Below are 144,179 nucleotides of genomic sequence, written 5' to 3' on the forward strand. Positions count from 1 at the left end.
TGATTGTAGCATGCATCAAAAACTGCAGGAAGAATTTTGGTAGAAGTGATTTTACTACTCAGGATACAATTTGGTGAAATGACAAAAAGATGATGTCACTCTTCTCAATGATGGGGTTTTCTTTAAGTGCAAGTGAAATGGGGATGTCAAAGAAAATATAAACATCTGCAGCAGATATACTCCTGACAATCCTCATTTCAAAGGCTGGCCAGCTTCACCTAATGTAGCTTCTCATGTAATCTCATTAAAAAGGTAACATTCCCACTAATTTATAAAAAAAAATGTGTTTTTTTTTTTCTTGCAGTGTTGGGCAGTTCACTTGATACCTCTATATTTCATAAGAGAGATCTAGGTACGTGTTCTCTTTACATGACTATTCCAGTTAAGTAAAGTTTGTCATTGTTTAGCCTTGACTGATTTTTTCTGGTTGCTATATTATGAAGGTTTTTGATAATAAGTACTTCAGAAATTAAGGTTCTAATCCCTCATATGCCTAGGCTTATTTGTGAGCATATATTAATGATGTTTTTGAAACATCAGGATCCAAAAATATTCTGTCATGCAGCATCTTCATTGTGTCCATTTGTTTGTTTGTTCCCTGGACTACAGCTTAAATCTGTGGAATCATATTGCCTCCACTTCTGCTGTACTCCTCATTCATTCCATGACTATTTCTTAATGTTAACCTTGTAGTTTTTCCTTTAAGACAGTCCTTAAAAAAAAAAGCCCCTTCCTAGATTTTGGGAAACAAGCTACTTGGGGACACTGAGTATACTAGTTTATTGAATCTTCTTATGTTTTTGTAGAGTACTGATTTGGGTCTTTTTGTTGTTGGTTGGTTTTGTTTTGTTTTTTTTAATCGCTGTAACAATACACTCCCCTGGTCCAATTTCTGTATACAACTTTTATTTTTATTCCCTTGATTGCTCTGATCTTGTCCTCTTCTCAGTGTGACTGTGAGAAAGAGGTGTCGCTAGTGACAGAACTTTATTCCCTAGTATAGTAAATATTTGATTAAGATGAAGACTATATCATATTACAAAGCAAAATCCAATGCTTGGACACATAGAGAGATTATATTATCTCATAATAAATCTATTTTTTTTTAATTTATTGAATGTCCACTGCCACCAGAGATAATATCTAGTGCAAGTGCCTTGGCTCATGAAACTCTGATATTTCCTTTGTCTCTTGTGTTTTTCTTTATCAATAATATAATTTTACTGTAATTATTGTATTTTATAAGGAGATTGGTGCAAAGAAATTCTGAGTTTGTTTGAGAGCATTCTTTTTTTTTCTACCATCTTCTCTAAGAAACTGTCAGATCCACCTTCTGAAGAGGGAAATGACCTCTTATTTTTAAAGAAAATTCAACCCAAAATCTAGGAAAGGGTTTTTTTAAAATATAAGTTGAAGGCACAATCCTTTTCTTCTGTTAATTGCTTATATAAGGAAAAACTCAAGCCTGAGGGAGAAGTAGCATCACATGCAACACTTCACCTCCACATAACAATTTGAAGTTTTCTATAGACTAATTGTTTACTGGTTTTCATGCAGATCAGTCCCATTTCTTCCTACCTCTCCCACCTCCCCCCACTGGGAAATACTGTACACAACCATAGGAAAACAATGGTCTCTATTCTTACAGCAGTTACAGCAGGGTAACTAGAGTGACTGAGGTAATTAAGAATCACGTACATCGGAAGTACTTTCAGTTAGGTGCTAGGAAAATCAAAAATCGCTCCTGAATAAGAAAAATAATAGTATTTATCTTCATGTAAATTTGACTTTGCCTCATTAAAACTAAAAAACAGTTTTTCACTCTGAAAGTTCAGGTATATTCCTGATTATCCTGCTTTCCCACTGGTATCACACTTGTACCAAAAATTTTGAAGAATTTAGTGAACTTCAGGTAAATATCATGACAGAACAACTTCTTTGAACCAAAACTCTGTGACAGCTTATGAACCTGCTCGTACTAACTGGAATGACTAAAACTCCATGAACTTCAATTATGGCCCTAACAACACATTTAGAATAAGAATGTACTTGTTGATTATTATTATGGCTTTGTATTTAACTCCATTAAAGACTTGCATACTCTTCTTAACTGAATATTTATTCAAGTAGAACATTTATTAACTGTCATCAGACACTTTGGATGGTAGGTGTTTTAATGTGGTAGGAGGTTTCTCTTAGAAGTTTTTCTAAGATAGGAGGTTAGGAAATTTTAACTTGATGTAGGTTTAATATAAATTGAGTACATTTTACAGTGTTCACTAACTGTATTCTGTAAGCTAAGAAAATTATAGTATTCAAAAGTTTACTGACAAATTACAGACAACTACTCTTACTGTAGTTAATGATGCAGGCAGTAAAAAATCTTAGTCTTGAGAACTGAAAGAAGACATTTTCATGACATGCATGCTGAAATCTTGAACACAATAATCTTATCACCCGAATAGAGTATTAGCTTTCTAATCAGACAGGATTAAGTGGAGTTCAGTGTTACATTTCCTCATTATAGTTGCAAAAGTCTGTAATCTGCCTTCAGTGAAAATTGATGAAGAGAATTAATGAGAAGGTGCCACATCTATGTAATCACACAGAACATAATTCTACATATTTTTAAATAAATGAGAAAATAATTGCTGATACAGGTAGAAACAGAACTGAGTCAATATTCAGTGAACATCAAATTTTAATCATATTTTTTTTTATATGCAGCCAGTACATGCAATTACAAAGAAACAAAACTTACCAGAAGTATGATGGACCAGTAAAAGGTGATCTTTGATCTAGGGCCAAAGACATGTGAAACAAACTGGAAGTGTTTTACCATATAATTTTTTGATGTTCTGCATTCAAAAAGCATGACAACTCCTTTCCAAGTTTGAAGGAAGAGCCTACTTTATATTCCACGTACATCTTGTAATCTCCAGCTGGAAGAAGAACACCAGTGCAGGTTACAGCAGCACTAAACCAAAGTGGCAGAAGAGTAACCTGGCATCAGTCTTAGCTATGAGAAGAATACTGTAGGCTCTCAGTATCTGTTATTCTTCTGGATAATAATTGGGATTCTGAAGTATGGTGATTTTTTTTTTGGAGGGAATATAATGTTCTTAGGGGGATTGTTAATCACTAGGATTATAGCAATAAACTGCTTTTGTCCACTTAAGGATTATGTCAAATATCTGATTGTTGGTTATGTTGAGGTGGCTTATAGCTATCATATTGAATCATCCTCCCATATAGGAGAATGAAAATGAAAATTGAAAGTTTGTAAGTAATGGTCACTTCCATTTTTAAAATATTTACCATTTATATTTGTTGTTTGCCAAATACAGCCCTTTGGAGCAACAGTCATTCCACAGAAATCAATACAGGCCTTTTATTTCATAGTTACTGAGAAGTTCCAAGCTAACTTGTTTCCTTCAAAACAGCAAAGCAAAATGTTTGAGCGGACCACAAAGTGCTGCTGAAGAGCCTTCTTGGCATGTGGAGTATTTTGAAACTCTTATCTTGGTTTTCTGTTCATAATCCTCCTTATCCCCAGAACTTACACAGCATTACCTTACTTTTTCCTTTTCTCTGCCTTGTTTTACTCCTCTCCTGCAACTACTGCTGCAGACAGTATTTGCACACACTGCTGTGTGATTTGTTATTACGTCCCAGCTGAGCAGGGTTGAGAATTGATAAACGACTGTCACGGTCAGGAATCAGGACAAGGCTTTGTAAAGCCAGTGTGTATAGCTGTGTTTTCAGAGTGGTTAATCAGAGCTAGTGGTTTGCACTGGAAAGGTGATAGATGTGTTCTGGTATGATAAAATGGGGCTACATATGAGAACAGTGCTTGTTAAGCTTCTAAAGCCTGGACCTTCACCATTTACTTGGAGGATTCAAGATAAATTTCTCTCCCAAATTGTTATTCATTGCTATTCCGGCTACAAATGCATACATAGATACAGCATCCAAAGTGCATGTGCACATGCATTCAGACTTCTGAGAATTAGTGCTGGGTGGTATCTTAGAACCAATTTGTAAGAGAATTACTGACTTGCACAAGGAGGAATGAATCCTTTACAGGAACCTCTTCGATCTCTTTTATTGAGATTAAAAAAAAATATTCTAGTTGTTCTTAGAGGAAAAAAATTTCTTTATTAACATTTTCAAGATATCACAGAATCAGAAAAGCATCTAGGTTGCAAGAGGCTTTCAAGATCATCGAGCACCACCATAATCACCCCAAAACCAGATCCCAGAGTGCCATATCCAGATGTGTCTTGAAAGTTTCCAGAGATGGTGATTCTACCACCTCCCTGGACAACTTATTCCAATGCCTAACTGCTCTTTCAGTGGAAAAAAAAAAATTCTAATATGTAATCTGAGCCCCCAAACATTAATCACAGAAAAAAATGTTTAACAATATTCATGGGACATGCTCAATTCCAAAGATCAAAAGAAATTTCATCTAAATGCACATAGTGCACTTATGTGGGATGATGTGGGACATCCTGGACTACCCATCTGAAAAGCAGAGGGCCTTTGCAATAAAATCTATGGAGCCTCTGAGCAGAGGATCTAAATTGAAGGTGTAATATACATTAATACTGAATTTGAAATCATACTTTTAAAAGGGTATCACCATTTCATTAATTCTTGGGCTGTATTATGGTCTCTGTAAAGGTATTTCCCTGTAGATGTCCCTGAGTTGTACCCAGCCATTTTCAGTGATAAAGCTTTTATTGCTCTTAAGCAGCTATTGATGTAAATTTCTAGAACTGAACAGGATCCTGTGCATGTATGCATCTCTGAGACTTGTACAAGTACAAAAGAAATTGCTTTCAAAGAATACATCTAAAGACAAAGGCAGTTTCAAAGTTTTTATATGACAAATTTAACATATTAACCAAAGTATCTTTGAATTTCCCTGTAACAACTTTGAAAGATTCTGCCTTTGTCGTGCATCCCAATGGTAGAAGCATTCCATGAGTCCCATGTACTCCATTAGTTTGTCAAAGTAGGACTATCCTGTTTTATTGCTAATTACTCTTTTCTGTTACAGCGTAGCAAAGACGCCTTACATATAGTTTTTAAGTGATTTACTTTTCCTTGTAATTAGATGGCATGATTAAAATACACTTTATATTAAGTCACTGTTTCTTTTAAAGAGTTGTATTTAAGTTAAGGATAGAAGAAGTTCATAAATTAATGGCAACCTGTTTTGATAAGATCATCTCCTTAATAAATTCCTGTTATATCAAAAGGCAAATAATTTTCCTTTATTCAGAAGTCACACTGTAAAAAGGTAATCTACGTTTAAATAGTATATTATAAATCATTTGGGAGCTTATAATATGAATATAGTATACAGACTTTATTATTATTCTCTTAGTCAACACAGCTTACTAATGGAACATAGGAAAATTCATAGCACTGTCAGCTGGTTTACATCATTATGTGTGTTTCCATGAATAGAGTTATAGCCTGCGTTTCCAGTAAGGCATCCAACTCCAAAAAATAAGCAGAAATGCAAAGATAAGAGTTGCCGAAAATTAAAAAGGCTGTTTTATTCAGTGACAAAAAGACACTTGTGTCTCAAAGGGATTTGACTTGACTTTGGTGAGGAGATCCTTCACTTTTGAGTGGAAAGGTTGGGGCAGCAAGTTGAAGTATACGGTATTATCCCAGTATTAGCCAACAGACCTAAAATCTACCTAATTGCCCTGTACAGGATTTAAAAAAGTTTTAAAGCCAGGATGACTTATATGAATCAGGATACATTACTGATGGTTTCTTGTATCAACAGTGATTACAACAGAATATAATAGGAATTACGAATTACTGAATTTTTACATAGCACTAAGAAACTAATTACATTATTTTTGTGTGGTAGGAAGAAATGAAAACACCTCTGCGTTTGCCAAGATAGTGAAATTGTTGTTAAACAAATATGCTACTGGATTACTGGACAATCATTACGATAAAAACAGGTAAGCTTAGAATTATTGTAGACCAGAGTAAGGTCCTTAATTTTTAGCATTACCTGTTAAAAATTGCTCAGCAAAATTTTTTGACAGCATAAATTTTATATTAAAAAAAAAGCAAACCAAACACAAAAAGATGGCACTTCTCTTTGCTGCATTTCTGTTTATGTGACTTTCCTTCAGAACAGCCTGAGTAGTAAGGCACACAGATCTGGGTCTTTCAGAGAGAAAGCAAATAGTGTGCTCTTGATTTGTTGAACATGGTGACAGTGGTGGGCTGTGTAATGCCCTGGTAAGTATGAAAGAAAAGAGCTTGTCAGTGAAGAGGAGCAGATACAGTCTGGATAGGACTGAATGAGATTGATTTGAGACTTGTTTAGTAAGAAAAGGCACAGGAGAAAGGTGAAGTGTATGGTACACATGGAAAATGAGAGGTTGTAAGAGCTTCATGATGCCTAAAAACTTATTTAATTTATCCTTCATTTGCTAAAATGAAATGTTTCCCTCAAAATTTGCTAAAAGTAAGAGTTTCCCTCAAAATTCTTTGGACTGGCTTTACAGACTGAAACAAGTGAGGAAGAGAAGTGCTGGAAGAAATACCATTTTAAAAATTAACAACAGCAGTTTCTAATGAATGTTTCCTAATTAATCCTATATCCTTAGTCAGTGTAACTACACGCTATATGGAACTTCTTCTTGTAACATTATCCAATTGTTTCTGTTTGCAAAGCACTGAATAAATGTTTAAGAAAGATGGAAAGACAAAAAAATTACAACTGTTCATTTTTCAAGCAGATTCTTGGATCTGAAGTCACTGGAGTTCCACTATATTCATGTAAGGCACACTCTACACTTCAGAAAATGATAATACAATTACATAACTGATTGTTAAATCTGAAAAGAGAGCACTGGCAGGAACTTGTGAGGCATATTTTTGACGAACAACAAATATTGAGAGCAAGGAGCTACTTGAACAGGATTCTGAAGGTAATATAGCTCAAGACCCCCAAGGTTTTAGAGCAAAATTTCAAAATCTTAAAGGAAAACCACATAATGAACTAATCTGAAGCTCTTCAGAGAGAGAAATTGTAGATAGTTGCTCAACAGAAAATTTTCCAAGCAGCTGGAAGCAGAGAAATGTGCTGGGATTAATTAGATGAAATTACTTGCTGTGATGGTATTCTATACAAAGTAGCATTCATATTTCACAATTCCCAGGAAACTGTTGTTAAGTCTATGTTACACTCACTAATCACTTAAGTTCCATCAGATTTAGAGAGATAAGTCAGAAAATTTCTGCAACAATAAACAATTAAGATTTATTGGTCTGATTTCTCTCATGGATTGTTATTCCTTCTGACAATAAAACTTGGAAAACTACTCTATCACTGGAATAACGATGTCTGTTCTTAGGGTGTGCTGCAAATAATATATTATAATTTATGTTTGCACTCGTCTGGCCAGGATGAAGGAAGTCAGTCTGACTTGCTAGTTTCTGTGTTATAAATGTGCTTTTAGAATTACAACCGGAGTACATTTACAGCAGTGATCCATTCCTCACGAAGATGAAGGTTGTTTTCATGTCAGGGTGCTGCTCAGATGATTTTCTTAACATCAAAGTCATACCTTTAATACCCAGTTTTGCCTTTGTTTACAGTATCTACACCATCTACTGTATATGACAGTATAGTTGTATATATATATTACAGTATCTACAGACATATCTGATGTTACTGAGATATGTGGTAGCCAGCAAGATTTATTGCCTCCTGTTTCTCTCTCTTTTTTTTTGGATTTTTTTTTAAGATGAAAGTATCATTGTCCATTTATTTAAATGGGATTTACACTGTGGTGGAGAACATTCAGTGGAAGAACACACAGACTTTATTCTGGACTATAAAGTACTCATTGCAAATACTCTATCACTTTTTCCCTAGACAGAAGTGTTTGAATGTGGGACCACTTCTTTTTCTCAGTTTTGCATTTCAGAAGTGCCAACTTAATTTTTCTCCTTATTTTTTTAGCTGCTTATTAAAAAATGCAAATGTTCTTGAGGAAGGTCATTCATTGCCTGATGCTCTTCCCTTTGTTGCCTGATGCCATGACAGTAGGGTGGGGAAGCATTTCTGTATTTTGAATATATTACATGCACCCGGTAGATTTTCATGGTTAATGTGTTCAAAAAATAGCACAATGCACTGGGAGGATCTGCAGAAATAACATATTGTTTCTACAGAAGAGGCATCAACTGCTGTTTCTTATTTTTCACAACCATAGTGTATTATTGTACCAGTGTATATATATATAACACACTCCTGTCATTTTGTAAATTAAATGTTAATAAATTTTAAACCTTTAAGTAAGTCAACATTTATTTAAATGGTAAGTAGCCTACCATGTCCATCATCCCTCCACAAAGGCAACACCTTAATATGCTGTACTTGGGGCAGTTTGCAGTGAAATTTCTGCTCTCAGACACTGCTACCATCTCCAGACAATGGAATGTCATGCTGTGATCACCACTGACCAGCCCGGATATTTGCAAGTCATTTGTGATAGGAGAGGAAGGCAGTTTCATCACCAGAGTGAATAATGAAAGAGATAAAATGTAATCTTGATAGATAATCCTGTTAAGAGGGAAATTGAAAGGTATTTAAACATCCTGGTTGATACTAATAGGCTTTTCTATAGGATTATATAGATTAATGCTCAGATTTTGGAGAAAAGGTTTCCTCTGTATATTCACAAGCTTCTCTGAGTGTTTTTTTGCAGACTATATATTTTTTTCCCTCTCTGATTATCAGAGCAAAATCACATGCTTTTAGAGAAAAGAAATGGGATTTTTATAAAGGAAAGTGAAAAAATATTTTGGTTTATTTACTATTTCAAATACATAATTGACTTTTTTTGAAAAAGTTGATCTAATTAATGATTTTGATTTCTTGAGAGTCAAAAAATGACTGGAACTTTTTTTTTTTTCTACTTGTTGCAATGAAGGCAAAGGGCCTTTCTTAGGGTACCAAATCCTTGGGTTGAAGCTAGGTTGTTTTTTACAGGTGAGCAGAGGAAAGAATGGCTCAGGAGTTCTCCCTGACTCAGGTGGCTCATGAAAATATCAGGCGGAATTGCAGCCTTTTTGTGGGTGGGGCTGGAAGGAGTTATTTTACACTCCTTCTCTTTTTAGTGGAATGATACAGAAACTATTTTTAAACAGATTAACCCTCAGTGTTACCTTGGAACTATCTCAATACTTGATCTATGCTAATAAAGAGTTAGTGAGTATGTAGAAATTACCTTCTTTTACGATACATTTTTTCATTCCTTACTAGAATAAATTCATGATTCAGTTGAAGTCTAACAGGAGAACATGGACTTCAAATACTTGATGCAGTTGTTGGTCATGTAAACAAAGATGTAGTTAAAAATAAATTACTTTAAGAGAAACAGGAAAAATCTTACAGTTGTTTCAGTCTGCTAGTTTTTGTAAGTCCTAATAAAGAAAGTAATTTTTACCTTTTAAGATGTCTTTTTATATATCTTAGTGCCAAATCGAGAACTCTAGATTCATCAGAACAAATATACTTGCAAGAACGACACTACCAGTAGTAAGTACTACACTCTGTTATGGAACTGATAAAAAGAACTTTGAAATGCACACTTGATGTCAGGGTCACATTTTCAAAAGAACAGTCATGCAATTTGGGCATTTGAATTCTGGAGAAGAATAAAAATATCTATACAATAATGTCTTGCGTATTAACACAGTACTGCAAGATCTGATTCAGTGGAAACAGATGTATGTATTTGAGTCCATGTATTTTAACTTATTGATAATAGGCTGTATGTATTTTACTTTAGATTATATTTTGCTGGATTAAAGCCTCTGCTACAAACAAAGTGATCAGGAGAGTCTTGGCAAAGTCAGGTTCTTAGGAGTGTAAGAGTTTCCTGCAGCAAGAACGTGAAGAATAAAGTGAGAGCTGCAGAAGAAAAGAGGAAGGTTGTTTTGAGTTTACAGCAGCTGTAACTGATGTCATGTCAATATCCAACATGGGTAGGTATAAGCATTAGTTGTGGAAAATATTAAGATACTGGAAATCAGAAAGAAGTCTAGAATAGAAGATCACGACATTAAGTGAAACTATTTTATGCGAGGAAACACTGTATATATGACAAGTTAATGGAAGAATAATTTATGTATAGACTACTGGTTTGGTCTTGTATTCATAATAGAAGCATTTTCTTCCATTCCTCTTATTTTTTTCTACTTTTATGCTCCTTCTTGCTTTACTTCTTCTTTCTTCCCATTTAATGTAAAAATTATTTTCCAAGGAGTGGTTACTGTGGCATAACGTGCTCCCCGTATAGTCTTATTATTATATAAATAAATATATTAATACATTTACATGCATTTTTATTGTAAACAGGGAGCCCCTGGTGGTCTAGTGGTAAAGGCGCCGCGCTATCACCGCGGAGACCCGGGTTCGATTCCCGGTCAGGGCCACTCCCGGGCAGGTGGGGCTCGTTAGCCCTTAAAGGCAACCCACCTACGTCCTAAGGACCTCGCTGCCACCGTCCAAGCTCGCTTGGCCCCGGCAGATGAACCTTAGGATTAAAGGGTGGGCTCAGTTCCGCGCACACTGTGTCTCACCTAAAAAATCCAATGCGCAGGCTGGAAGGTGGAAAGACCTTCCCCGGATCTTCGCTCGCGAAGACTGGCCATTATATTATATTATATTGTAAACAGATAGAGTAGAACATATGTAATGAGAGATGGATAGGCACACTGGAAATTATTGTAAGATTCAGAAATTATTAAACTCTAGAAGATTCTAGATGGGAAAGATTTGTCGGCCTGTTGGGGGATACCTGTTTTCCAGAGGGAAAATAGCTGTGGGTCCTGAAACTGGAGAGCTGCTATAGTGATCCACTTTGAAATAGGACAGACAATACAGAATGCTTTTATGAGGTTAAGTGTTATGTTTCCTGCAGGCTTAAAAACAGAGAGGTACACCAGGATGAAGAGAACCATGACAAAAATTGCAGAGCTTCAAAGAGGCAACACAGTGTGTATTTTTCTATAATTGCAGCCATCCTGCACTTTCCCATAGAGGTTTGTGTGGAAATGGCAGGCTCTTCTCTCCTAAAAGCCTTCTGCAAACCAGAATAGAAATGGCCCTTTTCCTACCAATCTCCTCGCCTTCTCCATGGAAAGTGAGATTTTTCCAAGCACTTGAGGCAAAATGGGAGCAATCAGAGAATTTCAAAGAAGGCGGCATTGAAAAGAAAAGCTTCAATAATACTAAAAAATGAATGCAAATATGTTACACTGGCCTGTAGTACAAAACAAAGTGTTTCAGCTTCCTCTATGATGTATTTTTAATTTCTGAGTTCATGGTGTTTACTTCTATAGCATAGAGCTACAAGGACCAAAACAAAGCAGCGTGTGCAACATCAGTGCAAACGCTATGGTTAAGCATTTTATTTCACTGTGAAACAACTCATTCCCAACACTTGACTTAGGATAACATCCTCCTCAGGGGTGATCCGAGAAGCTGCTGCACCTACTAGCTTTACAAGCTTGTTTCAACACTAAGGGTGGAGATGTTTGCTGCATAAGGGATCTGACACCCTCACGGAAAACGGACACAGATGCAAAGGGCAGGGGTTGGCTCAGGTCCTGAAAATTATTTACTGAAAGCAACACCCTGAATCGTTCACGCTGACGTTCTAAAAGACAATGTGGTGATCAGGAACGCCCACAAGGCATTCACAGGTGGGAACACAGACCACGGAGCAATTTCTAACAATACACAGCCTTGGCACACTGCAGTGCCAACACTCTCAAACTTGAATGGAGACAACATCTTATTGTTGGGTTTTCCTAGCAATATTTGCACAATTTTCCTGTTTTTTATTTCAGCTAGGGTGAACTTATTTTTCCAAAATGCAAGGATTGTTGCACTATTATAAACTTCTTCAGATTGTTTGACGATGCAGGTACAAAGACAGCATGGAAATGTATATTCCTTTCTTCCACAATGATCAGGGAATATAATCTAGAGCTGGGTAGTGGAAATGTTTAATTTTTGTTATTATTTCCGTAGCCCTATAAAGGCCATATCAGACCAAATCCTCAGTAAGTCAAAACTGGCTTAGTTCCACCAAAATCAATGACGTTACACAAAAGCCTTGGCTCCTGTATATAGATACTACCAAAGAGACTGCAGTGTTGTTTAGTTGTTTGATGCTGTTTGCTTTTGATGAGTGACATACATCATTTACTCTCCTCCCTGGATGCCGAGGTGGTCAACAGTGAACCTGCATGTTCCACCCAGCCCCTGAAACCAGAATCAGTGTGAGATCTGGGCTGGGAGTGAGTTCCTGACCAAGTGATCTTTTCAATCATTTGCAAAGTGTTCCACAGTGTTTATGGTTTTTTGGAGTTTCTCAGATCCTCTTTCATCAATCTCCACCTGAGGTAATTAAGCTCTGAGAAACAGTTTAAGCTTATCAGCTTTTATTTATTTGTTTCAATAGTTCTTCCTGTGGATGGCTGTTTTCCTACTTAGTAAGTTACACTAATAAAAATACATCTTTATATCAATATATATACTCTATATCAAATATATCTTGATATACTAAGTAAAATCAATTGTTTGCTGCTATAGTATTCTGCCTGGTTTTGCTAAATCATTGTGTAACTTGATATAAACCCGCTATTTTAAATAGTTCAGGGAAAATTCATCACCTATGATAGTGTGCTAAGATATCCTGACAAAAAATTAAAAGCTGATACTGATGCATTATATCCCATCAGACTGTTGGCTTGCTTATTACCTCTGAGGTACAAAAAATTAGGGAGATTGTACTTTGAACTCAGTATTTTTTTCTTTTTCCTTCTCTCTTGCAGAAAAAAAAAATAGATTGAAAGGAGTTGATAGAGAAATGTAAGCTATCTCAGTCAAAAACATCTAAAGTTACAATATAAGCTGGAAAAGACTTTTTGTGACTTCCTGTTCCTCTAGTTTTCTCCCAGTTAAGCATAATTTTATTCAGATATATGATTCAAGTGGCATTCATAATGAAGAATGAAAGAATCTGGATCTCATCTAGTTTCAAACCAAAAAGAAAATAAAATTAATTAATGTTGAAGATATTATGGAGATTCTAAAACACCTATTAGAGCATGTCTTTTTCAAATCAGGTAAGTAAGAGAAAATAAGCAGCAACTAATTCACTGAAATTACAGTTGAATGGAACATTTATTACTGTAGAACGAATCACAATGGAGAGTTTCAGAAGCAGAACTTGGGAATGGGCCTATCTTCATACACTTGGTGATTTAATTGGATGTCCAACTGACTTCTAGATCCTTGAAGAGAAAAAAGGGTTCTGTTTTTTTTCATCAAATATATGAGAATAAGAAATTATGAAAATAAACATTTTGTTGTTTACTAATACTACATTGACAATAAACTGGATAGTCACAAAAAGGAATTATTCAGTTGTCAATTCCTCTGAAGAACATGATGGAACAGGATGACAATATCTGAAAAATTACTATCTAATATTCAGTCTGCAATAATTCAAATTTTTATAAAAGTAGTTTTTTAATATTTGTTGGCCACACACCTCGTTCAGTAACCAAATCCTCTATACCCTTATGTTCAAAAAGGCATTTAGCTCTGTAGGACTTCAAATAAAATGTTAGTGAGTTAAGAGAGATGACATCAGCAAGGAATTTCAGTAAAATTCTTTCTTTCTTCATTTAATAGATTTCTTTCCATAACTACAATAGAGCTTATATATACTGTTTCACCCATAGATCTTAGAGGATGTTGAATAAAATTACATTAATTAATTGCGTGGAAGATATGCTTGGTCAAACGCAAATTGTTGGGCTTAATGTAATGGTCCCTTTGGTAATAAAAATCTTGGGAGATGCAGAGGGAGATGCAGTAAAGCAGAACAGAGATGACACATTGCTTTTCTGCACTGAACACCCTCTCAAGCTCTTGCAGAATTTTAACAGAAATCAACTACTCGAGTGAAAGCTACCACCAGGACTGGGGCCTCTGATTGTCTTAGGAAAGTTAGAAGATATCTCCTTCCACTTAGTGAACTAATAATTCTGAGGTTGACAGGCAGCACTTGAATTGTGGTGAAGACTACTCAGAAACCATTGCAGATCAGTTTGTTTACTGACAGGAGATGTTTTTATCTGATGTACCAAAGAGGATGGCATCACTGACTTTATAAAGCCCTCTGAACAGTAACAAGCTCTCACTAACAGCTGAATGATAATTTTGTTACTGTTCATATATACATGCATATTATACAGACTAAATAGTGTGCATTTTTAAAGATAGGTCCTTGAATCACCCCGTGCCCCAGACAGTCATTTACATGCAAGCGCTCCCTGTTAGGGCTCTCTTTCCATTACTTTGCTAATTTTAACTGCTAATTTTAACATGTTGCACCATATAGCAGCTTGTCTATCAAAACTGATACTAGATGCTTTATGACTAGAGGGGATAGTTCAGTTTTTCTGAGTGTTTCTGGTATTGTACATCAAGGTACAAGCTTCAGATTATCAGAAATGGTCAGTGCAGCAGGGGGTTTATGTGTGCAGGTGTCTCGCTTTTCCTCTTTGCCTTTCTACTGAGTACTGAAAATGCAAAGGAGTCTCTTTTGAGTTAATTCTTCTTATTATTTTAATTAAACAAGAAGTAGCTATAATAGATACCAGCAGTCTGCAAAGGAATGTCATGCAAAGTGATGAAAGCAACATAAAGTCTGCTGGAACACTGAAACTTAGTTGCTCCAGGAGATCCTAAATGATATGTAATTCAAGTAGTTTCCACTATTTTAAAAAAATACTATCAACCTCTAATTTGAAAATAATATTCTTAATAATTTTATATAATGTAAGGGGTTTCTTTCCTTAGTTTCAGGAAAGTATACAGAAATTTAAATAAATCATATATACATTTGCCCTTTTTCAGGTCAAATTCCTGTCCCAGGATTACCAAAAGATAATCAAAAAAAGTGAAGTCTCTCACTGAGCTTAGATCTCAACAAAACATATTGTCAATTCAGAAAAAGTTTGTATTGTAAGTGGAGCTCTTTTGTGGCAGATAAATAAATAACATCATCTTTTTGTGTCTGAATAGGAAATTGAGTATCTTAAGGTACTATCTGACCTTAACTGCCATGTAAGTTGGTGACAGATAGGTGATCCCTTTAGACTGTTTCTAAGGCTGTATAGGCCGGAACTACAGTGTGGAAGCAAAGAAGAAATCATTGTAGAAGACACCAGTTGAAAAACTGGTGTAATTTCTGCTCCTTAGAAACATTCACCTAGTAAACATTGTCATGTCTCTCTCACCTAGTAAACATGTCATGTGTGGAGGGGCGGTGGGGGCCACTTCCGGTTCCGGTCCGCCCATTTCCGGTTCCGGTCGTCATGCTTCCTGCCAGCCAGGACCACTTCCGGGATTTCTGTCTTTGGTATTTTAAAAGACATTTGATGCAGAATCACCTGAAGTCCAGACTTTAGTGGCATAGGTAACTAAGGGAGCTCTGTAATGAGAGGAGAAGCCTACAAGAGATGGTAAGAGATGTGGAAATAACTTTTGCCACTTGTGATCTGAGAAATGGCTTACATCTGAAAGCATTTTGTAGCTCAAAACAATCACTAGTGGGAGCAGAAAGCTGTGCCCATCTAATGTAGAATGTTCTTCTGCCAACTGATGGCATCAGTATAGTCTTGGTTGTCCTGTACTTCATCCCTGTTGTGCCTCCTCATTCAGTCATGCTTAGCAAAATAATTTTCTGCTGACTAATTGCGGCCAGTCCCCATGGTTTCTGAACAAAGCAGAGGGTCTGTAGTTTACTTGGCATGCATCATGACTGCTGAACTTCAGTCTCTGCTGCAGGTTTCTTGCAGGCAGAGATGATCCACAGCCTGCCACACCGTGAATTGGCTCTTTGGAGGAGCTCAATGGACAAAAGACCACACAGATGACTTGGTGTAGAAGGCAGACTGTCTCAGAAGCATAATGGATGGGCTGTCCCCAGGGTGTGGGCAGTAAGGTGAAAAATGAAGCTGTCCTGTCAAACCTGATTTATAGTCAAGTTTGGGCTGACATTTATGATTTTTGTTGTTTAACTTGGCAATGAAAGCAGAAGAGGAAAGGAAGAATATGCACACTGTATCCAGTGAAAGAATATTAGAAACAGGAGAAAATAACCTTGCTGCCTGTTGGTGCCTGGAAAGTGGAACCCTGTCCTTCATGCAAAAGCATTTGTGTTGTCACTTTTTGTATTTGTACCTGCAAGTACCACAGCTGTTTATACAGTTACAACTGCACATGTGTGGAAAATATTTTTATAGTTATTGTTTTAGTTTACGTACATGGCCATAAGAGAAACAAGGACAATTTGAAATGAGAACAAAAATGATCAATATGTTCATCAGTGAACTAAAGCTACTGATTTTTCTCTAAGGCCAGCCAGAAAATATACCAAACCATCAGTTTCAGAGGGTTCTTCTGTAAGAAAAGGAAATGTAGGACCTTTGAATTTTTCCCTAGGGTTTATTTTCTGCTAATTCTAACCTTCTTCTGAAGTTCTTGTTTTTACAATGCATCAGTGTTACTAAACAAATGGTAATTAGTTGAAGGTGCTAGTCCAGTAAACTGAATTCACATCTATGCCTTGGAAAGCCACTTTTTACATCCCTCTAAATAATATCTCCTCTGTTGAGTTCATTTTTTGAACTTTACTAGTATGTTTTTATAATAAGCTCTGGTTTCTTAAACCTCTGCCTTTTCTTATTTGGTTACACTTGACAAAAGAGAGCAACATTGCAGGAACCATGCTTGGTCACCAGCGTAGATGAACATTATCACAGCATTATCACCTGAAGACTTGGAAGGGTAGAAAAGCAGGACTGCACAGAGAAGGTGGGGGAGTTGGCAGACCTGTCAGGACCAAAGTGAATTAGGGAATCTGGGTAAGTAGAGTCTTTTCAGTCAGAGAAGGAAGAATATCTCAGAAAGTCCTTCACTAAGGAAGAGGTGCCATTTAAACACTGAAAGCTGGGTAGTTTTGGCCACAGAAGCCTAGGTAGGGAAGGCATGAAGTTTGTTAGTACCTAAAAGATCTGTGTAAAAAGTAGTGTGTTATTATCCTGGTCCCTTTGCAGGGACTTTCAGGTACTTCCAGTCATAGAGAAAGTCCTGCTTTGGTCATGAAAACAGGGATCTTTGTGCCAGGAGAGAGAATCTAATGCATTGTTCAGTGTGACATTGAGAAGTTCAGTATCTTTTGTAAAACATACTTTGTCCCTTAAAACATACTAAGATGATTGTGGACCTGTATTATGTTAAATAGCTTATTTAGGCACTCACTGTGCCTAAAACTATCTATTTAAATGTTCATAAGACCTTAGCTACTTTCCAGTGTACTAGAAAAGCAGGAGTATTGCATTATTTCCATGAATAATGGTGCAGCAACGGCACAAACAAGCAGTGGTAAGACAGGATGACATTGACAGGGAGGGGTAATGCAAATATACCTCTACTAAGTGTGTTTAACATTTTAAAATTTTAATATAATGTATTGTTTAGAGTAGTAGGCATCATTACGCAGGATCCATCTGTGCATTTCCAACCAGGAAAGACTGACCTCTCCTATACAATATCTCTCAGATTTACCTGATGGCAAGAGGAAGGTAAAATTGGTGGAATGTATCTGCCTTTATTTGCCTAGTAAGAATCTCCTAATGCATATTCATAGCATGGCTACACTTTGAATTTTAAATGCAAATTAATGCTATTTGGTATTTAGGCTGCTTATCAACTCTGTTAACTTGTGGAATCCAGCACATACTTTTGTTTGCGCAGTGAATGTTGTCAAGATGTCTGAGTGCTAACTGTAAGCTACATCCGATTGTCAATTATTTTTTCTTTTACTTAGCATCTCTAGAAGAAGTATTTCCATTCCCTGTTCACTCTTTCTTCTTCAGTGTGGAATTTAAGCAAGCACAGGTGAAAGTTAAGGCTGTCATTTACAACTAAAAAAGGCATATGGCTCTTGTTGGCACCGCAGAAAAATAGTCATTACAAAATATTCCTGAGTGCACAATACAAAAACTGGGAAAATATATGTTGGTTGGGCAGCTGTAGTGTTTGCAACATCTTTGTAATAGCTTAAAAATCTCGTTACTCTGAATGAGAAACTATCTGTATGAAGTCCAAGCATTTAAATCAGCATATGCTGCAAGCAGGCTTGGCCATGTGGCTGAACCTGTTTAAAGCTCAATATCTCTTTCTTCTGGGTTCTAAATCCAAAGTCTGTTAAAACAGCCGCGGGCTGTCACAGAAGTCTGCAAGTAGCACTGGTCATAGAAGTCTGGGACCTCAGGCAAATCTTTTCCACACTTTGTCTCTCACTCTCGTAAACCTAATATGTGTTCTTTTCAATTACATTTTACAGAAGTCTTTTTTCTAGTTAAAGCTACATATTTCCTTTATACTATAAGAAGGAAATCTCTTGCAAAAGGATTGCTGTCCTGCTACATAGTGAGATTCACTGTTCCTGCAACACATTACCTTAGTGACAGGAGTTGTTGCTATTGAGTTTTTCCAACGGTTCTTAGGAAGCTGACCAGAATATTTAAACCTTGGAGAGATCACTAGAGTGTGAATTTTTGATGATAAGTAAAAGAAATTAAATACTTCCTTGATACTAGCAGATTGCTCCATAACACTCAGCAGTAAAAGCACTTTTGTAGCAAGACCCTAGCTGTTCTCCAGGGTGGTGATCCAGGTTTCTGCTCATGTAGCTTAGAAGCTCATATATCTCATGGACAGAATTCAGATATTCAGAATTCAGTTGCCAAATCACCAATCTTTGCTGTGGCACCAAAGATTTTCTGTTACCTGCCCATGAGAGGAAGCTGGAAAACCTTGTTCCTCCTGTGGAGAGGTTAACCAAAATGTTCATTACTGTGTTTACATCTGCGTCATAGCCTGAGGCCCATATTCAAGATGAGTTTGTCTAAGGACTAATTAAGGGCTAAGCTGAGAAAACACTACAATAACAGAAGCAGAATGAAGCAAGTATTCTAAATAGGAGGCCCACATTTCTTGTTCACCTTATTCCAACCCAGCAAAAGGTCTGTCATGTTGGTCACAATTGCTCACCTAACTTTCAGCTTTATTGCCATTGATTGATTTTTTAGAGTTATTTAAAACTGGAAGGTGCAAAACACTCCTTTAACTATGTTACTTAATTGAAAGAAGGTTTCATGTCTTTCTGCTTTTGTTTTGGATATAGTTTTAACTTCTCAGAAACTCTGAATTTAAAAAATATCCAGTGTATAGGTTACAAACCCTACAGGGGTTGTTTTTCTTCTTTAGCACACTGTTATTCAATATGAAATGAAAAAAAAAAAAAAAATAAGTGCTCTGGTAGATTTTCTGATACTAAGTTTTGAAACACCCATAATCCGAGATTCCCTTTAGCTCAGCAATTTCTCATTAAAAATATTAAATAAGGAAGTGCTTGCAAAAGTAAATTGGAGAAGGGAAATCTGGTTGTTTGAATATTATTGCAGCCATGTAAATGTGCTGGAAACATTTATAAGAAGAGCTCCAGGCTTGCAGGCATTTAGAGAACCATATTACCTGAAATAACAAGTGCCAAGGCTTGCTGCCGTTGTATGCTAATGAAAAGTAACAAATAGATATGCTATTACTCTGCAGAGCTCAAAGCTCTGTGACACACATCAAGGTAGAAAATGTGTAGTTTTAGAGGGAATAGAATGAGCTGGATCATTTTTTCCATTTCTCTACTCTTTCCTTTTTGAGAAGTTCTGAACAGGGGTGTCGATAGAGCAGCCTATGCGGCAGATTCCACAGGAAGATGTTATCGAGTATCTTTGCTTTCCTGTTCCCTTTTCAGTCAAATTGCTCATAAATACCGCAGCACAACTCTGCATCATGAAGTTCTAAGGCCAGGAGCGGGAGAATGATTTGAGAAGAAGGAATAGGTACAGTCATGTGATCCAAGTTTAATTAAGCTAAATTGACACCATTGGAGAGACTTAGAGGTGCAGTTCTTAGATTCTCATGCAAATAGCCTTTGGTGTCAGTCCCTTGAGGGATGTGACTCTTCTGCCAAGATCATGAGAAGATATTGGGAAGTGTAAACAATATTAAGGGACTTAAAGAGCCACTGGTACTTCAACAAAGGAGTTAAAATCTGAGCTAGCTCATCACTAGGGCTGCAGGTAGAATATTTTTGCAGATTTAAAACACTGCTTTTGAACAGAAGAAGCTGCTAAGGGCTCCTAGTTTAATATCGATTAATTTATTTATTATAAAAACAAAATTTCAGAAGTAGACATAAATCTTTTTAAGAATTAGGTTCCTCAATGAAAAAGAAGTTTAGATCTTGTGTATTCCTGGTCCTGCTATTCGTACTCCTAGTGCATTTATTGTAATTTTTCTTAATTGTCTTCTGTAGTCCAGAGAGTTACATAAACTCAAGCTTGAGCTACCTGAGCAGTTGTACTAGCTGTCATGGGACATGCATAACTCACCTCAAGTCAGCACAGTTTAGATGATGTTTGATTCACTGCCTGGAACATTGCTAAACTTGGAGCTATAAATGTACAATGCTTGTGTGTGGCTGTAAGTGTGGGCTAATTTTCCTCTCCGTTATCCCCAAAATCTTTCTGTTACTGACATATAATTCATTTTGGTGGCACCCTCCTCTATTTGTACTGAATAGAGTGACTCAATCTTTAACTACTACACGGCTGACTTTTGGCAAGAACTGTTCTTACGTGTGACAGGATCATGCCCATATTTATAGCTAGTAAACTTCTGAACATTTCAAGTTTTCCATTCAATTGAGGGACTGTTTGTGTGGAAAAAACAGACAATAATGTAAGGTCCAGATCCCTTTTATGCATTAATGGTCTGCCATGTGTGTCTTTACCTAGCCCTAGGTAACCAGGCTGCAGGAGACCTAACACATACTTCAGGAAAGTTGGGTGCTTCACGTTAAGAAGCTGCAAATAGTATTACAGTTTTTTCTTCCAAACAGACTTAAAAAATAATAAAAAGCAGTACCTGACAAACTGACAGTTACAAAACCAACAAAGCTTGGAAGAGACGTCAGTTCTGCTCTACTGTGCTGTAAGGATTCCAATTTGCTTTAACTGTCCAATACTGCACCCCAGAGGTAGGAGAGTATTGCCAACTTTCTAACTTGGAAAGAAATCAGAGCATAAAGTGCACTTCTGGCCTTCAGTGCTCATTTTAAGCACCATCTAGGACAATTCTGACCATTCTAGATCGCTCTATGTATTGCCATTAAACATCCTGGTTTGCATTTGAGAATTGCACTAAGTAATATGCTTTGTCAGGGACAAAGGAATTAGTTACTACAAGTGCCATAGCACTGCTAGTAAAACCATGACTAAGTGGTGTTCTATGATTAAAAGTGTGATGTGTCAGTAGTTTCTCATTGCAGTGTGCCCCGAAGATGCATCTCAGGTCTATTTTGATACAGGTCTGAGTACTCAAACATCGAACAGTGGTGGAATTCCAGCTAAACCATGTTCCTAAATAGCTTTCCTCTTTTCTCCCCTCCTCGTCACAACCCTTTCACAGCCACTGAATTATACTGAATCTAACTGAAATCCAAAGGAAGCCTGGAGACCAGAATGTAGGTCTGAAAAAACTTTGAGTTTCAGCAAGTTTGTGGTGTTTCTGTTCTTTGTTGTGCTGGGCTAAGCCACTCGGAGACAGATGTGTTCGCCAGGCATGGCTCTGCAGAATACTTGTGAGTCTTTCTTGAACATGTCAAATCTGCTGGAGGTTAGACAGTGGCACCTCTAGAAGCTGAATGCACCTGTATTGCCCCCACAAATGACTGGAATATACATATTTTGCATATTATAACTAATGATGGGCACGTATTACAACTAATGATGAAGCAGAATGTCTTGATGGATGTGAATTCAGCTTGTGCAAAAGACAGCTTCAGATCGCTCTCAGTGAAGGGGAGAGTGCCATGTGAAAACAATGCTTTTAGCAAGATAAGTACAAACATTGTTTGGGGAGCAGATCAGTTGGCAGCAGATTTGGATTTTTGTTTCTAAGTCTTTGATTCTTGGTGTGGTCTTGGCTAAATCAGATACTATCTCTTCATTTTTTTTCAAATGTTTTCCCACATTTTGGGAATGCTTTTCTTAGATGGAATACAACACCTAAAAGCAAAGTATCACCAGTGCCGCAACTCCGTTGTCTTCTGAGGTATTTTTCTTGTGATTCTCTCTGGTGAACACATTTCCACTGCACAAAGCTTGCAGTCATTTTTGTTATCTGTCTTAATGACAAGTTATTTTCTAGAAAGGCCTGTCTGTCTGTACAAAATAAGCACTTACTATATCTGATGTTTATAAAAGGTAGCTGATTTTGCAAGGCTTTGGGAACCCTGCAAATCTGTGGGTGGAATGTGCCTTCCATCCTCACTGATAACATATTATTCCTGTATCTCATGTTGTCCATTTTATAGTGCGTACACACAAGTTATGGTTTCTTAAGTTTCAGTGAGGGATCCCAGTCAGGTCTTTGGGCCCTCTTAATTACATTAGTATAAATGTTACCATACTGAAGCCAGGGAGAGTGTAATTTCTGTAATAGCTTTCACATGTGGGAAAGGAGTCAGTTCCCTTTGGAAACAAGCAGTCTCAGACTTTGAAGAACTCTCAAGTGGGGTGTTTGCTCATAAACTGGTACCCTTGTGGTTTCAATGTAAGAAGCTGAGAACTTGCTGCTGTTGTGGGTATTGAGGAAAATCTCTTCCTTTCCTTATTTGACCTGGGTGATCTTAAATGGATATCAAGACTGTCTAGATGTTGGTTGTGCATAAACCCCTGTTTTCTGGATTATGGAAATCCTGTCTTTTCTAAAAGTGTCCTCTTAGAGGCATGCCCCCAAATGGCATTTCTTTGTAACTCAATCTGAGTTTTACGTAAAACCTGAAGTGGAAAGCAAACTATGGTGTAGGCAAATGACATGAAATGAAGAGTCCTGTCTCAATTTTGTAAGAATAAACATAACTTCTGAAATTGTCTATTCTTTTTTATCTACCAATTTCCCTGTAGTTCTCTCCCCCTCCATTTTGATCAGTAACTCAATCAGTTGCATTTCAGCTTCCTTAGGCTTAACTGAATTGACAGCTCTAAAATAAACACAGTTTCAGGTTTCTTCTGTAAGGCAGTAGTTATATACTTGATTGGAAAAGACTCTATGTAAATTTCTTGCCAGCAGTAGTAAAGGCAGCATATGCTGTTATACCTGATTGCTGCTTATCAACAAATTTTCAAAGTTATCTCAAGTTTGCCCTTATTTACAGTCAGTTAAACATCATTCTCTGCCTGAAAAGGTACCGAGTAATCATGGTTCTTTCTTCTTCCAGACCCCCATAATCCCACACTACTTGCAGTACAAATTCAGTGAGTTGGGACAACAGGAATTGTTACTGATGCTTTGTTCTCTTTTTCTGTAATTTTCTCCAGAACATCTTGTTTCCCATGCTCTGGTCTGCTCTTGGTGTTTTTCCTTTGATATACTGATGTGCAGTAAAGTTTCTTATTTTCTTGAAAATTAAAACAGAAAAAGTTAAATATATGAGATAATGTCTTTTGAGTTTTTTAAAATTATTTTTAATATACAAGAAGAGTTTTGGAGCTCATGGTTTCTCCCTGATACACGTTGTAAAATCGACTCTATCATATTGCCCTCTGGTGGTATGATTTGGTAATTTAAAATACTTTTTGTACCATGAGAAATTAAATAGAGAAAATACAGTTAACATAGAAATAATAGCAATAGCAATAACATAGCAGTTCAGTATTAAGCAGCATTTTCTACTCTCGTTTAATACACCATCATTCAACTGAAAGAAATTAGTTCATTTGGAACAATTGTAGAAATAATTTTGAAACAAACTGTAGTCATTTTATGTCCTAAAAAACCCCATTGCAAATAATACCATCTTTTGTCCTAAAAGTCTTTGAATATGATGCTTTACAAGAGGGAATTCAATTTTGAAGACAAGATAACAAGTATAATCATCCTTTTATGATAAGCACAAACAGCATGCTTGCAATAAAACATTAATAGATATAACTAAAAGAGTTTTATGCTGTTTGTATAAAGGTGTATAAATCATGGTAATCTCTCTGTTGCATATAATTTTCCTGCAGAAGTCACTGTACATTATGACTACAAGGTGAATATTTTAATTGTACCCGCATTTACCTTCCTAGAAAGCATTAACAGAAATAAGTAATGAACAACAAACAATAACACACTGCATTTCTCACCAAATTGCTCTTTTTTATCATGCTGTGAAGCTCCCGAAATACATCAGGTTATTCACAACGTCTAGGAGCATGCACCCCTGCTTTAAGCAGATAAACTACATTAGTTTCTGTGAGAAAATGAAGTAGAATTTTCTGCTAATTATTCACTCTGTAAAATTTTACCTTGTAGTCGTGTTCAAATTAGTTGGCATGAGTTTGCTTTCAGCGTTACTAGTTCTGTACCTGTGTCAATATACTGAATTCAGTTGGCTGTCTACTCTCATTTTATTGAAAAAAGGGAAAAGAATAATTAGTGCCATTTTCTTCTTTGCCATAGCATGCCCACAGTTTGTAGCAGAAATAAAAGCGTCTGCTTCACAGGGCATCCTGTGGCCTGTTTTGTGAGCTTGGGATGCCAACATTGTGTTCTACAAAATCTCCATGTGTTCTTGCTACAAGCAATGTGTGACCAAGGGAGAAGATGCACAACCTGACCACTGGTTATACCAGCCAGGCAGAAGCTGACTTTAGAAGACAAGTCATAGACAGGAATAACTAAAATTTCCCTTGAGATTGTTCTTGGCATGGAGTCTTGGGTCACAGGGAACTGCAAGTTTGTGTACATGCCCATTAAATCACGTCCCCAACTGGCGACTTTTTTAGAAATATATTAGAGCATCAAGCAATGTATTGCTAGTCTTTCTCCTTGCTCTTGGCATTTCTTGAGCATTTTAAGATGTTTATTTGCTCCAGGTAGTGGCTTATTCTTTTTCTTTGGAAAGAAGAACCACGAATAGCGGGGCTTTAACATAGCTGAGTATGGAACATCTCCTAAAATCACTCCCAGAAGTCTATCTGGAACTGAAACAATCAAGGCAGCCAAACAAGGTTGTGATCAAAGATATGCCACCACCATTTTGTACTTACTTCATATATGTATTTCAGATATGTACTTATCAGATATGATAAGCAAGCTTCAGATAAGCACCAAGCTAGTTTGTTTCTCCTAAATATGAAATTGAAATTAATGTGTCATCTAAATGATTGGATTATTTATCATTTATCGTAAAGCAGAAAAGTGTGATGAATACAAAACTTTATTTTTGAGGCTTTTTCAGTGTTTTGTGGGGCTTTTTTTCTCTCTCTTACTGGTATTTGAAAGAAGATATTTCCATTTTGACTTCTAAATTAGAGAAAACAAAGTGAAGCCCATGGCGTGCATGTACCTGCAGTCAGGTTGGAAGTTTGGAAAGGAGTGGACTTAGGTGCATTTTGAGATTTTGCCTCCTCTTGGATCTCTCACCCATTCAGTCACCACATACCTTTGTGGCAGTGATACTGTCAGAGGGGTCTCATAGCAGGTGGAGGAACAAAATACTTCCATGCACTGATGGAGGACATGAGCACCAGTGCAGGGCTTCTGGCCAGCTCATGTCTTCCATTTGCAGAGAGCAGTCTCTGAAACTGTTGCATGTGAGGTCAGTAGAGGACAACGTGCTTTCTAGAATACTTCCAGGGACACCTTCAAAGGCTGAAACGCTGAAGATAATGGAAACAGCCTTGAAGTTGCTGTATATTTTTGGGAAAAGAAAGGTAGGTCTGTTTACATTCCTTGTAATTGCTTCAGCCTTGCAAAGGAATTTTTTTTCTCTCTCTTACACTCATGGGTAGTTCCAGAGTATAACTGAGGTAGGTAAAGGAACCCAACAATGTTGCATCAGATGTAACCTGAAAATAGAAGGTTATGATAGTGTTTGCTATAAAGATAAGCTTTTTGGAATATTGTCTTAAGGTTGTTGTTTTCATTTTGGAGCAAGTCTGAAAATACATATTTGACTGTCCAGTACCTTACAACCAGGAGACATTTAACTCTTAATGGAAAGAGCCCCCAACAAATGCACACAAAAAAGCTCAAGTAAAGTTGATGTATTTGAAGCATTAAGTGCAAAAGTAGAACAAAAATAAACAACTACTTCAGTGGCAGTCATTTCTTAACATTTGTCTCCTTCCCTGTTTGCTCTCCTGAACAATTGGATCATGGCTACCTTTGAGTTTAAAGCCAGCAGGAGATTTACACTGTACCACAACTGGCTATGTTCTTCTCATTGCTCTCTTGTCATTCCTCTGTCCTCCCCCCACTTTTCCTTATTTTTAATGAGCTTCTTTTCTTGGCCTGCTGAATGCTCAGAGCTTCACTGGCTACAGCGGTGCCAGACCCAGCTCTAGCCTGAGAAACAGCAGTAGCTAAAAATCCACTAGTGCCTGCTGACCTCCCTGTGACCCCTGCAGCATGAACATCTTACCCTGTGTCTTGTTTCAGCCCAATTGGCCCAAGATTTACTGCAGCATGAGACTAATCTTGCCCATGTGCAGAAGGGCTGTAACTTTAATGATCTGTGGTGACAGGACTTCTTGACTGGAAAGACCAATAAAACAAGTAGAACCACACTGCTGATTTTTCTGTACTCTTGGGATTTTGTGTGGCACTTGCATTGTATTTGGGTGAGGACAGTCAGTCCAACTACCACATTTTGATACTAGGAAGTACATTTGTTTTCTTCAGCAGATGCACAAGGAAAGAACCCTGTGGGCTTTTCCAGAAGAGACACCTTTGGCGCAGTGAGTTGCACATTGTTGGGAGGGATGTTTGCCTATTTCTCTTCCCTATGCTGTATGAACCACACATGCTCAGTGCCCTGAGCTTCTAGCTCGAAATTAAAGAGGACCCCAACCTCAATGAACAATCCCCTATACAGCACAAGCAGCCTTTCCTCTGCAGTGTTAAAATTCCCAGAGCTGATTTAGAAGAGAATGACACAACAGCAGAAGGAATGAGATGTGACACATATAAATCCCTTCATCTGATCTGAAGCACACATGCAGGTTCAGTCTGACTGGGTAATACAGAAGGTTATAGGTAAGAGTCTAGATTTTTTGTTATTCTGTGACTTTCACACACCTCTTTTCTCTGGGTATGTTGCATGAGTATTATTTCTCCCTAGTGAAGAAGCCAAAACTTACACTTGGGAATCTGGAATGCATTATGTTGGACTACATTGCGCTCAAACATTTCAAAAATATCTGTCCCTCCCCATTGAAAAACAATCCCCCTGTAGCATTCCTGTTACTTCCATGGACTTGTCTTTGGTGTAATTTTCCTGGGAAGGATACAAGGAGCTGGAAAGAAATCTGGAGAAAGTGCATGTTTTACTTCAAATGGATTCCACGTTCTTTTTTTACACTAGACTAGACTAGACCAGACTAGAATCATTCAGTTAGAAGGCACCTACAGTCATCAGCTAGTTTAGCTGCCTGATCACTTCAGGGTTGACCAAAAGTTAAAGCCATTGTCCAAATACCTCTGGAAAAGACAGACCTGGGGCATTGACTAGGAAGTCTGTTCCACTATTTGACCACACTCTCAGTGAAGAAATGCTTCCTAACATCCAGTCTGATGCAGCTTTGAACCATTACCAGAGTAATACTTGATGCCTTAAGAAGTCTTAGTTTTGGAAGAAACAGTTTACAGTGACCCATACAGAGAAGCTGGAGTTATTCTGAAATTTGCCAATTTGTGTAAAATTAAACTTTGCTGTTTCTGTCTGTTGCCTAACACCTCATTTTCTCATGTGTTGAACCAGATTTGCAAGAGGCAGCATCTTCTCTCAGTGTCTTCAAGGTGTTACTACTGTGTGGTAAAGTGATGAGACTGATTTTCTAAAACTTCTCTCTGGCTCTATGGGTATATCTTCATAGTAGCAGGAGTTTATCAGTCCTCTTTTATTTTAATTCAGATTATGTTATTTGTGAACCTCATAAACCTTGCTTTTCCAACATGTGAACTTTGTAACACCTACATAAGCCCAGCCTGTGGTGAAAGAAGGGCAGGGGAAGTCATTTTGCTTTACAAGTGCTATGTACCCAGAGCACTCTGGGAGAAGTTTCCTCACCCAATGACCATAAATCTGCTTGCCTTTGCCCACAGGAATGATATTACTATAATGTTGCTCTAGAGGTGAAGTATTAATTACATTTTCCTGCACAAAGTCTGGGCAAAGGACCTTTCAGGGAGGTTGGACATGGAACTGAAAAGCCAGGCATGGAGCTGCAGTGCAGTAACTACAGATTCATACTGAACCCAGCATGGATTTTAGTTTTCTTGTTTGTGTTTTCTTATATGAAAACCTGACCCCTAAGATGATTATCTGTCTAGTTTGCAATCCCACGGTTCTCTCTGACATGAAATAGGATCAATCCTGTATAGAGGTTGATGAGTAGGGACAGAATAATGCTTAAATCACTATTTGAACAGAACAGCTGATTAAACATCTCTGAGGGAAGAATATATACTATAATCACAAGAAAATCAATAGAGCCTGAAAGTGAGCCAGGCTCTAGATGAACTAGGTGTTTTATGTTTCTAACATTCTAATCTCTTAATTAACAATATGTTCTTAGCTGCATCACTAAACTTTTTGGTGATCTGTATGCCTTCTACCTTTATATCAATAGATGACAAATCAAACTGAGTCCTTCTGATCTATCCTCCTTTCATCGACTCATTTCTCCTGTTGGTCTCAAATGAAATTAATTGACCACACACTTTCACCAAAACCTCTTTATCTTTGTTCCCAAGACACTGCTGCACAGCATTAGCACCTCCCTCCTATTTAACCTTCCCCTAAGCCACATAGATAGGAGCTGCTTTTATCCTGCTTCAGGACTTGTTGTTTCTGGGCCTGAAGGAGTAATGGTTCCACCCAGCTAGCAATGATCCTAATAATTTGAATATCATCAGCTGTTACAGCACTTCTGTTCAGTGGTCATCCCTACCCTTTGCCACACCAACTACTGGCTTGGCTCCAGGTAGAGATGACTGCCTCAGCCCACTGTTACTTTGTATTTCCACCCACCCTAAAAACCCCGTTTGGCTCTGCACCTTGGTGAATTTTAGAGGCACCACTGGAGTTTTATCCAGCTTAGTGCACAGTTTAGACTATAGAATGGCATCTCCCAGCTAGAGATCTGAGGCATGTAAAACAGAATGTTTGGGGTGAGGCTGATTTTCTTAATATAATTCTGAAACCACTAATAAGTTTCTTGTCCCCCTTGGGTGAGAGGAAGTGCTGCTGAAAACACAAACCTCCCAAGGGCTACAGGAAAATATGCCAGAGTTATGTATCTGCTCCCTTGGCTCATAAGACCTCCATATATCCTGCTAGCCTTGAATGTACCAAGGTAATGCCAGAGGCACTTTTTGTGGTGATGAGGAGGGTTACACTGCAATAACTTCCTGTCTCTGCTGTATGTTCTGGTTTTTTGCCCTATTTGCATTTTGCTTCACACATTTTCGGAAATGGCCAGAATTAATCTATAACGTTCAGAAAGCACTTCAAAGATGCCAGCACAAGATTGCTACTGCCATTGTTACTGTAAAAATACATCTTCCATCTCTGTCACACATGGCATAGTCAGTACCTGCCCATTCGGAGGTGCTCCCACCAGTCCTTGCCTGTCCCAGGTGGAGAGAGCTCCTGCCTTGCTGGGCCTGCTCACTGAGCCATCCCTTTTATGTCTGACTCATTCATTTTATGTTGGCTGAATAATTACTCCATGAAATTAAAATTATTCCAACCTATATTTGGCAGAGATTTCTTACCCAAGTAACATGAATCCTGTATGGATTGGAAGGGGAGGGGTGGGGTTGCTTTGTGGCATCTCGTTCCCACATCAGATGATATGAAAGTGATAAAGTAGTTTGTGCCAGAAGCTGGATTTTCACTGGCCATTCAGAGGTACAGTGGAAGAATTTCACTGTGGGGGAGCTGTAACTGTAAATATGACTTGGACACAACAGCCTAAGAAGAGAGCAAGATATTTAGCTGAGTGAGCTTGAAAGACTCGGACTGAGGTAGACTTGCTGTTTCTGCAGAAATAGATTCCCCAGGGGAATCTAGAAATTTCAAGACATCTGCTTGCAAATTCAGACAGGGCATACCCTTTGCCTAGAGAAATCTTCCTCGCTTGATCTCTCCTGTTACAAATACCACTTACTTCAACCAGGAAAACAGAAGAGCTGTGAAATGAGCAAACAATCTGTTCAAATAGCTAGTTACTTACTGCTCAAGAAGACAATAAAAGTTTTGTTTAAAATCCTAGGATCTGTGCAGAACACTGAGCTCACTATGCCAGCCAAAGAAAGAATGAAGGAGCATCTGGCACAAGGACTGTATCTGGCTGCATTCCTTCCAGGTTTGCTGATGTGTTTAGGTGAATGCCTTACGGTAAGCAGTTGTCTAGTTCCTGTGGCCTTTGGAGACTTACAGGGAGATCCTGCATGAACACCTGTAATCCTGTGTAGGTCCAAGCCCAATATCCTATTGTCCCCACAGCACTTCACAGGAGTTACTCTGCTGCTGAATCAAGATGATTTATTTCTCTTATGAAGTCTCTCAGACGTGAACTGAGAAGATCCCTATCATGTGAGGGGAACTCAACATAGTCCACTGCTGGAACTGACTCTCCAGCAGAAAATAAACATTATTTCATATCATATGCTTTGCTATGCTGGAAAATGTCCTGTGAAGTATTACTGCATTCTCTTTCTCACTTTCCAGCCCCCCTTTCTTTGCTTCTTCTCCCTTTGCATGATACCAAACCAGTTTTAATGAAGATGCTTCTACCAGTAAAATGGTGGTAATATTTGTTTAATGAACCTGTTCCAATGGGTCATTTAATTATTCCATTATTTCCCTTGGCAGCCACTGGATAACAAAGTTATTAGTATCTGACTAATTTTTCATGCTTGAATTAAATATATCAGTAAATAAAATATCAGCTGCAAAGAGGAACTATTAGCAAACTATGGGGATTTAGGGATTTGGGGCTTGTGTTGGGTTTTTTTTTCCCTTTCCCTAAGCAGTAATTACTGAGGTAAGTGAAACTTCTGAGACTGGTATTTCAAATTGAATTTTAACTACTTGCTTCCTAGAAGGGGTAATATCAGGCTTCCACCTGAGTGAAGCACATACAAGAACAAATATGGAGGTACTTAGTGGAGGACTCAGGGAAGGCAGGTATTGAGGTGTTAATGCTGAATGTTATGCCCTTACACTTAGGTAACAAAAAATGAAATAACTCAAGTGACCGTGACCAGTGTAATATTTTTATCTGGGACATGGGTAATCTCCTTCCCTGAGGAGGTATACTCCAAGGACATTTCAGATCCATTTTCTTATTTTGCTTTCCAAAGAGGAAAGTGTTTTTAGCATGATCACTGGGAAACCAGAGTACAAGGCTTCAAGAGGAAAATATACTGCAGTCCCTGTGGTTGGTGCTGTGAGGGACAGACTAGACACAGCTCCTATAGTATGACTATGGAGGGAGAGGGGAGGAGGAAAGGAAGGGGAAGGGAAAGAAAGACTGATTAAATTCCACACTGAGCTTTTCATTACACCTGAAAGGAGTAGCTGTGTAAGCAGGTAAGGTCAGAATAAGACCCACAGTTATGTCAAACTCAGCAACTGTACTCAGAAAATGAATGGATAAAAGCAACTGAAAGCTCTGTTGACATTTTGCAAGAAGATACTTTCACATAGGACTGATTCTGAAATAATTTCATATTACAAAGAGAGAGTTTCTGTAGACTTTTAAGCTGCAGAAAAACTTTTGTGTTGCCATGCAAGCCCAGGCTTCTAAAAACCTTTGAGACATCCTGTCACTGATTAGCATAGAGCATCAGAAAGTAGGAAACTTGAAAAGCTACCTGGGACTACAACACACACTCATCGTAGAACCTGTGATTGTTGCAGGACAACATCCTTTTTAGCTCATTTTATTTTTAAACACAAGGCAGCTGAAGGTGAGATGAGAGCAGGACACTGCAAGTCTTACTGCCAAAAGAAACATTGAGCAGCAGAGGAGACAGGTTTGGGGATTGCAGTATTCTCTGACACAGGTAGACAGAGGGGTTAATGTTAAGAAGCGGTTAATAAGGTACAGCTGCCACTTAGGGAGTATGCTCTTGCATCAGATATTCAGGCACTGTCATCATGGTTGTTCACACAACAAGACTGGAATTCAAGCCTGTAAACTGATGCAACAGTGCTTATGGAGCTGACAGCAAGGGATTAGTTACCTCTGTGATGGAAAGGAATGAAAGAAAAACTCCAAAACACGTAGTTTAGGCTCTGAATTAGAATACAAGGAGGACCTCCAAAATAAATCAGTGCTGCAGAAAAATATGTGAGATAGATTAAATTGTATTTACTGTCAAAATGATCAATTCATCTTTAAAAAAAAAAGATTAGGAAAAGACAAAACCTAGAAAGTGCTTGTATTCTACTGAGGCTTGTACTGGGAAAAGCTCCATAGGGAAAGCATTAGGAGTCCCTTGCAGCACAGGATGGGAGATCTTGAAGCACAACAAGACTCGGGTACCCAAGACAAGTCTCCAAGAGCTTGTATTCTAATGATTTTGTATGTCTGCATTTTTACATCTCCCGAGCATCTGTTTTGATTATTGCATATGGAATCACGGGATCAAAATATCTTCTCTTAAATGGAATTATGCTAAATTTGTGGGCAGGCATTGTTACATTTCTGTTCAATTACTTAAGACAGAAAATCTCTTGATTTCAATTCCTGCTTCAAGATGTGCTTATGTGTTAATGTGCATTAATTCACTGTTTAATCTAAATATTTCAGTGTGCATTGAAGTAGAGGCCAGAACACAGCTGTGTATACAAATCAATGAACAACAGAATGATGATATTTCTAGCTCAGCAACTTAAATTTTTTTTCATGTAGTGGTGCAAACTTATGCTAAGGAAGAGACCATACCGTCCCCATCTACCCTCATCCTGAGGGCTTTTTACAAGGCTAGTGTGTCAGAGTAGCAGTAATTTACATGGATCTGTTTCTTCCATGGAGAACAGGGTACTTTGTGATCAGGCAGGCAATCACTGCTGGATTACCCTGTGATAAGTTCTTGTGGGAAGGCTGGAAGTGGAAAGTTGCATATCGAGTAAATCTTATCTGAATATTCTTTGAATAGTGATGAATACTGTAGAAACTAGTAGAAATTTTGTACTGTTCATAAATGTAACAAGTGCATTAGCTGTCTTAGGCACTGTCTACAAAATGTAGATTTGTGTGTGTGTTAATAATAATTCTTTTCAGGTACTAATCAAAAACAATAGGCATGGACTCTGTAGAGCGATTGAAGAGACTTAAGTTTTTAAGTTTGTAGGATCAGGGTTTCTGATATGTAGAGGAGAAGAAGAAATTAAATACTTCAAATGGAGAGTAGATGCACCTATTTGACCAATACACACTGAAACATTTCCTTCACCGGTTACCATACTCGGGCACATCTTGTGTATAAGTGTTTGTATAAGTGTGTATAAGTGACTGCAGGGAAATTGTACTGTAAATTGTAATAAATAGATTCAAATTTATAACAGTGTAAACATTATTAAATAAATTGGAGAAATTCCAGAAAGATGTAAAGTCTATACACGCAACCAGGGTTGCCCAATCCCAGGTGCAGAATCCAGTCCTTGTTAAAATTCATACAGTTAGTGATTGCCCATCTCTCTAATTTGTCAAGGCCTCTCTGCATGGTCTCTCTGCCCTTGAGGGACTCTTGCTTTTCTTGAAATGTTTTCTTGCTGCTACATAACTTTTAAACTGATGTGGCCAAAGATGAGCAGTGAGGAATTGTTATTCAGCCCATCAGAAAAAAAAACCCACAACAATTTTCTTCTTATCCATTCTCTCAGGGTTTGGCCTTTTTTGATATTGGTAGTCCTTAGGTTTGTTTTTGAAAATTCTAGTTGAAAGAGATATTAATTCCTTAAATCAGAATAATGAAAAGTGACAATTAAGGTACATAAAATCCAAGATGAATTTTCACATATTTCTTGTTCTGAGTGCCATGTCTAAAGGAAACACAGTTATTCTAGAAAATCTGTATTTTTACTACTTTTAAAATCAGAAAAATTGTAGCATAGTACCATTATTTTACTGGTATAAAAGCTTGCATATTTTCATGTATGAAACCTGTTCTTCTTCCACAACATGTATGTGTAAATTGGAAAGATCCATGGCAAGTGATTCTCTTGAAAATGGATTGACATCTCTATACTTCTTTTTTTTTGCTCTATACTTTTTTTTGCTTCACCTGAAAGGTGAGCAGAATTCAGATCAAAATTCTGATTTAAATGATTTTCAGGGGAAAATTCTAGAAAAGGTCACAGACCCTCCTTCCAAGTCAGTAAATTTTCACATGACGTGCAGGCTGAGTGTGTACTATCCAAATGGGAAACCTGAGGAAAAGGTTCTTCAGAATTGCTGAAAATGTTTCTGTTTAGAACCACTAGGTGTCAGGAAGAACGAAGATTTCACCCTACCTGATTTAGAGTGAATTATATCCCGATAAGGGATTACTGCATAAACTATGAATCCACTTGAGGAAGGGGTGAGGAAACAAGATCCCAGTCGTTGGATTTGCTTTATCTTCAGGGCTGTAAGTCACATCTATTGCTCAAGCTTTCTCTGCACTTCTCTCTATGGTGCATCTGGACAAAAGATGCACTCTGCTCCAAGGACCTCTAACCTCACCGATTTAGGGTAGCTTATAGCTACAAAATCTCTAGCACGTGGGAGGTAACAAATTCTTGTTCTAGCTGCTTCTTGCCTCCACAAGTTTCATGACAGGAGGGAAGACGTTCACTGCACCAACTCTGAGAGGGACTCCAAGGAGTTCTCTTGCTTAACAGGTAACGCACACAGATGTTCAAACCCCACCAGTCCTAGCTCCAGAGAGCAAGAGGCGGGAGAGAAAACTGAGAAAAGGAGAAGAGAGATGAAAAGGGATAAAAATCAAACTAATACTATCCTCTGCACTCTGTTATAAATGTGTGCTTCATTCTGCGATGTCAGCTGTGTCTTGGTTGATTGGGCCAATGAACGATGTCCCGGTGACTGGGTTATAACTATATACAGGCCCTAAGGAGAAGAAATCACGAGTCTCATACTCCCACATACTTGGCATGCTGGTTAGAATAGAAATATCACATAAATAAATGTGTTAGAGGGGTTCAAAATCAACTCATAAGTCTGATTTGCCATATGATACAAACCTTCAACATACTTCCTTTCAGAAGTGTTTTTCAACACAATAAAAACTTTAAACACTCAATATCTTGCAGGATAGAGCAAGAAAACTTAGCAACTTCATAGCATGCCCTTTCTAGTTATCTTACTGCTAGGTTTTCTAAGTAACATGCTTTTAACAAAATGCTTTCAAATATTTGTTAACCAAAGATGAAATAAAACATTTGCACAACATTTAAATAATAATAATTTGTGTTGAAAAATAATAATTTTAGTTAATTAATAGTAAAATTTAAATAATTTTTTAAAAAACATTTTAAATGGAGCTCTTCAGTGATTGGTGCTGACAGTACTTTCATTAACAGATGACGAATTACTTCATCAAGTTGTTGTCTTTCTTTTCCTATTGTTGCTCTCTCCAACCAAAGGAGTAGAATGAACCTGAAACCAAGTCTGGTTTCTGGGTTTTTTTACACAGTTCCAGTAATTTCCCAAGTTCTTTAAGAGAATATTGCATAAAGTGGTAGAAGCATCAGAATAACAAAAGCAGTATTTTGGGAAAGAACAAGTAGATGAACTGAAGTCTCTGTGCCTCAGACTTTGAACTTTGCATGAATGGATTCTCTGGAAAAGCGGAGCACAGCTGTATAATGGTGTGTTGGCACTTACCAGGCTGCTCCACTTAGATTTTCTGAAATTGAGCAAGATAGCATGTTATGCACGTAAGCACACACATGATTGGGAAGGCAGAAAATAGTTCTTCCTGGAAGATTTTATCCATTAGTTTGCAGCTCCAGGGTCACTGCTTTATGCAAGAGACATAACTTGAAGGCATGTGTCAGTGAAGAGGAAGTCATTACTGGTGCCATAGGAAGCCTATTAGCAGATAACAGAATAAGCCATGTTGTGTTGCCTAAATGTACAAATCTCCTGCTAGGTCAGACCAACATTCTGTTAAAATCAGTATTTTCTCACTGCCCTGCAGTGGAGTCACAGTTTAGTGAAAGCAATGGAGCTGGCCACTTCTCTGAGTGACTTCTTTAGCTTTCAGAGTTGTTGTACTAAGGATGCTGGAGGCTTTGCCTGTTCTTGAATGCTTATAATCTCTTCTTGAACCTGCTGATACTGTTGCCTACCCTGTGATATTGCCTGTCTGCACGTCCTGTGACAATCTATCTCCAGAGTTCACTATCCTATCCACTTTGTAAAGCTGTACTCCTTAACTAGTTTAAACTGTTTTAAAGTACTCTCCCATTACTGTCATCAAGTTCCCCCTGTGACTGGTGGTGTTGGATATTGTGAACAGCAGTTTTACATTTGCCTTACCCATTGCCTTCTTGGTTTTTTTATTCTTCATCATACAATCTCTGCAGTAAAGGAGTCACAATCTTTTTGTATCACCTCTTGTGATTATTTCATATTCATTTCTGCATACCTCTCTTAATTCCTGTACATCCTCCTTGAAACATCCTACAGGATTCAAGGACTGGCTGCACCAAGGCCTTTAAATAGAAGTAAAATTATGTCCTTGGTTCTCCTTGTTCTGACTCCCAGCATCTTGCTGCCTTTTTTGGCCAATGTATTGAACCAGTGATGTCAGGAAACAGCAGCAACTCTTAAGATCCTTCCTTGGCTCATCACTACCAGTTTTGAGTTCAGTACTATGTAGTTGCCATTTAGACTGTACTTGTACTGCATTGTACTTGTCTAAAGGGAACCTTTCACTCTTTCAGTTTTGTGAGCTCCTTCTGGAATCTGATGCCCTTGTCAAGACATTTAAATACCTTAAAGTGCATAATGTTATTTGCACACTTACAGAGATTTCACTGCAAACTTTCTTCCCCAAGAAATTGATAAAGGTGTTAAAAAAAATTAGTCCCTAAACCATTTTCTATGTGGACTCACTTTGGACCTTTCTTATTACTGAGAAACATTAATTAAGCCCTACCACTTTGTTTCTTACCTTATAACAAGCTTTAATCCAGATATATTGCAGCCACTAGTGCAAATAGTTTCCTTACTGGTGCATTTAAAGAGGTCCAGCAGGTCCACGGGGCAGATTTTCCCTTTGTTGAAAACATATCAGCTCCTTAGCAGTATTCTCCTGTGTTTGCCCATATGCTGAGTGGGTTTGTGCTTGTATCTCATTACCGTGGCAGAAGTCAGAATTGCTGTAGTTCCCAATATCTACCCTGCACCCTCTCACCCTTCCAGTTCTCTCTCTCTTGTGTTCACAGCTGAACTTATACCTGGAGAATGCTTTACCCACCAGACTAAAGTATACTGTGAGAAGTAATGAGTTGAAAGGAAAGAAGAAACAAGCAAAGCTTGATTGTCCTTTATCGAAATAGAAGAGCTGCTTTGTGTTGGCAGTAAACAAAGTCCAGCCCATGCTCCTGGAATTATATTTATGATTTTAATGCTCATCTTTATATTTTTAGCAGATGGTGAACTTTTTGATAGTGGTGGAGTTTCACGGTGGTTTGATTGCTGCTGAACTGTGAAAGACCTATTGTTGTTCGAGAAAGACAGTAATTGACAAGAAGGTCAGTATTTGGTGGAGTAACTTTTGAGGAATGTTATTTTAGTAGGATTCAGTATTAGAGATGTAGGATGCAGTATTACAGATGTCTAATATTTAAAATCGTGAATCAGGCCCTTGTAAGATTGACTTAAAACTAACAATTTTCATCTCTTTTTCTTTGCTTTCTGGTCCTTTATGTCATGTCATGTTTTTAGACAGTGATGAGGCTGGAAATGGATTTAAAGTGTAAGCAAAATTCTCCCAATTCTGTCTCAAGGAGTTTCCAATGCAATATTTGCTACTACAAATGTTGGCAGCACTGCTGGTTTGCAAAGGAACAGCTCAGGCCCTGGCCAGATGCCACAGCATTTGCTTCATAGAATCATAAAAATATTTAGGTTGGAAAAGACCTCTAAAATAATTGAGTCCAACCATTAACCCAGCACTGCCAAGTCCACCACTAAACCATATCCCCAAGTGCCACATCTACACAGCTCTAAAAACCTCCAGGAATGGTGACTCCAACACTTCCCTGGCAGGCTGTTCTAGTGCTTGACAATCCTTTCCATGAATAATTTTTCCCTAGTATCCCATCTAAACCTTTCCTAGAGCAATGTGAGGTCATTTCATCTTGTTCTGTCACTTGTTACCCAGGAGAAAGGAGCAACTCCCACACAGCTACAGCCTCCTTTCAGGCAGTTGTAGAGAGTGATAAGGCCTCCCCTGAGCCTTCTTTTCCCCAAACTAAACACTCCCAGCTCCCTCAGCTGCTCTTCACCATTTTGACATACACATGGTACAGTATGTATGCATCCATAGGAACACAGTTTGGCAGGTACAATTCCAAGTGTGCAAATCTAGCATTTTCACAGAACCTTGGGGCACATCAGATTACCAATGAGAAACGACTGAGGCTGGAAGAGAGATTAGTGCCGCTGAGACTCTGCTCTCTTAGCAATTAGTATTAGCAAAATAGCCCATAAATCACCATTCACACAGTGTATAAAAGAATGCATCGGGAACTGTGGCACACATTTTCTCCAAGACACTTTCATTTTGCTTGAGAGATGCTCAGACAAAGCACAGACAAATGAACACGAACACGAAAGAATCAGTACAACAGTGTTCACAGCTGAACATCTCAAAAACAGTGCCTCAAAGATGAATTATTATGTGAATAAATAAATTACTATAATAACATTCTGCAGCTGAAGCAAATAGTAAGCGTTGTGCTCAATTGTTCATCAGAGGATTTAACTTAATTTTTTTAATAGGATGCAAAACGTTACTTGTAAGAAAAACAGTTGCCACACGATGGCAGCATAATCCAGTGAGACAAAGAATTTTGGCAGTCATTTCTGGGAAACACTGCAGTTTTTAGGAGGCTGATTGTTACAGAGCCACAGTACATCTGAAAATGAAGCGCTGGCAGCAGCTGAATAGCTCCTTTGCACTGTGGAAGCTAAGTGGCACAGTGGGTTAGTACTGTCGGCTTTTTTTTCTGGAGACTCAACCTTACATCCTGGCTTAGCCCGTAAATGAAAGCAAGTTGGGTGGTCTCATCCCAGTCCCCATTTGTGCATATCACAAAAACACCAGGCAATTTGGCATGGCCAGGAGCTGCTGCCTGGGAGAGCAGCAGGATTTGAATGGGAGAGGGACTGCAGGTCATGAGCAAGGTGAACCTGAAGATCTGTGAAGGGAGGTTTGTGTGGCACCTGCTCAGACCAAAGGACAGTCACCATCTGCCACCAGTACTAATGTTATTGTGAATATATTTGCAATGTAGTTTATTCTCTGTGCTTGAAATCCAAGTCAGATCTTTATTTTATCCTTCTCACTTTGCTGTTCGTGGGAGTTTTGCCAGTGAAAGAAGCCAGCTACCGCTACATGATTTGGCCTGTTTTTATGTACAATTATGATTAACAAATTCATTTCATTTCTGTTTTGAAGAGAGGGTAGCATAAATTCCTAAATACACCCTAAGTATCTAGAGCACAGGAGACAAAAGGACAAAGCTGCTATGCACTAGGGGTGAATCCTCAGGGTTTGAGTGGTGCATGACATGTGGCCCAGGTGTGTGTGCCAGCCCCATTGTACAGGCTCTCCACAATCCTAATTTCTCTAAAAACCCTGGTGCTATTGTCCCTATTTCATTGATTGGGAACCAAAACCCAAAAAGGCTGACTCATGTTGAAGACCAAGAATACTCCTGACACCTGTACTGGGGTATATGAAGACCTGCTACAGTGGGGTTCCTGGAGGAGCAGCTGTAAAAATAAGGAGCAAAGCCAAGAGAGAGAGGAACATGGGACTGCAGAAAATAGGAAACTGGTTAAGGCATCAAAAAAAACATGATGCAGAAAATGAACATAACTTTAGGAGTCAAAGTAATAATAGTGGACAACCATCAGAAGAGATTTGGTTTTTTATCATTTTTATCAACTATCAAGAGTTTTAGAAAGCTCTTACAAAGCCAATAGTACAACTAAGAAAAAATCTAATTAATCAGGAAAACCAGAAAAATGCGCAATGTTTAGAGAAAGGAAGTTGTAAAGAACAAAGAAAAAGCATTAATATGAAAATATACTGCTGAAAAATGCAGTTTTTGATGCAAGTACTTGTGAAGCTGTGCCAACTTCTATAAATACAGTTGACTTTATAGTGAGGAGATATTATAGAAAAGTTGAAATATTTCATTTTGACATCTTCCTAGCAAAATGATTCAATGTCTTATTTCCAAGTTCAGTTCATTTTACAGCTGAGTTTGTTTTAATTTAAAATAGAGGAAAAGCAATCAAGAAGTGAGATGCAATGTTTCAAGAAGTGGAGAATGAAATGTCATACTTGAAAAATACTTTTTTTTTTTTTTAGGCAATAAAAAAATTGGTTTGATGATGCCCTGGAAGAATTATTCTCCCCAGTTTTTCAGTTCTCTCACTGAAGTGAAAAATCAATTATTTGTGCAGTCCTAGTTGTGTAATGAGGCATGTTAAAGAAAAGCTTTGGTTAGAGATTCAGGTGCTCCTGTCTTAGAATTTTGGAATTTGATACCTCTGGGTACCTTAAGAGACATCTGAGGAGCCAAGGGGGAGAACACAAAAAGGGCTCATCATGTAGGATTGTATCTTCTGACTACTGCTCTCTATTATCAGAAGGAATTTTGCTGCCTCACTGATGTTACCAGTCTGGGTTTTCAGTTTTGCACAGAGGTATAAAAGTCTTTCTCCATCTTATTCTGTGCTTCCAGGATAAGCTGATCTCTTCAGAAATGGGAAAATCCAGGCAGGTGGTGATCTATCAGTTCATCTCAGATTTTTTATCCTGTTTGGAAAATGGTTATCCCACTAGAGCCAAGATGATCACACACTGTTACCACAACTAGGACATTGGTGTTCACAACAACAGCAAGGTAAGTTCTGTACAATTTCCATTGTAACTTTATTTAAAAATAACAAGGGTTAGTTGAAATAAAGTGCCTTATATTTCTTGTCAGTTGTGCTTGCACTGGAACACAAATGTCACTTGTGCAAATTCAGTCCCTCAGAAGGGAACTCAGGAATACTTTGCAGTGCCAGTAGTTGATTTTCCACATGCATGACCACTTTGCTTTAAACTGGCCACACACTGTTACAGAGACACGAATTCTTGCCTAAGAATGGCAAGGCTGTTTTGTACCCCAACTTCCAAATGAAAACGCTGCCAAAAAATTATGGAATACCAGAGATCTTTATTCTGTATGGGGGCACAGAAGAGTAAGCAAGGCCACTGTGCCAGTAATTTCTCCAAGTGTGGAGCTGGAGCAAGTCCCAAGAAGGGCAATGGCACTGGGGAAGGGTCTAGATGGTGAGTGATATGGAGAGCAGCTGAGTGACCTGGGGGTGTTTAGCCTGGAGAAAAAAAGGGGGCTCAGGAGAGACATCAGTCTCTACAACTACCTGAAAGGAGCGTGCAGCCAAGTGGGAGTCGGCCTCTTCTCTCAGGTAATAAGTGACAGGACAAAAAGAAATGGTCTCAGGTTGCACCAGGGGAGGTTGAAGTTGGACATCAAGAAGAGTTTCTTCATGGAAAGGATTGTCAAGCATTGAAATGGGCTGCCCAGGTAGCTGTTGGAGTCCTCATCCCTAGGAAGTGTTCAAGAAAAGACTGGACATGGCACTTACCGCCATGGTCTGGTTGACAAGGTGGGGATCAGTCAGAGGTTACGCTTGATGATCCTGGACATCTCTTCCAACCTAAATGATTCTGTGATGCACCGACTCTCTTTCTTTAACTATACCCATCATGATAGTAGTTCTAGAAACACAAAGATACTGTACCAGGTGAACACACATACAGTCAACTGGAAAAAAATTGGGAAAAATTATGCTCATGTGCTTTGGAACACCACATCTTCTCTGATTTAACAAAACTGTTTGCATTATATAGTATTTACACTTAAAACACCACAGACAAATTCAGAGAGGAAATTGTTCAATGCTTTGCTGGTGTATGTTCAGGAAGGTAGGGCTTCTCCCTGCTGTCTCCATTTGCTTCAACCAACACAACTTTCCAGATTCAAGTGATTCAGTTCATGTCTTTTACACCTTCCCAGAACTTCTGATGACATATTCACCTCCATTAGAAGAGAACTGCTACCTAGAGTTGCTGCCAAGTGAACCCTGACAGCACCACAAATCACCAGCATGAGAAAAACACTGGACTGTTGAGGATGGCTGTAATGTTACAAAGCTGTAATGGGGGTTTAAGACCATCTACTTATACATCCAAAATGAACTGGCAACTTTGCAGTTGCTGAATCACTGAAAATATAAACACATTTTTGTTTTAGTATTTTGCAAATATCGGTATGTGAATTTGAATGAACTTCAGTAAGAAAAACATTGGTTCTTTTAATTCTTAGTGTTCCTCCCTACCACGCTTTACTTTTTTATTTTTGATCACAAAACTGTAAACACATACTTAAAGTAAGGAAGCCCTGCTATATCAAAGTCGTGTTGTATAAAATGGCCTGAAGTTCCTGAAATCCCATACTATGAGTTTCTCAGCCCTGAGTTTGTGTGAAGCTTCTATTACAGAGTCTTTGAAAGAAATTCTAAATCACAATAAGAGCAGTAATGTAAAACTATTTTTATTGAAAATACATCTACAAAGTCATGTTTCTCAAACCACTCTGGGTGCATACCAATGCAAAACCAGTGGGGAATGGGGAAGGGAATCTTTCTATAATACCTGATTTCCATAAGAAACAACGTTAGTATAAAAAAAGATCACATTCTTTGTGACACAACTAATTTTTCTCAGCTGATGTCATAGAAAGACAGCCTTTTACATTGTCTTTGCAATGTATTTCCAAACAAAATCTTAACAAAAATTTAAAGTGTTATGCCATAAATTCTACAGTTAATGTTTATACACACATTCTGAATACAGTATCTATATAAAAATATCTCTAATTACATATCAGAAAATGCCAGTCTGTATCCTAGATTTGCATTCTGTTAGCAAAAAAAAAAAAAAAAAAAACAACCAACAACCCATATTTTCTTTCTGTCAGAGATTCACTTAGAGTTTGCTTGGTTTGACTGCTCAATATTCTATATTAAACCCTGCTCACTTCATTCACTAGAGAGCTCTTGCTCATATTGTTCAGATTAATTAACTGGAGAAGATGGACAGGAGTTTTCAGTCCTAAAAAACCAGTATTGCCTGGGAAAAGATTTGCCTTCAAACAGCATGATGACATTTTCAATAGTTACTTGTATACCATACTATGGACTTTTACTGACAGAAGCAAAATATCGAATATTTTTTAAATGGCAGCTAGGACAATGCAAGGGAATCCTTCATTTCTATTCAGAATTTTTTTGGTAAGGAGAGGGAGAAAGAAGACAACAATTTTGATAAAACAGATCACTCAACACTATTAGGCCTGTCAATAATTTTTTTCTTTCTCCCAACTGTAACTGCATTACAAAACTTTCCAGTTTAACCTCTTTAATAATACAAGGTAAAAAAGTACATAATTTATATTTCTAGAAAGTGCTTCTTAAGGGAATAATCTTAAAATGAACAAAAAAGCCACAGGATTACAAATGCACTCTCTCCCTTTTTTCATTCTTTGCTTATCTACTCCGAAACCTACAATATTGCATTTTAAAATAGTTTCTAATTAAAATTTCAACATTTATTATAGTATTTGCTATTTTGCAATTTATATATTTTTCCTAGTAAAAAGTATAAAAGCACCCATTAGTTTTACTTTCTAAGGGTTTGTTTGGTTTTTTCCTTGGATGCTACTGATAAACACACTAGGAATTTAAAATTTCACACTGAGATAGGGAGCCTTCTTCACCAGATGGAAAAATGTAAATCCAGCTAATTGCTCTATAATTTATTAGCAGGATGATTGAGACTTTGGGAGATTTCCAATCAGAAAACCTCTGGCTGGTCTCAGGGATTTAGATTTAAAATCCATCTAATTTAGGATCTGAGCATCTCACCCTTCTGTACCTTCTGCAGAAGGCTGGTGTTGCCTTCTTATCATTGCTTATTAAGTAGATCATTAGTGTATCCAGAGCATGCTATATTTTTTTTTCCAAACTGAGGTGAAAACACATTTTCTGTCCCAGACTAGGGCCTTGCCCCTACAAACACTTCCACACATCGATTGTTCAGCTGGGTTGTGATGTTGAAATTATAGGAGCAAATCCAGACTGGAAGTACATACATGCTTATGTAAATGTTTGAGTCAGTGGGAGCCAACTAGGCTAAATTTTTATAAAGAACAGCTGAATCTAATGTGAAAAACAGTCTAGATAAAATAACTTTCTCAGAAATATTTCAACTCAGCTGGTAAAAGTGCTGATTTGGGGGTATTTCTTTTCTTTATTTATATATCTTCCCCCTTTTTATCCCCTCAATTAATCTCCTGCTTTTTTATTGTCCTGCTAGTATTTGAACAATAATATAACACTAGAGAAAAAAACAGATAAAAAAGCAAAAGTCCTGTTAATTTACTTAGCTGGATGTAGTTATAAAGTTAGAAGTACTGATTGTGTGTTTAAAGATGTTAGGAATTTTGCAACAGGTATTTAAAAAAATAAAACCATTTTCAGGCTCTGTTATCTGTTTTTACTTTCCAGTTCAATAAAAAAAAAAAAAAAGAAAAAAAAAAAAGATTCACAGGACTGAGTAACATATACACAATCTCTTCTTTTATCCCCAGTTAGCATATGTCTAGCAGGACCACTGTTGTTGCCTGTTAATTATTTTTTTTAAGTGGGAAGCCAACATATACCATGATCACTGCTAGTTTGGAATAGATTTTCATTAATTCTTTCCAGTGCGAGCATAAAGGGAGAAATCAAGGAATAGATGAACTTGGTGAATTCAAGATATAAATGGCCGGAAAAAGTGTGTGCTTTTCCACACTTGCAGTGTTGAACTCACGCTTCCTCTACCCTACATCTTGGTTTCACTATCTAATGGTTTCTCATTCTCATTTTCTTGGGAGATCAGTTGGTAGGGTTTCTTCATTTCATTCTCCTCTATCACAGAATTACCCATTTCAGCATCCCTGTTCTTCAGCTCATGCCGTGATAAATGTTCAACAATTCCTGCTCCAATGGAGTCTCCCAAGACATTTGTAGTGGTACGGAGACGATCCCTAAGGAAAAAGTCGTGAGTTAGTCTTGATTTCATCACTTTTCCAGGCAAGCATGCAGACTAGCTGTTAAAACTGCCTTTAAATAGTTACCAGATGAGTCACCTATTTTATACATATTCACTTATCTGAACTGTTAATGCCATTATTTCTTCTACAGAAATTACCAAATATACTGGGATGTGGAGTCACAAAATGTATTACTTCTCTTAGCAACCTGACAGCAAGAAACAGCCATGTGATGAAGATGGTAAAGGGAGCACATGGCTTCTTGGAGGCATTTTGGGACTTTGGTGGTTCATATGCTCTGAACATATAAACCAATGAGAATCTACCTCGTTAGGGTCATTTTTCTCCTGACCATAAACTATGATGAGTAATTTAGGCTGGAATTATGCTTAAATGACTCAGATTAAACTACAGTAACTCAGCCCCCTTAGAGAGCTCTACCCAGCAGATGTAGGAGGCAGCTTGATGAGGAGGGACTGGTACTGTTAGTAGATAAGCATCCACCTATATCAGGCTGTGGGCGTGTGGTTGGATAATCATTTGAAGACATTATGTTCTGATAACAACATTGTCAATTTCTCACAGGGATCACTTGAGAAGACTGAAGAGTAAAAGCCCCTGGAAACCATGGATAACAGGTGTTAGGTCTGAGATAGAAGCTGCGGGAAACCTTCCTTTGATTTAGTTCCTGGACCTAAGGTGTCTGTCAGTCTTCTACAGATAGAGGAAAGGAAAAACTTAGGGGCAATACTTTGTGGAAAAATGAGTTACACAACTGTTTTTCATTTCTGTGTCCATGGGGCAGACATATGAACGTTTCCTAGATTACACAGTCAGCAGGGCTGCAATTTGTTGGTTGGATCTGATCCAGTTCTGAGCCTGACTGAAGAAGAGGTTTTCATTGCCTCCTACAAAAAACAGGCTAAAGCAATTCTTTGCTTATTAAATTAGTCTGTTAGTGATGATAAACCCTAATGATAAAGGTTCCTAAGTAAACTTTTTGCATGCAAAAGGAATCATTAAGCAACACCCCTCACCATCTGCTCTATGAAAATACCATAGAAACAAGAAATTGTGGCTCTTTTTAACACGTGTTTCCAACAGCCTTCCACAGCAAGAAGACTGCAGTACAGCCAGAATGTCCCTGGCTATTTCACTCCTAAGTATCATCTAAGCCTCTAATGACTCCACAAAAATACTTACAAGAACCAGTCCACTGCAATGATAAGAGTGATATCATCTGTAGGCAGACCTACTGATGTCAGCACAATGACCATGGTGACCAGTCCAGCTTGAGGAATGCCTGCAGCCCCAATACTGGCAGCTGTAGCGGTGATGCTGTGCAGAGAGATGGCAACAGCAATTAACTGACTTCCGTAACAAACTCTCCTTATTGCCTGGCAAACTTTAAAACCAGATATGAAGCAAGCAGTAAATAAAGATGAGCCCAGTCCATTATATGAATACCTCACAGCTGCAGGGGAGTGTGCTTTTGATCCAAAGTGTTTGCACTAAACCTTTATCTAGAGACCTTGCAACATGATTCTTTTAGTGCTAAATTCCCTACTAGATGCCAAGGGCCAGACAAAACATTATAGCTACATGTCCCCACCCACTGAAAAAACCCACTCCACAAGCTCAAACATGTTAAAAGAAAAGCTGAGGAGACAATTCTGTCCTGGCAGATCTAAGGCAAGAACTTTTATTCCTTGTCCATCTCACTATAACGTCATGCCAGGTGAAGTCTCTGTCCTCCAGCAGTTGGCGTCCGGCCATCAGAAAACAGAAAGCTGCCAGAAACCCTGAATCATACAGTTTAGTGACTTAGGAGAAATATGCTTGTTCACACCTGGTTTAGGAAGATTTTGTTTTGTCAGGTGGTTTGCCAGGGAGCAGTCTAGTACTAACGAATGTGAAACTATTGCCACAGAGTGTGAAGGCAGAGTTTTGCCTTATGTTAATGAATACTGAAATAAACTGGTGTTTTTTATAGAGAGAAGCATTGTAACTGAACTTTCATTCTTCCTGTGTGATAAATACATGTCTCTTTGTCCTACAGCATCCATATCTCCCCTTGTTGACATTCCTTTAATCTACACATGTACCCGCCACACTTTTCTTTTAAAACTGTGATAAACATAATGAAATTAATGCAAATCAGTTATCACTGGGTGCTAATTAGTGGGCTGTTTGCTCTTCTATTTCAAACAAGAAGACTTGTGTGCTTGAAAACATACCTATCTTCTCTACTTTTATCTATATTAAAGCTCGTTACATAGCTTGCCCCTGCTTGTATCCTGAGACCATCAGGACTAGGAAAAAAATTCCTCTTCCAGCTTTAACACAGCCATGCTTTTATGCCACAGCTTTGTACATGCTCTGTAAATTACCTGGTACTGATTGTAAGTTTATAGCTCCCAAGAGCTGCATGTGTCCTTTAGAAAGAAAAACTTGAAAGTAAGTAAGAACTATTCTTGTTGACTTTATCAAGTGCAGTCACAGGTGTCCTGTTACAGTTTTTTGAAGGTTTACCTAAAGGAAAATATGTGCTGCGGGCCTTTTCCTGTGCAGAAGACATACATAACTACAGGTATTCAGTTACTGTAGCAGTTCTTAGTTTTAGCTCTAGATGCTTTTGGTTAATCCCACGTAAACCAGCAAGGAGTCCTCACAAAGGTGCTTTTATTAGATGTAATAATGGCTTCCATACCTGATTGTGATAATCTGCCCAAAGTTCAGCTCAAAGTTGTTAACCTGTGCAATGAAAATTGCAGCCAAAGCCTCATATAAAGCAGTTCCATCCATGTTAATTGTAGCACCAACTGGGAGTACAAATCTTGTAACTCGTTTGTCCACTCCATTTATTTCTTCTAGACACTTAAAAGTAACAGGTAGTGTTGCAGAACTGAATCAAAAATAAAGAAGGTAATATGTCATATAAATTCTATAAAGAGGGAAAGAAAAGACTGTGATTGCAAGAAATGCCTTAATTTTTTTAGTGATCTACCAGAATATTTTTTGTTTTTCACATGCAAAGGCTGGACTTAAGCATTGAATTTAAATGAAAAGTCTGAATTTAGGGTGGAGATTCTCTTAATGCTTTTAGGAACCTTCCCCAATGGTTAATTACTGTCATTCTCCATGCAGTTCCCTAGTCTGAATGTGCCTAAGTCCTGAGTTTTGTTACAAGAGTCATCTGCTAGGCAGAGGAATTTATTTAAAAATTCCTGCTTTTCACTTTTATGTCGTGGAGCTGTGACTAAATCATCCTTAAGCACTGGGGTTTTTTTAAGTTATACAAATTGATTATTCAATCCTTCAGATCATTTGATCCTTCAGTAAAAAGCATTCTTTCTCTTATTTATTTGCTGGCCCCTCTGGAAAGGGCACTTTGATCAATGGTTGCATTACTTCACCACTTACAGCTTAACACCAGTAGGTAGCTGAGCACTACACAGCTACTCACTTACCTGCCTCCACACCCCAGCAGTAGCTAGAACATCAGTGTGTGATCACTGTGGATTTGGACACAAATCTGAAACATGGCACCCTATGAGCAGCTATGAAGAAAGTTAACTCTGACCACTCCAGGCCTTGTATTTCTACATCAGATCACAACAAAGTAAAGAGGTTTTGCAAGACACAGCAATTCAGATTACTCTGTCTCAGTGAAATCTTCATTGTTAACTACTTAACAGACTGCCAAGTCTTTGAAAACTCTATCAATATCGATAAAATACTGACAAAAAGTAAAATAAAGGAAGGCTGTGAAAGACTGCACTAGGAAAAATATCTTTGATGACAGTCTGCTTTAAATTTTCTCTTTCCATAAAATTCAATCTTACAGCTGAATTTCAGACAGGTTTAAAATGCACTCAGTATGCTGTATGCTGTAAGTACAGTATGCTGTCTTGCATCAGCCAGGCTTCTTGCTGAGAATCTTGATCAACTCCAGGTGGAATGTCTTACAAAAACTGGAACATATCCTCCTAACATTATTAGTATTACCCACCAAAGTTGTAGTTTTATTTTATTTTCTCTTAAACTATGTTGACTAACATAAGTTCTATTCTATTTTTAAAATAATTTAAAATCAACATCTCTTTTAGGAATTCCACTTTTAGGCATTCCACAGATTTGCAAGGACTGAAATCAAAATGTCAAATGTAATTGTCCCTCTCTCCCATTAATACACGCTCAGAATTTTTTAGTCCTCAAAAGTCTTTTCAGTGATTCAAAACTAAGTGAGATTCTACATTAACAGTCACAATTGCTTCTCCTCCAGACCTTCAAAATAATCCCAAACACCAGGGACTTGAATTTAGTATTACAGAATATCTAACTTAAAACACTCGTCTTTGGGGGAGACTTCTAAAACCTGTCACAATAGAAGGTGTTCTATGAAAAGTCATGTGGTATTAGAAATGTACATTTCATTATAGTAATGTTTCCTTTCATCATACATGCAAAAAGGTTTTTTTAATTCATATGGTGTACCTATGACCTCACCAACAGAGCAAAAGTGGCATTTCTATTGCATGTTCTATTTCCATCATTGGCTACCAGGATTTTCAGCACAGAACGTCAGCTGCCAATAAGAATTTCCTCTGAACCTTCCAGTTTGCTGCTCCATTTTGTCATGCATATCCTTTACCAGTTGTATCCTTTACAAGCAAGCCACTACAGGCTACGTAAAAATATCAAACACCAAGACTAATGGAAGTCACAAGGGCTCTGACCATACAGTCTGCATCACTGGATAGATTCATTTAATCTCTAGGAAATAGAGTTTGAGTCAGAATCAGAGAGCAGCAGAACTGAAATACAGTGCCCAAGTGAACACCTGAATACAAAGCTCACCAAACATTAGGCAAAATTGTTTCTCAAACCAGTAATACTATAAAAAAAAAAGTACAGGTTTAAAATATTGTGTTTACCTGGAAGATGTTCCCACAGCTGTGACTAATGCCTGGATTAAGCCTCCAATAAATACCCATGGGTTCTTACGAGTGATCACGAAGTACAGAAGAGGTAGGACAATGACAGCATGAATTAGCAAACCGATGATGACTGTCACAGTGTACATGGCGAGCTGGCCACCGATCACACCCATATCTTCCATCTCAACAATTTTTCCAGCAATCAAGAAGAGAATTCCAAGTGGAGCATACCTGCAAATAAGAAATCAAATCAGCACTACTGAACAAAGTAATTTACTGAGCAAATTCACTCCCCCATCCACACGGTTTGTATTTAAATGCATGCACGAATGCAGAACTGCACTGCTATGAAGCTCCCATGGAGGAGCTCTTCAAGAGTTTATCTCTTCAACTGTCAACAGTTCAACCCGGATTAAACCACAGCAGTGAATATTTCTGGTGGGCTTCAGTGGATTCAAGATCTGGTAAGGATTTCAAGACGTATAGCATGCCTACAGACGTTTAGGGAGATGAGTTCTCTTTGGAATTCGAGAGTAATAAAATTGGTTTAGCCAATTCTGTTACAATTCTGTCTGTGTGAACGAAGGCTCAGCCAGAGCAGTTGCAGACTACGCCAAGCACCCAGTTCTATTTCAGTGCTGTTTCCCATGTTGTTGGGGAAGGAATCCACACAGAAGTCTGATAACCTCTGAAGATTTCAAGCTGCCTCTGGCCATGCTACATTTCATCCAGCAGGGCACTGGATAAATATATTCTTCAGCATGAAGACATCTGTATGACAGAGGTTGGCTGCATTATGCGACAGCAGTAAAGGCGATATGAACTACTCTTCCCTATTCAGGAAGCACAGCTAGAGGTGAAGAAAGAGCTACTGTTGAGCATAAAACTCTAACATAATTCTGCTGCAGTGGTACTTTTGGTACAGACTTATTTCTATAAATGTCCACTTGTCTTTTCCCACTAAGGTATCACAGAACAAAATCTATCCACCATATCAGAACTACCCTTTAAGACATCAAATCCATTTAGAAATGTATCTGAAGTAGCAATTCTCATCCTCTGCTTTGTAATTTTAAGCATGCTGTAAAGGACAAAAGATGTTTGCTTTGTATAAATGTGATCTGGCAGAGCAGAATTTTGCAAATATACTTTTTTTTAGTTCTGTATCTAATACTGCAACAGATGTGTGCTCCTGGATAGGGTTTTGGGATTGATTTGGGTTTTTTTCTGTAGTAAAGGCGGCAACAAGACAAAATTTCTTTTCATAATTAACTTTCTACCTGGCAAATAATTAACCTTAATTGTCGAAAAGATTTCATACCTTGAGGGAAAATGGTGTTTTGCTTTATTTACTTAATGAACACAATAAAGAAAGTAGGAACAGCCATGTGTTACGTGTGAGCAGTGCAGCTGTGATGCAAGAACATCCATGTACACTACACAGCTACAGGCACCAGTTGTATCGGAAACTGACAATAACAAAGCCTTGCTGTGCTGAAATAAGATTGTGGGGGAGGTTTGCTGGTTTCCTTTAATGAAGTAGGATCAGGATATAAGGAAACTTAAAAAGTATACAGCTGTGATCACTGTCTTTATGAAGACATAAGTGTGGCAACTTCTGACACAGACCCTGATTTTTCTCATATTGAAAGTGAAACCCACCGAAAGGGTTTGTATGTTTGGGCAAATCATTGAGGTAGAGCATTACAGCTCTTGAGTTCACTTGTGAAAAAAGCTACAAGGTAGATACAATCTTACTGTCTGACTTTCCGCCAAGCAGACTCCTGCTACCCAGTGCCTGATTGTGATGAAAAAATATTGTTAGTAACTTAAAAAGGAATTTATCAAAGAGGCACTTACCACATGATTAGAGCTACCAATCTCATGATAGCCTCATTAAGGCTATCAAAGAAGTCTTTCAATGCCTGACCTTGCTCCCTCATGCTTCCAATCACCAGGCCAAAGCTTATGGAGAAAACCACCAAGCCAAGTGCATTCACTCCGTTTACAGAACCTGGAACAGGAACTATTTCCTCTCTCATTCGGGTGAGGGCTTCCATGGCTTCTGACACATTGCTTATTATGGAAGTCACTGTGGTTGTGTCATTGGGCGGAATAGCTACTTTAAACTTTCTCTTTTCATAGTTAGTTTTGAACTGTTAAAAGAAAACAAAAGAAAAGATAGAAATTCTGTGAATCGCAGCAGACATAGGCTGAAATCACAAATTAAATTAACAATTACAATTGTAGGACATTTGAATTCTTTGCATAATATTTCTAGGTAAAATGTACTGCAATGAAAACTCGGCTTTCCTGAAAGTTGCAAAAATCCATATTAACTTCAAGAGCTAAATCTTCACCTTTAGCTACCAGAAGTCATTTTCTCATAAATATGTTGCAGTCAAAGATGCAGATTTGTCCTGCTCCTGAGTTTTGTGACAAAGCTATTGATTCTTAAGTTTGCATTTTTATAAAATGCTATTTTTCCCAACAACAAAATTCAGCTGTTAAGTAAGCAGGTCTTTTTTTGGATAGTTTCATGTGCTCTGGAGTTTCTTTATTTGTTCATCTTTTTGAATTAATAATTCCAATAATTAGACTGAAGCTAACTTATATACATCATACCTCTTTTTTCCTTTACTATGTCTAAATCATTAGTTTACTCTGCAGTACAAGTCACCACTTCCCTTAATTAAGTATTTCTCTTTAAATGGTTCCATTATGGAACAAACAAATCAATTTCAAAATCTCAAATCCTAAATGTCTGCTTTTAAATGCAGTTTTTCACCCCCTAATATTTTTCCAAAGAGAAATACACATCCTGAATATTTCTATCTGGGCTCACAAAGCCCTGCAGCTCTGTCTCGATTAAATTCTGTCAAACACAAGTAATGTTAAATTTCACTAGTAAAAAGGTTCTTATGTGTCTTAGGATGCTAATTATTCCATTAAAGCAGCTGGTTATTCTGCAAGGTTATCCAGTAACTTTGGATTTTTATTCCTTTGCAACTACCAAAAAGGAGACAAATATTAAGAGCTGTTGTATCATTAGTGATATCTGGAGACTGTTGCACTCCAGAAGAACTTGAGTGAAATCAAGTACTTAGGACTAAGGTGGGAAACCTGAATCACCATCTTTCAATGCTGACCTCATTTAAAGGTTTTTTTCTACACTGGAATAGTTTTATGCACCCCTTCCACATACGTATCTGATGTATCCCCCGAATGCTCTTTCAGAATGTCAAATAAAACTACTTAAAAATGGTTTATGAAATCTGAATAATATGTAGCAGATCTCCATGAAGGTCAGATATTCTTGAGTTTTGAATGAAATTTACTTAAAATCTTTTAAGATTTGGGCTGTAGTTAGAGAAGTCAACTCTTTGAACAGCTGGCTGGCACAGTTTCACTTCCTCACCCACTCACATCCAACCTCTGATAATTCCTGTTTGAGGTCTTAGTGAGCTGATTTTACTTTTTAAATTGGCAGAAATGTTACTAAGCAAAAAAGTGGCCATTTTTCAGGTAAGAGCTATGTAGGTGAATCAGCTATCACTGACTGATGACAGACAGAAAGGGAAAAATCACTGAGTCTGGAACACAGCCAGGGAAGGAAGGTTGGGATTATCCCTTTAGGTGACAGAGAGGTATTAGGAATGCAAATGGAAATATGTTTTTTTTTTTATCTACAGGTATGGTAATTGTGTTACATGTGTATTTTTATTACTGTTTTTCAGTAGGGAAAAAATAGAGGTGCAGATTTATTAATGCAAATGTCTGAAGGGTGTAACCATACTGGACTTGTAGGCATATTAGATAAGACATATGTAGAAAAGCAAGCTGTTTAATGAGGTCTGGAACAATGAAATCTGGAATTAAAGCCTAATTTCCTATGAAATTTCCTACTCATTTCCCACGTTCCCTAGCACATCAGAGTGGCTCTTGTCTTGACTTTTCTCTGTCACCCTCAGGTCCTAATCTCATTCCTACCTATATGACCAGGTCAAAAGCACATGTGGTGCAGCTGTTCAGCAGTGCTGGATGTGCCTGTTTGGCTGCTGCCTGTTGGAACAAACCACGAGCTATGTCATAAGCTGCTTTTCCTTCAGTGGAGGCACAGCCTTGATTTGCCTGAGAATTGCACCCCTCATGCCAAATGATGTTGGAATTGGCCATGGTGCTCAATGATTGTGGTAGGGGGCTGAGAAAATATTGGGCTTTGCAAGGGAAAAAGCACAATCACAATGAAGTTTCTTACCTTCAAACCATAGGTTAGAAATAATTTTGGGTTGTAATAAGCATACTCCTACATTTTGTCCTCATTCTAGAATTCTGTCACAGTAGGAACAGGCTTCTAATTCCTTATTAGTTAAGCCTCTTTATGGATTTTAGGACCTCACTTAGGAAAGTCCTTTTCCATTTCAGCTACTAGACTGGTACACAGAGATGTAAATCTTATCTGTTGACTCACCTTATTCATCTGACTTAAGTATTCAGAAATATTGCTAGGGAGAAGGGGCTTTCTGGAACACTTTCCAGAGAAGTGGAGAAATGATCTATTTAGAGTCAGATTCAAAACGGTATCCTAAGCAACAGGAACCAGAACAACTTTATTTGGTCTGGAATATTTACTTGAGCTGGTCTTTCTTTCATTATAGTTGAATGAGCTCAAGAAGAACTCTGTCGATGTGTCCGTCTTCTTGTGCCCTAAGCTGTCTATCAAAAAGTCATGAGAAGTTTGCTAGTGAAGCAAAAGAAATCGAGGAAAACCAAATACAGGAAACGCAAAGGAGGTATCTACTAAGAAAAAAAGTGCAGGTTGAGCTTTACTCATATTACCACTTTTTTTAATGACAATAAAGGCAAAACACAAGATTACTTGACCATCACAAAATGTATTTTCTCTATCTGAAATGGTGAAAAGACTCACCTGCTTATAGGAAATGACCAGATGAAAGACTACCTTCAGGATGTTAGAAGATGTTTTGAAATAGATGAGGTAATAGCAGTGTTGACTATTACTGCTCTGCAAAGCAACTGGTGGCAAGAGGTAATTCTGTGAGAGCTTTTATGATGTTCCTGCTTTCAGCAGATCTCTATCTCAGTGGGAATCAGAGTTATTAGCTGTTCATGTAGATTAAACTGGCAGTTTAACGTCACATTGTGATTCTGCTGATCCTTGTTCCTTTTCAACATTCAGCAATGGAAGAAATTAGACAAAATAAAACTGTTCATTAAGAGTGCCAGAAGAGAGACTAGAGCTCCACACACTGACTGTATGTGATGGGTTAGACAACATCACTGAAGTCCTGTAATTTCTGAGGGTATTTGGTGCATGACGTGTCCAGTCAGAGATATTTTTGCCTGGTAAGATTTTAGATGCAAAATACTCATGATCTTTCCTTAAGTTCATGTATAGAGAACAACTGAAGATCAAGATGAATATTATCTGAACATATTAATTTGAGTATCTTTCTATGAACAACCTTATCTGCAAGTAAAATCTAAAAAGAATGCATTTCTGCACTTTTTGTAAGGCATGGTGGTAATGAACAAGTAATGAACAGCTTTAAAATTAATTTTAAGTTAGCTCATTATGAAATAGATAATATATTTTTTATTGCATAATATAATGAATCAGTTGTTTACACTTTGATTATTACATTTTTTTCATTAGTGATACAATATACCCACAGTCATTTGAGTTGGATATATTGAAGAACTTTTAATGAAGCAACATTGTAACATGACAGGAGCACATTCTGGCGGTTAATTTGCAGAGAAGGTAATTGCACATTCAAGTGTTCTGAAAACTCATAATTCACTGTAGTAATTTACTTTGAGATAATGCAGTTAGCACTGTCTGTGCTAAATCTGTATGATGACGCTGTGTTTAGTGAAATAAGATTTTAAAAGCCACAAGTTTTCTTAAATGCAGCCCTAAAAAATTAAAAGAAATTAAAAGAAGGTGGTAGTATTCTATCTTCCTAATTATTTTTTTCTTTGCTTTCCATATGAATATGTGTGAAAGCATTCTAAATTTTCTGCAAAAGAGCTGATGACACAAGTCACAATATATCTTAATTAACCAAAATTATCATGAGGAATAGACAGCATATATCATTTAGTGTTCATTTATGAATGTGTGATTAACACTTCCAATACCCTTGATAAGGACAATTTCAGGAAAGAATATGTAGTTAGAAATAGCTTAGAAGAAATGCTGTTATCAGAAGAAGTTCTTTAGGCTTATGATGGAATCAAATTCCACCTATTCACAATGGAATAACTCTCCCCAAATTGTTAAGACTTACTCTCTTTCTCTTTAGATTCCAAGTTCACTCGTTTTTCTTTTGTCTTTTAATAGACCCCCAGAGCATAGCACGAAGAACAAGCAGTTAAGAAACAGTATCTGCTTAATAAGTAGACTCCTTCCCACTGCTCAACCCCAGGCTAGACAGCATTTTTGAATTTAGCAAAGAAAGAGAAACTAAGAGAGAATGGCCAGAACTGGAAGATAAACCCAAAGATTTCTTTAGATATCCCTAAACTGGGGGTGAACGTAGGGGCATAGAGGAAATTTTGAACAAGTCTAGTTTCAGGTAAGCGTGGAATACTTATCTGTAGTCGGTCTAATTATGTTCTCCTGTTACAGATAAAAATCACAAAAGCCTTGCATGATCAGTGCATAGTGAGGGTCCCAACATATCATGTGGAAATAAGCAGCATCAGGTAGTGTGCTGTTTGGATTAACAAACCTGCTGTTTAACAATCAGTCTAAGAAAGCTGAGTTACTCAAAGAGTTCTTCGCCTCACTCTTCACTGTCTGGCCATCTGGCTTCCCACACCTCTCAAGTCCCTGAATCTCCAGGTGGAATTTCGAGGAACAAAGTTCCTCCCAGTGTAAGCAAAGACAAGGTTTGAAACCACATGATGAAACTGAATGGAAGTCTATGGGACCTCACAACACTCATTCCAGGGTCTGGAGGGAACTGGCTGATGTTGCCAAACCACTCTCTATCATGTTTGAAAAGTCATGGCAGTCAGGTGAAATCCCTGGTGACTGGCAAAAGGGAAAAATCTTCAGGAAAGGAAATGTTCAAAGAAGGAGAATAAGAAGAAATAGCAAGGGGAGACAGCATCACCTCACAGGCTTGCTAGGAAAGTAAAATCAGGAAAGGGAATCCAAAGGACCAAACAACTGAATGAGGAACTGTAGAAAATTTAGGAAGACCTTTCCTAGATTGGTCTTGAGGTCTCAGTCTTCCTTAATGACTACTCTTCTCCCAGCAGCAATCCTATAAAAGCTTTTCCATCTAGAAGCCCTCCCCACATTGGTTACTCTCTCTACACAGTTTCATTTCATTTTACACATTTCAGTGGGTTCCAGAACAAGACTCTGACAGGAAAGAAACCTACCTAAGAATGTTGTAATAAAGAATGTGCATATCTAATCTACCAAAAGATGTGATCTGAATTCTGAGTGCACATTCCAGAGGTGGTTTCCAGGTATGTAAAGCTGTGGATCAACTTTGAGTGTGGGCAAGTGTGAGTATACATACACAGTGTGTTTTGTGTTTAGGCCAGCCAACACAGAACCAGATTAGTGCCAGATGGATCATCCTTCTTCATAAATCTTCTGAGAAACACATGAAAAAATGGAAGGAAACTTTTGAAGAGAAAGTTATGGAGTCAGATGTACAAAATCACCTGGACACATGCCAATCTTACATGTGCTTGTAAACTACGCTTTTAGTTCAACAATTCTGCTGTAACAAAATAACTTTTACCTAAAAATCGAGGATTTGCTATTGAATTCTAATACATAATAGTATCAGTACGACAGATTTAAAATCATGGTACTTCAGTAAGTATAGCTGCTGCTGAACATCAGTATAAACTTTCATTAAACACTTCCTGTTTTTTGAACTGCTTTTTAGAAATCTCCTTAAGCTGTAAAGCACATGAGAAATATAATATGCTTAATGTAAACAAAATCTGCAGGACATCTTTAATTAAGAACATAGATTTAGAACAGCTAGTCACCGAGTCAAGTTTCCTGTTGCCGTTAGGATACTTTATGAAAAAAATTTTTTTAAGCTGTATGGTAAAACTGTTGAAGTGCTCCAACAACTCCTAACTGAATATTTTTCCAGGACCTCACCTTTAAGTAATGGAAAGTTAAAAACCTTACCAATTCTCACTTTAAATTCAGTAATACAGATTTCCCTTTCTTTCTGTATAAACATTTTTCTTTATCTTATTCAGCTCTGTTGCCACTTCGGTTTTGTACTTGAGTGATTTCTAAATCAGTATTCTTTTTGCTTTACACGTTGTGTTCTTTTAATACGTCCAGCAACTCCTCTTTCCATTGTGTTGATTTTGTGTGAATCTATGAATGAAAAACCTGAAAATATTCAGTATTCTAGATGGTCACATTATTCCAGCTTTAGTTTCTGTCTTGGTGTTCTGTCACCTAATATATGCTAGAGCTGAATTAGAGGGGGATTAATTTTTTTTCTTTTTTATCTTTTTGATGGTAACTTGCTGTGTCAAAGCAGAACTGTTAACTTCTAAATGTTTATTTCACATGTGATGGAGAGCTACAAGGAGATAATTAAACATGCCAATGTTTGCAAGAGCTGATTCACTTTGTTGCTGTGACTTCACAGAATTGTAGTGTGCCAGTGAAATACCACCTTCTGTGGCATTTGTCACATCTCAGTACAAAGTGCTTGGACTTTCTTGTCATCTGTAAATTTAACGGTGTGCATCTTATGGCAATGTCATTCACAAAAATATCGACTGAAGTATGCCCTGTCTTCCAGCAACTTCCATTGCTTCTCCATAAATTTTACAATTCTTACAATACTCTTATCCCCTGCTCAACTATTTCACTTTCCTCATATCAAAAACTTATTTTTTGTCAGAAGTCCAAAGGAATTTGATACATTACCTTTCTCTGGCACAGAAGAACAAAAAAACCAAACCAACACAAAAAAGGCGAATAAAAAAACCCAACCAAAAAGCCAACCAACCAAGCAAAAAAAACCACAAATGAAAACCTAAACCAAATCAAAACAAAGAAAAAAAATGGAAATGAGCTATATTGTGAAAAACAGATGGTACAGTCTATGTTTCAGATATCAGTGGGGTTTTTTTGTTGGTTGGGGGGTTTTCTGGTTGTTTGGTTTTTTGCTTTGTTTTTCTTTTCCTAGTGGTTTGGCTTTTTTTAAATCCTTCATTACAACTGAGATCAAACTAATGGCTTGTTATCTGCATAAATCAATTCCCAAATCCTTCTGAAACTGCAAACTGAAAGACACTTTGGTTGCTTTAAAGAGCTCTAGATAATAATTTTCCAGCTTGAGAGATTTATGAAAAATACTTGCTGCTAGGTCTGTAACTTTATGCCTTAATTATTTCATTTTTTTGAGATAAAGATCATATATTTCCTGTACTTTATTACATTAAATTATTTGAAATTTTTTTTCTAGTTTAGATAAAAACTTTTGTATTTCCATACTGTTCTTCTGCATCACTGTACTGAGGCCATCAACATCCTGGCTGAAGACAGAGGCACAGCATTTATTAGTTTTGGACTTGGGTCTGGTTTGTCTTTAATCTTTAATCTAGAAATCTTTAATGTAGGAATTCACTGCTTTTTACTGATTTCTGTTTATATAGCCAAAGATAATGTTACAATTTCTTTTCAATTCTTATGCAAGATGTAACTCAGCTGGACTTTCGAAAGTGTCTACTTTATCCTCTTACTTCTTGACCTCCACATTTCAGCTTTTCTTTATTGTAACAGCAGTAACCGGTGAATAATATCAGTTCAAGGCTGTCTGGGAGGTCAATATAAAGCAATCAGAATACAGAAACACAGAGTATAGGTTTCACTAAATATATAATGTCATCCTTTAAAAAAAAAGAATGTAGCTAGTTGCTACTATTTTCTTTGTAGAAGAGCTAATGTTAAGGCCAGGATAATGGTAGAATTCAGGAAGCAACATAGAAAAAGTACTCCTATGAACTCCTACCATAGGTGACAGGAAGTCCCTCTGTTTGCTTTTGTTATTCATGTCCACCAAATGTTTCTGTTTTGAATCTATGCATGTTCCTCATGACATTCTTGAATGTCTTCCAGTCTTTGTGCAGATGGTGCATCTCAGTATCCCCCAGTTTAACATAACACTATTTCTGAAAACCTAATTCTGTATTGACTTCAGTGAACTCTTCTGCAAACTTAAGAATTTGACATTTTGAAAAAAACACTATTTTTTGATTTGTCAAACCAAGCGTGTTTTCTTCACTTCTCACAGCAAGTACTATTGTCTCACTGTGACTCAAAACAACGCACAGATTTGGTTGGTTTAGTTTAAGGCTTTTTTGACAGCTGACAGCATACATAAGTTGTGTTTTGCTCTAAGTACAAGTATGTGATATTCCTAAAACAAATGCTATTACATTTCAATTTCCTACTTTGTTGTGTTTTCTTTGAACATAACAAAACATTTTTACCTGTTTAAAGCAAGCTTCCACCAGATTTGGAGGGAACATATTTCTGTGAAAAAGAAACAAAATAATATGAGAAGTGATAATACTTAAGTAATGTTTTAAGTAAGGGTGCAGTTAATAAAAGAATTATAGAATTGACCAGCTAATTTTTGAAATATATAATATGTATAAATATATAATTATGTATACAGTGGGTAGAGCTTTGCATAGAGCATTGGCCTGGTTAGCTTTATCAGGACAAAATACAGTAGGATTGGATAGATCCTGGCAACTGGAATCTCTGTATCCAGTATTGTATAGCAGGTCTGGTTACGGAGCAGTATATTAGCTAAATTACCAAATATACAAAGCTCTGTGGGACACTGCTAACTTTTAATTTCATATTTATTAATGCTTTATAAATCCATGTTAATAAATAATTTAATAATATTTAATGCATTTCTAGTTCCCAAACAACTTTTGCAGTCACTTAGCCTGGTACTTCATGACATTTATCTCTCCATTAAGTGTTGTTGCAATTAAAAAATAAATATTTCTGAAGTTTGAGCATTCCATAATAATAAAACATACACATACAATTACATGTGTGTGTACATTTGTTACAGATGGGAGTTTGCTTCTTTTCTTTCCAGAATGGTGCATTTCTGAGGCAATTAGAAGCAGCCTAACTGAATAAATCTTGAGAAATCTGAGTGCAAACCTCTTCATGGATCTTTTCTAAAGTCCCCCTTCCTGGCAGCATGAGTCTTGGAGGCCTTTCTCCATGTCTCTAGCTTCTCCAAATGGGTTAGTGGAACACAAAATTTTGGTGGCTTTACCTGTGGAAAAGCTCCCAAGCTCAAAACCTCAGCTTCCCTCCTCCCTGTGACATATCAGCTCTATAAAAGAGGTATTGAAGAGTCTCTGAGCAAGGAGAAAACATGATTTTACATCTGTGCCCCTCTATTTCAAGCATTTTACTTGCCTGTTACTGGAATTTGTTTCCCATTCATACAATTTAACAAGTTGAGTAGATGCACCCAGAGTTGCAGCTACAATTCAAAATTAAACTTAATAACTAAATCAGGGATTCAAGTGAAGTCAGAAAACTGTTGAAAACTGGAAGTAAAGAAAAGTAGAGGAATTTGGTAACAAGGATTGTGCTATGGAAGGAGGAAAAAAAGACCCATGCAGATAGCAGAAAAGAAGCAGAAAAGAAAAGAAGTCTTTCTTTTGTGCATGAAAGAAAGAATCTTTCTTTGAACATTAAAAGCAGCTTCTTCCCCTACAACAGCTTGATTTGGAAGTAAATCTATTTTGTAGCATTGCAGGGGTTAGAGACAGTGGTATCACACATCTGAAAGAAATTTGGCAACTTTATGCAGTTACTGTCTAAAATTCTCTACTTTTGTTCTCTGTGAATCTAAATATTACTGTCATTGCTACTGGTACAGAAAATGTGCAATATCATAGCCATACCTGATTAAATCAAGAAAGGCATCTGCTGCTGTCACTTGAACAATTTTGCCTTCTCTGTGCATGTTTTCTTTTGTACCTTTCCCAGGGTGGATGATGACCACAATGATTATACCAATCAGTACGGCAATGATCGTAGTGCTCATGTAGTAGACTACTGCTCGGACTCCCATCTTCCCTGATGCTTTACTGTCCAGGGCAGCAATTCCTAGGAAATTTAAGCACAATGAGATTCACCTGACACAGCTGTGAGTAAGGAGTACAAACTAAGCATGATGAAAATTGTTTTGTGGGAAGAGTTTTGATAACCAGTACATTTAAAGTTACCCAAAGCAAGCTGTCTCTCTTTTGCAGTTCACACAGCCACTGTGTTCCCATCCCACCCCTAATGCCTGTTACATAATTTTCTATCACAAGAATTACAGCTTTCTGTTCTCTTTCTTTTTACATTAGATGCAGTTAGTATTCTTCTCCTTAAAATTTCAACTACTTAGTTACTTCCCCATGCTTCTTTTGGAGGCATGTGCCATCTGTCTCAAAGCAGTTCTGATACTTCTTGTTGGAATCAGGCTTTCAAAGTGCAGAATGAAGAAAGAAGTCAGAAATGGATCTCTTGGCTTTATTATCTCCTCCTATGGAATTGCCTAACCCATACTTCTGTGGACTGCCCATACATATATGCAGATGCCATCTTTGAACATATGAAATTCAGTGAAAGCTGGCCACCTTCTGCTCTGGGTGTCTGTTGCAGAGGAGAAAGCATTTAAAACATACAAGAGGACTGCAGGAATATAAATAATACAGGAATATAAAATTATAATCATGGTCTTGCAAAACTAAATCTTTTCTCTAATAATTGTAGATATATCACACTTGTATCTGTCTTCTAAAGGAGGAAATATATGCTACTGGAGGTGCAGTGAAAGCACTCTAGTCACTCATTTAACTTAAATCAAGACTGTGTTCCAGGCTCTGATTGAATCTTCAAAGTCTAAAACCAATCATGTGCTTCATACTTACCCTTTCATTTCAGATAGTATTTCAGCTAGTATTTACCCATCCTTTTGGCAGAAACCGTGAGAGTAAGATTTGAACCCTCAAAAGGAATTGCAAAGGGAGGCCACTGGGTTCACACCCCCAATTGCTTGGTTTAGGTGTGCCATTGCAGTGGAAGAACAAAGCATTACTGGTACGGTAAGGAACTGAAAATGGGCATCCAACATTTGAAGCACCCAATCCTTCATTTCTCTGCTCAGCTTTTCCATCCGTAAAACTGGATGATAATGTTCATGGTAAGTGAACATTTCTGTTTTGAAATTCTGTAAAGAAAATGGTAAATACTAGCAAGTAATTACTAGTTTTCTAGTAACAGGAAGTAAATCATGTAGCCCTCTTGTTGGTGGATGGAAGATCAGGGTGTTCTTTAGAGTCCTCAAAATAATGTAAATGTAAAATTGTGTAAATATTATTAAGCAATGCAAAAAATAAAGTTAGTGATTCCTGGAGAACTTCAGATCTGCTACTGAACTGCACAGTATTTATGTTAGACACCATTTGTTACAGATTTTTTTTAAGTACAAGAGTCAAAATTAAGATGAAACGTAATTTACAAAATGAAACAAGAATGTTTGCATACTAGTTCAATCAATTTCATCTTCATATATTGCAATTGCTTTGTGTTCTTACTTGCTTTTTCTAAAGTAGCAACACTGGTCTAGTATTGTTCCATTTTAGCTAACACCAGTTTTAAACTCAGTTTACATCCTGAGCATGAGAGGTTAACAGTTTGGGAGGAATGTTTGGAAATGCCCGGATGTTGAATCAGTATTCATATTCCCAGTATTCTGCCCTTGGATTAAGGACCAGAGGTTGAGCACTGTCAGTCTCAGAGGATTCACGAGCACACCGAGCCTTACGTTTTTTAATTTTTTACTCCACACTTGATACTAGGCTGAGTCTCCTATACCCCAAAAATCCTTAGGGGTCAGTGTAGGGCATATCTTGCCAATAAAGATTGCTGTGTTGAAGGATTAGAGCTTGTGATCCTCTTTCTGGCTAGGACTGATTCTGGGACTGAGTGGTGAACCATGTGCAAGTGGTGTGTCAGGAGCAAGAGTCATGGTCTGGTCTTTGTAAGCTGCTTTCCAGCCTGGTTTCCTGTTGTGCACTCCGGCTGTGACTACATGTCTCCTTATTTTAGGTTGCTCAGTCTCATTCCTGTTCTTGCTATCATATAAATTATTTCTCAGCTTGAACATAGGGAACAGTAATTCCTCTCCTCTTGAGGTGTAACTGCTCATGGCATGTATAGCAGAAAGCATTCAAAGCAGAGGGACAACAGATGTAAGGATGAACAAAAGGTGTATGAGGAGGAAGCAAGTGCCCACCTCTGAGAGCCCTTACTGGGGGGCTGCTGGGCAGCCTTCCCTTCCACTGAAATTAATGGGGACTCAGGGAACTGCAAAAACCTCCAGCATACAAAAAAAAACCCCAAAAAACCGCCCCCCTCAAAAAAAAAAAAACTAAACAAAAAAACAAACACCTCTAAAAAATACTTTAAAATCTGTTTCTAAAACATGAGAAAATGAAGTGGGTTGTTTTCTTTGCATTTTAAGATGTTGACAAGATTTCTTAGAACTGAATAGGACCCTGGAAGGGTCCCCAAAGCTTTCATGTGTCACAGAGCATTGTATCCTCAGTGTGTCTTTTCACAGTCAGCCAGCAAAACTCCCATTGTCCCGCGGGAGATGTATGTGTCCCTTTCATCCCACTCGCTCGCTGCCCTCTCCTCCACACACTGCTGGCTCCAGCACCTCTGCCTCCTCTCTTCCTCTCCCCTCCCCTTCCCCAGGGGGCCTGGGAAACTTTGCTGTGCCACCGGTCCCCACGCACAGGGATGCCTTGAAGTTGTCAAGGTGATCTGGAGCAGAGCCCCTGTAATTTCTCCCAGCGTGTGCGCTCACACAACATGAATGGGAATGATTTTTTAAGTGTGGATGGGGAGGGGGGAGGCAGGGAGGAAGGAAGGGAAGAAAAGAAAGAAGGGGGCAGGCATAAGTCTGTAAAGCTGCAAACAAACGGAAGCCCTTATCCCTGTCCTCTCCCTTCACCTACTCCTTCCCTCTCTTGAGACGTAATACTGTGGATGAAATAAAGACATGACAAGGAGTTTTCCAGCGTGTCAGCAAAGCACTACTTTGTTCTCTAACAAAGACGTTAGATAAGAAATGAAAATACTTTAGGACGTAGGAAAGGCAAGGAGAAAATAATTATGCAATTTTAAGGGAAGGAAAAAGAGAAAGGATGCAGGGAAAAGGAGAAAAAAAATCTAGTTAAGGCAATGTTAAAAATTCTGAATTGTTAATCTGGTAGTTCTGATTGCTCACCTGACTGGATCACAATTCTTCAGATTGGCATGAACTAATAATTCTATGAACCTTCATGAACAGTAATTATAATATGACCAGTTTTGTGTCAACTATATTTGTTTATATTGTACTTACAGTTCTATATTATACATACTCTACATAATTTGTAACATACAGAATTTACCAATCCAGAATTGCTGCTATTGTTTTTAACTTTCCTGAACTGGATGTATGCTGCACATCACCTGCGTGTGATCTTGGATTATACTAGGCCACACTAACACAGAGGGATGGTACTGTACTCCTCAGGAAGATAAAAGGTAAAATATGCGGAGCATGTTTTCTTTAGATTATAATTAAGCCAATAACAGCTTTGAATTGGCTTGTTCAAGAATAAATTCAAAGGAGTTGTTTTAAAAGCTGAAATGCAGAACCTATGCTAAAAGTCCTGCAACTTCAGAATACTTTTTCCCATTGATTAGTACAACTTCATCAACTCATTTTTTGTAGAACAGTCCGACGTCCTCAAGCCAGGAACTATTTCAGTCTGAGATCTGAGTTTATGCACATGCTTACTTTTGCTGCTGCAGTACGTAAGAGTTTCTGAGTATGTTATTTTCTAAAAAAAAAAGAGTATACGTACTTACACAATTAGACTGAACAGGCTTATTTAGTGGTCAGCAGCTGGTATGACTGAGGCTCTATTTCTGTGTGTAAACTCCTACTCAGCAAAGCATTCTTGGGCTTATATTTGGCCACAACATCAATCACTATCTAACACAGTGTGACAGATGAGAGCCCATAACTAGGAGTTTTTAGACAGGATCCAAAGTAAATAGTATCCCACTGAAGAACTGGGAAAGTAGTGAGATTCATTTTCTTTTGCTTTTCCTAGAAAAACAGTCATTACTTAGGATTGACCCTAGTACCTTCCATGATTTTATAATTTCTCAGAGTAAACTAGACTGTCACTGGGGGAGGGGGTGTGCGTATCTTACTTACATGCATGTGTATAATTTCAGTTTGAAAACAGTAGAAATGTTCACCCACCACTTTTCATATTCAAAGTCCCTGTTTCTGAAATATTTTTGCTTTTTCTTTGGAAACTTTCAGAAAAACTAAGCAGCTGATGTGTTTGCTTTCCTGCACTAAAATTCTTGTGTTTGTAACAGGATCTAAGATTTTGCCCACAATGCTTTTAACTTTTAGTTTCTTTAAAATTACTTTTCATGTAATGAATGATGAAAATTTTAAATACAGAATAGTTCTGGTGGAAGGTGCCTACAAAGACCAACTGCCTGATCAATTCAGGACTGATCAAAAGTTAAAGTTACTAAGGGCATTGGCCTCTTAAACACTGACAGGCTGGGGTCATCAGCCACCTCTCCAGGAAGCCTGTTCTAAAAAGGTGTGCAACCATCCTCTCTGGAAAGAAATGTTTCTAAAGGTGCAGTCTGGACCTCCTCTGGTGCAGTTTCAACTGTTTCTACTTGACCTGTCACTGGATACTTGGGAGAACAAATCAGCATTTCTCTCTACCCCTTCCCTTTCTCAGGAAGCTACAGAGAGCAATGAGGTCATCCCTCAGTCTCCCTGTCTCCAAAGCCCAGAGTCCTCAGTTACTCCTCACAGGACAGTAGAAATCCTGCTCAGAATAGGAGGGACTGTGGGTTCAGAGCTCCGGTGCAGGTACTTGGCAGGTGAGGGTTCCATCTGTGGGCACAGGACTGAACACCTCTAAGTCAGAATTCTGCCAAGATGTAGTGATGTTGATGAAAAAGCATAGAATGATGAAAAGGTTCTGAATGAGTGTGTAGAACAAACTGTCCATTCTTGCCTAATCATACATATTGACTATGAGAAATAAAATGGAGAGGATTTCTATGATGACGAATTCTTTCCTTATTCAGCTTGTTAGAACTGAATTGATGGTACTTCCTTGCCAATGTAGATTTTTATATAAATTCCCTTTAGCTGTATTGTACTAAGTCTTTAAAAACAAAACATTATGAACAGAGCATCTTTTTATTCCTAATTATTTCCCTGTTTACTTTTTACGGTCTCTTCATTAGGAAATTGCAGTTGCTTGTTAAGGACTCCTATGGTGGAACAGCAATAATGGCAACTGTTGACTCAGGAGTGTTGCCCTAATTTTGTTTCTTTAAGGTTGTCTTTCACTCTCCTAATGAAGCAGTCTCAAATGGGCTACTCCCACCCCCTACACCCGCTAAGCACTGTGTGATGAGTAAACTCTCAGTGTGAGACCATGAGAACAATCCCTTTTGTGTATGTTGATGAGGATTTGTGGAAATGAATAACACTGTGCAAGGTCACGGTAAAATATGCTGACAGAAAATTTGTAAGGAAAAGCAATAGTTAGGTAAAGGCAGTGGAAGTATTGCCCGAGCTTAATTAGCATGATTAAGCTCTAAAGCTTTATTCTGACAGCAGCTGAGCATGTCCTGTGTGGTGCTGAGCAATTCCAGAAAACAAATTTAAATTTAAGCTTTGACAATTGTTCCCTTCACAATATCAGGTACAAATTTAATCCAAACTCTAGATCACCATTTTTAATAGCAATAGCAGTAAAGTAGTAAAGTTACAAAGAAAAAAATATAGTAACATTTTCAAAGGACTATATGTATCAGTGAAGTTAATTAATATTAAATCAATACAGCTAATGACTTCCTGAAGCCACACAAAATACATGTCTGAAATATAGGTCTGTATGCCTTTTTACACGAACTGATGAGGCAAGCTCCTCCCAAATCTCAATTTAACTTACCTTTATATGAATATGAATATTCAGATAATTTCCCCCCCCCCACACTTCCATTAAGAACAGTGGTCAAATATCTCACAGGAAAATTAGCAGTTGTATTTGATCCAAAATTACATGACTGTGAATAAGCCAAGCTGACTAATGAAACTCATGGCTGGGATATAGTAATGCAATTCAAAGAGCCAATTAAATGGCTAAGAATGGCTCCTACATGAGTAGCCTTGCCCCCACAGCTTAATAGTCCTCCTCATCCTTGCCATGAAAAAACTATTCACTTTGGGGTTTGTAGGGTTAATTTTTCTGTTTGTCATTTTCAATCATTTCAGAATTCTGTCATGTGAACATCAGAACTTTTACAAGGGAAGCAAAAGGAAATAGTGTCTAGGGCAGAAAACAAGAACATCAGAACTTTTACAAGGGAAGCAAAAGGAAATAGTGTCTAGGGCAGAAAACAAGATTTTGGTATTAGTTTGTCATTACTTAAAGTTCGCTGTATTGGTAAAGTCCATCCTCTGCTCTTTGTCAGCAGCATTGCTAAAGCAAGTTGGCATTCTTTACTTCCTCCTGCTTATGTTTAAGCTGCCTCTGTTCTCAAATGGTAGCTGAGAGAACACCATCCAGCATCTGATGAGAAGAATCTGGTGATGCAAACTGACAATTGTACTCTTTTGGTTGGTCCCATACTTCCTGATGGAAACACACTCGCAAATAAATGTAATGTGTGCTACCTTCAAATTTATTTCTTCTATGTGCTTCTAGCTCTTGTTAAGGGAAAATATTGTGTAACTGATTCTGGTCCTTCATCTTTCATCTTGTTGTATCTGCTCTTTTAGCTATAGAGGGCTATTTATTGTTAGGAGGAGAATGTTCATGAAATCATGGTAAGATAATGTCCAAACATCACTGACTGGTAAAAACGGAAGAAGCCCAAATAACCTCTAGTGGCTTTACAGTGATTTTTACCTTTCAGTTAGCCATGAATAATGAAAGACCATTTTGTTGCTATTCATCACTGCTACTGCTCTTTTAATGGAATAACTTTACTTCATGAAACTGTTTGGCTTCAATGCATCAAGATAAATTGCTATCTTATAAAAAATATGGCAGTAATCCATGTTGGAAAGTATTTCCAGAGCCATCAAATGTAGCATTCTAATACAGCAGGCAAATATATTCTACAGTATTGGTTAAAAATTTACTGAACTTGAGTTTCAAACCAGTAGCTATTTCTACCCTATTTCCATGTTAGGGTATTCCCCAGTCTTGCTCTCTTCTTACTTGGCTTATTTTGGTGCACAAATCATTTGACTGGTCAGCAACTCCATGTCCAGATGGAGATCAGGGACAAGGGTGTCTCTCAGGGACAGTACTGGGACCAGTACTGTTTAATATCTTCATCAATAACATGGAGAGTGGGATTGAGTGCACCCTCAGCAAATTTGCAGATGACACCAAGGTGAGTGGTGCGTTTGACACACCTGAAGGACAGAATGCCATCCACAGGGACCTGGACAAGCTTGAGGAGTGGGCCCATGGGAACCTCATGAGATTCAACAAAGCCAAGTGCAAGGTGCTGCACCTGGGTCAGGGCAATCCCTGGTACCAATCCAGGCTAGGGGATGAACAGATCGAGAGCAGCCCTGGAGAGAAGGAATTGAGTGCGCTGCTGGGTGAGAGGCTGGACAAGAGAGAGCAAAGGAGGCACGACCAGCACACTGAGGGAGGTGATTTTCCCCTTCTACTCTGCCCTCACAATACCCCACCTGGAGCATTGCATCCAGCTCTGAGGTCCTAAGCACAAGAAAGATGTGGACCTGTCAGAGCACGTCCAGACAAGGACGCAAAGATATCAGGGGATGGAACACCTCCTCTATAAGGACAAGCTAAGAGACTTGGGGTTCTTCAGAATGAAGAAGAGAAGGCTTGGGAGAGACCTTTCAGTGCCTTCCAGTATTTAAAGGAAGCCTGTAAGAAAGATAGGGACAGACTTTTCAGTAGAGTCTGTTAATTTAGGACAAAGGGTTTTAAAGTAAAAGAGGGTAGATTGAGAATGAATACGAAGAGGAACTTCTTTACAGTGAGGGAGCTGAAACACTGGAACATGCTGGCCAGAGAGATGGAGGCTGTCCCCTCCCTGGAAATATTCAAGGTCAGGCTGAAGGGGGCTCTGAGCAACCTGATCTAGCTGAAGATGTCCCAGCCGAATGCAGGGGGTTGGAAAAGATGACCTTTAAAAGTCCCTTCCAACCCAAACCACTCTATGATTCTTCCTTTAAAATTCTTCCCTCTGTCACTGTGAGTCAGTGAGGGCAGCGAAGAATTTTATAAACCTCCCCAGACTTGAAAGCTCAAAGCTAAAACATTTATAGAAAACAAATATAACATTTTCTGGTAAAATGAAATAAGTAAATATTGTACTCTTGGATGGTGCATCTACTGAGTGTCAGTGACATTACTACACGAGCACTTCTGCATGATTCCCCTCTACTGTTCTGAAAAGTATAGTTAACTTGCTTTTCAGGTTTGCAATATAACAGGATACATTTGAAGAAACAGTAGGAAAGTACATTTCCTGAAACTCACATCTGCCTGAGAAGGACCCTGCTGTGGGGCTGTTGAGATACTCATTTAACTCTTCACATTATTCCATCTTTTGCTCACAGTATTGGAATGTGACAAACAATATGCTTTTTGAAGGGAAACTAGGGAGTAATTTATCTTCTTTATGTGTGCTAAGCAGAGCAGGAGGGAGAGGCAAGCAGGGATTCACAGCAAGCCATGGAGCAGTGATTAGTAACAGCTGACAGTCTCAAACCAAGACTCTCTTTCTTTGGTTACCTCATTGTAATAACAGAGTACAAAGAACCGACTGTCTTCAAGCCAAGAATCAGAGACCCAGGAACACAGAAAATAGCAGCTCAAAAATTTTTTTGGTAACAAAACACTGCTGCTACCTGCATAGAGCAATTCTAAAAAGACATCCTTTTATGTCCAGACACTTGGACTAACCTCTCCTGGAAACGGGATTCTTCTGTTGGGCATACAGCTGATTAGTTTTTGTATAAGGAATGAAAAAAAAAGTACTTTTGCTTATAAAAAAGCATAATGTAGCATGGTAAATTATTTCCATTTAATCAGGAAAAAAATTTGGTAGCTGATAAGTCAAAGCACATTAAATTAGTTTAAATACTAAAGCATATGTTACTAGACTGAAATAAATATGCTAGTAGTTGTAAGACTTTGATCCTGTTCCCTGAGGATAAAAATATTAATTTTCACTTATTCTGAACATATTGCCAGAAATATCTACTTTAAACATGAAATGTACTGCATCCTACCAAGATACAAGGGCTAAAGATACTTCTGCCTTCTGGACGGTGTTAAGGACATTACTTAGTGCTCCATTAAAAATTTCTTAAAATACACATGGAAGCTTTTAATCTGCTAAAATGCTGGTCTAAGTTTTGGCAAACTGTGCCTGGAGTTCTTCACAGCCTTGTTTTTGTATGTGCAGCACTTATTAAACAACATTCCACAAATGTACAGGGTTTCTGTTATCTTACTGGCTCTATACCACGTGACGAAGATCTAAGCTATTTACTGTGCTAAATCACTCCTTAGGTACTCTCTAGTTGCTACTGAAAAAATAACATGACATCTTTGAGAATACAGATGTGAGACTGGAGGTATTCATAAGGGAACAGTAGCTAGTCTAGTAGCTAGTAATACAGTCTAATGTAAAAATAATTTGTTTTTTGTCTTGGGTATATAACATATGCCTGAAGAGACACTTCTTTTAAATTGCTAGAAAAATGGAAAAATTTCTAGTCAGAGAGGCGTAAGATTTAAAGAATGTAAAGTTAAGATTTCCCCTCTAAAAAAAGGCAGACAAAGATATCTACGAGTGTAAAAAAAAAAAAAAAGGGGGGGAGGGGGATTTGTGGTATGGGACTATACTGGTTGGTAACTTGTCACAACTCTATGCTGGAAGCATCACTTTCTCACCAAAATGTGATTCACTATTATTGGCCAGCCTGTTCTTGGCTTCTTCACTAAAACTTCCCATAATAGACTTTATTGCAGTGATAGTGTCTTATTTGGATGTTTGTCCACTAGGAACTGACAGTAGTTAAGTCAATTTTATAGAGTTCATGCAGCAGCCATTATGTGGAAAGAAGCTTTGCCCAGTTGGATGTGATTCAACACAAGATCTGAACTAATGGTAGAGTGTGACTAATTCATCTGATAACAATTTGGTCTTTGCATTTCTGTTTAGAATTTTAATTTTAGCACAATTTTTAAAGCCTTGAGATCATTATTCTTTGCTAATTCAGGAATATTAGGGTAATTTGGAAAAGAATGATGTGATATTGCCCTTAGACATTTCCATGGGACTTGATTTTTTTGAGTAATCTGAAGTTACACTAGTAACTGCCCACCCACTAAAGAATCCTGCATGGGTTTTGTTGTTGCAGTAGCTACTATCTATTGTTGCACCAGCTTTACTAATAATCAAAATATCTCTGTTTTGTGTTTTGTAGTTTTTGGGTTTTTTTTTCAGGAATCTTGTCAGTGAGACAACACTGATTTGTGCATCTGTGTCCATCTTAGAAGTGCTCAGTGTTCATTTTGCTTTCAAGCTAGCAGTTCATTCATCTGCTGCTGCTTTATCCATTGATCTTCCAGAGATCTAAATTGCTCATGGATCTAGTGTTTTCCTTTTTATCTGTGTTGCACACACCCTGCTGGTGTTTACATGTTCTTGTAATCCTTTTAGTTCATTACATTCCTTCCCATGTGCCATGCATTTTTTCAGTTTGTACTGGCTTGCAACAGTATATGTGCCTCTATGGGATGTTCGTGATGGACTCACACATTGTTTGTCCTCTCCCACTTCAAGTATAATTTTAACTTCCACCAAGTTGAGGTGCTATCTGCAATCACACGAAGCAATATAAATCACTTTAACTGGAGCTCCACACTGCTGTTGCTATCCTGCTCCCCAGAGTCATATAAAATTAGCTCAGTTATTCACCATGACAGAGTGAAGTCAGCAATGTTGATATAACAACCTTCTCAGTTCGGGGAGGTTTATCCTGAAAGACGTTACGCCCAAGACTGTACCAAATATTGTGCAGGATCTTACATAGTGGGTCTCAGTCCCTCTGACAGTTCAGGCACAAATAAGATGCATCACTACATTATATGTATCCATGTCAGAAATGCACAGAGCTCTTTCATACCTCTAAGTCATTATTTGTACTAAAAACTGCAGAACAGTATCTAGTTTGACAATGCAGAGTACTTTTGGATTCTTGTTTTTGAAGAATCACAGGAACTTGGATTTTGTAAGAGAAATTCTGCACATAAAGCTTTATGTGGCAGCAAAAAATGAGTCTTCTCATAAAGCATTTAGAAACAATCTTAGACTTCATTTATCTCATACAGTCAAGTCGTAGAGTATGGGATCTAATGCAGACATAATTTGGAAAAAAATTTGTATAAACATTTATAAATTTATGAACTAGTAGCATTTACAAAACACCACTTACAATCCATAAGTTAACGTCTTAATAATAAATGAGAATATCCTAATTAATAACATGTTAGCATTTTTCCTTCCTTTTTCATAGGAGTAAATCTCAACTTAATTACAACCTAAATCCCCCCAAGAATTTAATGGGTAACAACCAAATCAAGTTTAGGGAAAAAAATACTTTCTATTTGTGAATTTAAGGTCCTCTGGTAATATGCCATATGAATACTAAGGAGTCATTACTGTAGCTGCAATTAGTCTATTATGGTTTAAATTGTCGTTATAATTTGGTGAGGTTTTTTTCACAATTCAATAATGATGTTAAGGTTCTTCTGAGAACTCATTAAGAAAGTGTGGAATTGGAGTTTCATGTGAACAGGCTTTTGTTTTCCTTCTTTTCTCTCTTTTGTTTCAGTGACCTCTTGAACTTTGGGTCACTGATTCAGTTACAGCCTTGCAACATCAAAGCCGCACATTTTTTTCTTTGTATTTCTTCACCTTACTGCAGGAGACTTGTAGGAGGAAAAAGAAAAAGGAAAGAAGTTAAGACTTTTTCTGGAATGCCTGACAGTAGCAATCAGTGCTTTTTAATAATATTATTAAGCTCTTTTTCAGGGTGTTACAGTGCTAAGTACAGTTGAAAAAGGAGGTTTGGCTTCCACAATTCAAATGCTATTCTGTTGCCATCTGGGCATCATCTGCTTGCAGGCAGGATTCAGAATATGAATTTCTATGAGAGGTCTGAGGTACCAAAGAAAGTATCACCTGATTTTAAACTAAATGGGTGAATGAGAAGAGGGGGGTTTTAGGTCACTGTTATTATTGGACCGTGATGTTCTGCAGAACAGAAAAGTAGCCTATTTACTTTTTAACAAACTATTAATCATCCTATCTTGAATTTGAAAGATTTATCTTCTTAATAGATGTGGGTCCTTCGCACAGGTTCATTAGCCAGGAGACAGATGTTAGCCAGGTTTCGTATGCACATGTTCTCTAACTCTGCTTTCAGAGTTCAGGGAGTTAACACTGTTCAGTTAATACTGAAATTGCAAATACTGGACAAAGCTGATTTTCAGTGCAAGAATCTATTCATTAATGAAATAGCCATTCATTAGGTGAACTCTTGACCAAAACCTACTTTCTCTCTAGCTCTGAAAAGAAACTATATTCACTGGAGAAGCTCAGATATTATCTAAGTATTCAGAAGTAAGTTAGAAGTGGGTGGTGAAATATCAGAATAAAGTAAGTATTTAGCTTTGCATGTGAGTAAAGAGAAAATAAGAGAGCTGTTTATAGAGGAAAGAATCAGCATCATTATGTTAATTGTAGTGCAAATAATGTACTTCTAGTACTATGCTGAATTTGTCTTTTTCCTATCCACCACCAGTAAGAACCTAGTGGTATAGTTGTGGAGAAAAAGATGCAATTATCTGAATAAAACATTAATCCTGTTTAAGTATATAACTATAGCAAAGTCTGATTTTGAAAATGTAATGAACTGAGGCAGCTAAATAAATGTTTGTGTTAAAGTACTTCGTCCAAAAAGCTTTTCAAAACTTGTCATACACTTAAAGCCCTTACAGCTCTTCAACTGAGATGATGAATATGGCTGAGACATTAATATTAGATCTGATACATCAGGAACTGCAACTCATGCTCTCCAAATACCGGAATACCATAAACCCCAACATTTTTTCAAACAAGTGCTCTTTGTTGTGTGACTCTTGAGTTTTCAGAATATACTCAGGATCTATTTGTGAGCTTTCTTCACAATCAGGGGGCCAGGAATTTAGTTTGCTTTGATACCAGACTTCGAGATATGGTAGGTCATTAAGAACAACAGTAAGATCTGAAACCGTCTGCTGGCACAAAAGTTGAGGTTTGAGTTTTCTTTATTCCATGTTCAGTATTAGAACTGAATTGGAATAGCTATTAATTTGTGTGAAACTGTGATGTAATTTACCTTTTCCTTCCTTGCATGATAGTATTTTTTTTTTTTTCACAAGTCCCTTTGTATCCTAGTACTTTTTACTTGTCTTTGTAGATCATCATCATTGTATCTGTTTTTGACAGACTCCTGCAAAGGAAAAGGTCCTTTCAAAATACTATTGATAGAAGGAATACACAGAACTTCTGTGTCTAGTGAGCCCAGGAACCAAATTTAAGAGCTTGCAACCCAGATGCTTTTCTTACTAGTTTGCTAGACGTAACTGTGCTCAAAGTAGCAGGAACTGAAGGTTTGGGGTGCACTAAACTGTTTTATTTTCTAAGTGTACAAACCTCTGAGGAATCTGTGTTTGTACTGACTGGACATGTCCTTCCTGCACAGAGAAATGCCATGGTTTACACTTATCCAAGATCAAAACCGCTGAATTCACAAACTCTGTTGACCCGAGAAACAGTAAGACAGACAACTCAAGAAAGGACTATCTTGAGAAAACATAGGGGCCTGCAGAATTTCTTTTCCCTCATTTTTGGAATTCAGATGGCACTTGCTACCTTGCAAAGACACAGAGATGGGCTTTTAGGTAAACAGAATTAGCTTTGTTGTAGAACAGACAATTCAGTCAAACCTGGGAAGATCAAATTCTAGAGAGAATCAAAGGAAAAAAGCCTTGTGAAAGGGAAAAATGTGACATCAGGGAGGCCCAAACAAAACATCTGATGCAGTGCACAGAAGTGGCAGAGCATGCCTAGACTTAATCCAAACCAATGTTTTCTAGAATAAGCCATCACTACAAACCTCCTGTCATTTCTGGGACTGGTGTTATGTCAGAAGAGTTTTGTTTCAAACTTCAGCAGTGTAACAGCACCCTAGACTCATCTGTGTGAAGAAAGACAAAGCTGACTGTGTGAGTATGAAAAAGTTCACACCAAGAGACCTTCCACCCAGTTAAGACAGACTGGCAATTCTGTAAGGAGATTCTGGGTTCCAGCAAACATTTTGGTGTGTTCACGGCTGACTCAGGCGCTCATCTGGAGACAATGTTGCAACAAAGGAATACGGAAAAGCTATCTTACCCTGTGCCAGCCACTTCTCTACAAAAAGATATCAACTCTGAACAGGAACTGTGGAAAACAATTTCTATCAATGAGGTCAGCTCTTGTATATTTGCCATAATTATCTTCTGAGAAACACTCCGCACCATAAACAACAGCATTGTTTACATTTTGCTGAGTACATTTTCCTGAAGGTCCGAACTGCAGGATGTAGAATATATTCAGAAACAACCTGTAAGCAAAATAAAAATGTGCACCAACAGGGGTGTCTGGATGAAAGGAGTTGAGGCAGATGCAGGAACTGCTTTGTGACTCTCTAACATTCAACATAACGTATTGCTGGTCCTTAATTTTATCTGTAGTCTCAACAAATTATTGGAGACTCCTGATTGGAGTGTCTCTCTTTTCTCCTTCTTATCCTCAATCACCAGTGAGAGAGCTGTGACATGTGGCTTGATACCAGGATGAACAATTAGCTGGGCAGCCTTCCTGTTTTTCCAGCCTATCCAACATCTTACTGGAACCCAGACTCAAGGCCTGAGTCCTGTAGGTTTTGTGGTGGTGCACAGTGGCTCTCCTCCTTTTCTCCATTGCTCAGAACTCAGGTGGGACCTCCAGCAATACTATCACGAAACTGGGTTTTAGTACCTCTGCCTCCAGTAATGATGAATCTGCTTTATAGAAGTCTATAATCCAAGTACCTCTCTGAAGGACAGTATGTAGGAGATCCAGCAATTAGCTTTGAGAATTAAATGGAAATAATATGTTATAGGTCAACAACTGTCCATCAGCAAAAAATGAAAAAAAAATCAGAGTGAAAACAAGAGTAGAGGACCTAATAATGGCATTGAAGACCCCTGTTCCTGAAAGAAGACAGCCTTCTGCATGTGGTTTGAGCTGCAGTCAGTCCCTCTACAATGATCTGCTTAGCTGATGAAGCTATTCAGAAAGTACTTTGGATCTTGTCACATTTTACAGCACTGATGAAGTGATGATATGTGTAGGTTCTGCTGGTGTGCAAGTATTCCCAGTATTGTTCTGCATGTTCCCAAAATCCAGCCTCAGGAATTTTCTTCCAGAGTTCACAGACAGTTACAGCAAAGACAAACAGACATGGAAGCAAGTACAATGGGGTTGTGCTACATTCTCATGTAGGAAATGAGGATGTGGATCACGGAGTTCAGGCTAGAGCTAAAGAGGTGAAATGAGTAGAAAAGAGAAAGCACACAAAGCCTGAATGAAGCCTTTGTGTACCTAACTATGCTATGTATCACCCTTCACAAGTTTTCAGACTTGTTTTTGTCATATTTTGATAATGGCCTAAGGGCACTGTTGTTATCTGTCAACCTCCCAAAGCGGGATATTTAAGAGCCTCTGATACAGTTGCGTACACTTCTTGCCCTCTTTCTTGATGTATGGCTGGCCTTAGCTCCTTTATTTTTAAGTCTAATTTCAAGCCAATGGAGTGTGTACCTCTGTCGAAGGTGAGATGATTTTTATATCCTGGAATAGTTTTCCCTTCATTTTGAATTGGTTCTTGAAGACCTATATGTGTTGGAAAGCTGAAACTGTAGACAGTTGTCATTGTCTAAGAGCAAATGGTAGGCGAAATCTTAACAAGTGAAAACAGAGATTCCTTCAATCTGAGATGAAATTCCATGGAGTGCAAAACCAATATAAACCTATGGGAAACTAGCTGGTCAGCAAACCCATTTCTTTGTCTTCACCTTTACCTGACAACAGATTCTCACTGAAAGAACTACAAGGAACAGAAAGAGATAGAATTAATTGCCCTTGCTTTCTGTTCAAGGAAGCATTGCTGACCAGGGTCTTCCCAAATTTCATGCCCAGAAATTAATAGTGAATAATGACTGTATCTGTGAATTTTGTTTTATTTTGAAATTATTAGCTTCTGGTTTGTGATGCTGTACAACACAATTTAATTATGTGCTATGTGAAACAATGCTTCCTTTATTATAAATGTGCTTCCTAGTTATTTCATTGGATTCCCTGTATTTCCTTTATTAGGAAAAGTAGTTAGGAGATATAATAATAAACAGTTACTTCACCTAAGCCTCTACAAATGTTGTATATCTTTTTCAAACCAAGAGGGTGCAGTCTGTTTAATCCCTCCTTGCATCTCACTACAACTCCATTCCACTGGTAAGCCCTGTCACTCTCTCAGTGTTGTTCACTGAGTCTGAGAACTCTTGCCTGTGTTCTAATGCCCATTTGAGAACTTGTGATTAGGTGTGGTACGGAATGCATGCTCTCAGTGTCCTAATCCCCAAAATACTGAGGCTTGGTTTTGCATTTGGGACATTTTACTGTATAAAATACAAAACCAAGTCTTTTCTATTTACAGTCTAATGTAACTGATTTTACATTTTATAATATTTTTTAGTTTTTTAATTTTCAGGTTTGCTGTTTTTCTGTAACCGACTCATATTTGTTTGTATTAAACTCCAAGAAGTGTTTTGAGCTTTCTCTAAGCTATTTTTAGTCTTTCTACCCCTGACTGAAATAGAATTGTTAAGAAAGAGGTAGTGTGGTTTTACAGTGGTCCATAAGTGTGCAGGAAAAATGCTTTAATTCATACAAGTTCTTCCAAATAGCTTTTGCTTTTTGTTTTGCCAGTGACTTGCCTGTCATCAAGCAAAGTCTTGGTGTTATGCATTTGAACTAAGATATAAATTCAAAACCAAGTCTTTTTGGATGGGAGATTGCTCCCTATTATTAATTCAGCTGGAATCCCATACAGAATGCAAACTGAATAAAAACGTAACAACCTGTTATTCAATACTTTGTGGAAACAGCTATAAAGTAATGGCCCACTAACAAAAGCTATATTTTGCAATGGAATTTCAATGAACCTTTAATTAAGGGCTACTAGCAAAACTGAATTATTTTGGAGGAGTTTCTTAGTTTTGCTGTCTTTAATTATTGCAGATTTTGTTCCTGAACACCCTTGCTGTTTGTGCATTGCTGCTTGCAGAGACTAAGACTTCAAAAACCACAGTGCTGCATACTTAGGTTTTCTTTTTTGTGGTATAATCAAATTTTATTTTATACAGCTTTTATGCAGGAATTTAATATCTGCTGCTATTGCGTTTTTAGTCAGATATGAGTTTACTTAGTTATTCTCTCAGGTTCTTGTGAAGATATATCTCCGTGTATTGCCTACTGCAAAATTGATTCACAAATGAGTCACAGATTAATTTTATGTACCTGTTTCTGTAGCTCCTTGCTCTTAGTATTTGCATAGATTAAGACCTATAGCACTTTCTGAGGAAGAGGTTCCACCCAAGTGTCTATTTATTGTATAGATATGTATGACATTTCATTATGATTTTCTAAAATCCATGCCTTGCACAATGCTTTCTGACTTCCAGCTAGGTACAGTTTATTTCCTACTGGATCAATTTCTGTGCAAAAACTTGTTCAGGAAATCATAGTCAAATTGATGGTCAACACACTCTGAATCTGCACATAGCTCTTTTTTGTATTTTGACATGAAATTTGATGTTTCTAGGTGTTGAATACTTTCTAAACTACTTCTTTTCTAATTTTTTTTTTTAAAATGTAGCTACTTGCTATTTAAACTCAGTTTTTTAACTTTTAAAATCTTTGTCCAAAACATTTCAGAATTATATGACATCATTATGAAACTTATCTTACCCACATTCCCTTAAAGACAGTGGAAAGGAACATTATAAGGTTCCACTTTCTCCACCTTTGAGTGCCTATCTAGATAATGACTAATAAAGGCTCTGTGCCAGACTTGTTAGCTTTTTGTTTTATACATAAACACAGATGTTGAAAAGCAGGTGTTTAAAGGAGTAAATGGTGTAGTTTTATGCTTGTATATTTTTAGCTGCTGTTAACCTGCATCTTCCATAAAGATCAATTATCCTGACTTCAAAAATAATTTCTTTGACTTGCAAAACTCAGAGGATTTTGGGAAAATCAGAAAATTTCCCAGTTTTTTAGAACTTAGAAAATGGATTCATTGCTCTGGCGGCCAGCTAAACTGATAAAATACTGCCTAGCTGCTTCTCAGTTTTCATGTATGGACTATATGAACTGAAGAAGAATTCTGTATTTTTTTAAACTGAAACACAAAAGTGGAAAACTGACTTTTGTTAATGTTTTTACCTTTCAGCTTAACTGTGAGTACCCAAGATGTTTCACAGGTGCAGGTCTGTTCTGTCACAGTGAATTAAAGGGAATTACTGCTGGGTCCCTCCTTTTTTTTTTTTTTTTTTCCCCGGGAGAATGATAATTCTGGCTCCACAGGTCTGTTCTGCCTGAATAAGAGACTTTCCATCTGTTGAAATTACCATAAATATTTTGGGTGATATGAAACAGCACCTGGGACCTTGTAGTGGGTGACAGACTTTTTTCCACAATACAATTGTCAGCAAGTAGACAGGAAAGCACTGGAACTACTTCAAGCAGTATATAGTTCCTGCTTCAACAAACCCAGACACATAATGTTTCACAGCCTCTTTTTTTTGCACAGGTCTCTTTATGAGACCTTCCTATTGTGTGCTCTGATGTGAGGAGTTAGGATGAGCAAATTCAAAATTCTGGCCCTTTATGTTTGCTGCTATTAACTTAATGTGTTAAGAAAGGACATTACAACTGCCAAAATGATAAATCCTTACCAGAGGATAGATGTTTTGATATGATTTAATAACATCTGCATCCAGTTACATTTGATGGGCCATCTACTGCCTCATTCCAGTGTTGGAAAGGCAGATATAAAACACAATTTCTTAAATTTAGTAACATTGGACTATTTTCTAGAATTATGTCTTTATAGAAGGCTATGTACAGCTGCTATTTGGATGTGGGTGGCTGTGCCATTGTATCACAGTTCCCTGTCATACAACCTAGTTTGGGTCTATCACACCAAGTGCTAACTTCAGGAGAACTTTTTTTAGCTTCCTGGCAAGCAGTTTTATCCAGTGATAAAATATGGTCTGCTTATGCATATTAGATTATTGGTGATATCATCACAATCAGCTGCAAGCAGTTAGTAGGTAACTTGGTTTCTACAGCAGCTCTCAGTGATGGCCCTATATACCATCTTGATGAAGTTTATTGCAATCTCTGCAGCATTACCACTAAAACAGCTAAGAAAATATTGTGCATATGCTGAGCTATGACAACTTAGTCTACATATCTCCATCTTCTTTTCTGCCCCAGTAGCTAATAAAAAACTTTACCAGTCGTAGGTTCTAGAAGGAAAAACAAGCAGAGGTACAAATGGAAAACACTGTTTGCCTAAGGTTATACAACATGTCACAGCATTGATTTTCCACATTTTACATCCACAAGTTGCTTTGGGCAAAATCTGGCTTTTCTGCAGTTGAATGTGTTCATATCCAGATGCCACATTTTTCTTGACTTACGTAAGGGAGTGGCTTGGAGACTGTCAAGTTCAGTCGTTTCTTTGAATACTACCATTTTTTCATTGTAGGTAATTTCAAGCAACTGCAACTACAACTTGGCTGATAATTGTCAACTCTGCATGTGCTTTGTTTTATTACTTGAGTCACTTTGTATATCTTTTATCTCAATAGGGGGACAGACCATGTTCCTTACTACTTATTTTTATCAGTCACCATTCATTGCATTCCTCTGATAGCTGAAATCAAAAGCATCCTATGTGTATCTGAGGTTAGTTAAGAAGCACTGACACATGGAAATTCCAGCCTTCTGCTCTCTGTCAACACTTTCTATATTTTTTTGTAGTGATAAATACTATGAACATTTTCAAAGTGTGAGGACAAAACCTTGTGTCTCTCAGTCTGTCCAAAAGAAAGTAATTTGTGCCTCCTGCAAGAGTCGATGTTGTAGTCTGTTATTGAAATGCTACATCAGGGGCAGGGTGGTTACTGTATCTTTCAGAATCCATTAACAACAGTTATTTTATTATTTGAGCTAGAAAATGGAGTGAATATAAACAAAGATATATACAAAGTACATACTGAGGTTTCTCTTCTTTGATGTAAACCTTCTGTACTTGTTCTTTTCAACTGTTTTTCCATACAACCTTCCTTTGTGGAAGAACTTTCACAGTCTTTGGGTTTGTACAGGATCTTGCACACAAAATCCTGGTATGTGATTAAGATTCATTTGTACCATACTCGTGTTCCTCCCCTTAACAGTTTGGACAACCGTTATTGTGTAGTGCACAGGGAGTTGTGCTCATATTGGGATCTTTGCTTGATTTTGTAATTGCTGACCTGTTGTACCATCTTTGGTGAGCCAGTGGATCTCAATTTCACTGTTTTTACGTTCCCTTTCTCCTTACCCATCTTGACTTATGTTAATAAATAAACTGTTCTCTTACTGTTGCTGCAATGTGCAGCAAAAATTAGTCTCAGGTCTTGAATGGGCTTTTTATCCTTCGTTATGTTTTACCAGATGATATTTGAAAGAACTGTACAGAATTTAATCCCAGTTCACTTGCATTTAAAAGCAGTGGTCCCTAAACTCCAAGCTTTCAAAATTCTGGGAGAGGAGAAGCAACCTGCCTAGTAAACTGAACTATAACAGAGAAAAATATTTGCAAATAACCATTATAAAATTTCTCTAGCTTTAAGATTTCTCATAAATGTTACGTTCAAACTACACTTTTTATTAAGACTGATTATGAATCATTTTTGTGGAAGAGATTTAAGAAATACATATTTTTGTTAAGCAAAGGTATTTCATTCTGACATCCCAATATTCAGTGAATAACTGAAACATGCAGATAAGACTTGTGGGACAGTTTTAAAGATTGGAGTTTCAATTTCATTGTGATCTTGCTGTATCAACTAAAAAAATTATTAAGACATAAAGCTCTTGATGCTGGTGCAATTTTTTCAATCTTTGTCTATTTCATGATGAATTGTTATCATACATATAAATATATTTATTTTATATATCTCATAAGGACAATGCATATTTTAAAACAGTTGTGTCAAGCAATTGTCAGGTCAGATGCTTTATGTTGTAATGAAATGAGAGGGCATAAAATACTTTGAGTTCCTATAACTGCAGCAAATTCAAAATAGAAAGGGACCAAAGTTGTCAGCCGTGTGTTTGTATAAGAATTCAGGTCAGATCTGGCTGTAATATAAACCAAATGAGAATTTCATTTATTTCTTTGGTTATTTATGCTGCTTCTCATATACCACGTTTTTGTTTTGCCCTTGACTTTATAAGAGATACTGACTGGAAATGATGACTTAGGAGTTCTGTCATTTTAAAGACTGTAGATAATAAAGACCAACACACAGTATGCAGCTGAATTTATGTCTAGACCACAAGAGATAAATAATATAGATAAGCACATAATCATATTTTCCTATAAACATGAAAAGATGGTGAATGGTATGCAAATAGCCTCTACTTTCTCCCAAGCAGATGTTTGTACATGCCTGGTAACATGTTCGTCAGAAGATAGAATCTCACGGAGAACACTGCATACCTGCTTGAACCACGTGCAATAATAGTAAGTCATGAGGCAAATGTTACTATGAACCTCTGAATGTGATTGTTTCTTTCATGACAGTACCAAAACAGGGGATAGAGAAACGTGATTGGGTTGACTTCACCCTTGATAGTTTATTTATCCAAGGTCTGTGAATATCTAACAGAACTGTTTACCTGTGCAGCAAAAGTCTTGAGTTTCTCAGTTTATCCTTTATTTATGTAACAGCCCAAGGCTTCTATAACCATTATTTTGATCTTATTGTTCTAATTTCTTTGACATCCACAACACTTGCAAAGGAATGTAATCACGCCCAGTCAATTTCTAACATCTCAGAGACTCTATGTTCTGATATTGCCATACAGTTATACTCAGCACATTTTGCATAATTACAAATTACAAATTACAGAAGATTGTACCTAGGAGACACTGTAATACCTGCAAACAGCAAATTATTTATTCAAATAACTGACATTTGGGACAAGCAAGTAGGTTATCAGCATAAAGATCCTGGAGGAATCCTTTTGAGGTTAGTTAAGAGGCATCCACTTTGCTCTGCCAAACAAAATACAGGAAATAAGAGATTTGTTTCATGGATACTGAGTGGTCTTAAGACTGATTTGAGAACCATAGGACTTTTATGCAACGAATTATCCCATTCTGTGTAAAAAAAGAATCCAAGTGTACATAAAACTGCACAGTAGCACACTAAGAACAAGTGCTAAGAATAATCCATTTAATATTGTAAGGCACTTGTATGATAATAGGACAAATCGTCCAGATAAACAAGATTTCTCTTTGCCACATGCCTTTCTATAATAAAGGAAGTGCTTGTCATGAAAAGAGGAAAAAAAAAAGTCCAGAGACTTTAAAGGCAACCCCCCCTCCAACCATCAAAAAGAAGGGTATTGTTTGAATCCAGAGAATGAAATGCTTTTCAGAATAGTATTAGAAACTCATTGTTCTGATATTTCACAAAATCTGTACTGAGACCTGGTGATACAGCCAATGAACTTGTTTTATCAAAAGACCAGCTCCTTGTGATACTTTTGACTAAGGTGGATCTGCTGATCTTTACCTGAACAAAGTGTTTCTACTTAGAATACTGAAAAATGATTCAAATCCTTGTATACAATGATCTACCTAATTTCCTGGTTTACCTTGAGCTCATTCAGAGAACCAATACGAATGCAGAGCTAGGAGGAACTGAGAATTGATCAGGTAAATTCTCCTGCAAGAACTCATCCTGCAAAACGGAGCAGCAGTGCCAGTCTCAGTTGACACTGAAAAAGGATAAAACGGAAATCCTTTTCTGCTTTTAATGGTTCTTCTATCAGTGTCTAGCAAACCTGGGGAGTTCTGCATATGAAAGGGACAAGATGATAGGAATAAGATATGACATGTAACAGAGTAAGACACTGGTTGGGAATAAAACCTACCACTATCTCCCCTATGAAATTTATAAATTTCTCCCTAGTTTCAGTATTCATTTAATTTTCAGTATCCATATAAAGTGCATGTATAGAAATAACTTTCACTTTCTCCTTGAAATATGAAAAGGCAAATGTTTTTGTAGGTGAGAATCTGTGGTTTATGTGAAGATGTGAGTCTGCGCCCATTCGTGTTTTTAAAAAATCTTAATATTAATATATTTGAAAATCAGTGAAACAGAGAACTTTTAGTCTCTGGATCCTCTGACAATCAAGGTAGTGTATTAGGTTTTTTAGGGCCTAGGACTGCACAGTGGGTGGTTTTGATTAAGTTCTCCAAGATGTACCACTATTTGTTGATAGAATGAAGTCTACGCTTTCTTTTCTTTGAATAATTGATAGAGCAAATATGTCATAGGTACATCCTGAACATTATTAACTAATTTGAGAGGTCTTTCATGAAACTTAGGAGGAATGTCAATGCACACATCATCATAAGAAATTAAATATCATATCACTAGGTAAAGGAACAACTTGGAAAGGAGCTTTCAAAGCTTAATAAAGTTGTTGACCAGAAGAAAGAAAACAGAACTGATGGAATTTTCTTACAAACTATCCAGTCTATTCCATCTATCACCCATGAACACAGACGTATTGGAACAAGTCCAGAGGAGGCCACAAAAATGATCAGAGGACTGCAACACCTCTCCTATGAGGACAGGCTGAGAGAGCTGGGTTTACTCAGTCTGGAGAAGAGAAGGCTTTGGGGAGAACTTAAAGCACCTTCCAGTACCTAAAGGGCCTACAAGAAAAGTGCGGAGTGGCTTTTAACAAGGGCTTGAAGTGATAGGAGAAGGGAGAATGGCTTAAACTAAAAAAAGGTAGGTTTAGATTAAACATTAGGAAAAATTCTTGGCAGTGAGGGTGGTGAAGCACTGCAACGAGTTGCCCAGAGAAACTGTGGATGTCCATCCCTGGAAGTGTTGAAGCCCAGGCTGGATACAATTTTGAGCAACTTGGTCATGGAAGGTTTCCCTGTCCATGGCAGGATTGGAACGAGATGCCCTTTAAGGTCCCTTCCAACACAGGATGGTCCTTTGCAGGGTTAAGAGTTGGACTCCATGGTCCTTGTGTGTCCCTTTCAACTCAGCATGTTCTGTGATTCTGTGATACGACATGATTTTATTTTTCCTAATCTGATGCCAAAAGATTACAAATTAGACAGATGTTTTACATTTCTGGGATTACAGTAATGTGTTATTGCCTACTATCAACAGTTTCAACCTTCTTGGCTTTTGGAACTATTTTTTTGAGATGCGTTATCTTTGATAACAATAGGACATTGTGGAGGAAATAGCTGCTCAGAAAGTAAGACAAGAGAGTGGAGTACAGAGTCAGCTTCATAGCACCTACATAGAGTAGCTCTTACAGTTAGAGTGTCTTGGAATTGAGAAAAGCATCTTTCAGTTTCTCTGCATATTAATTCAAAAGTCTTATTACATTGTCTCTAAAATAACAATAGCAATGAACTCTCTTTCTGCAGGTTATAACACTTCTAGGACACGGAATGTTAATTTGTGTGTTTTGGTATGTGCATCCTTATCAAATTATTTAAAAGAACAGAAAAAGTGTAGGGTCTTTTGTTTTCACAAGTTTACCTGTGACTAAACTGGAAACAATTAGAGGCAGAACCAGCATTTGCAGCATTCTCATGAGTAGCTCTCCAGGAAACGAAAAGTACTTCACTTCCCGATAGCTCATCTTATATGATCGGAGAGAAAATCCAAGGATTACACCTGAAGAGAGGGAAAAGATATCATTACTTACTCTTTTAAAGTAGTAGTAACACCTAAACATGAATATCTGTAGAGTCCTTACTCCACATATCTGATTGTAACATGCAGTTGTTTTTACACCCCAGGCTGCAGTCCCAATTTTTTTTCTCCAATATCATAGCTACTAATATGAGTAGTCCTACTGAAGCCAGGCAGTTATTGTCACGGTTTAGTAACAGTATTCCCCAATTTAGTGTTCCCAACAAAACACTACAAACCCCACACTGCTCACTCACACCCCTGTCCCCCTCCCCGCCCCTCCTCTGTGGCGGGATGGAGAGAAGAACTGGAGGCACAAAAGGTAAAGATCACGGTCTGAGAGAAGAATAAATTATTGGAGACAGCAACGAAATAAGAAAATGAACAGTTTTAATAACGAAGTGTACAGGAGTCAAGCAATTCGCACATGACTGCTCACCACCTAGAAACCCCTGACAACACCCCAATGTGCTGCCACACTCTGTGACTCTGCAGGGACCATTTCTCCTGTCACCAGAAAATGAGGTGAGGGGATAGAGAATAACTTCTGGGCCCTGGCCAAGCCCCCTTCTCGCTACTGCAAAAATTATGCCTGTCCTGGCTGGAGCCAGGACAGATATTCAGAAGGCTATTTGTGCTGCTGTTTTTTGAAATCTGGATTACTGTCAAAGGTACATCTTGAGCACTAACCAAAAGGAAACAATCCCTGCTACTACAGCCAAGTGCTTTGAGTTCTGGGATTTTGAGTGTAATCACACATGCAATGCATACACATACTAGCTACCAGTCTGCAGAAGTCTTGTCCATGCCTGTTTACTCTGTGGGGCCTGATCCTGCAGATGTGCTTCAGATTGGAGGAGATAACCAGAGCAGACGTATTTGAGAATCCCCTTGTGGTTTGGTCTTTTCATAGTCAAACATCAGCAGGAGGTAAGTGGTATTAAGCACACCCACCTTCAGAAACACTGGCACTTGCAAAGAAGCAGCTAATCAGGGTTGGAAGGTCCTGCTTGAGGATTAAGTGGTGGGTCTCAATGCCTGAGGGACAGGAGTAAGGGAATGCCTGGATTCATTTATCTTTCTGTGAACAGATAAATGATGCTTGAGATACATTTACAAATGGAAGCCAAAGATGGGCTGATGTGTGGCAATATAAACTTCTCACCTACAGCTTTGCAGATTTTGCCCTATACTTGGCACCATCAGCTTGATTTGAGTATTTAGTTAGTTATTTGGTTAATTGACATAACCAATTGCAATTTGCAATTGTTAAATGGCTTAGTGCCTATCTGATGTACATCTTCTAGATCAAGCCAAACAACACATGGCTTTATCTGGAACGCACTAACCACTTAGATGGTGAAACTCAACTATCTCTCCATCCCATTTATGACTCCATGTTCTTCCCCACTGTCTAGTAATTGCGTTTGGGTTAACTGTGACTGTACAGAAAACTGGATCAGAGGACTGATCCTGCTGCATAAAGAATGTATTTGACTGGTTAAATTTTTAGCCAGGTCAATTCCCTGAGGCAACTTTTTTTTGTACGGCTGCACAAATATTGGTACCTTCACAGAGAAAAATGTGCCTTGGAGAAGAGTGGGACTGCCCTTTCCGGCGGATAGCCAGACTCAAGTTTCCTAAAATTTTCCATGAAACTGCCTCTTCAGTGACATTAGGTAGCAGAGCATTCAAGCTCCCTTCTAGATCCTGTCAGAACTTGAGTGCAACCTGAAAATTCTGTACCACTGAACACTTCTGGAAATTAAAAGTTCCAACTCTTAATCACTTTGTGGTTTGCTCTTTTTTAAAATCAGATTTTTGATTGGTACATCCAAAGAGCAGATAATATCTTCATACCAAATTTTGCTGGTTAAAATATGCTGTTACACCTTCTACTCTAGCTTATTGACATCTGCTGATGTAAGGAAACAGCTGTAATTCTCAATTTAGTGACCTCTATCTATCTGATCATGATTTAGGGACTTCAGCAGGTTGTTTAAGCTAGAGGAATCCAGAAATATCTTGCATAAAACAGAAAATCTGAGTTACAAAATGGGAGAAAAGTGATTAGAGTGCAATTGCCACCAAGCATGAAGTTCATGCTATGGAAGAGAGTGGCAGGACTAGAAAGCATCTGGTTTAGTCTCATTCATGTTCTACAGTCTCAGGTAGACAAAGTGCATTTTGCATAAGCAGTTCTTTTTTAGGTAAAATTACATCATAAAATGCAGAGGAAAGGCCTCTGAATTATTCTTGTTTAAAAGAGTTTAAGAGTTTCCCTTCTTTTCAATAAGATTTTAAATTCCACTGAAGTGTTACTCATTATTTTCTTTTTATATGGGAAACACATTTCTCAGATATAAAGAATCCATCTGGACCTTTTGTTTCTGCACCTAATGAGCACTACATTTTGACAACTGGATAACAAGCAAATAGAGCTAGACTGGTTTCTTACTTAGGCCACAGTTCTGCAATTAGTTCCACATGAATTAATCTCTGTGCTAGTACAAAGCCTCGCTGAGGTTGGTAAGGGTTTCTGAGGCTGCTATAAGAGCTAGTCCTTATGTTATGCTATAAGGGCTAGATTATCTGTTCCACTACTGCCCAAGTAGTACGAAATTACCTAAGAGAGAACCAGATGGTGGTTTGAATGAGTATTATTGGTAGTGAGAGTGACTTTCTGAACTTTGTATGTAAACCTGTTGAGCCAAAAACTATCTGGGTTTTTTTGTCCTCAAGTGCTCTGTGCTTAACTACAGAGTTGCCCAGCACTGCAGTTTACAGAAAGAATTTCTGCAATGTGAAAAAAATATGCCCTGGTAGTGTATTCTGTTGAAATGGATAAACACCCAACAGCTACTAATTCTTCAGCCTTAATCTTAGCACTGCTATTAATTTGTATGCAGTTACACCTAAGACATGGGAACCTTTCTCTGACTCAGTTTCCCTGCTTGTAATGAAGGTATGGTAGTAGTTGTTTCATAGATATTTCTGAAAATTAATTGTGTTCACTCGGTGATCTTAGCAGCTCAAGAAAAAATTCAAGCAAATTATTTCCTCATTGTAGTGTGTGCTACTGAAAGTAGAACAGCATGATTTTACCAATCTCTCTTGATTAAATGAAGATTGGACATTATTTTCTGTTCTGATTTTAAATACCTAGATACTGGATATTACATCTTGTCTGACAAAGGTTTGTTAACAAAAACTGTGTTCTTGAAACAGAAAAGTCAAACTTGGCAAGGCAGCTTTGTCTTCTTTGAAATAACTTCTCAGAACCAACATTCACAGGCTTAGATCGCAGCGCACAATGACGATTTAAAGATAGACACAATGACGAAGCATCAAAATAAAGCTGTGAAACAAGACCTGCTAGGAGGTAGTAAACCTTTGGAAGGTGTGGAGTATTCCAACAACCATCCAGTACTTTGTGTGTGGTAAGAGTTTTAGTGTTTAGTACTGTGCATAATCAAGACAGGGAAGATTAAATATTGGAACTGGCCTTTCTCAGTAAAAGTTTCAAATTTCAGGTTGATTCTGAAAATTGTAATAAAACAAAGCCTTGTGTGAAACAAGCTCCCCCAAACTTGCTGTGCAGGTTTCTGTCTACCCTTTGTAACAGAAAAGAACAACTAATCAAGGCTATCAGAGCCTGACTTCTCAAATGGTAAATGGTGTACCATTTCTGCACTGCAGGAAAGAGCAGATTTCTCAACAGAATTTGTTAGGTTTTTTCTGGACAAAAATCAGTAGTGCTTGTTTAAGCTAACAAGCTGAATTCTATACATGTGTATAGTTTGTATAATAGAACCAATAGAACCACAGTTCATAATGATAAAGCAAATGAGAATGAAGTCGTAAAAAGATTCTTGAGGAGTTCTTGTCAGTGATACAGTCAAGTTTATGGAAAAATTTATTTGCAGATAATCCTGATGACAATGAAGACAACCCTTGAACTAAATAATTTTATCATATTTTTATACCAGTGTAGATGTTCAAATGAATACAGTGAAGAGCAGATTTAAAACTTGAGAGAGTAGAAGGTAAAAATAATTCTGGTTGTGATAGTAAAGGGATGAAAATTACAAAAATGGCAGATATTATTTGGAATTCCTTATTCTAAAAACAGAAAGACTTTGATGAATGGTTTATGGTCTTCACTTCTAGATTGGGTACCAGAAAAGAAACAATAAAGACTTCATATCAGATCTTCAAAACTATGGATATACCTGTAATGGCTAAGAAACATGCAACCATCTATATAAAAATTTTTTAATGGATTAACACTAATACGTGATGAAGTGAGAAATAAAATCAGGATTTGAAGTAGCAAGAGAAAATACTTTTGTAATATTAATTTTTTAGGAACATGTATTGTGGAGATGGTTTTCTAAAAAAAGTAATCACATAATTTCCTAAATTGAATTTGAAAATTAACTTCAAAATCCTCCATGGAGAAAATGGAGTTCTTAATTGTTTACAAAAATGCCCTGGTCTCACAGTAATAGAGAGCTGTTTCACATGATTCTTTCTGTTGCATAGATGAAATGAGTTGCATACCTACACATGAGTTTAAAACACCACATCAATTGAAAAAAAAAAAAAAGAATCACGACTCTTAGAAGATGAGAGATGGGGCTTTACCCACATCTAAATGCTCATTCAGGAACTTTAGGGAAGCTTACATCTATCCTCCTCCTTGGCCCACTCAGAAGAATTAGATATAAAAACTTAATAGAGAGAGGATTGCTTTTTTCATTGCTTCAAGTAATAAACAATTTTAAGTCTAAGTTATTCAAAATGAATTCTTACGAGCTTCTGGTCTCTATCTTATTTCAGAATCACACAGGAATTAATACCACACAATTACTTGGAGCTAATATTCCATACAATGTCCATGCTCTCTGCTGTATTTTCACACAGAAACTAGAAAAATCTAGCAGTTTTACTTGTTAATTGATCAAACATCACTTGAGCATATTTCAAGAGGAAATTCCTAGGTGTTATATCAATGATGGTGCAAGAGGTGCTTTTTCTTTATCAGTGCTTGCCAGTTCAATCAGAACACACTACTGAGAGTTACACACACTTTTTACTGTGAATCTCAAAATACTGCTAAATGAGGTCCATAACATTTTCCTTTACTTTAATAGATGAGGTACAAAATTACTTTTTCTTTTCCAACAGAAAACAGAAAACTTCAAAAATAACTGGAAAATATCTTAAACTAGATAGAACAGGGCACTAAGGTAAGAGTTGATAATAGTCCAGTTCCAGAAAACCTTGTAATCAGCAAGCAAGTAACATTTTGTTCTATAACAGAAATCAGGCTACAGCCATCAAGAGAATCAGGCTTGTACCAGTTTAATGGGACATTGTATATTTTTGTTAGCTGCACAACCATTTCATTCGTATGTTCCTGCAGAGCTCTGGAATGACTGCTTTTGTTCTTTGGGTCATTTGTTTCTGCTTAATTTACCATTTTGTTCTGACACCTTTTCTTCTAGCAACCAATTTCAGATAAGTCCACAACTGTATTTACTTCAGACAAAAAAGTAAATAACTTCTTTAATGATAAGAATTATTTCAAGGTGCCGACAAAATCCCGATCTTTCCTAATCTTTTCCTTTGCTTGCCACGAGAACCACACAATGCGTAATTTTGATCTTCATAATTTTTGTTCCATGATTTTATATTGAATCCTTACTGCATTGTATATCACCCACTCCTTCCTTGCTTTCTGGTTTTCCCTATGTAGGTAGGGAAGTATGTTCCCTTTGAAACCATTTTTTCAACCTTAATACCAGGCTTTGACTGCATGATGCAACTGCAGCAGAGAGCTTACTGAACTCCAAGTTAATGAGATCCAAGTTGCTCCATTAGATGTCTATGTTGAAGTGGAATATGGGTTTAATTTGGACGTAAGCAGCTAATTCTCCTTTGCCTGAGAGATACTGTAAGGGGAGTCATGGGAGAAGTACTGCAGAAGAACTAGATATCCTAGTCATGACTTGGATAGAGAAAAGATCTGGGGTCTGTTAAAAAAAAAAAAAATGTCCAGAGGAAAGGAAAAGTATAGTTGAGTTAAGAGTCACACTGATGTCAAAGAGTTGTTGACTGCATCAGAAGGAGTCAGTTTGTCACCTCTGCTCAGGGGTCACAGGAGGGCTGTGGTGCTCACAGCTCTGCTGAGGAAACACAGAGACACAGTCAGAATGTGACTGCAGTCACAGTCTGCCAGGAACACCTGCCCCTTGGAACCTGACCTTGAAGACTTATTTTGTCCTGCGAGAGATACTGCCTTCAAAAAAAACCCACACCAGAATTCTAATATCACTATTCCGTGACAATCTGCAAAGATCCAGAGGTGTTTTATAATAAAAGTATTTTACAGGCCTTCCGAGCTAGATTAACATTGATACAGATGCACTTAGCTCACAGTTCAAAACTAAGACACTCAAACCCTTTGCCTACCTCTGGAGGAGCCTGAATACCTGAAACACCTTTATAGCTTCACTTGTATGCTGCCTTTACTTGCGGACACAGCAGTTCCTCCTTGGATTTTGTGGACAGAGGGCATACAATTGGAACTGGGAGTCTGAAGCAGTGAGAACAGCTGTAATAGATGTACCTAGGAAACTAGTAAAATCATTGTTTTACCAGGTACTGCCTAAACTGGACACTTCTTACACCAAATCTGAGGATATAACAGCATCTGAGTGCTATTACGAAGTTTGTAAAGAAATCACTGAAATCTGTCCTTCACTGTTCTTTGTTCCAATGTTAGACTCACACACTTTTCCCCTGCTCTAGTTGTTTGGCTCAGTTGCCCTTCTTCCCCAATTAGGAGGTAATTTTCTTTTTTTGAAAACACGTCCAAAAGATTATTCTCTTTTTATCCAACTTCTACTTCTCTGTTTGCCTTCATTTTTTTTTCTACTTTTTCCCTTGTTTTCCTTGAACTGTTTCTGTATTTATTTCTAATTTTTCATCTTTTATTTCCCTCTCACTCTCTTTTTTTAATTTTTTTTTTTTTTAATACAAGCAATAGCAGGGCATTTGTAGAGGATTTGGAACGAAGAAGAGTTTTCACTGCTGGCACTGAAGTAGACTGTTCTTAATGGAATAGGGACATTATTCCCAATTGCATCCTCAGACAAGAGACTTCATTGAAAGACAAACTATGCCTAGTTTATGTACTCCTGTTAGTCTCTGAGCTATAGAATGGGTTTTTTAATGCAAAAAATAGCAAATAATTCCATGAAAATATAGGAATAACATCTTACTATGCATATAAAAAAGATCAGGCATTCATAATACATGTCAGATTATGTTTTATTAAGTATTATTTAGAATTAAGGTACTATTCAGTGCCTTACAAAGTTACTGTAATAACTCTTTCTTTCTTGCCTGGCTTTAATTTGCTGCTTCACATTCTTGACTAATGTTAATGTATCTACTCCCGTAAAATATAGATGCCAACAGATAAGAAAGCTGCTCTCTGAAAGTTTACACAATTCCCTTCCTGCCTTTACATTTCTTTTGTTCCTGCTTTAACTCAACTGGGAACTGACATATTCCGTAACAGCACTGAATTCTGCTTTTCCCCACTACAGTTACAGCTGCCCATCCATATTATTTTGTCTTTTTTACATTATAGTATCACTGAAGAATGGCAGTCAATGAGACTGAGATCCCCCAGGGCTAAGAACTCTGTGCAAACATGCACAGAAAACAGAGCTCCCCTCTGAGGAACTTCTGCTGTAGAGTAACAGAGAGCCTGAATTTAGACACTGAGATTTGCCTTTGTTCTTTTTAATTCTAGCTTAGACATACACTACAAACAGTTCATTGTAGGCTAGGCTGTCTTGATATGCAGTTTTACACCATCATTAGCAGGACATTCAAATTACGCATTCTTATCTCTATGGAGCTAGCCCAACTTTTAATTCCTACAAAACCACCTGTTAATTTAGCTTAGTGCTGATATTCTAAATCCATAACTGACATGTTTGCCACTGAGGATTAAGAATTTTGTTGAATCAAGATATGCCTATGCTAGACCTATTTGGTTCACAGAACTTAACACGTGGCAGACTTTGTTAAAAGATTTCAAAAAATCTTTTTAATCCAATATTTTGCTGAGACATCCAAGCAACCTGGATAGACTGAAAAGAAGCAATTCCTGTTGTAGAACACAAGACATATCAGGTGAAAGCATTACTGTAACCCTTTATTTATGTTTGATTTGTCATTCAGTGAATTCTTTCCATAAGGAAATGAGGCTGAAATTTTGTGGCTGAAATTCCTGGAATCATGTTAGCATCTCCTGAAAAGGACAGCTAGCTAGGATACTTCCAATCCCTAACTGTTTGAGTTTGTTACTACGACACTGAAAGTATTCATAACTAGAACTTTCCATCTATTTAGTTTATTAGCTAACAGCCTCTTCCAACACAAGGATTTCCAGAAGTGTTTTATTTCAGTCAATTAAAAAGAGGTATTATGCCTAACTTCTTGTGAGTTAACATGTAACAATTAATTTAGATGTAGCCTCCATGTAAGTAATGGCACCTCTCTTCTCACTGTTAGGTGTTATTCAGAATGGTAGAATTTCCCCATCTTAAAGGTCACAGAAATGGCACAGGAAAACTTGCACCTGGAACAATACTTAATTACACAGTAAGTACCTGAGTCCAAACTGTGACCTTTAAAATCCCTCCGGATAAAAAAAGCTTAGATCTGGAAATCTATAAAGTTAATGGGTACTTCTTCATTTGGTTTGGAAGACTCCTCACTTCTCACCATTTTGCTTGTGTTTTTCTCAGAATTGCCGTGACCTGAACATCAACTTGCCTAATTCCCAGTTCTGAGGGACTAAAAATTGAACACAACAGACACACACAGAATACACAGAATCAACTGAGCTCAGGATGCCCTAGGTTCCTGTTCTTGCTCAAAGGTTCAGTTCACAGCCTGGAGCTCCCTGCTATTTTAGCCATCAGATTAAAACATGATGTTGCCTTTTGCTCTCTTGGTATATAAATTTTTCTTTAGATGTCTTGCATTTCTTCCTGCCTGATAAAACAGCTTTCAAAGAAATGGTAGAAGTGCATCCTCCTGTAACTTGGCTTTTGGAAGGAAAAGAGTAACCCAACCCCTGAAGTGCTGCTGACACTATCCTCAAGGCAAGGATTCTTGTGCTTCCGGATCTTCACTGGGTGAAAAATATCTGGCATGCTCCTGACTCACTTAGAAAGGTGTGGGAGTAGAAATGTAAACCTGTTTGTTTGTTTGTCTATTTTTCTCCCGGCAAGTTTTAGGCAGTTACATGCTTAGGCTGTGGACTTGTAGAGTTACCTTTTAAGTCTTCCAGCTCTAGATTATGCACTAAAACAACATGCAGCTCTGAGATCTGGATTCCATGTGCAGCTTCCTTTCCTTACATTGTAGGCTTTGAAGGACTAGACTGCACATTCATGTCTGTTTGATGTATGTATTCCCAAGTCAAAATTATTGTAAAAGACATCAAAATGTATGCAGTAGCCTTATTTATCAACTACCTTTGGTTAGCACTTCCAGGAATTGCTTAAGTAATGCCACTACAATATGAAGGCAATTCTACTCTTTTTTTTTACATTTAACCCTTGTGGCTGCTTAAAGAGCATTTACTAGAGCCAGCTTGAGGGATCAGATTATGTTCCAATGTAAATAATGCTTAACATTTGAGCCCAATCTTTCATAGACTTTTTTAAAATAAATCAATTTTCAGTTATGCCAAGTTACAGTAAATGGTGAAAAACAAGCACACGCTTTGTAACTCTCAAGATAAATTTAATTTAGGATATCCTACCCATCCCAATAGAAAATACATATGCATGTCAAATGTCAAGCAAGATAATGTATTTTCTCAATGTAGACAATTGACCAAGAATTCAAAAGGTAAACATAACTCGTGCTAAAGGAAAGGAGAACAACCATAATATGAGTAGTAGTAACATTTTGTTACGATCCTAATTTCTCCTGTTATCCTTCTGGTTTTCCTATTGAACAGTTCATCAGACTTATTATTTCACTCTTTTATTCTAAAAAGTCCTATAAAACCTATCACCAAAATAAATTTCTCTTGTATGGATTTTAAAAGGTTACACACCCTGTGGTTTCACTGTGTTGACTGAAAGTAGAAACTGTACAGCTTCAGGTCTGATGAGCTGACATACTAAATGGAATAATCCAGCTCTTAGTAAAATTTCTCTGAAATAAAGTCCATTTACTATTTCACTATTTTCCACAGTTTCTTCCCTACTTCATACCATATATTTTTGTTGTATCCATGAATAATTTAAAAGTCTTTGGTGAGGAGCTTAGTTGTTCTCCAATACACAACCTAGACACTACAGCATATTCTTTCAACAACACAGTCGCAGACATTGGTTTGGGACAAAAAAATCTCTTGGCTTCTTACTATTTTTTCTTTTAATTATCCCTTGCATTGCCTTTTTGCTCCAAAGCTCCACATTAAACTGAATTGTGGGACAAATATATTACAAAATATGCCAAATCCCAAAGAATCATAGAATCTTAAGGTTGGAAATGACCTGTCATTAAGTTCAACCCTTAGCTTTGGCACTGCTAACCTGACCACTAAACCATGTCCCTAAGTGCCAGATCAATGCACCTTCTAAATACCTCCAGGGATGGTGACTCCACCACTTCCCTGGGCAGCCTGTTCTAGCGCTTGACAACCCTTTCACTGAAGCAATTTTTCCTAATATCCAATATAAACCTCCCCTGGTGCAATTTGAGGGCTTTTCTCCTTATTCTATCGCTTGTTACATGGGAGAAGAGGTCGATGCCCACTTGGCTACAACCTCCTCTCAGGTGGTTGTAGGGAGTGATAAGGTCCCACTCAACCTCCTTTTTTCCAGACTAAAGATACGCAGCTCCCTCAGTTGTGCCTTGTGTCAGACTTGTGCTCCAGACCCTTCTCCAGCTTCATTGTGTGACTCTGGACATGCTCCAGCACCTCACTGTCTGGCTTCTTTTAAGTTTACTTAAGATTACTGAGCTGTAATCTAAAATGGAATTAAATACAAAACCTGAAGGAAATGCACAGTAAATGAAAAGCACGGGGAGGATGGACATAGGATATACAACAACTGTGAGTAAGGGATTATTTTATACAGCTGGTAGTTCCAAAACATCTGATTTTCTTTTAATGGGGCATGAAAATATTAAAAAGCCAGTATGTCTCAGCTACAGCTCTAGAAGTCTATGCTGCAGTGAAAATTTTGACAATCCTGGCATTTATATCTTACTTTTTTATAGCAACGTTATTAATATCTAGAAGATCTAATTCATTTGTTTACCTCTTTTTAATTTTGGGTTTCTTGTACAGCTTTTTAAATGCACTTTATGGTGATTCACCTAAAAAGACGTGTTTTACAAAAACTTTTTTTTTTTTAATTTGGTACCATATAATCCCTGGAAACTTTCAGATACTAGGTTATTTCAAGAAATTATGTGAGAAGTTTAAGCCAAATGAATAAAAGTTTCAGGAATTCCTAAACAACTGAAAATGTGTCTTCAACCACACCTTCACTGTGGCCAACTCAAAAGCATTTCAGTGCTGATGACAGCTCATCCCAGCTTTACAGCAGCTAAAGTGCAGGTGAAGATCTAACAATGTTAAACATTTACTCAGCATACAAACGATTGGCACCTTACTTATGATTTTGTGCTGCTTTGCAGTCACCATAGCGATTACAGTCCATGCCTACTGAAAAATGGAAAGGACTGATAAGCCCTAATACTAGTTTATCTCATGCTGAAATGTTTTTTTCAGTCTCCTCTGGTGCTCAACACCAAAGTTTTTCTGAGTCTTTCAGATGACCACTGTTTCAGCTGTAACATATTTACTGACAGCAGGATGGCCATACTCTACTGGCATTCAGAGAATTTTCTTGTAAAATCTCTGAGAAACCACATCCTAAGTGTCTTATTCAGCCACTGCCCTGCATTTCACCCAGGACAGCCTTCAAATGTGATTTGTAAGAAGCAGCATTAAATAAATAAATTCTAGAGAGCGTTTTGAGAATCTCCACTGCCTGTTTGCAAGCTGTAAGAAGAGTGCAGTGAATGAATGTTTCTCTGGACCATCTTATGACCGCTCAGACATACTCCTTTTGAGCAGTGCTTTGCAATTTTACAACTTAGAGCAAATAAAATTAAGTCTATATTTAGAACACTTTGCATCTTTTACTGTGCATATAAGCACAGCTGCTCCCTCCAAAATATTTGTGATTCACAAGGTAGCCAAGTTTATTGTTGCTACTCTCTGCTATGTATGGCAGTCTAACAATCAGTGCTGTTTCATTTCACTAACACCAGAGTGAATGGTAAGAAATGTGGATTATGACAATATATTAACGTAATTTAATTTTGCAAGTAACTGTTAGAGTACTACTCATATTTACAGTCTGACTTTTATTACTGGCTTCTTAATAACGAAATTAGAGTTCTTTGTATTTCTATGGTTTTTTCTCCGTTCTGTAAAGAATAATCTCTTTTGAATTTTTAAGTGTCACTCTGAGTTTTAGGGTGGCAGTTTATGAGGTTTTCCCCCCAAATTATAACTATTTTATACTTCAAAAATAAATAAGGTTTTGATTAGCAGCTTTTTCAGAATATTACTTAGGAAGGTTTTGTCATTCACTGAAAAATCAGTTGTGCTAGGTAGGTTCCTTAAGAGAGCACTGGGGCACAGTCAGACTCTGCGTTCAGCGTAAAAAGAATTAATTTAGCTATATCCACACTATCTTGATTTTCTTGCATATATCTCATTGGGGGTTTTTGGTGTCACATTTCTCTCTTCATGTTTTAACATATTCTCTCACCAAAACTCAAGTCCCACAGCTGTTTCTCCTTTAGCAATGGATTTTTGCTTTGTTCTCATGCAAATTTTACCAAGGCTGCCTTGGGCATTATCTCGGTGTTCAATATCAATGTATAATGGCATGAAATACCCTTCCCTAGGTATGCCAGCTTCAGCCTTCAGTGGGTACAGAGGATCTGTCAACAGCAGAAAAGATTTTGCTTCGACACACCACACACTGTCCTTTCTGTGGCTGTTATCCAGGGTTTTGCCTATCTGTGTATTACAGACTTCTACCTCTTAGCTCTCATTTTAAACCACTGCTCAGACCAGGACTGTTGCTGAGATGGGCTTTCTTTAACAGTGTGCATTTTTCAGGGACAAGGGCAAACGTCAATGCCTTCATCTCTCCTGTCTTCTTTCCATACTTTCAACTCGGGTTTTTTGTAGAGCCATTGGAAAGCTTTGGACTCTTCCATATGGTTCATGCAGAACAGATGCTGTATGGGCCTATCTACATTTCACATGCATTGTGAGATTGCTGGCAAGTACAGAAACCTCGTTTCAGTGACACAACCAGTCCTGCATTTCCATCAGTGGACAGGTAATCAGAAAACAGAACTGGAATCATCTCCATCCCCACTGAATGTCCCAGCAGACAACTGCAATGTAAAACTCTGGTAACATAAAACTAAAGCGTTTTAGCTAACAAATTGGAGCTATAATGGCTTAATAACTACGCACAAACTGCTTTTTATAATACTTGCTTCACAACCTGCATCTACTTCACTGAGCCCCTCAATTAAAACAGTATTTCTCTGTGAACAGCTTCTGAGGATCTTTGCTCAGCAGCTCTCTGTGTCTCGGTCTTTCCCTCAGTAAAAGTTCAGAATCCACAGGAGATTCTTTGGCATTTAGGAGTCCTGCCAGAGTAAAGTCTGTACTCCCGTGGCATTTTTCAGAAAATGGGAGGTAAGTAGCAGAGAATCAACACAGTCTGATAAAGGAAGGGTATCTGAAAGGAAGGCATTTTGGGGACAGGATGATGATTCTAAGTAGCGTGGGAGAGAGGGCACTGCCTGAGATTTTGCCAGTAATTTGGCTAGCACTTCAAAGACTTCCTGCAGATTTTCCATGAGCCACCATGTTCCCTAGCCTACCTTAAATTGCTCCTGGTCACCATGATGTTCTGAATTTACCAGTGCCCCACTTCCCAAACATGCCTCACATAATTGTTCCCATCTATTGGGTCTTGACAAGATTGAAGGCAGAAAACTAATTTAGTCTCTCTCAAGTGTACCAGAAGAATCTGAAAAATTGCATCATAACTCAGTTATTGACTCTGCTTTTCTCAAAAGTTTCTCAAAGGGCTTAAAAGAACTTAAATTTCACAAGAAAGAGTAACACTGATTATGATGATGTGATAGGCAGACCCTGCCTATGAAGAAGGTGAAGTCAGAAGGACCTTCTATGAGGTTTCTGGGAAATGCAGACTAGTGCTAAGTAATTCTCAAAATGAATCAAAACTTCTCGCATCTTCATCAATAGGTTTTTAAACAATTAATTTACTTGGTACTGTAGCAGCTTAGCATTCAGTTTAGAATCAGAGTAACAGCAGAAATTAGTGTACATAGCTGTATTTCAGCTTATGTGAATGCCAGAAGAACTCTACTCTCTCTGCAAAATATATGTATGCAGCACAAAGAATTGCATGTTGTAGCTACCCACTTCATAATAAAGTGCAAGTTTCCACAAACACAAACTCAAGTGCCTATTATAAATTACAGTCCTGAAACCAAGCTAAGATCCTATGAACTTAACCTCTACCAGCATCAATCCTGTTCAGAAAAGAAGTGGGAAATGCTCTATTAAAAAAGGCTTTTCCATGTCAATCATTTGAAAAAAGAGATGTGAAAGAAATGTCTCTGAAGAAATGTCATTCCCTATAAACTAAAATTTTGCTTTTTCTGAGTTTGGTCCCTATGAAAACTCCTGGACTGAGAGCCTCCAAAACTGTCAACTGTCTGTTTAGATCACACAGCATTAAGCACAATTTCTTGTAAATCTTTCAACCCAGGCCTGGATACACTTTGGTTTCCACCCGGACTCACATTCAAGCACCTCTAATGAGACAATCAGTAGTGCTAATTGGTGGGTTAATTCTGCAAGGAAAGGGATCAAGCCCGCCATCTGATTTTCTACAGATCAACAAAAAACTGAGTGATGATAACAACTTAGTCCTTGCCAAAGTAGACAGATGGAGTTCAACCACAGAGTGCTTTCCAAACTCTTCAGCCAACTGTTCCCTACTTCTGAATATTTCCACAACAGCAAAACACTCTCAAAACCCCCAAATCTTACCTTTTAAGAACTATTTAAAGTGCACTCACTGTTCTAATCATACACAAGCACTGCAAAACTACACCACAAATAACAAATCTGAGAAAAATTTTGAGCATTCCATCAGAATAATGAGAAGGCTTTTTTTCCTTGTGTTATGCTGGATATGTCCATAGGTTAATGAGCAGAACAGGAGCAGCTGGCTCATCCTAGGCTGCATGTTTTCCTTAGTTCTCCAACTTGTGTTCCAGCCCTATTGATACTCTGCCATTCCTGTAGGTGGTAGGGGAGCTGTGGGCAGACTGTCACTAGTCTTCTAAAGCTAATTGGAACATGTAATAACAGCAAAAACACTTGTAGTCTGAATTTCATTTCACACATTGACAAATTTATGGGAGCCATTCTGAAGGCAGAGGACAGTGAAAAAATTGCGCGTTGGTCATATGCAGTATGGAAAGGTGACAATCAAAGAACTGACTCCTTTGAGGTTGGATAGTATTTCAAAACATGCTTAATTTGCTCTGCCTTTCCCTACCATTGCAGATAAAACACCTAATTTTTTAAGCCCTGATATTAATAGGCTTTTACATTGAGGAAAATTCTTAGGAATTAAAAACACTTATTATCAAATACTGCTGATAAATATGAAAGACTGACATTACTGTTATAGAAACAAAGTACTTTATTTTACCAATAGGTACAGTAAATATAAATGTCTTCCAGAAAAAGACCACCAAACCTGAAATTAATTTAAAACAACACTGCAGATGTGGCATCAAACAACAACAATGGTAAAGCCCTAGAATTTCAATACCTAAAAGATTCGAAGAAACATAGCAAGATCTATATAGAACAGCATTATGAAGGCCTACCGAGGCATAGGTTATAGACCCTTATATTTAGGTGCTAACTTTTGCTTTTTCATTATCAGGCACAGATTCACAGTTTTATATTTTAAACTACTGAGAAAATAAAAGTTAATGTAGTACAGTAAAGCCATAAAGTTCTTCTTCACCCTGCAAAGAACAGTTATTTCATGAAACATATGGTGCCATTTAGAAAATCTGTAGTCAGAGAAAAATTCTCAAGAGTGACCATGTCATCACATAAAGGAAAACCAATTTTTAAAATTGCATGTTTTTCTCAGAAGATTCTCTTTCTAACGTTAGTTGAAAGGATGTAGCAGTGTTTTAAGTTTACATTCTGGTGCATTCCAAATCTAAATGCTGCTTGATGTTCTGGATTCCTCTCTATATACTCTTAAAAGGCCTTTAATCAGGTGCTATCTTTCAGTCCTTTGAATAAGTAACATTGTCATTGTTGCCCCAATTACACCTGAAAGATACCTGTGTAAGATTGTGAGTGGCTGAGAGAGAATAAACTTGCACTGAGGTTTAATTGCTTTGCATTTAGTACTTAGGTTTACATTTATCAATGGAAAACTGAAAAGACTGAAGTTCTATCACATGCCTTTGCTTAGAAATGTCTCTTCATTTCATTCACTGAGAATTTTTGTTTGTCATTGCAAGGTGTTAATTCTTTGATAGGTTAGGTAAATAAAAGTTACATTCTGATCTTTTTTCTGTAAATGGCTTTGGCAGAAAAAGATATAATTGAAAACACTCATTTCAGCTTTTGTATCTAATTCTTTAAGAAAAGAATCCATAAAACAGCTGGGGTTTTGGTTTTTCACCAAAATTATTCATAGGAATAATTAGAATAATTAAATGCCTCTTTCTTAAAACTTCAACATGCAACTGTCAAAGCCAAAACTCTCCAAGCCAGAACATTCTTATCAGTGCAGAAGAATTTGGGAACTAATTTGTAATGAAAATCACCCAGGCACATCGTCATTGTCAAATGCATTGGAGAACAGAATATTCCTACTGAACAAATTACTCACCAAGAATCACAGCAACAACGGTGAAGAGCACAAAGGCATTCCTCATTAAATAACTTTTAACATCGTCCTTTGTTATGCTCTGCACTTTTTTTTTTGCCAAAAGTGTACGTTTCCTGACTCCTTGCTGAATGCGTTCCATCCTACTTCCAGGTTTTGGATCTTCTCCGTTACCTTTAGTCATCTATCTTGCCGAAAGTTTTCTTTTGTAATTAACTTCTATCAATATCCTTTCAGGAAAGTGGAAGACTCTTTGAAGTGGAAGGTACTGGAGAAACCTGCAAGACAAGAAATATCAAATATTGCAGTAAGATTTTACAGGAATGATTAGCCATATGTTTACATGGAAGCAAATATTCTTCATGTTTCGGTAAAATTGAATTGTTTGTAATAGCTAAGCTGTTGATTTGCAGTTTTTGATACAATCAGATAGGTGTCCTGTGTCTTCAGACATTAACCTGAATTGCTGCTAGGCTGCAAAACCCAGGAGCAGCTTTTTTTTCTTTCCATTTGCTAGTGATATACTAATATAAAATCAGTACAATTAATGGAAACTTAACATGTTATAGTGCTTAAAACTATCTTTCAGGCTTGCTTTTAACCTGTTTATCAGGGGTTTTTTTTAAAAATCTAGCTCACATTCACATTAACCATTGGAGAAAGAAATATTTTGCTTGAACTGGTACATTTAAAATGTTCTGCACTTCAGGTATTTTTAAATCACTGAATGAATTGGCTCAGTTCCTCCTTTTCACATGGCAAAAGGCAGCAGGAATAGTTTATTTATCCGTCAACTATTGTTTGAAAGATAGGACTTTGACAGTTTTATATTAATAACATCCATCTTTTAACTCTATTGTAAGCTATGCCGAGCACATCCATAGAACATCAGACGTAACATCCCACTTAACTTGTCACTTCAGATTCACATTTCAGAGTAATACTTAACTTGCCTGATAGCAATTATGGGCATATATCATAACATCAGAGAATAGACTAAATTGGAAGGGACCCATCAGGATGATTGAATCCAAATCCTGGCCCTGCGCAGGACAACCCAAAAATCACACCATGTCTGATTTTAAGAAATCACACACTAAATCAACCTTAAAATGCTTTAGTAATAAAAGTTTTTCGTTAAGACATTATTTTCTATTTTAAATAGGGTTTTTTTCGTGGTTGATGGGTATGAATTTGTTTAATAATGGAGCCTGCTCAACGGTATTTTCCACACTGAGAATTCCATTTTCTTGAAATCTTAGTTAATACACTGGTATGTTTTTATGAAGAAATTATAAATTAATAAATGGAGATAGGTGCTTCTGCTGAAGTCTCTCATCTCTTTCCACGTATAAGCAGTTCAACATCTCACTTTTCATAAATCAAGTGACTAAATACCTTTTTTTTTTTTTAAGGAAGCACTTAAAATATAAATACACAGGGGTTTCAATCCGCATATTTTAAACGAAATTTCATGTTGTAACAAGTTTATTTTGGTGATATCTCATCGTTGCTTTTACCATATGTTTCGAGATTGGCACTTTAGTGCAATATCCTCCCCGAATTTTAACAGAACACTATAATCTTTGCTGCTTTAGAGAGTGGAAACATTCTGAGAATGAGCTGAATATTTAAATCAGTAAGTATTCTACCTTGGACACGACTACTGCGTTCAAGCAGGATTTTCTTTTTTTTTTTTTTTTCCCCCAGAACAATTAGCGTAAATATTTTGTAAGTCAGAACAATAATAAAAGTAGTAATTCCCAGTCCCTTCCCCTCGCAGGACGTTCAAACGCGGCTAATCTGCCCTGCGTTAACTTAAACCAAAATCAAGCAAGAGTACGGGGTACAGCCGAGAGGATCGCTGCATCGAGTACGACAGAGGCAGGGAGCGAAAAAACTCGGGACTTCCCACTGGATCCCGCGAGGGAGGACGGGGTGGGCTCACCTTCCCAGAGCTGCGGAGCTCCCAGGGCGCGGTGGCGGCGGGACGAGCCGGGGGCTTCCCTGCGGAGAGCGCGGAGCTGCGGAGCGGAGCGAGCGGGACACACAAGCTGCACGTGTCGGGGAATACGACAGCTTACTATCACCGTAACTTAAGGAAGGGGAGGAGACTGTGAGCCCAGCGCTGGGGAAAGGGAGAGAAAAAAAAAAAAAAAAGAAAAAAAAAAAAAAAAGGGGGGGGGGAACCCACGCAGCCCAACCCACAGCAAACCACACATCGGCAGAGAGGGGAAAGCGGAGCTCCTGGAATATTGATTAGTCTTGGCACAGTGAAAGCAGGGTTACTTTCTTTGTTTTTCCTTTTAGACCACTTTCACGCTTTGTCGGTTCAGCTTCGTTAGAAATGCAAAATCAGGATCCGGGAAGAATTGAGCGATCGCACACACACAGAGCAGGGGAGGCTGGAGCGCTTCTTTATTAGACATTCCAGACTGGATGTCTGAAAAGCCTAAACAGAATTATATAACACTATTCCTGTGGTTTTTAAAATAAATGATAAAATATCTGAGCATGCTACTTTGTTCTGGAAAGAGGCACAATGTGAGGTTATCACGTATTTTCTAACTCTTAAAGACAGTTAACTCAAGATCTACTCTTCCCAGGGTGGTGAACCAGACCTATCTTTCAGAAGCAACTGGAGCATTGTGAAGGATAGAGAAAAACATAATCTACTATAATTCTTTGTATGTTTCTTGTAGATACTCCAAACACACGATAAGACTTGCCTCTTCTTTGGCAATTTAAACTCTGAGATAGCAAGCCCCCATTCAGCCTGTTTCAATACCAGAGAATGAATGACAAAGGGAAAAGCATAAAACATCCACTTTCGAGAAATGAATGGCCTTCGGTGTTTCTAGCATTTCAAAGTCCATGGTGTTGAAAAGATATTTGCTGGGGGGAGCCAGGGGAATTCCAAAAGAACCTTCCTTTTTAGAGGAACACTTCCCTTTTAAACATTGGTAAAGTCGGATTTAAATGCTTGATAATTATATTTCAGTGGATCTTTCACGAGATTTTAATGTATTTCCTTACAAGGCAAATACTGTAAATGGAAAATTATATATATAAATTTATGCTAAATATATAATTCATCTATAAATATTAATCTATAAAGGTTTGTTTATAGATTATGTTGACTTTTAAATTTGTTTCCCAAGAAGTCATTTTAAGTGTACAGAAAAACACTTCTATACTAGACACACAAAGTACAGTTAGAGACAAAATAAATTTAAGAGTATATTTACTTCCACTAGTCACAGTAATGGTTTTGCTAAAGTCTCTTCTAATTTGAATGTGATTCAATAATGATGTAGAGTAAAATAATCTTAGAATTATTCCAAGCTTTCTTATGATTAATGTAGGTTTAGATTTAACTGTGTACCATGGAATCTTGATCTTTGGTGTCTAACTTAAGAAAGAAAGAAAACATATAAATTAGTTATTAATTGCCTTTAAAAAAAAATCAAGAATATATGTTGACAGCTTGTGTTGCAAGGACAGAAACACATGCTGTATTTTCTTGCACCTGGCAGCTTAAGTGTCTATCTCATTTTTATAATTTTTGTGGTCTAGATTTTAAATACTTTCACCATTTTTTCTGTAGATGGGAAATGACCTTTTAACTAACCTTTGACCTTTAATGATCTGCTCATTTGATCTTTCTTTTTGGAGTATGGCATGCTTTCTCTGAAGCCTCACAGATAGGCTCTGCCCTCTGTTCATATGAATGGTAATGATCCTCTTGCCTTAATGGGGCAGGGGTCAGGCCCCAAACGAGGTGATCCAGAAGTATTTCATCATTTAATACTCTCATTAATAAAGGAGTCTATGAGAAATGAGGATAATCTTGTAAGAAGATTAGCTATTCAGTGAGGCAAAATGAAAATAGACAATAATCAGTCATACAGCTCAACTTCAGTATTGATACTTTTATTAGCTCTCAGTGAACAACAGATATTATTACACAGTGCTTGGAAAAACAGAATGTTAAGCGCTTTAGTGACAATATATTCAATTTTTTTTCTGCCTTTTTTCCTCCCTCTTTTATCTCCTGACATTAATTCCTTTTATTGATTATAACTTCGATGGTGATACAGGGAAATTATACTATAGGAAGAGTATTATTCTTTATATTATAAAACCTCATGTATTTTAGACGTCCCTGGATAGCAAAAAAAATTAGTCAAATGGGTTCATCGTACAGTGTCACCCTGCAATACAGGTAATTAAAATACACTGGAATTTCCTTTTACATATACAATAGATTTAACAGATTTAGTATGCAGCATTTAATAGTAGGACAAAGACAAATTTAAAATGTTATTAGTTCAGTGCTTCTATCTGTAGTATTTTCAGTAGTATTAATTTCTAAGCAGAAAAAATTAAAAGTTGCTAGACACGTTGTAGACTTTAGATTGGATCTGCCAACCCTAAGAATATACAAAAACCCTGATAGTTTTGTAAGTAACAGAGAGCAACATTGGTGCAACCACCACTTTTACACAGTTAAAGTAATTTCTGCATTCCTCAGAGTGTTAGGTTTTGTTGGGTTTTCTTTTCTCCATAAAAATTTGCAAGGAATGACCTAAGGCCTGGATGAGTGTGTGTGTGATGTCATACCAGCTCAGCACCCTAATCTATGCTTTGGTTCCAGTTTCAGCCCTTCTTTGACAATGCACCAGGTGGCTTGCAAAGCAGGGAAATGCAGGTATAGGGTAAGGACTGGCATGAGCTTGAACCTTGTCCTCCCAGGCAGTGTGGGTTCAGCCAGCTGAAATCATGTGTTGTGGCAAACCCAAGCCCTGTTTGACTCTGGCTGACAAAGTCAGTCAATAAATGTACTTTGCATGTCGGCACAGTATCTGAGTGCCTTTGTAAAATAAGTAAAGGTATTAGCGTGGAAGCTGCTGTTCAAACATAAAGTATTGTTATTTTCAGCTGACAAGAGCTATCAAACAAAACCCCAGGGAAGTCAGTTGTAGCAAATGCAAGAAGTGGAAATGAAGTAACAAACTGTACAAACATTTAATTTCCCAGATAGCAATAAAGACTGTGTGAGAGTGCATGGATCCCAGCTGAAAGAAGTTTTTACCATTTGAAGTAACCCAGGTTTCACATTAATAAATCAGCACTATAAATTAATACTGGCTGAATATTGGAAGTTCAGAGGTTCCAGGCAGGAGCTTAGTGAAGTATTGTTGATACCACAATGGTAAAACAGGAATAAAATTCTTGTGAAAGAATATGTTTATTCACGGTAAATGGCATGTCAGTATGTCCCCAGACTTAAATGAAGTTGGACAAAATAAGAAAATATATGGTTCCCTTGCAAGCTCCAGTTCAGCTTAGAACTGTTTATTACTGTTATACATTCTTGTATCAGTGAAGAAACTTAGTTTCTAAGAGATCAAAATGAAACCACACAAGTTAGCAAATATTTGTCAGAGCTAATACATAGCCTTAGGCACCTGTGTTTTTATATTGCTCTATTGAAGACAGTGGGAGGAGATAGTGTGCCATAATTCATATACTTAAAAAAAGACATAGGCTATGTTCTGTTAGCAAATATGAAAAGCTGCAGGAAAAGATCTGCAGAACCCTAATTGGTTCTGAATACATTACATTTGCAGAATTTGCACTGGAGACGTGTTACACTGGGTTACTTCTAACCGTATTTTGTGACCCAAACACCTTTTTGTGCTTGGACTGTAGAATAATTTGGTTTTGTTTCTTCTAAAGGCATCCAGTTCACACCTTCTAGGACCACTCCGTGAAATTAGTCAAAGCATCTTGCTCATGGTTACTCTTAGGAGGAAGCTTCCTCTACTGATTAGGCTGAACTTCAGTTTATCTTTGATAAGTTGCAAATCATTGCTCAAGGTCAATTATGAAAAAAATAAGTGTTTTTAGAAAATGCTACTATTCCATTCAAAGAACACTTCAAAAGCAAAGTGTTTTGCCTAAGATTAGGCTGAGTGACTAGTATCACTGGCCAATCTAATCAGCAGGACTTAGATTTTCAGTGATCTGTTTCTAGTTTTCTGTTTCGTGTCCCATTACAGTATTAACATTGCTCACTCAAGCCAGCCAACAAATCTACTTGGTCATTCTTATTCCTACATTTTGAGGCCTTGAGCTGTAGGAATAAATGTGATTTTGTGCTTTTGAACTCTTGTCATTTGGCAGTCGGAAGTTACACACAAAAACGCGGCATTCCTTTTCTGCTCTGTGAAAATTCCCAGCAGAGAAACACGAACCTCTAGTATCTCCACTCAGCATCATGGGCTGTCTGGGCCTTAACACACACTGTATGTCTGACTGCAGCTGAATAGACAACCTTGTTTCCTTTCAACACAGGGAGTCAGATCACCACTCACTCTGGGGAGAAGGGGGAAGGGAAATGAAGTTATACCAGCAGAGGATGTGGCTCGTGAACTTTTCCCCTAACTGTCTTATCAAGGATGTGAATGTCTGCATGTACAATGGGGCAATTCTCACTGAAGAATAGGCAAGGTTGTCTAGGAAGGATGGGGAATAGGATGGGACTGTGTCATTGTAAGAAATCAAATGGGATCGCTTGGTAGCTGATAGCATTTCAGATGCAAACGGCTGTATAGTGTGGCTTCACTGGCTTTCCCACAGCCAGTGGCAACCACTTAAATGGGTGCCGAGGGAGAGACAGGTTCATTTGAAAAGTTAATACAGCATTGTGGCCAGTTACAAAAGAGCATAGCGTTGGAGCCAGAAATTTGCTACCCCCTGTCGCTCAGGTCCCTCTTGGTTTCCTCTTCCTGATTTCCTTTTTTTTTTTTTTTTTTAAACCTTTTCTCTGATCAGTTGCTAAACTTCAGTAGCTTGTGAATCAACAGAACTACTGAGAGTGCCCTGTGGAAGCTCTGGCGGAGAGTACGCACTGTCATGGGTACTTTATACTGTAACCTCCAATCCCTGCCTGTCACGGTGGCAACATAGCAGTGATCCCACATAGGTCCTGTTTTGGGATAATAGCACCATTTGTGGGTGTTCAACTGACTGAACTGTTCTCTGTCTTAATACCCAGACCGGTTGTTGAAGAAGCCAATGTCTTGAATCTTTTGTTGTTGTTTATACTGGCTATTCTTTAAATATTTCATAAAACATTGCTTTCATTTGACATCTTTGTCCATAGTTATTTTTATGATGAAACAATGGTTCATCAGCTGTTTAATGCATCTTAGTTTGTTGTTAGTATAGCAAGTAAAATAAATACAAAGAAAACCACTCATTTGTATGAAGTTCATTTAAGGAAACGAATTTATTTGGAGCAGTAAGCTAACGTGACTCTTTAAATAGACATTTACTACTATGGAACCATAATTACTGCAATCAAGACACACAAAAATCTTTTGTAAAAATAATTATAATTTAAAAGCACGCAGCTCAAAGTTGCTACTATAATAATGACTATAATAGCAACTGTTTAGCATTCGGACATTTTTTTGGCAGGAAGGCTTTGCATTGTTTATTGTGAGAAAGAAACAGGCTCTGAGAAAACATGCAAATTTTCAGCAAAGGAAAAAGCAGCATCAGGTTTGCAAAACAGAGTGGCAGAAGGTCGTTTTTGCTTCTATCTATTTAGTCCACATAGGATAGGGTGATTAAAAGTAATTAAATTGTTTGGGAGCATCTCTGTTTGATATACCATGGAAGATCTCAAAATATCTGTTTATAGTATCCCTGGCATCCAGACACTCAGGCTGTGTGGTGGTCAGCATTTATTTTCTTGCTGTGTTTTTCATTCTGAAATTCCATTCTCTGTCAGGATCCAGAGTTCACAAAACTCACTGGTAATCGGCAATTTGCTTAAAATAGGAACTGTCCTTTAATATTTATTACTCATTGTTCTTCTTGAAATATGTTCAAATGCCTGTCATCATATCTATAGAAAAATAAAGCATTAGATAGGGTGAACAAGTATATTTCAAAGGAAAGATGATATATCACTGGTGTGATATATTGCCTCAATTCGTTCTGTTCAGGACTCATTTCTTCACTCATTTCTGAGAGGATATGGATATTAACGTTGTACAAAAGAAATAGAGATAATTGTAATTAAAATTTGTTAAAAGTTAAGAAAAAAATTTTGAGTCCACATTTTGAAGTTGTCTTTCTGCAACAAGACAAGTACTGTAACAAGATTGATACATTGTACATTGTTTTAATTTAAATTTCTGTGTCATACAATCAGAGCTCTTCTGACATACATTATAAATGCATGTGTAGAAAGAAAACAAACAGTAGTCTTTTCATTCAGATGAGAAAGATCTGTAAATCAAATATTTCATCCACAATATAGTATCCTATCCCTCACTTAGAGATTCACTATACAATACATATCAGGGTTGCTTTTTCTTGCAGTCACTCCATCTGTTCTACTCCATTCTGAACTTCTACCCTGAGAGAAGTTAATTGGATGTCCTTGTTGACCTTTGTCCTCTTTTCCTTGGTAGACCAACTGCTCCCCATACTTTTGCAGGTTCACTACTCTCCTTCTCCCTTTTTTTTCCATTAACTTTATCTCCATTTTTACTCCTTAGGCCACCACTGCTTTCCTTTGAGTCAGAAAAAAATTATTCAGGACAGGTCTTGTTTTCATATGAATTAGTGAATCCAGATTTTGAGGGAAGCTTAGACCTTGGCCCTATTTGATTCTTAGACACCTATTCCAAAACATCCCTTATATTACATGCTTTCTCTGAGTGGTCTGAAATATTCTTTTTCTCTTTGTTCTGTCATGTTATCTTCTCCCTTCTCTTGTCCTGTTATCTTGTTCTTTTTCTTTAGATCTCTCTACTTTCTTTTTCACCTTTAGCTTTTACTTTTGTTCTTCTTATACTGGTTCTCAGTGATTTGGGAAATGGGATTGAAAGTCTCACTCATACTGACATGTGTCCATGGAAGAGTTTGTATCACAAATGAGTAGTCGAGAATGTCTCTATAGACAGTGAATACGCACTTACATACTTACGCTGCAAGCTGGTTAGAAATGCCTCCCTCCATCAACTAAGCAGTGATAAGAGTATGGATAACGGAACATATTTCCCTTTCGAACTGCAAGGATGTCAGGTTCTTCTGACATAACCCTTCTTGGGGTGTGTGTGTTGAGTTTTCTCCCTTGGCTGGGGATGCCCTCCAGGGTTACTCCTTGAGGCTGAGAAAGAGATCTCCCCAAGAGAGTTGATATGGGTGAGTTACATCATATCTCTACTTAATACTGATTTCTTTTTGCCAGCTTTAATATAACTGCTTCACTAATCGCTTTGTTACTGCTTTATGCTATATTATACTCTACTAGTAGATTTTTAGTGTTTATATTGTGTAGTAAATAGTTCCGATTAAGATCCTTAGTCAGAGCATTTGTATAAAATAAATTATTCATTTTATGTAAAGAGTCTCATTTTGCCAATCATTAAAACCTGCGGCGCAAAAGTTATTCAATCATACCTCTATAATTCCTTAAATTTAAACCATTGGCATAATCCGAAGCTAAAACTGGGTTTAGCTGCGCCTAGACTGCTCCCTGAGAAGGGGTTTAGAAAGTAAAGAAGTCCCTTCTGTACCTCGAAAGTCAGTGGCAAGGCTTTGTTTTTTAATAACTTTGTCTAAGCCTTCCACTCCCACCCTCGACAATTGATGCAGTCGAAACGGAATGATGTCAATTTCGAGAAACAGACAAAAAGTTTAACATAATTTTTACGAAGGCACAATATTACTGAAAAAATCAAGAAACCTGGTAAGAGAGAAGTTTCAGCAACTGACTTGCCAGAGGCTACGGCTGAAGCCTTAAAGAAAGGTGATAACGAGCTCGTTAAGTCTTTTGTCCAGTTGGCTAAACCTTTGACTGAAAACTTGAGAAGCCGGTTCAACAGGTTTTTCAAAAGAGAAAGCAAATTAGATTTGCAAACCTCCTGTCTCGTGGGGGAGACAGGGAAAGAAACAGTGAGATGGAGTTTTCCAGCCTCTCACAAAATGTGGAGAGGGAGACAGAGTTCCAGCCTGATCTCCTTTTATGATCAGGTGACCCACCTGGTGGATGAGGGGAAGGCTCATATATTCCTGAGGGAAGGCTCAGCATATTCCTGAAAAAGCTGCAGCCCATGGCTTGGACAGGGCACTCTGTGCTGGGTTAGGAACTGGCTGGATGGCCGGGCCCAGAGAGTGCTGGTGAACGGGGCTGCATCCAGTTGGTGTCTGGTCACCAGTGGTGTCCCCCAGGGATCAGTGCTGGGCCCAGTCCTGTTTAACATCTTTATCAATGATCTAGATGGGGGGATTGAGTCCATCATTAGCAAATTTGCAGATGACACCAAGCGGGGGGAGGGGGGAGTGTTGATCAGCTGGAAGGCAGGAGGGCTCTGCAGAGGGACCTGGACAGGCTGGAGAGTTGGGCTGATTCCAGTGGGATGAAGTTCAAGAAGGCCAAGGACTGGGTCCTGCACTTTGGCCACAACAACCCCCTGCAGCGCTACAGGCTGGGCACAGAGTGGCTGGAGAGAAACCAGGTGGAAAGGGACCTGGGAGTTTGGATGGACAGGAGGCTGAACACGAGCCAGCAGTGTGCCCAGGTGGCCAAGAAGGCCAATGGCATCCTGGCCTGCATCAGGAACAGTGTGGCAGCAGGAGCAGGGAAGTGATTCTTGCCCTGTACTCAGCACTGGTGAGGCCACACCTGGAGTGCTGTGTCCAGTTCTGGGCCCCTCAGTTCAGGAAGGACATTGAGGTGCTGGAGCGGGTCCAGAGAAGAGCAACGAGGCTGGTGAAGGAACTTGAGCACATGTTCTGTGAGGAGAGGCTGAGGGAGCTGGGGCTGTTTAGCTTGGAGGAGGCTCAGAGGAGACTTCACCACTCTCTACAACTACCTCAAAGGATATTGTAACGAATTGGGCGTCCATCTCTTCTCCCAGGCAACAAACAGTAGGACAAGAAGGCATGCTCTGCCAGGGGAAGTTTAGGTTGGATATTAGGAAGAAACTTTTTACAGAGAGAGTAATCAAACATTGGAAGGGGCTGCCCAGGGAAGTGGCAGGTTCTCCATCCCTGGAGGTTTTTAAGATGAGACTGGATGTGGCACTTAGTGCCATGGTCTAGTAACCACAGTGGTAGTGGATCAAGGGTTGAACTTGAGGATCTTGGAGATCTTTTCCAACCTGGTTGATCTGTGATTCTATGAGCATGATGTAAAGCCACACACTGTGAACTCTGCGTGCTTGTAAAAACCTGACAGGAAGAGCAGGGGAGCCCTCCTCTCCTCCTCCAGTATTAACTGGTTTCACTGAGGTGATGCAGGAGGCGGCTTGCCTCCAATTTTTACACGGGAAACATTTTGTACTCAGCTCTCTCCCATGTTGTTGTTCGCTAATCCAGATAGAGCGAACCCCCTAATGAAAGGAATGCAATTACAAGATCAGTTTAGAGCTGCTTTCATGGGTGAAACACAAGTAAGACCCAGTATTGTGGGGAGGGAAATAGCAGAGGAGTTGGTAATTCATAACAAATGGGTATATTTCTTATGAATGAAGTGAAACACCCAATTGCCATCAGAAGGATAGACTGGAGAGAAAAACCTCCCTGGTTCAAAGACCAAAACTGACTAAGTAAACTCCTGGCACCACTCCCAATATGTGAGCTGGGAGACAACAAATGGAAATATCTTGAAAGGCTCACTAGAGATATGGTAGCAGCTTTTCTGCTTGGTCCCTTATGGTCACATGCCACCTTTTAAGTCAACACAGGGTTGCAGATTACTCCTCTGAATGAGGAAACTGCAAAAGGATGTGGGATGATACCTGAGAAAAAATGGATATATGTTGCTGGTGTGTTTGGATGCTCTAAGCTGCTGTGGTTAGCTTGAGTAGAATGTTGATTGCCTGGTAATAATCACCCCACCAAGGCTGTGATGATGTTGCAGTCTTTCCCTTTGAATGTTATGGGTTTGGACCCCCTTTAAGCAAAAGCCTGGGTGAATTCTAAGGGGAATGAATTGAAATCCAGTTGCCCTGTGTCCTCAGTAAGGCTTTGCAAACTGCCCCTACAGTACCACCTACTGGGGCTAGTGAATATGGAGCCTTGACCTTTGCTACTGGTGATCAGAGATGGAACAGCATAAGTCATCTATCATTGTATAACTTTGTTATTTTAGCCTTGCTAATAACCTTGAATGTCCAAGTTCGTCTTCATCAGCTAGGAGATTGGGTACACCTCTGGTCAGAAAATGATGAGCCACTCGAAGTAGAAAGGACTCTTTCCCATTCTTATGATTACCCACACTGCTGCAAAAACTATAGGTAGATATAGACATGGAGCTGTCTATATCTACAGAAGAACAGTACAGTAAACAGTAAATCCACAGTAAACCCACTGCAGAGAAAACTGCAAGGGAATCAAAAATTGACATTAAATGGTTTATCTTTTTGTGTTTGCAGAATATGGTTTCCAGTATTACAACGTGGTTATTTGTACCTGGGTTAGTCAACCATCCTCTCAGGACCTTGCAACTAGCAATCATAATAGCAAATATTGTTTCAAATACCCAAGGGGTAAGTAGGCAAAAAGGAAAACAGTGATGTCTTTTTCCCTATGAACCACTCTAACATGCCCCAAACCCCATGGATCCACAAATACCAGTCTGACAAAAACCATTCTATCCAAAAATGGTAAAGGTCCCAAAAGGATGAGTGACTACTCTAACTCAAGTTTATTTACATAATGTTAAAAATTCTGAGAAATATTATTAAGGTCAATTTGAAATAAGTTTTATTAATAATGATTTTTGCATTTTAGTGTCTTCTAAGTTTCTTTTCACAAATTGCTACTGTTATTTTTACTATTAGATCATCATCAGATGGATAGGTCCCTCTTTTTAAAACAGGTCCAAGTGCGACTGAGTTTCCCCCTTCTATGGGTGTTCTGTAAGAGGATGAAGCAGCAAGAGAAGCAAAGAGTCACACCATTCTTTGCTACATCAATTGTTTGTATATATTTTTATCTTGCTAATTTTTCGATGTTTATATTTGTATATGTTTTGTTGTTAATAGTTTTGCAATATGTATATGAGTTTTTTTCCGAGCATTGCTTTGGAATGTTTGTGTCTTCTCTTCCTACAGTAAGTAAAAAAAAAAAAACATTCCTTCCTGAATTTAGCTTGGGAGTTCACACAGAATGTCGTATGATTATGTATACCTCTTTCTACCTCCTCAGAGTAAAGTATAAAATGACTATACTGAAGGAAATGTATGTAGTAATAGTAAGCAATATATGAAGTGTGATTGTGTGAAAGAAGGTAATGTTAAAGTTTTGGTAGCAATCATTAAAACCTGCAGGGCAGAAGTTTTTCAATCATACCTCTATAATTCCTCAATTTAAACCATTAACATAATCTGAGACTAAAACTGGGTTTAGCTGCACCTAGACTCCTCTCTGAGAAGGCGTTTAGAAAGAAAGGGAATCCTTCCTGTACCTCGAAACTCAGTGGTAAGGCTTTGCTTTTTAATAACTTTGTCTAAGCCTTCTGCTCCCACCTGCGATAGCCTCCAAATTATTCTTCTTTGCCATTGTTATTATGTAGATTACAGTAAAAAGCTCTGTTTGACAAGGTGCACAAGAGATCTTTTAACTTCCTTTTGGAAGTTTTTAATTTTTAAAAAAATTATTTCTAAACTGCTTTCTAGAGGAAGGTTTCAGCTGTGGACTCCCAAGCCATGTTAGAATAATTTACAGTTCTATTCATTTTCTGGGTGCTTCAGGTAAGAGTTCTGGACAAGGAACATATTTAGTTCCTGCAATAGGGCATCAGGTCATGATAATGCCCCGTCCCAGTCTCACCATCTCAGAACTATTCTCGTAATTCTGCTACTTTTAACACAGTACTATATAATAGGATCCTCATACATCACAGGTGAGGTTTCTGAGAATAAATAGCAATCTTCAAGCAGCAAGATAATTTCTGCTACACCCTGTCTCTCTTTTTTATTTTTTTAATAGAAAAATTGACATAAACTTTCATTTATTTTTAATTATTTAATTATGACTTTCATCAGATGCCAGACTAACTCTGAGAGTTAGAACATTCTGAGATAATTTTTAATCACCATATAAATTAGCAGAAACTGACCATTCTTCTAGTATAGGTGAATCAACATCTTTCTACACTCTAATGTTTAGATTCCTTGTAGATAAAACCTTATGACTTTAGTTGGCATTAGTACAAGTCAGCTATGCTGAAAGCTAGATGTTTTGAAAAGGTGTCATTGTGGAGGCTTTTGTGAAAATTCTGCTTAGTAGCAGTGATTTTTATCTTGTTCAGAAGATATTCTTCAATCTGAGATAACATGTTAAGGTATCCACCAATTGCTTTGGATATTTCTTAAGTAAAGACCTTTAAAAAAGACTTTTACCTTCATGAATATTCTGTAGGTGGCCATTTGATCACATTACTTACCAGGAACAGTTCATAGAAGAGAGGACTTTCCTGACATCTGTATTTGCCTTTTATGAGCCTGCAAAACTTGCAGTTTTTTGTTAAGAGTTATATGTGGCTTTTGAATGAATCCTTGACCAACAAGTGAGATTACTGGAAAATAACTTGGGCTGCAAAATCATCTACAAATTGTTTAGGAACTTTCCTATTTCAAAACTCCCTGTTCCTTTGTAATTTCAACGAAAAAGTAACAGGTAACAATAAAAGACAGGAAGGTGCAGCTGATAGTAGAAAGGTGGTCAGAGTTGAAGGAAGATGACCCTTTGGAAGAGCTGTGGCCTTTGATGGTCTCAGCCATAGGATATATGAATATTTCCAGAGAAGCAAAGGAGGGCTTTACATGTTTACTTGCCCCTCTTTACCATTATCAACACATCAAATAGCTCCTGAGTGAAATATCTTTGAAATGCTGACACAGAGTGAGCAAAAACATGATTCTAAACCTCAACTTGAATATTCAAATAAGCTTTATGCGTTAATCTTAAAACTATTCTCCTCATGCTGAGATCTTTGAAGTCTTTCACTTTCTGGACAAAAATGTTAGTTCTACCATGGGGCAGAGAAAGCAGAGACAGTTTTACTTGGAATTAATGAGAGCAGTCAGACCTGAGGAGTTGACATCCTGTCCACCTTGCTATACTAATAATATCCTTCTGTTCCTGAATTTGTTAAAAAATAGCCTACCCTTGCAGACAGGAAAACATTAACTTCTCCCTCTAGGTAAGCCTGCATTTTGACACTGTAAATTCTAACAAGACTGAAACAATAATGTTATTAGGAAAACTTAGCATTGAAATACTTTTGCCATAGATACACTCTGAAAATTTTGGGAGAGATTGTCCCAAATAGCTTCAGTACCACTTTTAAATCAGGCATTCTCCTAATTTCAGAAAAGATTCCAAAACTTTCACTTCCAGTTGTTAATCCATCACTGATTATATTGCACACATTTGAAACTTGAGGGAGAAATCTCTCAGCTGCATTTTTGCAACCTCATTAATGTCATTCTGTCTTCCCTCTTTATGCTTGCCTTTCCCTTTTGTTCACAAATATGGTAATGAGTGAAATCTTCTTGGAATGAATGTACAATGAATGTTTGCATGGTTAAAATTGTTTTGTTTTCCTATTCTTCATTCTTTTCTTGATAAATCTGCACTTTGATCTTGAAGCTGCCTTACCCCTGGCACAGCTCTCATTCTGGTGGTGCCTGTGGATTTGTTGTGAATGAAAAGTAAAAAGCTGAGTCTCTAAGCACATGAAAATGTGAGAGTTCTGATTCAGATGAAATATAGAAATTTGCCTTTTTTTTTTTCCCATAAAAACATGTAGTCTCTGGGAAACTCGGAGAAAAAAGATTACACTTCACAGTAAGCTTGCAGTAAGAGCTGTGAATTCCTTACAAGAGCTATTGTGAAGAACTTTCATATAAAATTTAGATGCAGGTTAACTGATAGATTTAAACTTGATTAAAACAGTTATCCCAGTGCTTCTCGCCATTATGATGTCTTCTATAAAAATTTTTAAATGGAGCAATAAAAACAACTTCAGAAAAATATCTATCTTCCTCACATCTGTTCAAATTAAAGTTCTAATTACATTATAACAGTGAAAACAGAGTTCAGATTATTAGAATGTCTTTTGTCACAGATGTTTTATGTGAAATTCTATTCTAGGGAGTTGGTGATTGGAGTCTGGGAGAGCTGGTTTCCTTAAACTGCATTACAAGGTTATGGATACACTTTGATAACGTACAGTGATTTGAATAATGAGAAAAATGAAAACTGAAAGGGCACTAAGAAAAAGATGGACATTCTTAAATTAGATTTCTCCTTATAGGATCTTTTTCAACTTGAAAAATATTCCCCTCAGCTGTTGTAGATTTAGAAATGTCTAATTTTTGAGGGAAAAGGCAGTAGAACCCCCACAAAGACCCTCTTATGCAGAGCATTTGCGCTAGAATAATAAATACAACACGTACCTATGGCATGATATGGTTGTGCTGCTTCTTATTTTTCATTCCATATTTGTGTTTACAAAGGTTGATATGTTGGCACAGTGGGAATCTTGTGTTTGCCCTCCAGCCATATACACTTCTGTGTCATACAGGCAGCCACACTGGGAGCTCCCTGGTACCCTGCCAAAAACCTCAACCCCGCGATCAAAAGCAATATTTTCTTCATGGACAAGAGGTAATTCAGTCTCTGCGTGTGTTTAGTTTGCTCCTAGTGTGATGAGCAATTTAGAAAACGCTCCTTGTATCTGCGTGGTGATGTCGTAACTCACACGGATGGGGACGGTGGAGTCAAAAAGCTCACAGGGATTTGTGTTCCAGGTACTTGCCACTCTGACTGTGGTATCTGCAAATTCTGCATGTTCAGAAATCCGTATTTGACTGTGATTACTGGGAAGTTTGCTTTCTGACTATAGGGTCAGCTTATATTAGGCTGCAAGCAACTGTAGGGTCCTGGGTGGTAAATTGTGTGCACAAATTCAGAGAGTGTAAGGGATAGATTCGTTGTGCTTACACTGACACACACACAGACTAAGGACAAGGATGTTTTTCAAAAGAAAAAGAAGAAAGGTACCTTTTTTTGTATATGGATTTAATGTCTGATGACAAATGTTGAAGAGCCTCAGCAAAACTCTGATGCCCAGCCTGATGATGCCTTGTTGGGATAGCCTGATAATGGTGGGAGATAAAGCATCTCTGAGAATCTAGATAGCGCAGAGGTCCTCAGGGAAGGTTGGGCCTTTTGGTCTCCTAAGCAGAGAAAAGAGACAGACTGTGCCCTGAAGGGCTCTCTGTCTGAAGACACAGAATAAGGAGGTTGTACCAAGCAAATCAGTTTTTTTGGGAATTGGCTTTGCTGCCACATTTGTAAGGAACGCACTCTCTTTCTTTTCCTCTGAGCCTGGAGATGGGGAGGAAGCAGCTATAAAAGGAATACAGGAATGGGAAACAGCCACAAAATCTTTATAGCTGGAAATTTGCCAGAAGCTCAAGGCCTTATGAAGGGATTTGGTGGAAGATAAAGATATGTCTGATTATTTATTGCAGTTTTAAGAGATGATAGAAGGAATTTTAATTGTGTTTAGGATTTTGGTGATACAAGGAAAAAAGAAGAGAATATAAGGTTCTTATAGCAACAGGTATTATTTATGGTGTCATTACTTACTCATTTTCAATTACTGCAAATTAGCCTGGATGCACACTGCTTTGAACTGTCAGGATTTATTCAGGAACTAGATACACATGTAAGTTTCCCACTGAATCCTGTGAATTTGACTCAGTTTGATTGACATATTTTAGAGGGTGCTAGTAGAAAAGCTCTGCTGGCAGGAAAGAAAGTGTGGTAAACACTGCAAGGGGTGCACCAGTGAGTAGCCAAGGATGAATAGCAGTTGTAGGGATTTGAGCTGGCACAGCTTCAGCCAGAAAGGATGCATAGCCCATGTGTGCCCTAAAATATGTTCTGCTACTATAGGGGCAGGTACCTCTGGTGGAGCATGCCAGGTTAGCGGGGAACATGAGCAAAAAGAAACAGCAAAAGAGCAGGACAATCACATCGCCTGCCCAGTGGTTCAAATGACAAAGCTTGGCTCAGAAGTAAGCTGATCCTGTCCCTTTGTCTTCCAGGTAGGGTTCAGTGTTTTCATATAGTCATATAGACTAAAAAGCTGGGGGGGATCTAGCTGGCATTTATACTGTGCAAGAATTTAAGATCATGTAGCTGTACTGCTAGGGCTCAAAATTTGTCTCTTTTCTGGATTCTGCTATATTAAACAAATAGAACAAAGTACACTTCCCCACTTTTTTTTGGAGAGACATATTTCAAGTACGGTTTACTAATCTATAAGAAACTCAACAGGGTTGGAGATAAATGGAGTGCTAATATTTTTTTTTACTCTTTGGATTTTTGAAGTCTTTTTTATATGATGGAGAAAATGCTTTTTTGCAGTATTTGTGATATTGTCTTTTATTTTTAGTACTAAAAATAATTTTATTTCCTTTTACTTGGCTCTGCAAATACAGTAACTTTTACATTTCATCATGGTGACTCTAACAAATGCATGTAAAGTGTCCTCATCTTTGTTAAGCAGTCACAGTTGAGTGTCATCATTCTTTCCCTTTCCACAGCTGTGACTTTTGGACAGCTGAAGACCAGTTTTTGGTTCCATGGATAGGTTTACACACCATCTCCACCTGCATTAGGCTCCAGGGCTGACTGTAAAATGCTTATACACAGCAATTAAGCAGACAGGGCATGCAAAAGCCTGAATAATAAACTCTACTGACCTTTCTGGACGGTGCATCTTTGATCATTTTATCTTGATTTTCTCAACAGCTCTTTTTCTCAGAGTTGTTTTTTCTTGGCTCTTCTCTTGGCAGAACAGCTGCTTCTCTCTGGCCATTGGGTATAGCCTTATTTTATTTATTCTTGCCTTTAACTTTTGTAGGGCAGCCAGATACATGGGGATGGGTGTTATATAACAAATACAATAAATAAATAAAGCCCAATTTGCAACGTTTTTGCTGTCCACAGTGAAAGCTGTGGTCATGGAGAACGGAGTTCATTACACAAAAATGCCCTGTTTGATCCTGTTGGGGCAAATGGCTAAAAAAATAGGAAGAGTAGTTTGAACACAAAGTGTGAAAGCTGAAAAGCAACATTAACAGAAAATCAACTGGTTTAGGAACAACTGCTAGACTTGTTGAGTGTTTTTGTTAAAAAAATAAATTTGAAACATAGAATGTCCCTTTAGGACAAACAAGTCACTGAATTTAGATTTAAATTCTTAATCCTTCCAAAATTTAAAATGGTTGAAACTCAGGTTGCTGCTGGCACTGGCCACTGAGAAGCAATGCCAGAGTCTCAGTGTACTGTGGAAAGCTGATTATGCAGAGCCAAAAGACTGATCAAGGATTCACGCACTGCAAGCAGTCACTGAGTTTATTGAAACACTAGGATAGATTTTATAGTGTTTAGAACTTTAAAAGGGTTTGAAAGAGGAGGTCAGCGGGGTCTGTTTTTGCAGTAGGCTCTAGGGCTTGAGAAGAGGCCTTTGCTAGTGTTGCCAGACTTTCCAGATGCTTTTAAAGACTAAAGGCTATTTCTTCCCAGCTTTCACCTCTACAATAATTCTCTTGCCCTTTCCCCTACCATTTCCCATTTTGCCCTTTCATTAGTTCCTCTTTCTTTCTTCCCATGTCATTACTCCTCCTTGCTCCTTCTCATTACTTCTCCTCCCTTGAACCATTTTTTCCTACTGCACTCTTTACTCTTTGGGATCAAATACCATTTGTATTATTTTTCCTTTAGGGACTAAGAGCTAAGTTGCCATCTTGAATAGAGGAAGTTTCCTAAGGTGGAAGGTAAACTATAAAGGATGCATAATTGTTTTGTTTGAAACTGAAATAAGAGAGGTCTGATGATACATTTAGGCATACAGTCCAAACAGAATCTTTGTTGTTGATGGCCTTGTAACTCAGTGTCAGTGCATAGGTATCTTTGTCTCTGTTAGGAGTAGTGTATTTTCACAGACGTGTTACTGGGCCCTTGCAGAAGGCAAATCACATTAGCACGATAAGTTTAGAGTGTAGCCAGTAGGTCAAGGGAACCTATTTTTCTCCTTTTCTTGGCACTGGTTGTACCTCAGTTTGACTACTGTGTCAAGTCTTGGACTTCCAAGTACAAGAAAGATGCTGACACACTAGAACAAGTCAAACAGGGACCTGTGAAACTGATCATGGGGCTGGAGCATATGTGACAGATGAGGAGGGAACCGAGGTTGTTCTGCCTTTAAAAGAGAAGACAAAAAGAGGCAGATCTTACTGCTGTCTTCAAACATTTCAAATGTGGGAGGATGTAGAAGATGGACACAGACTCTTCCCAGAGATGCACAGTGGAAGGGCAAGCAGGCAATGGACACAAGTTGGAACAAGGGACTTCACATGAGAGTATTTTTTATAACTCAAGGCTGATAGACTTTGGAAGGGGGAACTAGAGAGGTTGTGGACTCCTCATCAGTGGAGGAGATATTCAGAATTTAACTGCATGAGTTCCTGTATAGCAAGGCCTTAAATCACACAGATCTGTAACTTTCTTGACATACTGTTGACTGTAAAGTGTTGAGGGTATTACCTTGAAAGACATAGTAGGATATAATTTGGGCAACAGGATGCGAGATAAGAATCATATATTATGTTTTGCTGAAGTGAATGTAATGCTATTTAAACTTGGCCTGAGATCTCCACTGTCATAAAACAGGCTCAAGGTCTCCTTCCATTCTGCCTTGAATTCCAGTAGGGCAGACTGAGACATTAGTGTGTACTCCACAGGGAGTGTATTTGTGCTGGAAGTGAATTTCTCACACAGCCACACAGTCCTTTTGGAAAATGTAAAAAGCAACAAAACAAGGAATACACAAAACAAAGCCTTCATTGCTAAGACAGGGAGAAAAAATACTCAGATCATCAAGGGCACTGATGTGTTACTTATTGCATTCCAGATGTTAATTTCTCCTCCAATATAACTATAAGTCAGTCACTATAACAGTATTTCTTCCCTGTGTTAGTAAATTTAAACCAATGCAAGTATAAGATGAAGAAAAATAGTGACTGAGTTTGGATATGAAGTATCAAAGAAGAGGTTTGGAGTAGGACATGTAATTTATAAACATCACAGTTGGGTTTGCATAATTAAAAATGTCTACAGAGACAAATCTAAATATACGCAGAATTGATGCTCTGAACAAGATAAGTTTCAACAGGATTTAATTTGAAAATTTTTGTGACCATATTTCCTTTATGGTTCCTGCAGAATATTTATCTTTAGAAGATGGAATTAGAGAGAATGTTCTATTCTGGTTTTGTAATTGTGTAAATTTATAGTTTATTATGGAACAACTCAGGAACAATCTGATCTTGTGAATAAAAGAAGCTAGGAAACTAGTCATGCCAGCTACAGGACTAATTTGGTGTTAAGATATCCTAATTTAATGGGCTAGAAGGAATTCAAATTACTGGGCAAATTTGGAGAAGATAAGAATGAGATAATTTACACCTACTTCTGTGCTACATAAACCCTCAGGACAAATTCTTCTTTTTACTCAGAATTTCCGTCTCAGAGCAAATACTAGCTCCCCTGTCTCTACTGCAGAGCACACCTCTTTCCCCCCGACCCTTTTCCCCTTTCTTTCTTCGGACATAAGGCACAGGGATGCCTTGCTGTGGGTTCCAAATGGCCTTAGGTGAGAGGTGGATAGCTGATAGTGCCTCTGGAATGCAGAGCATGTCAAGTTCAGACAGGGAAATATATTTTGGTTTAAAATGTTTGATACTACAGATGTTACTTATCACAAATCTAAGCCTTCAAATTCTGCATAAATTAGTCTTTGAGTGCCTAGACTCTACTTTTGATTTTGCCAAAGGTGGGGACTAAGAATGGAAGAGATTTAAATGTGTTTTACTAGCCTTACCCCAACATTGTTAAGGCTACAATTCTTTCCCTGCAGCCACACTTTAAAGTCATGACAGGTGCAAAAAAGAAAACAGGGCTTATTTAATTAAGCTCATCCTACTGTGGTGCTTCTGCTTCTGAAGGGGTAAAATGTGAAATCATAGATGCTGTGACTTTGGTATCTACATAACATGACTAAAATATTAGCAATCTCGACACACTGTAAATCTACTTAAATTGTTTCAGTTGAGGGATGTGTGAAAAAAACAGGAGGTGCCCTTACTAGAAATCATATTCTCAGTGAAATTTGGAGAATCTTAAATGCATAATCCTGTTTCTGCTTTTTCTTTGGTCAGAAGTTTTCATGTGGCAACATGAAAAACGGGGTCTTTTATTTCACAGTTTGTTAGCACTTGGATGTCTATAAATGGTACTAACAATAAGTAGGCAATGGACTGAATGCCTTAAAACCTGGAGAAATTTTTTAGGACTAACTAATGTTGCATATTAAGTTCTGAAATGCAGGAAAATGAAAAAGTGATGCTATTGTGTACTCACTATCAAGGAGTTCGTGTATCAAATAAAAGTAAGAGCCCAAAGAATAGGAAGATAAAATCATAGCTATACTGCATGGAGTGGACAGATCATAAACAAAATCTATTTAAATATTTCTTGTGTTTGGACAGACTGTATCTCTAGACTGAACAAACATTAAAACATAGAAAGCAATGCAAAGTGAATTCATTTTATAAAAGGAGCTTTTATCTTTACAGAATTAACGGCATATACATTCAAAAAGTCTCATTTCTTGTTTCCACGTGATTTTGTCGTTACCTCATTTACCTTCTAATGAACAGCAGAATGCATTATGCAGACATCTTTACTGACTCTATGAAGACCAAAATACTCCAAAATAAATGTTTCATATGCTTTTGTCTCACAATTGTCTTTCATGTGTGATGTAAGACCAAAATTAAAAAAAAAAACACCACACACCAAAAATGTCACTGATAGAACACAACCAGCATTTTCCAATGACAAGAAAAATGTTCAAATCACTGGACTGCCATGCTAAAAATAACACTGCCAGTCCTGACTTACTTTATTTTACCCTGTTAGGAGAAAACAATGACCTGTGTATCAGTACTCAAATTCAAGACTTTGTTTTTTCTGTTAACAGCTGATGTGATCTAACATCTACATCAAACAGTTGTGACCATTCAGCAGCTAGTCCAACCTGTCTCTGCTTTATTCCCCATGTCCTGCTCTCCCCTCACTTCTCTGACTCCCATTGTACACCTCAGTGCTTTCCATAAGTAAGAGGTGGTAAGTAAGACAGTGGTAAGATCTGATGGGAATGCAACTTTTCTCTCCTCACAATGTTAGTTTAAGTCGGTTTGGCTTCCTGGCCCAGATCACTGAAGTGCCAAAGAACCATTGCTAATGCAAGGGAAGCAGCAAACACCAGCAGGGCCAAGGGGAGAGCTGTTCTGCCTGTTAGCAGCATTCAGCTATTGGGTGCTCTTAGCTGTACCATTATACCATATCCTTAAGCTGCAGTTCCTCAGTTTCTGTAAGCCTTTGCTCAAGTTGCTGCCCAGAGTCTTATTTGCCAGAATGAATTCTAGCCAAGCTGAACAGTTGGCCAGTCTGAGGAACTGATCTGGCTGAGAATTAACTTGTGACATCAAAAACAAAATTGCGAATATTCAGCTCAGTCACCTCCTTGATTGGGAAGTGTCTCCCTAGGCAAATCTAAAGTATCAGTGATCAGTGGGGTCTGAGCTCTGAAGTTTCACAACTGCAGCTCTCAGACAGGCAAGGGACAGAATTCTGGGATTTTTTTCTTTAGCATTTCTTGCCACCTGGATTAAATATTACCGCCTTCTTAGACTGGCTGCTACCCAGATTTGTAACTCCCTCCAATTCACTGTATAGGGAATTTATCAGCACCTTGGATTTTTACTTATAGGCACTGACTCATGAAGAAGTCTCAATACCAACCTCTGTTTTTGGATCTCATCTGATGAATGAGATTAGAAGACAACTCAGGAAAGATTGCAGAAAATGTCTCAAAGGTTTAGTGACTTATTTCACTGGGGGGAGAGCAGTGGAGAAAAGGAATGGAATATTTCTGTGTCATTACTTTTCTCTGTGAAGAAGTTCAGGTAACTTGTATCGTGTCAGCTCAAACCTGACACCACTTAAAGATGTTTTTCAGACAAGAGTTCTTGAAATAATCCCATGTGTTGGAACAATGCTAACTGATACCAGAATGTGGCATCATCTGATACAATACTGTCTTTATACATAATATATAAAAAAGATTATCTGATTTTCCTTGCTGAATATATTACTTACGGAATTAGGTTTGTGTTGGTTTGTTTGTTTACTAACAGCATTTTATAAATCTATGTGGAATAAATTGCTTCCATGAGCCTTAGGCATTAATCCTGCATTTAGACTCCTGTTCATGAAGATACTAATATAAAAATCACCAAATTTGGTGTAATTAACTTTCACCATTGTTGTTAATTGCATTAAGCATTCTGAAAACCTGGGTATAAAGAGCTGGATTTTCCCTTTCATACCAGCACCCCCTGGAAAACTATCTTACTGATGTGAAGATGAAAGATTTGCAACTGTGTTTGCCACTGGTAGTTATTGATAGGAATGAATGTGGACGTAACAACTGTTCAGAGGCAGAAGGTGCGGCGTAACAACTGTCTTCGCTGTCTGCCTTTTGCACTGTGTTGGAATCAATTCTGTCACGAGTACTTTCCCAATTTCAGGTATTATTTGCCCACTGATGTCTTGTCTTCCTGGGGTTAATGTCAAGTATTACATAACAACATGTTGTTTTGTTTTATGAGGGTTTCTAAAAGGCAGAAAGTACCTGGCATTATGCTGGAAAGACACAAACTTTCCTTTGAGAGCATTGCAGTGTGTGTATTTAGGGGTGGTGGTTATCTTACTATTGCAGCTAAAATATATCAAAGTAGTAGACTGGGGTTGAACCATGGAAATAATACATTAACAAAACAGACATTCTTAATAGTTGCATACATTACTTCTAGAAATAGCTTTGTGATATTCCTGTGCTGCTTATTCTGCAGGCCAGAGGGAGATTTATTGAAAATGGTTATGAGAAGAAAATAAGTTACGACTTCTCGGTTTTCTGTTTGCCAGATTAAAAACTGTGTTTGTTTCAAAGAGAGATCATAAATTGCTAGCTCTCTGGGAGAGAGTTTCAGAGTTTATGTGGTTTCCCTGCTTTCACACTGATGTTTAAGAACCTCTGGTCTACTCACCTAAAGATTTCCCTTTCATGTATTACAGCCTACCTTTTAAGCATTACAAAATACTTGCCCATGCAGGCAGCTGAAGCATCCCATTACCTCAGGACACCCTTAAGATGTTCACAGAGATACTGTGTGCTCTCAGAAGCCTTCCAGTTATCCTGTGGTGCCCTGTCCTCAAACTGTCTTCTTGCTCAGATTTAATCTGCACCCTTCACTACTTCAGTTAGGATTTCTGCGAAGATAACTTAGTAAGTAAGGGTGTTGACCTTTTTTGGGAAGGTTTACCACTTCTACCTAATGTACTGAAAGCCAGCAATACATATTTAGGTTGAAAAGTCTTCAATACAAGCAACAGACACAGTCCACTAAGAGCTGCCAATTTTTTAAATGAGGAGAATAGCATTTTCTGCCCTGTAAGCTGGAATTTAATGTGACACTTAAATTGAAACTTAGAACATTTATAAATTTGGCCATGCTGGTAACTGTTTATTATGTGAACAAAAACAACATATACAGGTTGTGTTGAGTCTTATGAAACTGAATACAGTAGTGATGAAATATTCCTGTAATAGATTTCATTTCCATGACTTTTAAATTAGGATTTAAGATAGCATGATGTCTCTCACAGAGCATTTCTGAACTGTAAGGCTATGCTTTTTATTCACACTTGCCATGGCTAGGAGCAAGCATAAGGTGATATAATGCCTTTGCTCTCAACTGCAGTTCATTACAATGTCAAGTGTCTGATATTTTACTTTTTCTGTATCTCAATCTTCCCTCTTCAAAATGTTTACCCAGCTCATTGGGGTGCTTGTACAAGAGTTCTTTGAAACCAAATACCCTAAGAATTATCTGGTACTTATGACTTGAATGATTCATGTAACTTGTAAAAACAGTGATGATGGCTGATTTTAAATTAAGGTCCATTAAAAGAAGCTTTCTTTTGTCAGTAGTATAGTGAGAATTAAAAAAGATCTCTGTGGAAGTGGGAAACTTAACCTCATGGGGTAAATTAGGATTGTCTGATTCTTTCTGTTAGGTTTTTTTCTACTTAATCAGTGTTGTGCCTTAACTCACTGAATGAGAAAGGGGAATGGAATCTGGTCCTGCAACAAGTGAGCTGATGTAAAAATGTTTTATCTTCCTGCAGTTTCTTGCAAGATGTGTTTTCTTTGATTCCTTTTCTCTTTTTATTTCTTTTATCTTTTCTGGTGTCAGTTTATTAAGTGTTGCTTAATAAAAAGCAGTCAGCATTGTCATAGTAATTGTAAACACATAAATTACGTGACCAAAAGGAGAAAGAGGAAGAGCATACAAACAGCAACCCTCTGGGCAGTTCCTGTCACTACCAGAGAGTGAAAGAAATATTAAAAAAAAAAAAAAAAAAAAAAAAAACCCAAAATATGATGCACGCCATCTTTAAGTGACACATAAAAATAAATAGAGGTTTCCATTAAAGTGTCAGGATTCAGTTACAAGTAATAGATCTCACTTCATTGTGGTACAGTCAAAACTGCAGTCATTGTGCAGGCCCCCCATGCTTTCTGCAATTGCCTTTTTCTGGGATTACATTCAGGCCTGTTTGTAATGCATCAGTGCACAGGGAAAAATAATATTTATTAGAACCTGCTTCATGGTTTTGCTCTTCATTTTTGCTGTGTGACAGGTTTCATAGGCCCATATGCTTCCATGGGTGATATTTCCAATTTTTTTCTCTCTTCCTAGGCATTCTGAAATTCATTTGGAAGCTGCATTTTTTATCAATACGTAAACCTGTTAAAAAGGTCTGGCATTTTCTTGGTCATTTAGCTGCACTTCACATCCTAGTTTTTATTACATGAAAGGTATAATGTATTATAACCTTTAGTATGAAACAAGCAGTGTTCAGTTGAATCCAAGAAAACCTCTAACACAATCAATTACAAGGGATCACAACTTCACCTGAAAACATTCAGATACAATGCATCCTCTCCCTGATTCCTGACCTGCTGGGGCTGGAGGAGATCTGTGGTCACTTTGGATAGCCTTTGTGGAATGGAAGAGCTCTGTAAACCAGGCAATCCTCTTTGTGGATTCTTGCACTTACTTTACCAGAAAAAATGCAAAGTATGTCTGCATGGAAATGTTTTAAAAGGAACCACAAATCATTGTACTATGCCAGGAACAAGAGCTACCACTCTCAGAATTAAATGCCATTGATAACAGGGAAGCTGCCCCTAACATTTACACTAATCTGAATATAATAACAAGTGCTAGTGCTACATATGGACATTGGTTCTGTCTCAGGTATTTTCCTGCTGCTGAAATGAAAATCTTAAATATGAAATTTCTAAGGGAAAAAAAATATGGCTGATGTTGCACAGAAATTTGCAGAATACTGCAGTGAAGTTATAGTTGAAAAAGTCAGGACTTAAATAGGAGGCATGCTCTGACTTGCCAGTACTAATAGTTTTCTGAAGAGAAATTTGGAGAATTCAAATGCAGGCAAAACTTTCCACAGCTAGTTCTGTCTGAGAGACTTTTGGAACCTTAATGAATTTAATTTTGAAACCAAGATCTCAGAAAAAGCCCAGTTATTTAAAGAGGAACTACCAGGGGAAAATCATCAATTTTAATAGTGTAAAACAGATATAGTTCTATGAAAATAATTTCAAAAAAAGTAAACACAAAGATAAGAATTGCCTGGTTTTTTCAGCTCTATTAGTTGGTCTAATAAAGATCAATTTCCTCTTTTTACATACCTTGCTTGCTTGTTTTTTCATCCATTTGTAGCCAAGCTTCCAAGGCCTCGTAGAAGAATATAAAATTCTGTAAAACTTTTGCATTAGAATGGTGCCCAAAACGCATACCTGTGACTTACTTACACTTATTATAATGCATAAAAGTGTAATCTCTGACTACTCAGGTAAACTAATAGTCAGTAGGTGTAAATTACTGATTTTATATTGCCGGAGGACACAATTTCTGCTAACTCTTGTCACTACTGTTCATTTTCTAAAATGTTAGTGAGGCAAAGCTTACTGGAGGACATCCCCACCCTTCTGTTGGTATTTGTTGTAGTTCGGAGCATAATAGGAAGATGCATACTTTTCTCATTTTTCTCTTTAAGTCTGCCTGACTTTTATTGTTTTTCACTTGTGTTTAGAAACTGCAGGCAACCCAGCTTTACTGGCTGAATTCCTGCAGTAATTTTATACAATATGTGTTAGTCTGCTGTAAAGCAGCTTTGGACTGTATGTTCTCTGTTTAGGTTTGTTCTCAAACTTTACTTCATAGTCCACTAGTAAACTAGATGGCAGGGGAATGCTATTATTCCATGCAGGCTTGTGTGGAACAATTATCATAAAATATGCAGCAGATAATAAGCAGATATTGAAGGTAGTTTTTATATTTTTCATGAAACATTGCTTACTTGATCAGGCACATGAAACGTGTTTTTGGTCTTTTATCAGAAAAATTCTGAAAAATTATAGCAATGAGAAGATTCATATCAGTTTAATTTTTCCCCAGTATATGTTCCAGAATATTCATGAGGCTTGCTAAAATCATTTCACTAGAATAGATGTCCATCCAGAAATGATTCCATGAGTGTTTGTCTACCAACCAATAACAAAATCATTCTATTGAAGAAATATTAGAAGGATGTAGAACACCAGTGAAATCTGTAATTTTATAAACAACCAAGCAGTTAATATCTGAAATAACAAACAAGTCTGTTACTATCTTATTGTTCACAGGTAATTCTTACAGGAAATGCTTGAATTGTATTGTGTTTTTTGCTGTAGGTTCTTCACCTACCCAGCCAGAAATACTGTGTTCTCAAACGGAAAAAACTCTTCTTGGTCTGCATAAAGAACACAGCATGTTAACCATGTTAATCCAAAGCATTTAATGAAATAAATCTAAATTTAACTGCCATCTGAATCTGCAGTTGAATCTGAATCTGGAGTGAAGTTTAATGTTATTTATAGTTTCTCATTTGATTTAGAGAGAACAGTTTATGTTCTTTTAGACAAAAGTACATTCAGCGAATTTATAGAATGGCATGAAAAGTGCTTAAGGTAGGGGTGGTGGTTTTGACATCTTTAAAGAGGTAGAATGGAGGAAACCCAGTGATTGAATCACAATATTTTGCTTTATATTTTGGTTTCAGATGTGATCCTGAGGGACCGTACCTGCAAAGTAGCCAACTACTTGAAACCTGCAACAAAGCCACAGCTGTGTCTTTGTAGCATTTATAGCCTCCAGTTCCAGTAAAGTGTATGGATTTTTTCTGTTTTATTCACTGACTTGGTGGCCCACACTTCCGTGTGCACTGTCCATGGATTAGTGTCAACTTGGTGGAAAGAATTAGGCAAGAGAGTGGACTGCAAATTGATTATCACCAAAGTAATACTTCATTTTCTTAGTCCAAATAGGTAAAATCAAGACACCAAAGCAAAATATTAAAACTAAAAATAATAAGAAAATGTATTATGGAAGATGTTTACAACCTGAAGAATGACAATATGTTAAAATGAATAAATATTCAAGATGAGCATTCATACAAAGAGATACTACAGCTTTGTTCTATATTCTGCTGTAGAGGTTAATATTGCTCATTTCACTGCTGGAGCATGCAGTATTTTATTCTTCAAGTCAGACATGAAAACACAGATTACTTCTAGTAAAAGGTAGGTGGAACTCAGTAAAGAGTTTTGACATCTGAATAATGGAAAAAGACATAAAAAGAGTTTTCCTGTAATGTTTTACGTCCAGTTAAACAGAGGTCTACTAGAAGGCAACATTATCTATGGAAATCTGGAAACGTTTTTTGGGCCCTCATTTTCAGTTCTTAAGGCCAAGAGTGATGTCAGGGAACACGAGTACGGTGAAGAAGTATATGTGTGTTGCAGGCATTATCCAGATTATCATAAACGTTCTCCTAAGGTTTCAAATTTTTAGACATTTCTTTTTAGACTGTCTAATGTTGTTCATCCCACATCCAGAATCCTCCCTCCTATTAGAGTCTCAAAAGAAGGTGCTGTAAGCTCCGTTTGTCAAATACTCACCGTGCAGCTGCTTGGATGGACTGTGCTGTAAAAGGATATGTTAAAGCAAATGTTTATTTACACTTACCTGCATCTCTATAAGGGTGTCTAAATTAGCAAAAGTTTTTTATGTAAGCTGGTTCCTCAAAATATAGATTTTACACGATATTAGTAATATCAGTTACATTAAAAAATACCTAGTTCCTGTGTAGAGATTCCCATCTGCAGATTGGAAAGTATTTCACAAAGTAACTGAATATCTTTTCCTTATTTTACAGATGGAGAAACCATAGTGAGGACAGGAGACAGGACCTAGGGTTGACTATTTCTTAGCATTTCTGTATGCTATCTGGCATAGGTGGCTTCAGTTATTTTATGGCACAAATATTTTGCTGTGCAAACAGAAGAACAAGTTTCAACTTAGCAAATATCACAAATAGTATTTATACAGAGGGGAGAATTATGGAAACAAGGCATTCCTCTTTTAAAATTGTTACGTCAGTAAGTAGGGAGTAAGAAAGGGTGTATGCTTACGATGCTGGTGAGTTAACTTTGGTGCTAAATTGAGTAGAAATTTATATGTATGTGTGGGGTAGTGAATGGGTGAGACTTAAAAAGAGATCCCTAGAGAGCTTAGCTACCTTCCTCTTTCCTTTGTAAACTGCATTTATCCAAGTTACACTGCATTTTGGGAATCTCTGGAATGATAATGAACAGATTTCAAATTATGTGACAGTTAAGACTTTGAATATGCAGTGTAACCAAAATTTAAATTTGAATTTTTGTTAAATAAAGATGCTTTGCTTGAGTTGAGCCTTTCAAACTGGATAATCAAAGAACCACATGGATGCAAAAGGGCTAGATATCTGTAGAACTGTTAACCCCTAAAGCTCTTATAACCCAGAAGTTAATGGACTTTGAATCTTCTTAAGTTGCTACCCCTGGAGTAAAGACACTCCTACAGAATTCCAGAGGTCTAGTATGGAGGTACAGGCTTTTCAATAAGAAAAACTGAGTATTTCATAGCTTTTAAGCTATAACATTCTTGTATGTCTATAAATAGCTTGTTTTTTTCTGAAATAGAAGCAGTACCTGTAATGCAAATAAATACATAGTTTAAGAACCAACAGGACCCTTGTAAGGAGGAACAGTTTTAAAAGAAAAGAGGAGAGATTTAGATGTTAGGTAGAAATTCTTGACTGAGAGGATGGTGAGACACTGGCACAGATTGCCCATAGGAGCTGTGAATGTCCCATCTTTGTGAGTGTTCAAGGTCTGGTTGGATTGGGCTCTGAGCACCTGATCTCTTGTGTGGCATCCCTGCCTATGGTGAGGGGGTTGGAACAAGGTAGTCTTTTAGGTACCTTCCAACCCAAACCATTTTGTGATTCAATGATTTTGTGATGTGACTGCAGATTTCTATTTAGATAACCGTTACCTACATATTTATTTGTGATTAAATAGCCAGAGACAGATAGAGCCAGTGTTTATGATTCTGGGCTTTCTTCTCTATGTGCATCTTCCACATGTATTCCAGGATGAATACATGATACCCGCTGAAATCTACCAGTGTTGGTTGGGTAAACTAGATAGTCAATTTTCCATTGTAGAATTCCCTTACTCACAGAGAATCTTTTTTATTTCTTTCTATGACACATGGAACAATGCCATCAGCACTTGGTGCACTAACAAAAATAGGAGCCAGATGCCTTCCTATTAATGTTACTTCAGACCACTTTCAAATGCATTATTAAAATTACCATATTCATAGACTTGACTTTATCTCTGGCTTGAAAAAGGAGATGTGAAAGTTTATCCTTTAGTACATGTCTGGTAAGAACTAGCAGTATAAGATAATGCTGGGACAGGAATCATACTCAGAAGAGTTATCTTCTAACACTGAACACTTCTTAGAATGCCTGTGTATTTTTTGAGATACCATTTAGCTCAAATTTTCCAATAGTACCTACCATTTTTATACATCATTTAAGAGAGATTCTTCTTTGATTTCCAAAAGGACTAAGTGTCTACTGTTACCACTCAAAAAACCCCAAAGACACAGAGGCAGGTTCTCACTATAAACATTTCAAGTGATTTATGTTTTTGAAAAATGAACCATTCACAACTTTTGGAAAAGTTTTAGAAATGCAGTCTGCCTGTGCCTTATTCAGCAAAACAGAAGTGAAAAGTCTTCTTCACCTCAGCTCACAGTTTTTTGAATAGCATTTAGTTTTCCTCCACTGAGAAGTGACAGATGTGTATTATTCTAGATTAAAAAGACAGAAATCTCTTTCACCTAACTTAGACACATGAATTATTAGCAAATAATCTGAACAGTAGCTGAATTATCTCAAAGGTTTTCAGAGTAAAGGTAGGAAACACTGAATAGGAAAAGTGACAACACCGTCAAAATATAAATACATATATGTATACCTGCCAGAGCAATAATCAAACCTTTTGTTCTCAAATCTGTAGAACAGGCTTACAAAGGGTAGAATTCTTGACAGATGATGTACAATATGATACACAGATATGACTTTTAAAATTAAGCTCTCATATCCAAAAATCTATCTTTCAATCAGGTTGAATAACTGGATCCTAATTCCAGGCCTTTTTCCTCACTTTGAGTTACATACAAATGTTAGTTTGACATTCTGGGAACAGAAGAACTCAGGCTTGCTTGGCAAGGTTGAATACTGAGAAGCCCAAATAACTACTCATGCATAACCAAAAGTTGACTGTATGGCTGCCATGGTTCTCACTAAATTTTTCTGACCTTGCAGTCCCACAGCATTAGAAATTATACTTTCATTATGGGCAATTGCACATCTGGTAAATGCATTGAAAGAGAAGAACTCCATCAACTCTGCCTGGTCAGTATTTTGAAGTGGAAAAATGAAGCCAGACTATGGAAGAATAGGCATGCAGTCCTGTGGTCTGTAGAGGGGATCTTTTTTCTGAGTTATGTGCCAGCTCCTGTATTTTGTGTAGGTCAAGGTGACCTTCAATTTTTACTGAAAAAAATATGGTCTTGTTATTGGACCACAGAGTAGAAATGACAGAAAGAGCGTTTGCTCCCAGGTTTGCAAGTGGGGCTTAGTGTGACCCAGGATATGTTACCTATAATCTTTAAATATGAGGTTTTCTTCACCTACAAATAGGGACTAAGGAGAGACATCTCTGTCTAGATTTACAGAATGCTCTGAGATCCAGGAACAGAAGCTAGCTATTATTATTTCAGTGTCTTTTAGCAAGACATACACCAAAATATTTAGCAAGCCATGTAGTTTAAATTCACTTTCTCCAAGTCAAAATTACTTCTTAGACGATATGGATTGGACTGTACCAGAGGAACATCCACAACTGTGGTCAGGCATGGTGGACTCCATATTTCCTGCCAGCCCTCAGCTCTGCTCCACAGCCATCGCAACAAGGTATACTTTAAAATACCAACTGAAGCCATGTGGTAAATTTTGGTAAATAAGTCAGATTTTCCAAAATGGAATTTGTCAGAATACTTGGGCCTGTTTTTTCAAGGAGTGCTAAAAAAGGAGATTCTCAAATGTCCAAGGCAATGACAGAGATATGCCTGTGATTAAATTCTGGCAGCTTTTGAAAATGCTTTCTTCCACCACCATCTTACTTCCAGTACATACTATAAAGCTTTCTTAGAAAATAATGATAAGCTTAAATCATTAACATAACTAAAATGCCAAAAAGCAATTTTCTGTGAGAAAACCTTACTTCTCTGAGCATAAATCTAATTCTCTGACAAAATAAACAGTTTTTTAAAATAACCATATTTCATGGAAGTGCGTGTTTAGAGTCCTAAGTGCTGTTTGATTTTGTACTAGCAATTTAAAGTACAATTAGGAGTAAAATAGCCAGTTGTTAAGGCCTCCAATAAATTGAAGCCAGAAAACAATGGTGACTTGTGCTTAGTATGCAGATCATATAAACCCCAACTGCAGAGCCCAGCATTAGGATTCTGGACACCTGGTCTGCTCTGGCGGGGAATAAAGAGCAGGGTTGAATGTTGGGCTTCAGTCGTACACTTCTAGTACTTAATCCTCTTTGTAACGGTCGATTTACATGTTAGAAAATCTAAAAGACAGGAAGTACAGTGTCTGGCTTTGAGTCTTGGTTCAAGAGCTTTCTGTTCATCTTCCTATGGCAGGAATTGCAATTTATTACCCACTATTTTGTAGTTCGCTTTGAAACTTTTTCATATGTTGTACAGTAATTTAGCAATCAACAAGCACGAATACTTTTCAGATTGTTTATGTGTTGTGTTTTTTACAACTGAAAATAAGGTTCATAGTATATTTTAGAAACAGAATATTATCTATAAAGTGTAACAGCATTGTTGAATATGACTTATATGTGGAAAAAAAATGTTCGGGTAGATGAGTGGTCAGGGGGATCACAAGCAGCTTCATCCATAATATACTGCGTGCCTGAATGAAGTTATTATCTTCTTCAAAATTTTTAAATATTACTAAGCCAGCTATAAACTTGCTTGAAGTACAGCAGTCAGTCACAATGAGTCAGACAACAGGCAAGAATTCCTTAAGGTAACCCAAACCCATGAATGTACTTCCATGTCTCAGAGGGTTCACACTCCTTAAATGAAGCCTGTCAGCAAAAAAAGTATAAAGCTCAGTGTCCCCATGATCAGCAAATTCCCCCATGGGACCCCTGTGCTGTCCTGACTGGCCTTTACAGCAGGGGGGTTGTAACTAGATGATCACATGATTCTGTGGTCCGTGATTCTTTGAGCTTTCTTCTGGATCACACTGTGCCCTGATGAAAGACAGGGAGGTTGTCTGAGAAACCATCATGCTGATCAGCCCACTCCTCTCCTGGACTGTGCCATGGCTTCTGCACAATGGGCAAGTAGTGGCACTTGTCTATGGCTGAAAATGCTGAAGCATCTGAGCCCATTTAATCTCCACAATGCCAGTTCAGTCTCAAATGTCAGTTTGGTTTCAGACAAACTCAAACAAACTGGTGCTTAAATCATGATGGTCACTCTTTTTCTCCCCAGATGCTCTGTGCCCCTCTGGATCTCTCTCACAGCAGGTTCCTTGGCAAGCACTTTAATTACTTACATCATTACTTACGGCATTTCTGTCAGGTATTTCCTGCGACTCCTGTCTTTTCCAATACAGCCAAATACACGGTTGGGATTTTGTTTGTAGCTCATTAGTGACAAAATATGGCATGTTATACTAGATGTTAAATGGCTGCTAGTAAGTGCATTCCTGATCGAGGGAGTCTTCAGACTGCATTCAAGCTGATAGGTATGTTAGCTACTGCCCACCCAGTCAAAATGTGGAAACAAGTACCTTTATTGTTCTTTGGCTGATGGCTAAAACAGTGAGACATCATCCAAACACAAATCCCGGGGAATGATTTGGATTCATCTGTAAACAAGGCCACTCTGTTTTCCCCAATTAGGAAAGAAACGTTTTCCAGAAATTTTTGAAGCATAAATGCTGCTAACATATGATACAGACTCCAGCATCCCTTGCTGTTTCTGAGTGATACTGAACTTTGCAGTGTGAGCAGATGAAGGATGATGACTGAGTGCCTTTTTAGTATCTAAGCGCTAAGTTGTTTGTAGATCACTGTCTGAGGTTTTGGGTACTTGCTGTGTCTTGTAGAATATCTATGAAAGGGAGGATGAGGACATAGGTGTGTGTATGAATTAAAAATATCTAAAGAGCAGAGGAAGGTGGAAACATTCATACACTGTGATGCAAGGAAGGAGAGAGCACAGATTTTTTTTTTCTATGTGCTGGTTGGAAAGACAATCTTGGGCTTGTGAGCAAAGAATTGCTCACAATTTTTCACAACAAAGTTTGGTCTTGCCACGGTCAATAAAATGAGACTTCTTATCAGCTCTGTTTAAAAAAAAAATTAAAAACCGAACAGTCCAGCAACATTAGAAGTATCTCATTCCATCATGTTTTTTTTAAATAGGAATTCAAAAGAATCTGTACAGTGTTTATATTCTGGACACAATGGATAATAGTATTTTTCCCTATTAGTATAGACCACACAAATACTTCTGTAATTTTCACAGGAAAAGGATGGGATAGCTTACATCTGCTTATTTTCTGATCAAATTAGTGACCAACAACATTGCAGGGATACATGTTTTGGTTTTATCACCAAAAAAAATCTAGTTCAGCCAAAATAATGCTGTCTACTTTTCAGAACCAATGTCTACTACTATTGATCTTTGCTAGCTCTCATTGAGAGATATTCAGAACTAATGTAATCAATGTAACCAAAGCTTTAACAATAATTTGGTATATTTGGGGATTTTCTTGTTTTCTTTTGCTATTTTAGACTGTATCTACTACAGTCAGTTAACAAAGAATTAAAACAGAAGTGACAAATCGATAGCAGAGGGAAAAATTAGAAAATAAAGTTTCAAGTGAAAAAATAATCTCAGGTGAAACTTGTCCAACTCAATAAATAATTTCAGGTATTTTGAAAACAAACCACAGATTTTTATAAGTGCATTTCATGTATTTGTTATTGCTTTGAAATCTTTCACTTTTCTACATTTAACAGAAAAAAGGTGAACTATCTAAAGCAAGGAGTAGCCTTTTGTTTTAGCCAACAAATTATCCGGTTCTTTATCCGGTGAACTGGAGGATCAGTCGTTCATTCAGTTCCAGAGACTGAACTCATGCCATGCTGGTGTACAGCTCTGCCAGACTGGTAAAGAAAAAATCATTCAGGAGTGAAAACAATTTGGCACAGGTTTTCAAAATTAGTCAATATTGGCCTTAACTAATTTTGCTTCCACTTGTGTCATCCAAAGCTCTGGAGATCTGTCAGTGGAATCCTCCTTTTATTTATGCCTATGCAAAAAATACTGTCATCAGTGTCTAGGTTTCATGAACTCCATCTATAAGGATGAGCAAACCTTATTAACAACAGGTTCAAAAGTGAGGTAACCGTTCTCATAGCTAGGCTGGTTTTCCAAGTCATGTTGAAGGCCAGCTATTAAAAGTTGGAGGAAGGTCTGGTTTTCAGGAAGTATAAATGTGTGTTATATAAACTGCTTTAAACTAGATTTCTTTAGCAGAAAATGAGCCTTTTGAGTACGTACTCTACAGACCCTTATAGTTTCCAAAACAATTAATGAAATATTTGTAGTTCACTGTCTGACTGCACTACTTAACTTTGGGAATAACATCATTATCTAACTTCTACCCCTCATCTACAGTTCTTTTCCTTGCATTTCAGACCCTTGATAATTTCATAATCACAAAAACTTACTATTTGTCTGCACATTTGTATTGTATTGTCCTGTTAAAAGGGCTGAGAATCTCAAGTGAATGTGACTGTTTCTTAAAACATCATTACTGTTGTTTGGGTTATGTCATAATCACAAAAACTTCCTATTTGTCTGCACATTTATATCATATTGTCCTTGTAAAAGGGCTGAGAATCTTGACTGAATTTAACTGTTTCTTAAAACATCATTGCTGTTGTTTGGGTTATGTTTTTTTGGTGGTTTTGTTGCCTTTTTTTTTATACTTTGTGCAAATGTACTGCCTAAACTAATTCCTGTGGAATTATTTTCTCCTATCAGATAATTCCACTAGACCCACTTCCTTGAACTTGCAAGAAATAGGCTGTAACTTGCATAAACTTGCAGGAAAACACAGACCTGTAGCTGTAATGTATACAACAATAATTAGAGGTAGAGCTGGTAGCCCTTTCTTTTATGAAAGTGAACTGCCATTTTCATTAAGAATCTACCATTTGTTACTTATAACTTTTCCAAGCTTTTACTCACATTTCAGACTGGATGTCTGTCATAAATTGAACTTTTTGAGGAATCTTTTTGTATGCAATGCTTCCATTCAGACAGAAGAAACCTTTTCTCCTTAAAATTAAGAAAGATATCTATCAACCTCTTCTTTGAAAAGCTCTGCCATCCCTTTACTATGGTATTTGCAATTTGGCAGAGTGCTTATAGCTATTCCCATGGAGCTCCACCCACACAAGCCAAGTTACAGCCTTGAATTATCTCACTTGGAATGTGCTGCAAGACTTCTGAAGAGTTCAGCACCTTAATCTCAAGATTGATGGAGAGGCCTCTCACGCTGGCCAGCCTGTACACGTCACTCTGAAAACACAGCTGTGCATGCTGTGTAGTAGCCAAGACACAAAACCTCTCTCTGCACAGTTACTCCCAGCTGCCTGTGGGCCAGCTCCAGGCAAGCAGAGGATGGGAACAGCAGGGTCCAGCCTGCACCTCATGGTGCAAACAGAGCTGGCACAGGAGATATCTGGCTGGAATGCCATAGAGACAAGGACTGACCTAAGGGACAGCGTGGGGACCTGAGTGTTGACTTGCAGGATGGGCAAGGGGAATGGAGTACAGAAGTGTGAGTTGGGGGCTAGGACACACACACACGGCACAACATTGTGGGCAGGGAGCTAACAAGAAACGAGGCTTGGAAATGCTTTGGTAGACAGATATGAAGAAGATTTAGGCTGCAGTTCCTTATGAGGGTGAGGAAATCGAGATGGAGGTCATCTTTACCACATTTATTAATGAACACTCCTTTCCTGCTCCTCCTCCTTCCCCTTCCTACACTAGGTATGTTATCCTATTCCTTGCCTTGACACTGATAATGCTGCCCATAGCTGCCTCAATGCACTGTATCTTGCAGGAACCTATCCAGCT

At 37.7% G+C, this 144,179-nt stretch overlaps 1 protein-coding gene across 1 annotated transcript; it reads right to left on the reverse strand.

Annotated features, from left to right (window-relative positions):
* Positions 1-43,138: 43,138 nt before the first annotated feature.
* Positions 43,139-107,257, reverse strand: SLC1A3 (solute carrier family 1 member 3). The gene is made up of 10 exons (XM_050328332.1): positions 107,099-107,257; positions 105,154-105,428; positions 87,878-88,015; positions 62,618-62,822; positions 61,163-61,205; positions 52,499-52,794; positions 50,636-50,869; positions 48,409-48,603; positions 46,902-47,036; positions 43,139-45,692 (listed from the first exon to the last, which is right to left on the reverse strand). Exons 2-10 carry the CDS (start codon positions 105,332-105,334, stop codon positions 45,488-45,490), a joined length of 1,632 nt encoding a protein of 543 aa, XP_050184289.1. The 5' UTR covers positions 105,335-105,428; positions 107,099-107,257; the 3' UTR covers positions 43,139-45,487.
* Between the last annotated feature and the right edge of the window lie 36,922 nt (positions 107,258-144,179).

Source organism: Myiozetetes cayanensis, unplaced genomic scaffold (genome assembly GCF_022539395.1).
Source record: "Myiozetetes cayanensis isolate MyiCay16 unplaced genomic scaffold, myiCay2020 scf4, whole genome shotgun sequence".
Taxonomy (NCBI): Eukaryota; Metazoa; Chordata; class Aves; order Passeriformes; family Tyrannidae; genus Myiozetetes; species Myiozetetes cayanensis.

Bases quoted from the DNA above. Each gene is read 5' to 3' on its own strand.
- SLC1A3 (XM_050328332.1), bottom strand. From the start codon at position 105,334: ATGACTAAAGGTAACGGAGAAGATCCAAAACCTGGAAGTAGGATGGAA. The intron at 61,206-62,617 runs GTATGGCTATGA...TCTTTTTCACAG, and splicing joins GCCTTTCTTGATTTAATCAG to AAATATGTTCCCTCCAAATC. The intron at 50,870-52,498 runs GTAAGTGCCTCT...TCTTATTTGCAG, and splicing joins TTGGTAGCTCTAATCATGTG to GTATGCTCCACTTGGAATTC.